The 144,179-nt window shown below is 40.3% G+C and overlaps 2 protein-coding genes across 2 annotated transcripts; one reads left to right on the forward strand and one right to left on the reverse strand.

Moving 5' to 3' along the window:
* Window positions 1–32,546: 32,546 nt before the first annotated feature.
* LOC134638701 (nuclear receptor subfamily 5 group A member 2-like) lies at window positions 32,547–49,401 on the forward strand. The gene is made up of 7 exons (XM_063489526.1): window positions 32,547–32,568; window positions 34,003–34,121; window positions 34,442–34,583; window positions 35,096–35,751; window positions 43,394–43,513; window positions 44,426–44,573; window positions 49,148–49,401. The coding sequence occupies exons 1-7, from the start codon at window positions 32,547–32,549 to the stop codon at window positions 49,399–49,401; spliced, it is 1,461 nt and encodes a 486-aa protein (XP_063345596.1).
* A 5,376-nt stretch (window positions 49,402–54,777) lies between these two features.
* Window positions 54,778–112,622, reverse strand: adgrd2 (adhesion G protein-coupled receptor D2). The gene is made up of 25 exons (XM_063490427.1): window positions 112,578–112,622; window positions 112,319–112,376; window positions 112,003–112,224; window positions 111,290–111,919; window positions 109,650–109,772; window positions 108,788–108,882; window positions 107,446–107,736; window positions 104,194–104,305; window positions 99,891–100,025; window positions 99,659–99,767; window positions 84,187–84,292; window positions 84,038–84,093; window positions 83,763–83,889; window positions 83,513–83,616; window positions 83,181–83,283; window positions 79,787–79,940; window positions 73,230–73,363; window positions 71,983–72,098; window positions 70,323–70,443; window positions 61,556–61,597; window positions 61,399–61,452; window positions 61,158–61,305; window positions 57,257–57,315; window positions 57,136–57,166; window positions 54,778–54,879 (listed from the first exon to the last, which is right to left on the reverse strand). The coding sequence occupies exons 1-25, from the start codon at window positions 112,620–112,622 to the stop codon at window positions 54,872–54,874; spliced, it is 3,183 nt and encodes a 1,060-aa protein (XP_063346497.1). The 3' UTR covers window positions 54,778–54,871.
* Window positions 112,623–144,179: the final 31,557 nt, after the last annotated feature.

Below are 144,179 nucleotides of genomic sequence, written 5' to 3' on the forward strand. Positions count from 1 at the left end.
TTACACAGCGTGCTGCGGGGAAAAGCCTGTTCTAACGTTTGAGTCTAAGGTTTATTTGGTAGCACCTGACGGCTCTTTTTTGCTTCTCAGCCGTAAACACTCTGCATACTCTTTCACGTAATTCAGTTTATTTTGAAAAGTCTCAACAGGATCTTCAGCTTTATTGTGAAAGGTTTATGTGGAAAATAAACAAGCGGACACGCGATGGTTTTACCGTCGTTGTTGCTAAGGACAATGCATAAAAACAGGCGCTTGTCCGTCTGTAGTGTGGTTATATTAAATATAAGAGAAAGAGAGAACTTTAAGAAATGAATAAATAAATTAAATTAAATTGTGTTTTAATCTTCCTTATCATTGCAAAAAATTACATTCAGATTTAGAATCTCAGTGATTCACAGTTAACTTGGTTTGATCATTAAACATAATTTTTCTTATTAGTTAATTGCTTACTCCTCTCCTCGAACTTCCACCATTCATGTCTATCCGTTTATGACCACTGTGTACCCATCTTCTGTCGACTACTTCCAGAAGGATGATGCACCATATCACGAAACTGGGTTCTTAAACATCACAATGACTTCACTGAACTCCATCAACCTCCACATTCACCAGATCCTAAATCAAGGGCACCTTTGGGATGTGGTGGAACAGGAGATTTAAATCATGGATTGTTCAATCAGTTTGAGTGTGATACCACCTGCTGAAATTAAAATTAATTGATAAAAATGAGATACCCCAAAAAATAATGAAATAATGTTGATAAAATAATTGGTGTAGTTTGCAAGGTCAAGAGCAGTCAAAGAATGTATTATAAAAGCTGTAACAATCAGTTTCTTTAAAAAGTCTCATTTATATGCACGTTTTGGAGACATTGCACATCTCTAAACCGTTACCTCTATATTACAAAAAAAAAAAAAAAAAAACTTAGACGAGGAGGGTACTGTTATTGTGACAGAGAGATAGCTGTCTGACTGTGAGGTACTGCAACAGCAGAGGGCACCAATACTCATTGGTGGCGTGTAGTCCACCAAACCAACGAAGAAGAAAATAGCGCCACTTCTAACGGTCCAGACTGACTCAGCTCAGCAAGGGAGGCCAGCAGCACCCTGCACTGAACCAACAACCTTCTATTTCACTGTAAGTATATCATTAGACGTGAAACGTATATCAGCTGTAACCATAGTTCGCTTGGTCAGTTTTCTTGTTGCGTTGAAAGCGTTCCTCTGTTACAGGCTTTGCTTTCAGTCCTGTTCAGTTTTCTGGAAAGTTCATGCTAATGCAGCAGGTTGAAGATTTTAGCTAGCTTTACTATGAAACAAACGCCAGTTTAGTTTACCAGGAGCAGCTAAAGACAATGTTCCTTTTTGATTTATTTAGGGTTATGTATTTCATTGCGACCTGCTTCTGCCATCCTGACCATTGTAGAGGAAATTTTAAAAAATACACGAGTTGGGTCAGTCATATACTCTGAATAAGCTCACTACACTCCTAAAAACTGAAACAACATTATCTGATGATCTTTGTAAGGTGGTCAAGGGATCCAGGCTGTTTTCCACATGTCATAAAGGGCCAGTGATTACAACATACTCCAGAACACAGACCTTCATACACATGTTGAACTATGTGGAGCCCAAGAAAAGTTTTTTTTAGGACAAAGTGAGAATAGAAAAGATCAGTTTGCATACTATGTACCTCTAAGAGAGACTTTGAAATATTTGTTAGATTCTGATTTGTGGCAGAGATGTGTAACAGGTGAGCAATCAGCTGAGTCTTCATCAGATGTACTGTGTGACATTAAAGTAGTACTTTTTTTTTTTTAAACCAAAATCCATTATGTTTCAAACTACTGCTATACCAAGATGCCTTTGAAGTTGTTAATCCTTTAGGTTATAGAAATAAATAGATAAAACTGTAGTTAAAGGAACCTTGTTTTGCATGCTGGAGATAATTTGGGCTCACATTGCACTGGTGGCCTCTGGTTTAGTCGTACACATCATTGAACACCTCAAGACTGAAGGTACACCAGATAGGACTGGGCGATATGACCCAAAATTCATATCTCGATATTTTTTAGCTGGATGGCGATGTACGATATATATCTCGATATATTTTTTTAAAGCCATTAAGTAAGAACAAAAAGAGAGTTCTTAGTCAAAGCTGTGTCCCAGATGTCACACAGGCACTTTTATTAACATACAGTGTAGATGTACATGAAAAAAAATTACTCAAAAATAAATTATGAGCATTTATTAAATAATAATGCTCCATAAATAAAAGAAAACAATGTTGTTTTTGTGCATAACAAAAAGCTCACAATTGTGCAGTCAAAATGTAAACTAAAAGACGCTGAGCATAATAACAAAAAGACAGATTTCACAGCAGCTCTGTTCCCAACTTCTACTGCATGACTCACAGCCTGGAGTTTGAAATCCGCTTCGTAACCATGTCTCTTAACAGGTGCCATTTATGGTCCTTATACACACACAATACGGTAATATTAGGTTGAAGCACAGTACGTATCACTCCGTGAGGCTCCAGACTACGGTAGCCGTAATGCTCCGACAATCCATCAAGCGGTGCGGCTCCGTAGCTTACCAAAGTCGTACTAAAACAGTTTTTGACATATTGCTGAGCGCCATGTACCACATAAAATCGGTTCGCGGTCATCAAGCACAACCAGAATTCATACATAAGGCGCACTGTCAACTTTTGAGAAAATGAAAGGATTTTAGGCCATGCAGCCCACACGTAGCGTGGTTAGCTCGTTAGCGCGGTTAGCTCGTTGACGCCGTCCAGCCCCACGCACGGGGCGATGTGCGGTAACTCGTTAGCGGAGATTTGCCTTGTCCATCTTGTCGTTGTCTGCAGGTGAAGCGATGGGGGAGGGGGAGTTGTGTTCAGTGAAGGAGAGAGGCGAGGTCGAGTAACGCAGTGTAGAGACAAAAGTGGACGAAAGAGAGGCAAACTTGCGGCTCCACAAGTATAATTATAATGTAACATGAGGGACTGAGGGCCCTCAGTCATGAGGGATGCTCTCTGCATCATCTGGACATAACCAACAGCCATTTGACGCCCCTGCACCTCCTGAAGCTCCATTGTTCCACTGAAGGAAAAAGCACCCCAGACCATTATGGTGCCCCCTCCACTGTGGCGCATAGACAACATCTCAGGTGGGATCTGCTTGTCATGCCAGTAACGTTGGAAACCATCAGGACCATCAAGGTTACATTTTTTTCACATCAGAGAATTTGTTTTTGAAGCCCTTCAGTCTCAGATGCCGTTTGCTGCAGTCGGCACCGCTAATGGCCTTAATTTGGGTTGAGGATTTTTTTGGGTCTTCCACTTGACTTTTTTGTTCCATAACCCCCAGGATCATTTAAGAAATTGCAAATGACTGTCTTACTGCGTCCCACCTCAGCAGTGATGGCACACTGTGAGAGACCCTACTTATGCAGTTCAACAAGCCGACCACGTTCAAAAAGGAACGTTTTTTTGCTTTTGCCATCAGAACGTCATGACAATGTGACTACCTGACAGAAAATGACAATGAATCCACATATTTGCACAGATTTGGCCTTTTAAAGGCATGTGGTCCTAAACTTTTGATCAGCTGTAAAACAACCTGTCTCAGTTTAAGTTTGTTAAATGTAAGTTAAATGTTGTCTACCTCCCATTTCTGCTTGTTGCATGTTGTTGGAACCTTGTTAAGATCCAACCAGGCAAAAGATGATTTTTTGCAAAAATGTGGAGATTGTTTCAATGGCAATAGATATTTGATATTCATCTTTTAGGAATAATGTAGTGTCATCCGCTAACTGTGTTATGATTAAATCTTTGCCAATTAGCGATATACCTTTTACACTGCTTGACTTCATATGGTGAGACAATAGTTGGGCAATTAACAAAAAAGGTATGGAGAAATGGGACAGCCTTGTCTTATCCCTCTTTGTGTAGCGGGAGACTACTGTACCCATAAGGCTGTGTGGGAGGGATCTTCCGGTAACGAAGTAAAGTTGAGAAACTTCACCCGAACGTGCTGAGTCCAGTGTCCTCATTATATATGGTGTCAGAAGTGTGAACGGCGGGTCTCCACAGTATTTTCGAGTACAGTACAGTGCAGTTAACTTGCGAGAGAAGTTTTTGCATGGGTGACCCGAAAAAGACTGGAATGCAGGTGAAGTGTGGCCGAGGCAGTTAACAGCGCTAGCAACAAAACGCGCGTGCTCGGACGAGCACGAGCCTCACATGTCGGAGGAAGGAGACGGGGTCGGCGCACCGGAAAGCTTGGATTCTGAACGCTAAGAAGCCAGGGATCCACACATCACGATGGCGACCACGGTACAAATAACTCCCCCAGAAACATTTGACTTTTCTCATCCTGCCGATTGGCCAAAGTGGAACAGAAGGTTCGAAAGATTTCGCATTGCAACCACTCTTGACAATAAATCAGATGAGTATCAGGTTAACTCCTGTACGCTATGGGAGATGCTGCTGATGACGTTTTGGCAGTTTTACCACTGAGCGATGCAGACAAAAAGAAATATGCAACTGTCAAAGAGGCATTTGACAAACATTACGTAGGAAAACACAACATAATTTTTGAAAGAGCACAGTTTAACTCCAGACGGCAACAGGATGGGGAAAGTACAGAGTCGTTCATCACTGCTGTGCACAAACTTGCAGAAAATTGTGCATTTGGAGCACTCAAAGACGAACTCATAAGGGACAGAATTGTGGTTGGCATAAAAGACAAAAGACTGTCCGAGCAGCTGCAAATGGACTCAGAGTTGACTCTTGCTAAAGCCATTGAGAAAGTTAGGCAGAGCGAAATGGTAAAGAAACAACAATCAATACTTCACAGCAGCGTGGCAGTGGAGAAAACACTGAACATGGACACAATACGGACAAATACAAAACATGGGAAAATGCAGACGTGGCAGGAGAAAGAACAAAAGCCAATCAAGCAAAGTGAAAAGAAATGTGGCCGCTGTGGTCGCAAGAAAAAACACTCATGGAAAGAATGTCCAGCCAAAGAGGTACAGTGTCGAAAATGTCAGAAGAAAGGACACTTTGCTGTGGTCTGTCGCAGTAGTGAAGCTGCAGCACTACGTGAAGTGACAGAAAATTAAAAAGATACAGACAGCGAGGATTGTGTGTTCTTGGGAGAAGAAGGGACTGAGAGGTCACAGCCCTGGGTGCAAAAGGTCAAGTTAAATGGGGAAAATGTATATTTTAAACTCAACACAGGGGCAGATGTTACGTCTATTCCAGAGGGTTTGTACAGTCCAGACAGGGATGGTAAGCTGCAGAGACCCAGAAAGAAGTTACTAGGGCCAGGCAGTTGCCCACTCAATGTTAAAGGCTGCTTCGAGGCACAGCTAGCAGTGAAAGGGCGCAGTGTTTCTCAAGAAGTCTACCTTATGTCAGGTCTAGTACAGCCACTACTAAGCAGGCCTGCGTGTGAGGCTCTGGGTCTTGTGTGCAGAGTAAGCACAGTAACGGAATCGGTGACAGATTTCAGGGCAGCATACCCCGATGTTTTTAAAGGTTTAGGCATGCTGAAGGAGCCTTACCACATCGAGCTAGAGCAAGGAGCTGTACCAATAGCCCTATCCGCCTCAAGACGTGTTCCTCTTCCCCTCAGAGATGCCGTGAGAAACAAGCTGCACAGAATGGAAGAAATGGGAGTTATCTCCAAAGTCACTGAGCCTACAGAGTGGTGTTCAGGCATGGTAGTGATCCCCAGACCAGCAGAAAAGCCCCCCAGAATATGTGTGGACCTCACACCCCTGAACACAGTAGTCAAAAGGGAACGGCACATCCTCCCAGCAGTAGATCAAACACTAGCAATGATGAAAGATGCTAAAGTGTTCACAAAGCTTGACGCCCGGTCTGCATTCTGGCAAATTCCGCTCACGCCAGAGTCAAGGCCACTCACTACCTTCATCACGCCTTTTGGAAGGTTTCAGTTCAACCGCCTTCCTTTTGGCATAGCATCGGCGCCGGAACATTTCCAGAGGAGAATCACAGATGCTGGAAGATTTTGAAGGTGTGATTTGTCATGCCAATGATGTGCTTGTATACGGCAGAGACAGACAGGAGCATGACCAGAGGTTGCACTGTGTGCTCCAAAAGTTTCAGCAGGAAGGTCTCACTCTGAATGAGAAGTGTGAGTTTGCTAAAAGTCAAATAATCTTTGTGGGACACAAAGTGTCAGCAAACGGCATTGAGGCTGATCCCAACAAGGTAACAGCAATCCAGCAGCTGCCACAGCCTCAGAGTGTGGAAGATGTGCGCCGTGTCATGGGCATGGCCAACTATCTTGCCAAGTTTATGCCACAACTAGCCACACTCACCACACCGTTAAAGGAACTGCTAAAAGACAGAAACGAGTGGATATGGGCGGAGCCACAGGAAACAGCGTTCAGAGACTAAAGGGGATATTAAGCTCTCTAGAGGTGCTCGCTCAGTACTCCAATTCAGCAAATACACGAGTCGCTGCAGATGCATCACCACACGGTATTGGAGCTGTTCTCACTCAGAAACAGTCTGACAACTCCTGGCGACGAGTCACATACATCTCAAGAGGTCTCACAGACACAGAGAGACGCTACGCACAAATAGAAAAGGAGGCGCTCGCTGTAATGTGGGCGTGTGAAAGACTGTCATCTTACCTCATGGGACTACAGTTCACTCTGATCACAGATCACAAACCCCTGGTCCCTCTTCTGAGCACAAGAGGCTTGGACGACCTACCTCCTCGCAACCTGAGATTCCACCTCAGGCTGCTGCGCTTTTCTTTCACCATTGCCCATGTTCCAGGGAAGAACCTCGTCACCGCTGATGCCCTCTCTCGAGCACCGCTGGCGGGGCCTCCCTCTGCTGGAGATCTTCAGCTGGAAAAAGAGGTGGAGGTTTTCGTGGACTGTGTAGTTTCCCATCTCCCAGCCACAGATAAAAGGCTGGAGGAGATTAAGTTGGCGCAGGAAAAAGGATGACCTGTGTAGAAGGGTGGTGAATCAATGTGCGACAGGCTGGCCAGAAAAAGGTAAACTAGATCCAGAGTTAAGGGGGTACTGGCAATACAGAATGGACTTCAATGTGGCTCATGGCCTTCTTATGAAAGGGGAGAGACTTGTGATACCACCTCAAATGAGAGCAAAGGTTTTGTCACGTTTGCATGAAAGCCACTTTGGCGTTTCAAAATGCAGGGCCAGAGCAAAAGAGTCGGTGTGGTGGCCGGGCATCTCTACCCAAATAGGTCAGATGGTAGGCAGGTGCGAAACATGTCAAAAACACAGGTTACAGTGCCGTGAACCAATGCTGGCAACTCCTGTTCCCGACCGCCCATGGTAAAAAGTAGGCATGGATCTGTTCGAGTGGTCAAAGAAACGTCTGTGAAGGTTCTCAGTCATGCAGGTCATCATAGTCAAAGGAGTTTGCAAAGAAAAGGGTCTGGACTTCTTTAAGTTGCTTGAAGACGTTTCACCTCTCATCCGAGAAGCTTCTTCAGTTTCAAAGAAACATTTCCTGCTGATTATTGATTTTTTCTCAAGGTACATTGAGATAGCTGAACTGAGACACACATCAGCAGAGGTTACTATTAATGCTATAAAAGAGGCCTTTGCAAGGCATGGAGTTGCCGAAACTGTGGTATTGGACAACGGGCCGCAATTTTCATCAGAACAGTTCAAGCACTTTGCTAAAGAGTACCAGTTCACACATGAAACGAGCAGCCCCAGGTACCCCCAAGCCAACGGGGAGGCAGAGCGCGCTGTTCGTACCATTAAAGACTTGTGGGAAAAGGATTGTGACTACAACAGAGCACTGCTAGCGTACAGGGCCACCCCACTGGAACATGGGCTCTCACCGGCGCAGTTGCTCATGGGGAGACACCTGCGTACCTCTCTGCCACAAGCGGCGGCAAAGCTGGTGCCAAAGTGGCCCGACCTACAGGCTTTTCGCATTAAAGATGAGGAGGGGAGGCGTGAGCAGGCAAAACACTACAACCGCAGACATAGAGTCAGACCGCTTCCGGATCTATCATCAGGACAGAAAGTGTGGATTACTACTGAAGGAACCACTGGAGCAGTAGTTAGACCTGCCAATGCCCCCAGATCTTATGTGGTAGAGACAGACAGGGGTTTTCTGAGGAGAAATAGGAGCCACCTTAGACCAACAGGGACTGTTACCAGATCTGGTCGAGAGGTGAGACCTCCTGAAAGATTGGATGTGTAATTCTCTGTAGTTATCTGTGCATGCCCTATTCAAAGCTGCTTACTGTTGGAGTCAAAATGTTAAATGTTGCCATTGTGTTACTTAAATTTGTAAGTCTTAGTTCAAGCAGCATGGTCAAAGACATTCCTTTGTCTCTGACCACCTCTCCAACCAGTCTGTTGGTGGGGGAGGCTGTAGTGTTTTATTATAGGGACATCTATGTGAGGGTTCTGTTTTCTTGTTTAATTCAATTCAATTCAATTCAATTCGATTTTATTTCTATAGCGCCAAATCACAACAACAGTCGCCTCAAGGCACTTTATATTGTATAGTAGATCGTACAATAATACATACAGAGAAAAACCCAACAATCATATGACCCCCTATGAGCAAGCACTTTGGTGACAGTGGGAAGGAAAAACTCCTTTTTAACAGGAAGAAACCTCCGGCAGAACCAGGCTCAGGGAGGGGCGGGGCCATCTGCTATTTTTGGTTGGGGTAAGAGAAGGAAGACAGGATAAAGACATGCTGTGGAAGAGAGACAGAGATTAATAACAGATATGATTCAGTGCAGAGAGGTCTATTAACACATAGTGAATGAGAAAGGTGACTGGAAAGGAAAAACTCAGTGCATCATGGGAATCCCCCGGCAGCCTACGTCTATCGCAGCATAACTAAGGGAGGATTCAGGGTTACCTGGTCCAGCCCTAACTATGTGCTTTAGCGAAAAATTTTGAAGCCTAATCTTAAAAGTAGAGATAGTGTCTGTCTCCTGAATCCAAACTGGAAGCTGGTTCCACAGAAGAGGGGCCTGAAAACTGAAGGCTCTCCCTCCCATTCTACTTTTAAATACTCTAGGAACAACAAGTAAGCCTGCAGTGTGAGAGCGAAGTGCTCTAATAGGGTGATATGGTACTACAAGGTCATTAAGATAAGATAGGGCCTGATTATTTAAGACCTTGTATGTGAGGAGCAGGATTTTGAATCCTGGATTTAACAGGAAGCCAATGAAGGGAAGCCAAAACAGGAGAAATCTGCTCTCTCTTTCTAGTCCCTGTCAGGACTCTTGCTGAAGCATTTTGGATTAACTGAAGACTTTTTAGGACATCCTGATAATAATGAATTACAGTAGTCCAGCCTGGAAGTAATAAATGCATGAACTAGTTTTTCAGCGTCACTCTGAGACAGGATATTTCTAATTTTAGAGATGTTGCACAAATGGAAGAAAGCAGTCTTACATATTTGTTTAATATGTGCGTTGAAGGACATGTGCTGGTCAAAAATGACTCCAAGGTTCCTCACAGCATTATGGGGGCCAAAGTAATGCCATCCAGAGTAAGAATCTGGTTAGATACCATATTTCTAAGATTTTCAGGGCCGAGTACAATAACCTCAGTTTGATCTGAATTAAGAAGCAGAAAGTTAGCGGCCATCCAGGTCTTTATGTCTTTAAGACATTCCTGCAGTTTAACTAATTGGTGTGTGTTATCTGGTTTCATGGACAGATAGAGCTGGGTGTCATCTGCATAGCAGTGAAAATGTATGCTATGTCTTCTGATGATACTGCCTAAGGGAAGCATGTATAATGTAAACAGAATTGGTCCTAGCACTGAACCCTGTGGAACACCATAATTAACCTCAGTGTGTGAAGAGGACTCTCCATTTACATACACAAATTGGAGTCTATTAGATAGATAATAAGCTTCCTGCTTTTATTACCCTTTTGGTAAGCAGGAGGTCACACCAATGCACCCCCAAACACAAATACACACACTCACATGCATACACACACACACACACATACAGATGCTCGCACATGCATAGACACACACACATACACACAAGTGCTTACACGTGCACACACATACACACACAGTGCCTTGTCTTTTATAACCATAGGGTTTTTTTTACAATGGGTGGTACTTGTGTTCTCAGAATAAAAGGCTGCAAGGAAGGCTGTTTATTTGATGCTGGCTAGGAGACAGGTGAGGAGCGTTTAGCTCCAAGAGCCTGGTTCTGACCAGCCTCCCTTGCTAGCAAGTAAAACCCGGTTCCGCCATTGTCTTGCTTTCTTCATGAGGAATAAGTTTCTAAACCAGCGGGGCCTGTGGAAGCACAGACCCAACACTTACAATACTGTGTTCCATTTAAATCTAAGTGAACAAATGAGGGATGTGTATAATCTTCACGTTTGATGATGCTCCGCATTTCTGTTCTTGTGAACTGTTTGAGTCGTTACAAAGTATGTCTTTAGCTAAAAGGAGGAGGTGTAGCGGGAGACTACTGTACCCATAAGGCTGTGTGGGGGGGATCTTCCGGTAACGAAGTAAAGTTGGGAAACTTCACCCGAACGTGCTGAGTCCAGTGTCCTCATTATACACTTTGTCTGTTAAATCTGGGTGAAGTACCGTTTGCTAATTTCATACTGCTGTTACTGTTATTGTATAATGTTTTAATCGCTGTAGAGAAGTAAGTACCCAAACCATATTTATCTAGAGCTTGAAATATAAATTCATGCTCCACCGTATCGAAGGCCTTGTAGAAGTCAATCCATTACTATTTATTAGGTCAGAATAATCCAGAATATCTCAAACCAATCTGATATTGTTAGCTATGTCTTTTGGGCATAAAGCCAGATTGTGTTTCATCAATAACCAAGTCAAGAACCATCTTGCATCTGTTAGCTAAAATTAGAGCAGTTAATTTGTTTTTAAAGTTGGCGTTTCGGGTAAGATAACAACTAGCCGAGAAATGTGTGTATCCTTGTCACGCCTGCAGTTAGTGCAAAATGTGGCGGCACGATTTTTAACCGGTAGTAGGAAATTCGATCACATCACTCCGGTTCTGGCTTCCTTGCATTGGCTTCCCATTGAATTTAGGGTTCGTTTTAAAGTCCTTTTATTGGTTTTTAAATCTTTAAATGGTCTGGCTCCTTTCTACTTATCTGATCTGCTGAAGCCACGTGTTCCTCCTTGCTCGCTCCGTTCAGCTGAGCAGCTGTTGCTGTCGGTCCCTAAGTCGGGGCTGAAATGCAGAGGAGACCGAGCGTTTTCAATTGCGGCTCCGATGCTCTGGAATAACCTTCCCCTCCAAATTAGACAAGCGTCTTCAGTGCAGGTCTTTAAGTCCAGATTGAAAACCTATTTTTATTCCCTGGTTTTTAACTCTGTAGGAAATTGACACCTTCTTATTTATTTTATTGTATGTAATTATTTTTATGGTATTTTTAATTTGGTAGTTGTTTTGATCTGTGTTGTTCAGCACTTTGGTCTGCCTGGTGTGTTCTTAAATTGCTATACAAATAAACGATGATGATGATGATGATGATAGAGCAAATACTTAATAATCGTTATCTAATAAGCCAATTGGTCTCCAATTATCAGTCATTAATAGTTAATTAATATCAATCAACGTGGTCAAACCTTGATTCATTGTACTGGGAGGTTGTTGGTTTCCTATGCTTTCTGCAAAAACCTGAAGAAGAAAGGGAGACAACTCTTCAGAAAAAGTTTGATATAATTCTGCAGTAAGACCATCTGTGCCTGGAGATTTATTAATTTTTAATAGCCCAATTGCATCTTTGACTTCTTCTAATGAGATGGGTAGATCACATAATATAGAATCTTCTTGGCTGATAGATTTAACATTCAGTGATTCTAAGAGGTGATCTGAAGCTTCCTGAAAAAAATGTAGAGCTATAAAGTTCCTTATAGAAATGACTACAGTGTTTAGAGATTAATCTGTAATCCTCTGTTATAACCCCATTTATCTTTAATTTGCTAATATTATTTATGCTTGAGTGTTTCTTTTCTAAGCTGAAGAAATAATGAGAATTACGCTCACCTTCTTCAAGTCATTTAGATCTGGATCTGATAAAAGCTCCTTTTGCTTTGTCTGAGTAAAGGCGATCTAATTTATCTTGTAATTTAGCAAGGTTCAATGTATCTTCTTCAGTTAAAGTGTCAGTTTGTTTATTAGATAACTGTGTAATTTGAGAGATTGTATTTTCTTCCTCTAATCTTTTTGATTTCGCATTAAGGCTGCCAACCTTATTTAAATATTTGGCAATTTCAAATTTTAGTAATTCCCAGTTATTTCCAAACTGTAAATTTTCTTGAGCCATAGACCAATAGTTTGAGAACAGTTCTTTAAGATCCTTTTTCATGTCGTCTTTCTGTAATAATGAGCTGTTGAGTTTCCAATATGTAGATTTAACAACAGAAGATTTAGGGAAGGAAGTTAAATTTATTTTAATATATATGGCTTTATGATCTGTTGCTGGAGAAGGCCATGCACCTACGTCTATGCTGTCGCTATCAAAACATTCTGAAACGAACCAAAAGTCTGACCTTGAATGTCTTGAGTTGGAATTGTTGCACCAAGTAAACATTTTGGTATGAGCATATTTAAATCTCCTGTCTATGACCTTAAGGCGTACCATAACAGCTTTCAATGTAGTATTAATTCTGTTCGAATGTCCTGGAGGAAATGTATAATATAATAATATATAATATAAATATATAAATATATATAAATAAATATATAATATAAAATAATTTGGCATTTGGAAATTTATTTAACCAGCTAGATTTTTTTTTCAATCTTCAAAAATAAATTATCATTTTCTAGCTTCGTGTTAAACCCATATATGTTAGTTACAGTTAAAACTAAATCATTATATTTTATGACTTGACATATGTAATGACCTGCAGAATCACATTCTGTATGTAAAACATCCCTATTATATCTGTTTTTCAGGATTGATACCCCTGCTGGATTGTTTAGTTCCATGAGATATGGAATTTCCCCACTGAGAACGCCAAAAACTAACATCATTGAGAATAGAGTGAGATTCTTGTAAAAACACAAAGTCAGATTTAAGTCGCTTTGCATAAAGAAAAATGGCTTTACGTTTTAAGTTGTTACGAAGACCCCTAGCGTTAATAGAAACAAAAAACAAAGAACACAATTTGACAAAGAAAAGAAAAAATGTGTAATTGGAATGTAAATCGAAGATAAACTTTTAACCTAACACTGAGATCAGCTCTAGAATATGAAAATGTTCACAGTATAAATATAAACAACTCTTGACTCTTGATGTTTTTATACACCATTTAGCATTCAATTATTAGTTATTAATATTACCTGGCTTTCTTCCACAGTGTGTCTTTAGTCCCGTCTCCCTCCTCTCACCTACAGATGGTCGCGCCCGATGGCCACCCCTCCCTGATCCTATTTCTGCTGGAGGTTTGTTCATCACAACAAAGTGATTGCTCACAGGGGCTCATTTAACTGTTAGGTTCTCTGTATTATTGTTGGGTCTTTACCTTACTTAAAGGGCTTTGAGGTGAGTGTTGCTGTGATTTGTTGCTATATAAATAAAACTGAATTAACTTAAATTGAAATTAAACTGAGTTGGAAAGGAGTTGCAGCACTTTAGGCTCATTAAGGATAAAGATGGAACTAATGGGTGAAAAGAGTGTATTGCCCAAATGAAGGAAATGAAAGAGAAGGAGGAAGTAAGTAAATCAGGAAGTTCCGAGGATTTATAAGGAGGAAGTGAGGGCAGCTAAGAGAGAGAGAGAGGAAGCCTGAGGAATGACGAAGCTGTGTACTGATGCCATTTTTCATGAACAAAGGTGATGGGGAGTACTGTAGAAACTCCAGGGGGATATCGTTGATGAATCATACTATGAAGATATGGGAAAGAAGATATGCTGAAACTAGGTTAAAAAAGAGGTGAAGACCATCAGTTCAGCTTCATGCCAAGAAACATGTTTGCTTTGAGCGTGTACAGTGGTGTGTTTGCCCCCGTCCTCATTTTCTGTTTCTGCTTCATGTAGAAACTGCCTTTTGTGTTTACCTGTGTTATCTTTTTATAATATTTACACTTGTTTAAGTGTGACAAACATACAAAAAATAGGATATTAGGAAGTGGGAGAACACTTTTTTGCACCGTGTCTTTGTGGACGTAGAGAAAGCATGTGATAGCATGCCAAAAGAGGAACTGTGGCACTGCATGAGGAAGTCAGGAGTGGAAGACAAGTATATAACTCCAGGCATGGTAACTCCAGCATCAACTTTGGTCTATTAAACATCCGCTCTCTCACTGGTAAGGGACATCTCGTTCATGATCTCCTCTGTGATCGTAAGTTGGACTTTCTTTGCTTGACTGAAACATGGCAACAGCCCAATGACTTTGTTTCTCTCAATGACTCCACTCCATCTGAGTTTGTTTACACCTGTCAAACTCGCATCTTGGGGAGGGGCGGAGGTCTCGCGATAACTTTCCAGTGCTTCACTGGAAGCACTGGAAAGTTCTCCCTGTCTCTGCCCCTCCCTCCCATTCATTTGAATACACTGCACTACAGCTCCCTGGATCTACCCCCACCATCATATGTACTGTTTATCGGCCACCTAAACCAAATAAGGAGTTTTTAACTGAATTTTCTGCTCTTCTCACTCATTTCTCTGTACTTTCTCCAAATCTGATAATTGTTGGTGACTTCAATATTCATATGGACAATGATAAAATCCCTCTTTCCAGAGATTTTGCTCCTTCATATTTGTGTGACCTGCTCCATATCACCACTGTTTCCCGCCCTCTCAGATCCTCATCTGCTATTCATCTTACTGTTCCGTCCTCACGCCTTATTACTGTGGGGAACAGAGCCTTCAGTCGCTCTGCTCCCCGGCTCTGGAACTCTCTTCCTCCAGCCATACGAAATATTGACTCCCTTTCCGTATTTAAGACACAGCTCAAAACACATCTGTTTAAACTGGCTTATTCGCTTTAGTGCTGATTTTATCTGTTGTCAAGCTCTGTTTTGCAATTTTAACTTATTTTATGTATTTTATGACTATTGTTCCTTTTATTAATTTTGTTCTTTGTAAGGTGACCTTGGGTTTCTGAAAGGCGCCCTCAAATAAAATGCATTATTATTATTATTATTATAAGGGTGGTGCAAGACATGTATGAGGACAGCAAGACAGTGGTGAGATGTGCAGTAGGAGTGATAGGCTGATTCAAGGTGAGAATGGGATTACATTAGAGATCTGCTCTGAGCCCCTTCTTGATTGTGGTGGTGATCACGGGTTGACAGATGAGGCAGGCAGGAGTCTCAGTGCAACTATGATGTTTGGGGATCACATTGTGATCTGTAGTGAGAGTAAGGAGCAGGTGGAAGAGAGCCTGGAGAGGTGGTTATGCACTGGAGAGAATAGGAATGCCAAGACAGACAGAATACATGTGCAAGAGAGGCAACTGTGAGATGATCTGGAGATGGCAGAGGAAGGATAGTTGAGATATTGGACAAACAATGTTGAGTATGGAGTTGCCAGGCATGGAGAAATGAGGAAGGCCTCAAAGAAGCTTCGTGGATGCAGTGAGGAACTACATGCAGAGGATTGGTGTGAGAAAGGATGATGCACCAGAAAGGTAGGATGGGGTGGACGCAGAGGATCTGCTGTGAGAACACATTTATAGAGAGAATGATTTCAAGTATCTTACTGTTACTATTATATAACACCTTACTGCATAAATGTTCTCAATTAAACACAAAGAGTTTTCTTTATTTGCAAATTTGAAATGTATAATTTGATCTTGATGCATGCATTACACAAATGCATTGTCAGTCATGCATTGATCCATGCACTTATGTAAACTGCAGCTTGCAACATGACATGATACTCTCATGTGTCCATTTAGACAAATTCAATTACAGAAAAAAGCAGAACAACAAAAACTAACACACGAACCAAAAACTAACTTGTGAACAATGCACGGGCATGCAAGATTAAATGCAATGTGAGGGTCACAATGTAAGACGTGTAAGAGATGAGCCTTTGCAAACCTGGCCTCTGCTGTTCACCACAGGAGAAGTTTCCTCTACGGTTAGCCTCAGACCCTCACCTTTCACTCGACCGTTTTAACTATCATTAAAAACCATATGTAACACTGTGAAACCATATCAATCAGCCAAATAGATATATAAGTGTACTAATATCAGTGTGTTCCACACAGTAACACACGAGCCTGCCCTGTATGAAAGGAACACACGGTTACTGTGCTGTCAAAGATTTGTAGGCATTCACAGAAACAGTATGCGTACCTTTGAATGTACTCACTGACAGCATAATTACTCAGGGGCATCTGGACCATCACATGCCCCTGAGCGGCATTGGAACTAACAACGAAAGCGACTCCATTGATTTTAATTGAGTTCACATTTTGCCACTCTGTTTTGTAAGTAAGTGCATTCAGAACTGCCTTTCTCGCTTCAGTGTTTTGCTTGTTCTTGAGTCTGATGTCCATGGTTTTGCAGAAGCATCTTTTATGGCGGCTAATTACCAACCACCCTGTCACGGCCTTGAAAATGAATGTAATTCTGGATAAATCTACACTTGAACATCTGGTGTCCAGATAATAACATTTCTCTGCACTGCTCTCATACTGCAATAAAAAAATAATGTTTAGCATTAGCGATGCTGGAAATGGTGATTATGTGGTGAGGAGGACAGATTTTAAAGGAATCAAACCCAATAGGCATCATCTTCAATTTGCAGTTGATTATATCCATAAATATATATCAAAAAACAACAAACAAAAAACACTCTCGCTCCAGAAAGGGAGCACGTTAAAGGGGAGAGAGAGCCTGAAGGGCATTTTAAAAATGTTAGGAATGGTTCACAGAGAACGCCTGTAAACATTCTTATAGAGAGGAGCTGAAGAAGCTCCTGCACACGTTCAGCAGTTTGGCTTACTTGGTGGATCCCTCCCTTTGAGCCATATGTGCTCCAAGGATTAACATGGTTAAGTAGTTTTATTGTCCAAATAAAAAGTCTTTTATCCTGTAAAGCTCTTTAACATTTCAGATAATGTCAGAAAATGTTAACAAATGTTAAAAAAAACTGCAGTGAGTGGCTACATTTGCTTTTCTTTACATTTGATAATAAATGGCAGGTTGTGTGAACTCCTGTGATGCATGTTTTGTATTTGATCTCACTTATTGTACTTTAATGAAAAGCAGCTCACATAAAGGTTGGTTAATTGGTGAATGTAAGTTGGTCATAATTGTGTATTTGAGTTTAAATGATTATTAGCTCTATGATGAGAGGATCGTGGGTACTTCTCTTCCCGCCCTCGAGGACATCTACTACACCTTCCCTCTGCATTACAGGTGACTCCACTCACCCATCCAACAGCTTCTTCAGTTTGCTGCCATCGGGAAGGAGACTGAAGAGTCTTCGTCCATCAGGCTGTCAGGATGCTGAAGTCTCTCCGTGCTCTGTCCCTCTTGACTCTCACACACACCACCTCTTCCCTCTAAACACCCCCCACCCCACAGACATACAAAACCCTGAACCTCCACCATCGCCCACCTTACTTGCCCACAAGCACTCAGATTGTGTTGGACACTCTTGTTTATATAAGATTGTACTGTGTTGTGCCATTTAGTCAAAACCACTGGAATACCAGAGATGCAAGGTGTCTTTTAGTGGTGTTTCTGTGATGCACTTTATGTAACTGGTCTCACTGTTTCTGTTCCTAAACCAAACCAAAGCAACATGCTGGTGAAAGCAAAAGTGAAAAACTAAACACGGAACTATGAGTGAAACAAACCAAACTGAGATCCCCAATCAGTCATTTCTTAACAGTAAATAACTATTAGCTCTTGTCTAATTAACTAACATATTGCCTTTTAACTATTTATTAAAATTATAAATTACTATTTGTAAATGATGATAAATTACTGTTATTACAAAATGCCTCTTGTCTGTCTTTCTGTGTTAGCCATGCATCAGACTGGTGACACAGTGTTCCTCTGGCCCCATAGTTGCTGGGATAGACTCCAGCACCCCTGAAATGGGAGATTGAGTCAAATCACACAAACAAAATATTTTGTTGTGAGAATGAGTGAAGAAAAGCAAGAAACTGATCAAATCATTTATAGAGTATCAGAGTCCCGCTGCCTGCCTTTTGTTCAGATGGCCAGTGCACTGCTGTCAGTAAGAACAAACAGAGCAGAAAGCCAGTGTCACCTACAAGGCCAAATGCTGGAAAGTACTAGGAGATATGCACAATTTGGAATTTCATGTAATTTGTTGCCAGCAGTCATAACGGACCAGAACACCGGGCTCATCTAGGTGTGCAGCTTTTCTGGAACTACATAAGCATTTATGTCGTTGATAGTCGTGTTTATAATGCTCAATAGATACATAGATTGATTAAAATCAATATTTTCACATTTGATTCAACCCATTATCATACTGAGCGAGTAGTTTTGGTGCTTAAACCCAGTACAAACAGCACAAACTGAAAGTCAAAGAGGACAGAGTGATCTCTCCTTTTGTTTGCGAGGTGCCTTTCTTTCCCATCTGCCTTAATGATATGTTCATGTATCATATGTTGATTGTACAACGTACACACAACACCACAGCAGGTGGGACATGAGATAATGATGAGAAATGCTTTATTTACCCCACACCTGTGCAGTTCTGTGAGCCTTCCTGTTCAGTAAGTGATGGTCAGGATTATTAATGATTAACAGTTTATTCATTATGTACTTCTACACTGTAGCTTCCAGAGTGTCCATGTAAGCATCAGTTTAATGTGACTGCATTCAAATCATTTTCTGTTCTGTGTTTGGGTCACAATATTTGAATGTGTGTGAAAAGTGATATTAAAGCTGTGCAGTGATGAGATGCAGATTAATGTTTGTTTGACTGAACATCAAGTTGAATCATAAATCATTGATTCAGCAATGTAGAATTATTAATAAATGAATGTTATCTTTAATATAACCTCTCATTCATTGTTTTACTTACAAGTGTTTTGTAAGTTTTGTAAGTAAAACGTAAATAAGGTGAAGAGCCATGTGGTCAGGATGTGAAAGAATGGTGATTTACTGTTTTTGTGTCCGTTTGTCTTATTGTGCGTTTTCTATTGAGCCACAGCAGGTTATATTTGCTCATCAATAAATCCTTTGAAAGTTATGATTTGAGTCTGTATTATTATATAAACTGTGTTCTCCCCAATAGTCGATTTACCCTCAAACAAAGTAAAATGCCTGGGTAACAGTAATATTACTAGATTATTAGTAATTACGTTTGCTTCATAGGTAAATGTTTCTTTCCTCATTATTTCTCTTTGTTAATGAGATGTGCTGCAGATTCCAGTGGAAATAGAGGCAAGCAGTGATAGTGACACAGTGATTTAAAGGACTGATGTAGACACTGCACGAGCTTAATTACAGCTTTATGCTGTTTGAGATGAAATAACAACATTTTAATTGGTGTTTATTTTTAGTTTTCCCTTGACAACGACGGTTTTCCTTGCTTGGCCTGATGGAATGCTATTGTATTAAAAAAAATTCATTTCTTACATACCTGTTAGTATGACGGGTTTAGCTTTATTGCTAAATTGTCTGTTGGTAACATGGCCACCATTTGTAGTTTATTTGATGCCGAACAATTCTTATATATATCTTATATAGAGCTTTTCTATTTTATACAACAATCCTCATTCACCCATTCAAACAGGACTTTTTTCTACAGCTAAGTGCTTTGTGTCTAACATTTCATGCACATTCACACTCCAGCAAACACATCAGGAGCAGCTCAGGGTTCAATGACTCACCCAAGAATACTTACATACAGACTGAAGCAACCAAGGATAGAACAACTAACCTTCCAGTTAGCAGAGGTCTGGTTCTGTCTCCTAACAAAACTATTGTGTATTAATTTAAATTTTATATTGATAACTATTTGTATAATATATGACCATGTTCCATAAAGCCTAACAATGCACTGGCAACATATGCAGAGTGTTCTCCACATTTCGCCCAATAGGCTCCTGTACCTACATGAGTCTGAATTAGTTGGTTAAGAATTAGGATGAATGGATGTTTTACATAAATTCCCCCATTAGTTGGTTCATTTTAAATAACACCATTTCCAACTGCTTCACATGGGAATTCAAGGAAGTGGTTCATTACACAGTTTCTGCCAGCTTTGATGGATTACTATACAGGAGATATATTTAAGTGCAATCAAGGTTGCAGTTGAGTTCAGCCTTAACTAATAGTGTTTCTCTATTGTTAACAGAACACAAAAGCCAACTTCACAGAGAAGCATGGCTAAGAATAGGACCGTTTCAAAATCACGAACCTTATCAAGGGCAAAAAGTGGTGATTTACTATCCCCCCACCCCCCCTCCAAAAACACACAGACACATGCATAGAAACCTCAGTCTTTGTGTCGTGTGCCAAACGTGGAACGTACAACACTGAGATGATGTTATTGGGCTGTTTTTCCACGTGGCTGTGGAAAAAAGCGAATTAGAATTTTACCTTTCAAAAACATTTAAACAATTCTTCATAGAATAATTTATTGCAATGAAATTACAGTCAAAGTTTTGCCACAGTAAAAATTATTTCACATTTTCATATAAATTCTTGCTTATGTGTCTACAAACCCCACTGACGTATCTAGTTTTGGAAAGATAATTAAAGTCATACATTTGAAACAGTGATTTGCTGTTCTGAATGTTCTGAATGCTTGATCGTGATGTGATGAACTGCTCGGCTGCAAATTATTACAAGTTGACACAAAGAGAAAAAACTTTGTTTTTTGGTAGTTAGTGGTGAAACACATTACATTTTAAACATTAAAATCACAAAATCAAGTTCAGTGTACTTGCTGCCATCAGGAAGGAGACTGTAGAGCCTCCAGACTAGAACCAGCAGACTGAGAGACAGCTTGGTCCATCAGGCTGTCAACTAACAAAGTCACCACAAACAAGGACATCGGGGTCAAGCGCATGATTGCTTCAGGTGTGTGGAGGCAGAAGACAAGCCCCATTTCTACCAGAACACACACCTGTACACACACACCTGTACACACACACACACACACACACACACACACACACACACACACACACACACACACACACACACACCTGTACACACACACACACACACACACACCTATATTAGAAAGACAGAGGAGAGGGAAAGGTTCTTACGAGAGAGACAGACAGAAAGTGTTGAGTCATGTGGCGAGCACAGAGGGATCGTGACACATACATGGTTACATTTGTGAAGCAGACAGAAGTTACTGTCCCAAGTTAGAAACTGTTCATGAGTGAGGGGAGAAGAAAGAGGGAAACTGACAGATGGGTTGGTGCCGTGGCTGCTGTTAATGCATCGGTGCACTTTACCATAGCCAACTGCCATAGCCAGTTATTTTATGCTCAAATATACGCATACCGCATTATTTATCTAGAAACCATCAGTAATGACTTAGTGCCACATTAAAGGGTTTTTCTAGCTCATACACATTTTGCATGTGGTTCCCCACATGATTTGTGCAATACCTAAGTCTATCTTTGTAACCTGTAGTTTTCCTGAGCCAGGTGAAGAGTACCTCATTAAGAAAAAAGGAACAAAAGCCAAAAACTTTCAAATGTTCTGTTCTCTCAGGCACCAGGCCTACGTCAGGGGTGTAGCTCAGGAGGTAGAGCAGGTCATCGACTGATCGGACGGTTGGTGGCTCAATCCCTGGCTCCCCCAATCTGCATGCCAAATATCCTTAGGCAAGATATTAACCTCAAGTTGGTCTCCAATGCATCCATCATACCCCACTGGAGTGTGAATGGTAGTTAGTGAGCACTTAAAAAAGCATAGAAGATAGTGAATGTGGCATGTTGTATAGAGCGCTTTGAGTACTCTGGGAGAGAAGCAAAGCTTTATATAAGAATCAGACATTTGATACAAAAGTAGTGTAACAACAATGTGAACTCTGAGTTGGACTGCACTGAGGAGTCCACTCATGTTTATTTTTTGGTGGAAGAATAACCAGAGTATTGTGGCTTCAGGCTGTTTGTAACTCTGGATAGATGCATTATTAACTGATAGATGTATTATTTGGGGTCCCTTTAAATCAACCAGAATTCAATTATTAGGTTCTTAAAATTATGCTTATGTAATATGCTGTATGTTGTGAAAGATTGCATGTCAGGCAGTGGTTAAAATAAACCAACAGGGGGCACACGTCAACCAGACAAGTCAGTAACTATTAGCAAGCAATCACTATTTTCCTTTTTAATAAACAAACCATTTAATGCAACATTTGTGCAGGTGAATCTGGAGTAAATTTAAAGAAGCACTGTGGTTTATTGTATGGAGCACAGAGATATATTAGGGCTTTTTGTTTTGACCTTGTAGGACAACACTGCGGAAAAACCCTGCCAAGTTTGCTTTCTTTCCTTGCTATTGTAGTCATTCTATTTAATTTCCCTTTTCTAAGTGGCTTGTTGTGGTTGTGCCCCGACTTGGTCAAGGACAAACATGAGGACACTGAATGTGGGCTGTTTAGCACAAAATCCCACTCTCTGTCTTTTCTTATCGTGCAACACGAAGCCCCGGTGCTCTCACCTGTTCACAAAGCTCTCAACTCAGCTATAGATTACCCAATTTAGTTATATGAATTTGATTATATGAAAAGGCTGTGCGTCACCAGAGACCTCCCGCTGAGGATTTCAGTATTTCTAATTCCAGTGATCAGATTAATGTTATTTGGTAATGTGCTCTGTAAGACCAGGTCACTTATATGGAAGAGGAATATTGTCAAAAAAAAATCTGTGAAAACTTGAGGGATAAATTTGTATTAAAAGCCAATTTTTGAAGCTAACTTAGTGCCTAACTATAACAGTTTTATAAACAGTGTATGGTTTCAGCTGAAGCACCTTTTATTGTCAATCAGTCTATGCAGGCAGATTTAGTCACTTCATAAAAAATAGCCCTGATTTACAGCATGGATGAATGCATGGTAATAAGACTTCTTGTGAATACTGAGCAGTCAAATTAACAGTCACAAGGAATTTTTAATCCATGTGTGCTTTAAAAGCAAAGCACATGGATTCATAAGAGTGTGGGATGAGGACCTGGCCTCTCATGACCTTTGGACAAATCCAGTGAACAGTTGAAAGTTTCACTGTAAAAGCGTTACATAAAAACAGAACGTCTGCTCTTGTAGGGAATGTTTATACAATGTGAAGGACAGTCTGAAGACTGTGCCGCTGTTGACACTCCTGGGTTCTCTGACTTTGATAAAATGTTTGATTTTCTTGTGGTAATGGGCCATTAGCAAAGAAAAGTACTGTCTGTTAAATTGTATATACTTTCAAATATCATCCTTCCAGTCTATCAGAAAAAATTAAATAAATATTTGGCCCACACAGAAGTCGAGCTGCACTGGTGCAGTAGCTGATCATCTACTAAGCACACCCTGATGCTTACAGAAACATTTGCGAGTGCAGATGATAAATATAGATGATAGGTAAATAAATAAATAACCAGTACTGATGCAAACAAACTACAACTAAGGCAAAATGATGCAACAGAATATATAAACAATACTTTATTGAATTATCTCCACCAAGGAGTTTATGTTGTTTTGTTGTGGTTGCATGTGTGAGTCTGTGAACACAACAGCATGAATTCTCATGAAAATCTGTAGAGGTCTAGAGTGGGGTCATATTAACAATACAATAATACAGTTTGGCTTATAGTCTCAAAGCTTTATAACTTAGAAACTGTGAGTCTTATAAGTGTGGTACAGCATTTAGAAAGATTTAGCATCGTCACATTCAACCTCTGATCTTAATTTTACATTTCAGACCGATACTTCAAGTTGACCGCAAAACACATTATTTTTTCTTCAGTATGTTTAAAAAGAAAAACAAAACAACTTTAATACAAACAAAATTCAGTTCCCATAAAAGTAAATACTGCTGAGAGAGTACGGCATTGCATTGACGTATTAAAGTGTTGTATTGCATTGATGCAGGTTTGCACTCTCGCAGTGCTTTCTTGTTATTCATATATTCTATATATCCCATGCATGTGATATTCCTGAGTTTGTGCAGCATGTTGGAGACTGTAGTGTCTGTAAATGACATGCAAAACTTTCCATATTTCCAAAAAGAAAAGACATTTACGGGTCAAACTGCAACAGTCAATAATTGTAAATACTGTCACGTCGTGTCCATAACAGGAAACAAATTCAGTGGTTCCCCTCAAATCTTTTTTATTTTTCAGTAATTGTGAATATTTTACATGTTACACCATATTTCATAAAATGATGAAGTTGCAGAAATGAAAATAAAACCGATCACATACCAGATCCAGTTTTCTGCCAGTCATACAAAGCTTTGGGTTGTTTGACTGCAGCTGACCTGATGATGGTGCGGTGTGAGCTTTTAGCCCAGGGATGCACGGCTTCTTAACCTAAGTCATCATCAGTAATGACCTTAACCCGTGAATTTGTAATTTTTGTTTTGTTAAAAATTACTCTTCAAAATCTTGGAAATAAGAGGACAAAGAAAAGGACATGATTCTAAGACATACATCAAAAGTCTTTTACATTTTTTCCCATGACTGCCTGCTGTTTGCTGTCATTTAAAACCCTTTTTTCTCCTGACTGCTGCTGATTTATTTTGCCATGTATGTTACCGTGCACATAGATAAAAGCAGAAGAGAGACAGATGAAGTGAAGAAAACATTAGGCTGCTTCATTTAAAGACAACTTGTTAAAAAAATATTGAAGTAAGTGCAGTAAAAACTTTATATCTAACACCAAGGTGGTTCACAAAAACACCAAATACTGCAAAACGTTTTTCAAACTGAACATTGATGTTGATTCTAGAAGCTCTTTCATGTCAGGGGCTCTTTCTGCCCCCGAAGGGCGAGAGCTGGACTAAACTGGTGATGTTTTGTGCTGATGTCAGCAGTGGTAATATGGAACTCTAGTGTAGTATAGTAATCTTTTTGTGTCACCGTGATGTCATATAATGTTGTATAGAAAAAATAATGAGCTCAAACAAAGAAAGTGCCAACGTCCACTAAAATTAACTCTGTCATTGGTTTCACACACAATTTGAAAATGAAATGTTGAAAACTGTGCATGCTAGAGCGCTAACAAACTTCAATTCAGTTTTATTTATACAGCGCCTCATCACAACAACAGTCACCTCAAGGCAGTAGTTTGTTTTTCCTCATGTGGACAAAGAACGTAAAAAGATCCCAACATCCACTAAGATCCATCGTGTCCCTGGCAAATTGTCCAGGGTTAGACACATGATGCTTAAAATGCACAAAAAATAAGAAAAACCTTTTCAATAAAGTTATCGACATTCTGGCTTTATAGTGTTTCAGAGCTTTCCTATTTGGGTTGTACAAACAGGAGATAATCCTATAAAAAGAGGTGGATGTGAATCAAACCCAAACAGGTCTCAGGTGACTCTGTGAACGTTAAAAAGATTAAGTTTGTTATTTAACACATCAAACTGACTGGATATCTACTTACAGTATGTTTTTGCCTGCCGTCAGTGTTGAGCTTGCTGTGCATCATAATGAGGAGTGTCCATGTCACAGCTCATGTTTGTAGCACACACGGATGCCTCATTAAAACAACCAAAGTTAGGTTGCAGTGAAATGTGTTTGATCTGCAGAGTTAATTAATAAAAACATCTTTTCCTCCACATTAATGGAGGAAGTCAATGACTGACATATCTTAATGAGTTGAGTAGTATTGAATTACATATGTAGAAAACAGAGGCAAACAGAGTCTACCACCTGCTGCCTGCACTGTGGCAGCATGTTAAAGAAATCTGAAGTTGAAAGTAAAATGTCTTTCCAATATAGAAACTGCAGAATGAAACTGAATCAGTCCATTTAGCCATCCCTTTGAGTTCCTTCCAAATAATCTGTGGACAGCTGGTTATGGGAACATGTAACATTTCTCGTGACGATGATACAGAATGAATCAGAGCAACTGAGCTATTCATCATCACAGTAATAGTTTCACTTCTGGGGATCATAGCCAACACAACTCTCAGTGCTCAAGTACTGTTTATATTGCTAATCTAAAAACCTTGAAGCTATTCTGACATAGTGATTACAACCTCTTCAGCTCACTGGATTATCACGTAGTGATGCAGGGAAAACAAAATCCCCTCACTGGTATTTACATACACCCAATCTTACTCATTTTGTTTCCAACTTTCCAGATCCCACTAACACAGATACGTATTTGGACACACTTGGCATGTTGTCCTGACAGAGCAGCACCTGACAAAATGAATGTTTCCTGATCAGTAGTTTAACTTCTTCATTGAGTAGCCTCTAAATTTGGAAGCTGTGCTTCGGTTTGTATGTGTATAACGTGTTTACAGTCCCTCCCCCAATGACGAAGAATAATGTTAGCTTAAACAAAATGAACCAACCGCAGTCGTAACCCTAGGCAACCACAATATGTCATTTAAAAAAGAAAAAATCCCAAACTTTTGTTTTGGCAGTCAGTGAAACAAAGAAATAATTGATCTAACTAAAAAACATCAAAAATATTTTTAAATATAAAAATGGCCAAAGTTTCCCCAAAGGATAGGTTGAGGGTGGTGCGAGGGTTAAAATGATCTATATACCTGTAATGTTTGAGACTCTAAGGATTATTTTGACATGTTGGTAGAAGGAAGTCAGGCTCAGACCATCAACACTTACAGTAAGATAGTTCAAGCCGAGCTTAACATATGTTCAGAAATAAGGAGATTTGTAATCTGCCTGCTTTTCTGCATCTTTATCTTCATCACAGATGGGTCTGATTCCTGTCAGCGGTGGGACTTCATTCTGCTTTGATGGGTCATTGGAGTCTAATCATCACATTGAATATCTCAATAAAACATGTTCAAGTCATTCAAAAGTGCTGTCCTTGCTGAAATAGATATATATAGGATAGGAAAGTTTTGTCAAAGTATCATGAAGTGCACAGAGGAACACAGGAAAAAATGGTGGAGCTGCATCTATAGAGAATCTGTGAACGTGGTAATCCCAACTTCTGACTGTTTAAGGTTTAAGGCCTTTTCTTTTCTTTTCTTTTCTTTTGGGTGGAAACACACAGACCACACCAGCACTACATGACTGGAAAAGGGGATTACAGAGAGCCAGTATTTCACCTTTTAAAATCTACTGGTGACTCCTCTGATTTAGGGTTGTGTTTCTTTTCCTTAGAGCTTTTGGAAATAATTTTACCAGAAAAACTGTTCTTCATGCTAACATGTGCGAGCCTTCATTTCAGATGTGTCATTTCCTCTAATTTCTGAAAATGTATGTAACTAAAACTAAAACCAACCCTATTCTTAATCCCAGACCAGTCGACAGTGGACGATAGCAGACTAACTCTCCAGGATTTCTTCTTAAGCAATCACAGTCAGACCCACAGTCTGATTTTCTTTCGCACTTGCAGCAAAGTTGCATTAAATTCTTCAAATACATGACGGTAGAGTAAAACTACAAATATGGGATGGAAGGTAGCCTTGAAAGCATGGCAGCTGAGAAATTTTTCCAAGAATTGAACCCATTTCAGTTTTTAATATTGTTGTGTAATGTACACTTGTGAGTGACATACACAGAGACCCATTCATTATAGTTCAGATGATTTTGCTTTAATTATTTTTTTTAACAACAGCCAACTCCTGTAAAAGAGAATCAATAAGCTGACAATCTGAAATCTTACAAATTATCTTTAAATTTTCCAAACAAAGAAAAACATCCTGCTGTCACTTTCACCCAGAGTGATTGCAAAGCAATCTGCTTTTTATCCACAAAGATCCTGCAACTGTAGCACAAAACAGCTGTGTGTGTGTGTGTGTGTGTGTGTGTGTGTGTGTGTGTGTGTGTGTGTGTGTGTGTGTGTGTGTGTGTGTGTGTGTGTAAATGTGGGAAGTGGGGGTGGGGTGGTGGTGGGGGGGTAGATGAACAAATAAAAGGGTGAAGTCAAAACACCAGCCAGGCCGTAGCTCTTCTCATTTATTTGTTGTACAAATATATCTGGGAGACAGAGACAGAGTTGTCTGATGCTTAGCTCACTGACCTGTAGCCACAGCACACTTGCAAAACAAAATCATGCCAGAGACAAACAGGAGATAGGCCATATTTCTTGGTCCCTGTGACAGAAGGGTGGGGTGAGGTGCTGGGATGGGGGTCTCCTCCTGCCAGCTTGTCTGGATAGGTGCCCTGTGCTCCCTAATAATCGGAGCTGCAGATATAGGCCAAGGCAGGACCTTGTTGTGAGGTCAGAAGGGAAGCACAATGATCGATAGAAGGGGTCTCCCTGAGCAAACACTTCAGTGGTAGATATGTGCTGTGGTTAGCTTAATGATCTTTGCATTAAGCAGTTAGAAACAGACATAACTCATCAACGTCCACCAACAAACTAGGGAAAGGGCAGCAATGATTAATGGTATATTAAATCTATATGTTTAAATGTATCCCGACACCCTGAGCACACTGTAAAGTCAGAAACTCATTTTTCCCAAACCCAAAATTAAATTGGAGACACAGTTGCCGAAAGATCTGGGCGGGTGGGGAGTGCCAAACATAGAAAATTATGTTCTCTCAATACAAGCGAGGATTCTCTCTTCCTGGATACATGAACATTCTGATCTGCCGTGGCTAAATATTGAGGAAGTATTATGTAAACCATCCTCACCTGTTAACTTTCTAGGGAAACGCCTCAATGACTTACCTCACGTAATAAAGCATAACCCACTGATATATAATGCTATGTGGACGTGGGGAAAACTGAGAAAACTTTTTAACAGTAGTCATCCGTTTAATATTTTATCAACACGTATAAATAATCCAGACCTTCTGCCGCAAAACATAGGGTCGAGCTTTGTGGGATGGCATAAAGTAGGTGTAAAGAGGTTTTATGACCTCTTTAAACATGGTGAGTTTAAATCATTTGAATCCCTGAAGTCCCAGTATTCTACGTCAAATACTGAGTTTTATAAGTATTTGCAATTGAGAAATTATGTGTTAAAAATGCTAAATCATTACAAATCTCAACAGCCTCTTTTCAGTTGGAGAAATTTCTTCTGGATATTAGGGAGCATAAACATTTTGTATCAAAGTTTGATTCAGAGATTTATGCCCTAATTGTGGACAAATTGGCATGGTTGAGAAAATCTTGGGGGACGTTGCTTAAATATGAAATAGATATACAGGCATGGGACAAAATCCTGCTCCTTCCATCTAAAATCTCTGTTTGTAACCGATTTAAAGAACTGCAGCACAAAATTTTGCACAATGTGTATATTTCTCTGTATATTTATAGTAAGTATAATACGGGAACATCTCCGAATTGTCTCAAGTGTAAGGCCAGAGTGGGCACTAGATTCCATTGCTTGTGGGAATGTGCTATTATTCAGTCATTTTGGAAAGAGGTCTGCGCCAATATTAGTACAGCCATTGGTCATCAGGTGACAGAAAACCCATTAATGTGTTTATTGGGATATATTCCTGTCTCACTGGTACAACATGAGCATGTAATTCAGTCACTGTTAATGTTGGCCAGGAAAAGCATTATGTTACCATGACGCTTATAAAATATCCATGACTATTTATTCTGATGCCACGTCAAGGCCAGCCACAGGCACAACGTGCTGCTGCAGTGTGCCTCGCAGCCATGAGGAAAACTAAACATTACAAAAACATTTTAAACGTATAAAATTCAATATCTGCACTAAAACTGTGTGAAATCAGATTTATGATGCAGAAAACGCAGATAACCAGTTTTTCTTATGTTCCCATGTTACCACTAGGGGGTGCCAAATTTAAAGGACTCCAAATCAATACACTGCCTTTGAAATCTCATCAAGCTGTGTATTTTATTGTCATCAGGTTTCTCAGAAAACCAGAGTTTTTCTTTTTGTCTGGATATCTTAAACTGCTGCAACACACATACTGTGGAAAAAACAAAGCCAGGAACACTGAAGGTGCAATCAAGCTCTTTAACTATGGTGTAGACACGAAAAGAAGTGGAGCAGTAGCATGTAAAAGTATGTGAACAGCACTGTGGAGATAAACAGAGTGCCAGGCAGGATTCTCCAATGCTGGAGAATGGAGAAGTGCACTGGTACTGAGTTTCAAGAACAAGGGTGATGTGAGGAACTGTCATTAAGAATCTCACTGCATCCAAGAGAAGAACTGTGGTGCTGTAGGAGAAAGTGACAGAGAAGTACATGACAGTGGTGCAGGAAATGCATTCGGACAACAAGACAATTGTGAGGTGGAGATGGGATTACATCAGGGAGCTCTGAGCCTTTTCTTGTTTGCAGTGCGGATGGACAGATGAGCTCAGGTAGGAGTTTTCCTAAGCAAGACGTTTGCACACGTTACTGTGAGTGAGAGTGGGGAGGTGGTCAGGTGGAAGAGAGCCGGGATAGCTGAAGGTATACACTGGAGAGAAGACGAATGAAAATCAGTAGAAGCAAAACAGAATATATGTGTGTGAATGAGAAGGAGACAGGTGGAAACAAACAAAATAAATACCTGGCATGTGCAGAGGAGGGTTAGAGGATAGACTGGACAAAGTATGTTCAATATGGAGCCTCCAGGCAGAAGGAAACAAAGAAGAGCTCAGAGGAGGTTCATTAAGGTGAATATTCAAAGGGTGGCTGTGACAGAGGAGGATCCCAGGGATAGGATGAAAGTGTAACTGTTTGTAACTGTATTGTTGCAGTTTTATTACGGAACAGGTGTCTCATGTAAATGAGACCTTGAGTCTCAGTGGGCTGAAGGTAATGAAGGTTAGATAAATAAATAAAATGGAAACAGATGATCTGCTGTGGTGGCAAATAAAACAAGAACCCAGAAGAAGTGTGCTAAGCAGCAGACACTGAAATTTCATTTTACCAAAACTGAAGTAAAAAGTCCTTGTAGGTCATTACATAATATGCTATTACTCTGATAATCCATTAGAAATGTTAGTAAAGGCACCAAAAGCAAAGCATGGCAGAAATGCTGCACCAGGGAAACTATCCAAAGAGGTCAAAAGTGTTTTTCATCCCAGGCTGTAAATGCTGCAGTTTGTGGAACTTCATTTTTCTGCTCTGGATTTTGTCCTTTGGTAATACTGTCTTTATTACATCACTGGATCTGTTTTCTTGTAAACTGAAGAAAAACAAAACAAACAGGCCCACCTCCTCAAGGACAGTCAGCGGTCTATAAAACTGTTCTGATATGAATGAATGTGAGAGTTTTGCAGCACAACTGCAGTTACCATTGTGTTCATCCGGTCTTTAAAAATCACACTGGGGGCCTAACAGTTGAGGACTCTCAGCTTTGTCCGTCTCACAGTGACCCTCAGCGCCCTGACGGATCTTCAGGAGCCACCCACGGCTTCCTGCATCAGCTAACAATAGGCAGTTGGACTTTTTCTTTGCGCTTACCAAGCGAAATGACTTGTCAGAGTCAATTATTATTAATGGCGATGTGTATCGTTTTGCTGAAACACCCTCTTGTGTGCTGGCACCACTCTGTAGTATGTAATCAATCAGCAAGTGCAGATAATTATAGCAATCTGCCTCATGAAGTAGCAAACATGGTCTCAATAGCCAGTGTAACAATAAGCTGACAGACTTACTAAGCAATATCTATATGTAGGCCTATAAGGAGTTAGCCTGTAGCATAATTAGGTTAAGGGTTTTTAGGCTTATAAGATTAAACATAAACTCATTTTTATCACTTCTGATTACATAAAATGTGCAACACACTGACATAAAAACTAACAAAACTACAGTAACAATATATTTTAGAGTAATGTACAGAAATACGCTAAAACATTAAAACACCATGTTATCGTAGCCTGTTTCTTTTTTTTTTCCCAGTTATTATTATTATTAACGTTAAATTGTTTTAGGCCTACCAGAGTTGAAACATTTCTTTTTCTACTGTAATGCAACCACGTGGATCATTCAAATAATGAAAGAAGAAAACAAAGGTCGAAAGAAAACACGCGTGTTTTATTCTCTAAACGTCTAAAGCTGAGCGCTTTTCTAATCTTCTCTGACAATTTGTTCATTCACTTGCACGTTTAGTGCGTCTCCTCCATCGGCTCGGCTCTTCTGTCCAGGCATTTTTCTGTGGCTGCAGAGAGCATCTGTCACATGACTCGGCATCCACCAATAGCAGCGTGGCAGCCTAACTTTGGCGATAAGGGAATCGCAGTAAAGAGCGAGCGAAGGAAAGGAGTTTCACTCTGAGCTCTTGAATGGTCATCATCGTACTACACTTTCTATTGGCCCTTCTGGCTCCTAAAGCATCCCCGATATAGACAGCACTCACCCGGAATTCTGTTGGCCTTTCTTTCTTTCTTTCTTTTTTATTTTGTTCTCCTCTGCAGCCCATGCAAGGCTGCTGCAACACCTACATCCAGGTTTTAATCATCAGACAATCATCACTGCCTGCCTGCTGTCTGCTGCTCAAATGTTGGGAGACAAGGCTCACGGTAAGTGCCTCCGTTTTCCTACATGGCCTTCTACATTCCAGCTTCTGTCACCTTCAGAGCTGTGACTTTTTATTTTAACCAAATGCTTGTCAAGAAACAAAAATCAGCGACACGCAGTCAGAAAAATATTAAAAGAAATGCATAAGCTCCAAAGAGCGACAACGCGTCGTTTAATTATTAAGTTAATTAAGACTGTTTGAAAATAAGAAGGCAGCATTTTTTTTCCTCAATGCAAATTTCAATTAACTGAAACAATCATCAGTCCAGGAAAACATCTGTAATTTTTTTTACATTGTTTTAAAATCTTGAAATATTGCTGCTCTGTGAAAAATAAACAAAAAAATATGATATTGGTTATGATCTAATAATAATACTACCTGTAAAACTGCGAGTCCTCCACACTTCACTGTTCAGCGGCCTTCGTTTTCGTTTTACCGCCGATTCACTTCAGTATGTGCTGACAGTTTCTACAGAAACGTCAAAAACAAACGAACAAAAATGGTAAAAATAAAAAACTAAAAGTAAACATTTGGCCGGATAATAAATCACTCAACCGCCGTGTGTGTCTGTAGGTTCATGAACGACGTCAGCTTACGCAAAGTGACTGAACCAGATGAGACTCAGCAGCGGAGTCAGATCAGGTGAAAGCAACAAAACCACAACAACAAACTGTAGACACATTTCATTGTTAAGAATAGTTTGTCAGTTATTTAATAATGCAATAGAGAGAGTCTCATTGATGCCGATAGCGGCTGTATGTAGATTCATTTTTATTTTACTTTTCTTAATTTAAAATAAATAAATAAAAAACAGGTAGATATGCGTATAACGGTTTTTTTACGGTATGCCTACGTAGAGATGTGCTTCTCTAACAACACACAAAATTAAAGCTTAAATGTACTTAAATAACCTTTCGGGCAAAAGTCCTCACTTTGGATGAATACATCCGCTCTTGTGTTTTTCATCTAATTTGTTTTTATTTATTTTTTATTTTTATGTATTTAAAAAATATAATTTATTTATTTAAAATCTTACATAACCCAATAAGTCCACTCCTACATAACATTTATTTAACTGTATGATGGAAACACAATTCATAATTTGCATCTAGAAATGCGTGTAAAATAATTAAATGATTTATTGCAATTTATGTATGTAAACTTCTATTAGAAAAAATCATATTATCTTTATTTCATATCACATTCACATGAAAACAAACTGTCAAAGGTTGAGATGAAACTACAATAAATTGTAGGAAAATGAGTAAGTGCCGAAAAGTAAAAAGTCATGTTTGTTGGAATAATGCATAATATTACGCGAATCTGTATTTTTTTAAAATTCGTTTTTTATAATTGATAATTCTTTAAAAAACACGGCAGAAATAATTACCAGAGGCTATTTGCGTGGTAGACTTACTGTGCGTGTGTGTGGCAGGTGTGACTTTAAAGGTGATGGAGTACACATACGACGAGGACCTGGAAGAGCTGTGTCCTGTGTGCGGAGACAAAGTGTCTGGATATCACTACGGCCTGCTCACCTGTGAGAGCTGCAAGGTACGCAAACGGTAGCCATGCGCGAGGACATGTTTTTTTATTTATTTGAAAATTACCGCTAACCACAGACCCCGAAACCTGCTGCTAATTATTTCTTCTCCAGCTGTTAGAAATAACTGTTGAACTTTGTCTGAATTTGATTTTCGTGAAACATAAATGCCGGGGAAAATGGACACTTATGTTATCCCAATTTAGCTAACGTGTGGAGGCTTTAATGTTAATAAAATATGCTTCAAAATAATTAAATCTAAATACAAAAACGGCAGTCGCTCTCGACCTTTTATTTTGAAATCTAAAACCAGTGTGTCGCTCGTTTTCAGGGCTTCTTCAAGAGGACAGTGCAGAACAACAAGAGGTACACGTGTGCGGAAAACCAGGAGTGTAAAATAGACAAGACCCAGAGGAAAAGATGTCCCTTCTGTCGGTTCCAGAAATGCCTCAGTGTTGGGATGCGGCTGGAAGGTAAACTATTACAATAATAATAATAATAATAATAATAATAATGAAACAGGGACATTTTGCCTGTGATTTGCCACCATTTATTTTAATATGATAAAATAAATATAATAAATAATATTAAAGTCTATCTGAGTCCACTTCTTTATGCGATGGTGCTGGCTATCATGCAGTGTTTCCTGCACACATGGGATGGGATTAATTCCCAGACAGCAATGCAAAGGAAAGCACCTGCTTCCGTAGCAGAAAAACGACACATTCTTGTCTTGCTGATAAAATTCTGGAGACTCCCCGGGGAAGAAGGAGTAAAGCTGCACAGACTCCTCGGGGATTCTTCTCAGCCCTAAAAAGGGAAGCAAAAAAAAAAAAGACAGACAAGGCTGTTATTTACTTTGTAGGAATACTGTGAACAAGAGTTTAGTGCTCATAAAGCTCAGCACGTCTGCACAGTGTAAGAGACAGTAGATGATTTTTGGGTCTGTAAACCTGTTTTTCTCCTTTTGTCTCATGTGTGACAGCGGTGCGTGCAGACCGCATGCGTGGGGGTAGGAATAAATTTGGCCCCATGTACAAGAGAGACAGGGCCTTGAAACAGCAGAAGAAAGCTTTGATACGATCCAACGGTTTCAAGTTGGAGAGCACGGCTCCTCCGCCAGCCTCTCCTCTGCAGGCAGACTACGGCTTCACTGGCACCTTGCACACCCTTCCCACCATCTCTAAAAGCCTGCTCCCCTCCACCCCGAGCTCCATCACTACCACAGACTACGAGGCTAATCTCTACGGACCCCCGTCTTTGGGTATGGCCATGCAGTCACACGTGCCCCTCACCACCCAGTACCAGTACACAGCCTTTCCCGGAAGGGCAATTAAAGCCGAGTGTCCCGACTACACCAGCTCCCCTGAGACTCTTACAGGATACCCTTACCCAGACATGTACCCCTCAGCCTCGCCGCAACCCCCCAGCCTGCCGCCACTGGTTCTGGAGCTGCTGCGCTGTGACCCGGACGAGCTGGTCGTCCAGAACAAGATTGTGACTCACCTGCAACAGGAGCAAAACGGCCGGGGTCGGCTGGAAAAGCCCAGCACCTTCAGCCTCATGTGTCGGATGGCAGACCAGACTCTGTTCTCCATAGTGGAGTGGGCTCGGAGCTGCATCTTCTTTAAGGAGCTGAGGGTGAGTAGCAAACTCTTTACCGTGTCGAGTGTTTGAAATGAACTGTACACGGTTTCACTTGCAAAATATGTGACAAAGACACAATACATGTACATACAGACTCCATGCAGTATTTTAGTAAACCTGAGATTTACTAGAAAATGCTTCATAACCCAAAATTAGAATTTTCATGTGCGCTTTCACCCAAAAAGAATCTGTGTGTTTAGATTTGAGGGATGTTTTCTCAGACTCAGCCGCTTGAATCCCACATTTGGTTTTCCAAGAATTCACAAATAAAAACTGAAATAAAAGATATGAAAGAAAACACATATTGATCCAGTGACAATCAAGACAGTACCAATCATTAGTAAAAGCCGAACATTTCTGGAGATCTTTTATGGTTATGTCTAAAATATGCAGAAGTGAAAAAATAAAAGTTCATCACGCTCATAAAAGCTTTTTACAAGGACGACTGAATCCATTCTTCCTTTGTTTCTGTTTGCTTTTTGTCAGAAAAAGGGAACACGGTGCCGCGATGTTACTGTTTCTGAAAAGGATTAAGACGAGGGCTTGTTTTAAGTCTTTATTAATAAGTTCACAGGCTTTCAGACCCAACAAATGCATGAATGCAATTCAAATTTGATGAAGCTGGCGCCCACGGCTGACTCACAATCCACTCGCAGTCCATTCAGAAAGTGTTCACAGCACAACTGCTGCTGTTATCACGTTCTCACAGAGGCCGGGGTCTCGCTTGCTTGAATTCACGTGAATGCTATTTCTGATTTCACACTTCTCAAATGTCCCGTTAGTTGTTACTGCAGAGGAGAATTTCTTTTTCATAACTCTTAAAATATGTTTTTTTTCTCTAAATGAACAGAAAGAAGTGCTCTATTAAACTTCAATAATTATGATGTATGACAGTAATGACAGATTAAAGCAAAAACAAGGGTCTTTCTGAGGTGTTGAGCAACCAGAACAGCTTTAATTCTTCAAATCTCTCTAAATCTGCTGAAGGGAGAAACACCATTCTGCCAAAAAAATCTTCTTTTATTTGGTCGGGTATGCTGGTGACACATCATACAGGTGTTTGATTGGGCTGAGATCTGGTGTGTGTGAAGGCCAGTGCATAAACCTGATGATTGTGGCCCGTAGATGGGGATAAGCGAACCTAAACCATGGCAGCAAAATGCCTCACCAAGCATAACAAAGTCAACCTAAGGAATTGATCCTTTTCCTTTAATTTGTCACCAGTCCCATTATTACATTATATCATGTCCTGTTACAGTCAGTGCCTTCAATAAGTTTTTCTTGAAAAATCAGTGTTCCTGATATTGAACTGTTATTTACAACACTGTACAGCTCTAAAAAGCTGGAGTTGGACTAATTGGACTAGTTGGTCTGATGTCGTTTAGCTGTGTAACAGAGTACTTTCAGCCTTGCATTTCCTCCTGGTTGGTGATAATATCACACACACCTCAGAGCATAATGATCAAACATCTATCTGTGTGCCGACCTGTCTGTGTAAGCTGTAAGCTTTAGCAGCACAGTCAGAATGAAGTCAGAATTTACTGCGCTGCTGCTGATGGCGCTGCTGCACGCACACCTCGTATTCTGAGTGAAAATGGAGAATTATTATTCTTTCCTGACAAATCAGACAGGTAACACAACAAAGAAGAAAATATCACCTTCTTCAATAAGTCATGATATGATGTGTCTGTGCTGACGAACAATCATCTGTCAACCAGCCATGGCCAAAGGGATTCTACCAATTAAACAGTTTAACTAGCAACAAAAGGTTGATGCTGTCCTTGGTGTGATTTGGTCCTTGGTGTCTTTTCATCAGATGCAGTTTATTTACTTAGGTACAGTCAGAGCAGTTCTGCTCCTTTCCTGCTTCACACACAGTCACGTCTAGATATTTACTCCTGGGTCTGCCACAGGCTTGGATGTGAGGAGCCAGTGGTTCATATTCTTGCATGTGAAAAGCATTGAGTGGTTTCCTTATGACTGGATTTACTGCTTGCAGCAAAAAGATCATGCATACAGCAATTTATGCAGTCAAGTCAAAAACTAATCATGCAAAATTACCAAAAAAAGAAAACACAAGAAAATCTACATTGATCGTCAGATAAACCTTTCTTTGAGTCCAGCCTGCATGCAGGGAAATGGAATTTGAATTGTAACAGTTCTTTCCATTGAACTCAGTTTTTCTTTCTCCAGTGACAAACACTCACCCCCACCCCTCTCTCCCCCATTGTCAGAGGCCAAACAGTTATGTTTTTTAAAATGTTAAATATAAGAATGTTTTTCCAAAATCCATCATGGGTTTTGCTCTGGTCTACAGATCCGATGAATTTTTATCAACAGCCAGTGGAAATAATCCATAGTTCAAACAGCATAAATTTCAAAGTTGACATTCACTGTCAGTGGGTACAGTACTGATCTACCTTCATGTTTGATTTTGATCTTGGCATGCTTGGCTAAATGCTGCTAATTCTGACAAGTAAAGATAGCATTTAATCTTTTGCAACATTGCACAAAATAAATAGACGTAACATCTTATTAGTTTCAAACATTAAACACAGTATTAGGCCCTCTGATGTTTTTGTACGATTTTGTAAGCTCTTTGTGTGTGTATGTGTGTGTGTGTGTGTGTGTGTGTGTGTGTGTGTGTGTGTGTGTGTGTGTGTGTGTGTGTTTGGAAAGCTTTATTGAGTAAGTGTAGCTCACAGCCTTCCAGCTTTTATAACATTTTATTCGAGCTCACTGTCCTGCTCAAATAGCAACTCAAAGTATGAACTGAATGGACTAAAAATGATTATTTGTTTCTGAGAACATCGATGCATGCTGATTCATTTATTTTATTGTTACTTATTTATTGTTATTTTATTGTTACTTTGTATGTTTATTGTCTCAGAGACAAAGCTCCCATTGTGGGGATGATGGTTTTTTTGGTTGCATCTTCTCACACTAACACAACAAGGTATCTTTATACTGCGTTTGTGCCTGTGTGAGGGGATACTTGGCCAAACTGCTCCTCAGTCTCAGCAGCACAGGAGGAACACACAGCAGCTCATCATGTTTTGTTATCAACAAATATCATCAGAATATACAGTAAATTTGAATATCTGATCATTTTAATCCAGCTGCAGACATTTAATTCTTTCTTCACAGAAAAGTCACGAGTTAAAACAAAACTACTGATAATGTACAAAGTGTGTGTTGGTATACAGTTGACACAAGCACAGTACAAAGTTTTAATCAAGCAATACAAACAATTTATAATTTCAGATAAAGTAATGCAATTTTTTTGTTAAATGGGATAAATATCCTCTCAGTTTTAGTTAAAAGGATGTTCTAGTGTTTGGTCCTGACAGCTCCTCTAAGGAGGTCAGGACCTTGGCCTCCTCACCAGTAACATCAAATCATCTGCTTGGGATCATCTTTGACCAACATCTAAATATTGAATCTGACTAAGCTCACTAAGCTCGCTAAGCTCATCCAGTCTCGTTTCCTTCATCGAAGATATATTCCCCCAAAATCAAATCTTTACTGTCATTCAATCATCTGGAACTTTAACTGCTGCTCCTGCTTAGCCAGTTTCCTGTTGGTGCAGAATACAGCAGCAAGTCAACAACTACTCAGGACTCACATATCATACCTATTTGCGCTTTCCAGTTTGGCTGAATCTGTGGTTTGTTTTATACAACTGCTGAAAAGTCATTTTTAAAAATCTTTCCCTCTATATTGCATCTATTTGTAGGTATAGGAGTGTGTTGGAATTAATGTTGGACCGTATGGTTGGAACATGCATACTTATACATGCAACTTTTATTTGAGCTGAGGAGCACTTTTAACTCTGTGATATACAAATACATTTATAGTAATTATAATTATTATTACTACTTCACTTTATGTGAAGCAACAGTAGAGCGTTATGCTCAGCCTATCTATGTCTTCAGTGATTGTCAGAAACCCACTGCACTCATGGTGTCACAGTTTCACAAAACCAAAATTTACATTTTGTGGAAGAAACACAAAAAACAACACATTATGACAAAATGTGCACACGCTGGAACATTCCACAACATGCCCATTCCCAGTTATTAATTTACAGCTAGAAACATAATAATGGTAATTTATTCTCACCAATTATCAGTTATATTTTAAATAATGTAAATGGAGAATGTATTACTGGGGGGTGGGGGGTGGGGGGGTATACACCTCTGAAGATTAGCATGGGTTACGCAAATACTTCATGTTAGTCTTCAAATAATGCAAACTAATTAAAAACTGAATATAAGATACAAAGGTGATTTTCTTTTTGCTAATATCAAATTATTTACTCATACATATAACCCGGCAGCAGGAAATCAATGAGAGCTAACCTTAGCCTTCTGTAACCTTAGGCTTTGTTATTTAATATAAAACATTTTAATCAGACTTAGAAATAGTTGTAATTACACAGCATCTAATTTGTAGATTTAATTTAAAAAAGCACATTATTATAATTAGTAGTAGTCATAGTAGTAGTAGCAGGACTGCTAGTACATACTGCACAATTATTTTTCCTGCTTGGACATAATTAATCATGACAGAACAATAAAAAACAATAATAAATAAGCGTGCTTCTTTTTTAACCCATTGCTTGGCAGTTGGAAGGCAATGTGATGGTATTATAACATCTGATATATATAACATTCTTAGTAAGATATACTGTAAATGCATTTTCAAGGAAATATTGCTGGCTATAGAGAAACCTAAATCTGATAAACAACAGACTGAATATTTACTTTGGACTGGTTTGGTTCTCATGGACTTCATGAAACGTCTAATTTTAGATGTCACACTAAACAACAGCTTTCAAAACATAGTTATATCGCTTCAGATTTGAAATATGTTCTAATTTGCATTAATGTCTAATTCCCCATCCATAAAAGTTTTGTCAGGCCATGTACCAAAATACGGAAAAAGACGAATAATTCTGATTTTCCTCTTATATCCTTATTTTGAAGTGACAGCTTTTCTCACAAGTTTAATTTCCCTGCTAGGAGTCTCCTTTTATACACATCCGATGTACTTGTGTTGACAGTTACACCATTTTTATGCACAGTGGACAGCCAACATGGACAGTGAGAACAAAGCTGTGCATATTTTGCCAAGAAAGCCTCCCGCTGAAAGAGCCGTTTCCCTGGGCTGGATAATTACATTCCATGCAGACGATAACGGGGGAATGTCAGCTCTCCATCGCAGCTCTTCTCTGCGCTTGCCTACATTGTTACTAAATTATTTGCCGAATGAAAACTATCGATTGCTGCAATTTCCCCAGAGGTGGCCTTTGTCTGTCATATGTTTGACCTTCTACTCACCTGGTGATGATGGAAAACGTGGCTGAGATGCACACAATGAACACAAACGCTACTAAAGGCTGGAAATTTTACTTAAAATACATGTTATTCATGAAAATATGGACAGAAGGCAAAAACTGCATTTTGGAATGACTGCAGGGTCAAACTTATTAAAGATCACATCTAAATATTAAATCAAAAACTTTGGATTAGTTGAATGTTGCTTTCTGGTCATGAATTATTGCTTGTTTTCTTTGCTCCCCAGAGTGTGTGATATATTAGTGAACTTGCACTCAGAGTGTTACCGCAGTACTCCAAGTGTTTCGCTAGTTACTAAACACAGGTGCACAGCTAGAAACAATCCCCAGGTTTGTTTGAAAAACTGTCATATCACTTCTCTATCAAAGCTCAGAAGATAAATAACTGACTGATTGGCATGCAAGAAGCTCTGGTACTATATGCCCATGCTTGCACTGGTACTGCATGCAAATTTCTGTTCCAAAGTTGCCACTTTGACCAGAACTGTCAAAACTAATATATTTTCTTAAAAGTCACTAACACCATATTTGTTAGCTGGCAGGGCCAAGTCTAGCCTCTGCAACTCAAAATGTAATAGCTGTCTTTGGAAGATCAAGGCTGAAAACAGACCAAGTACATTCATCATTCTCTACCTCGAGAATAAAGCTGTGTTCATATCAAATCATTCTGCCTTGCAGTACTTGGGCCAGTATAGTTGCTGGAACACTTTTGGAACCCTTAACAGTTAAAACAAGGGTTCAGCTGATCGCTGGAATCAAGTTAAAGTGTTTTGAGACATAATCAATAAGTCCTCTGATTTAGATTTTTTTGTAGCCCTGTTCTTTTTTGCTGTTGTCGTTACAAAAAAGCAAACTTCAATCATATAGCTGTGGCTGTCCAATAAGAAGAAAGTAGCAAGAAGCCCAAATTATTACACCAAAGTGTTACTGCTTAATATGAACAGTTTAACCAAGTTAAAGACTTTATTTCATCAATGTGAAAACTAACTGATGACCAAATGACTCTATTGTCCGAGCAAGAAGCGATCTGTTAGGTTACTGCTAACACAACAAAGTATAGAAATAGAATTAGGGCTTGGTTTTGCCGTTGCTACATTCAGAATCTAGAAATGTTTGTTTCTAACTTTGCTTATAGCTTTTTTAACCATATAGGTGATGATTTTTAAAAATTCCTGAACTGCCAACCCTACCCCATCGCGTGACCTTTTCCACATGCAACACAGATATCGCTTGGGAAATATCATCATGGTTGGCTGCTTTGCAGAGGAACGGATACAGTATCAGCGTACGGTTGCGATGTCAGTAAAGGCAGTAGACTATGACAGATAACATTTACAGTTTCCTGTCATTTCATAAAATATGGCCCTCACAGGTAAAATATGACACTTGACACGTATATACCTGACATATCAGTTTCAACCCAGCAGAGACAGAAACATTAAGAATCCATGTGGCAAATGAAATAAATGCCTTCCTTCTACACTCAGCCTGCTATTTCTGAGCTTTTTTTGTGGGCTGCAGCTGAGTGTCCAACTTCTCTTGGAGAGGAAGCAAAGGAGGTCGCCGAGACCTCTTGCTTCCTTAACCCCTTCCTTTATCACTGCACGCCCAGACCCCCACCACTGCACCGGTGCAGATGAGTGTTGTGGCAAGATTGCAACCTCTGTGACTGATATATAGCTTCATTCAGATGGACTGTAATTCTGTCAGCTCCATGTCAGATGAATGGGGTCTGGGCCTATTAGCAGCTGCGACCGCAAAATTACTGACTGCTGTGTCCTTCACTTTACAGACAATATTGTGGCAGGAGGATTATGGGTGTGATACAGTTGGGTGGGGGGAAAACACATATGCACCCATCCCCCAGAGCAGAGGAGAGCAGAAAAGGGAAAGGTGGGGGTGCTGGGGAGAGGTGAGAAGGCTGGAGAGGTCTTAGGTGTTGCTGGGCCAGTATGAAAGGAGAGTACACACACACACACACACACACACACACACACACACACACACACACACACACACACACACACACACACACACAGACACTGTTTTTGCTATTAAAAGCCTAATTTTTTCCCCCATATTCCTTTTTTTTTTTTTTTTTACCAAATTGGTGACAGTGGTGTAAATATTTTTCGTCTTTCTGGTCAGAAACGAGCTTAATGTGAGAGCGAGTTTATCAAACAATATGAGATGTCCCTGCATGCTTTTGTTTTCCACTGAGTTCATCTTTGTTCTTTATCTGCTTTTCTTCCGTCTGTCTGTCTGCGTTTCCTGAAGGTGGGAGATCAAATGAAGCTGCTTCATAACTGCTGGTCTGAACTGCTCGTCCTGGATCACATTTTCAGACAAGTGCAACACGCAAAGGAAGACAGCATTCTGCTGGTGACCGGCCAGGAGGTAACAACTCCCTCGCACAACTTCCCATCAGCACACCACCCAGTGTGCTCCACACATTGCACTCCATCCAGAGGAGTTTTTTTTTTTACTGTTTTGGATAAAAATATATATACACTATGTTTAGCAGTATTCATTTATATTTCACTGGCTGTTGATATCTGTACTAACATATTCTTACTGATCCTAACAGTAGTTCAAATTCTAATGCAAAATCTCCATTCTCTAAACTAAATATATACAGAGACACATCTGTCTCATCAAAAAAACATATAGTTTTTTTATTTGCCAACAATTATTAGTGAAATTCAATAAACTTAACAGACATATAGAAAAAAAGGGAAAGTCTGGAAAGGCTGTTTATCCAATAAATCTCTCAAAGTCCAGTTTAGTGTTAAAGTTAAGGCTTTCTTTTGTTTTAGGCTTTCAAATCGTGGATCCTGCAATTTATGTTTCTTTGTCTTTATTTAATTCATCTTACTCGTACATCAGTGTTTGCAAGCATATATAATTCTGGTGGTTAGACTATCATTATTGTGAGGTGCAGGGAATCTGGAATTTCCCCTGGGATCGATATTGTCTACAAAATGGGTGCAGTTAACCTTGGGGAACAAGTAAGCTTTAGTGTTTGGAAAGTCAAATGCTTAACATGACACTGTGGAAAAAAATAAAATGTCACGCCTATGTACTCAGAGGTGATCCTAGCCTTTGGGCATTGAATGTAATCGTGTCCACCGGCTCACTGCTGCTCCGTCCAGGGGGGAGTGGATTTGTTAGCCACGTGCTAAATAGGCAAATACTTTAATCCTTTGATAGGCAAAAAATCCTCCAACGCACCAACCCGGGATATTTGTCTTTTGCTAAAGTCTCATGAATATAAGAGGCAAAGGAAATAACCAGTAGCCCGTGTTGCAGGTGGAGCTGTCATCCATCCTGTCTCAGGCTGAGGGGACACTCTCCAGTCTGGTCCAAAGAGGTCAGGAGCTGGCAGCGAGGCTGCGGGTGCTGCAGGTCGACCGCAGAGAGATCGCCTGTCTGAAATTCCTCCTCCTTTTCAACCCAAGTGAGTCATCTTGTTTGTGCATCATTGCTGCGATACAATGCGGGGATGCATTATGACAGCAAATAACTACCATCCGGCACCGTTATCGTTGCTTCCATCCAACTTACTACGATGTTTTTCACAAACTGCTGATAAGTTTATCAGCTTAGAGGCTGAAGGAGGAGACACAATACAGACATTTCAGATAGAAAGTCTCTTCTTCTAAAAATGATTATTTAAGTACAGTAAGAGGGAACCTATTGACCTTTTTTGCAAATAAAACTGTTTTGAAAAGTGTGGACTTATGTGTGTGGTCTGTAAATCACGCATTTTTCAAAGGCTAGCAGATGCAAAAATCAATCAACTTCATGGAGCTGCACGGCCATACTGATGCTGTCTTTTCTCAGATTGTGAATAGCAACACTGACATCCTAATGAAAAAAAATGTCACAATTGCAGATAATCTGCAGGAGCCTTTTTATCTATGAGGTTACAAGTGTTTTCCAAACTGGCCTTTTTCCCTCCAATAAATTCACTTAATTAAATTTCTAGGCTTGACAAAAGCTGTTATTAACAAAGACATCCTCCTCCATTGTCCACTAATGGCATTCAAAAGAAGCGTAATGGATGGGTCTATCATTTGATAGCAGGACCGGCATTCATGTAGCGGCTTGTGCAGATGGAGAGAGCATAAATGTGGCTCGAACAGATTCCCTGAAGTGTTTGCTGTTTAGCGCTGGCAAAGCAGGGAACAAAGAGCTTTTTGAATGAGGAGAGCACTTGTCATAGGCAGAAAATATTTGCTGCCTTTGGCAGTGGCTCCTTTGCTTGCTCTGTTGCTTTCCCTCATCTTCAGAGTCAGGTTTGTCAGGGGTAATTTAATTGCCCTTAAGCAGTTTGAAAAGATGATTCAGAACATTGATTCAAAACATTTAATTACTGCATGAATGGATTCTCAACGATGGGCTCAGCTGATGCTGAATGCCAGTCCACCAGAGGGCTCGGCTATTGTCTCACATGCACCACGCACACATAAAAACACACACGCAGCCACCCACACGCATTCACCTTACTAAATACATAAAGTATAGGTACATCATACACATAAAACCTAGTACGTAGTACACTGAAAAAAAGGCCATGTTGGATTTACTTAATTCAATAGTGAACATTGGTTGCACACAAATGTTTTGCTTTGGCAGAAACTTAAACAACTGAGTTAAATCAGCACAACTTATTCATATTCAATAAACCTGTGCATTCTGTGTTGATAAAACGCAATTGAAACATGTTTGGATGAAGTAAGTTGAGCTCTTGGAATATTTTAATCCTTCGCAATTTTGTCATTTTATTTCAACACTATTCAATAACTTTTAGCCCAGTACTACTTGGTCACTTAGATACTACATGTTGTCTTCATATTACATAATGTTCAACAAAGTCTAGAGTCTGGTTAACATAAAAATTGAATGGATCTACAACGACTACCATCCTCCTATCTTTATCCGGGTTGCAGGGGTATAACCCTGAAGTGAGAGGTTAAGAGGGGCAGGGATAGCTCAGTAGGTAGAGTGGTGGCCCCATGATCGAAAGGTCGGGGGTTCGATTCCCCTGAACAGCTACCCTGAGGTACCCCTGAGCAAGGTACCGTCCCTACACACTGCTCCCCGGGCGCCCAATGGCTGCCCACTGCTTCACTGAGTGAATGGGTTAAATGCAGAGAGGAATTTCCCCACGGGGCTCAATAAAGTACACTTTCTTCTTCTTCTAAGAGGACTGGACAGCTCTATCACATAGATACAAACAACCATTTGCACTCACATTCACAGGTAATTTAGAATCACCAATTAACCTAACTCTAACAACTACGTGACTTTTAACTGTGAGAGGAAACCAGAACACCCAGAGAGAAACCACTGCAAACTAGCCAGATTGTAGATTTGAACCCAAGACCTTCTTGCTGTGAGGAAACAGCACTAACCACCACGCCACCAATCCAGAATTAACAAAAGCAGGAAAGCTATGATTTCAAAGCTTGATGCAGAATTTTCTGTACGTTTTTGTCCTTTACAAGTTAAACCACAATAAATAGCGATAGAGTGTGTGTGTAGTTGTCTGCCTCCTATAACTCCACTGATTTTCCTGCAGCTTGAAATCTCGTGTGATCTTGTGAATTTCATGAGTCCAGCAACTAACCACTTTCACTAGATTGTATCACGTCATCTCAACAAGAACAAATTAAACAGATCCTACATAATTTAATTACATTCAAGATAGAAACATGAAATTTTTGTGTTCAAATTACAAGGAAGCCTTTTTAATGTAACAACCACCCAATTTACTTTTTTCAGTATACTGAAAAAAGTCGAGGCGGCTGCTCGACTTGACTGAGATGGATGCCCTCCTCAAACCACGATCCAAAGCGCGCGAGACTGAAATCTCTTGCAGTGTCGCGAGATTTAACATTGCTATATTATTGACTTACTTCAATCAAACATGATATGAACAATTTAATCTACCCTCTCTGCATATCATGTAGTTTCTACACTATATAGTTACACATAACTTTAAAGCATGAGGCACTTGTGTTAAATACATGCAAGATGCTTACATAAATCCAAGAGATGGCCAATCCCTTTTTTCCAGTGTATTTATCCCTCAAATGAGTGATTTATGAGCGCTTTTAAACCGATTTTGAAATAAAGCCTTGAGTCCTGCTGCACCTTTTGCTCTGAGAGGGAAAAAATGTTCTTTTCTTGGCCAGTTCTGGTTGGTCAGTAATGGCCTTTTCCAAAGTTAACCTTTAGTCCAAATTTGGCCAAAAAGTGAAGGCGACTTTTCATAATTAAAAAAAAAAAAATGTTAAAATTGAATATAGATCAGACCAGGTCATTGTGTGTTGCATGTTGAACTTGTATGACCCTCAAATCACTTGCAACACACGTTTTGGTCTTTGTATGCTACGTTTTTGCCAGCCCTTCCCAACCTCCACCCATCCATGGCCCATAATGGCCCCTACCTGTGCCTGGGTCTGCCGGAGGTCTCTTCCTGTTAAAAGGGCTTTATTTCTCCCCACCACCACTATTTAAAATGTTGGGTTGAATCACTGCTATATAAGTAAAACAGTTATACTTGGTAGTGGAGTGGTTAGCACTGATATGGAGAAAGGTCTGGATTCAAATCTGCTGTGTGTTTGAGGAATGCACACGTGTTCAGCGCTCTTCCTTTGTACCAGAGGTGACGTTCATTGTTGTCAAAAGCGTCTTTTTAACATATTTTTGCTGGGTGGGAACAGATTACAAACACCAACCACAAAGCTTATAGAGCCTTCATACCTGTGGCATAACGAGCTGTTCATGTTACCGATAATGCAACCTTCAAACTGGGCTGAAGTGAACCTTCAGCATCATCAAACAGCTAATAATATTGTTCATTCATCGTTTTGTGCTCATCACAACCAGGCCCCGCCCTTCGAGTTAACAGGATTGTTTCATTTGGGTCTGCATGATATGACTCTGGCTGCCTCAGTTTGTGTTTCTGATGCTATTGGTACAACTGCAATTTCAAGGTGAAAATGTGCAGCTGTGGTGAAGATGAAAAAACCCTGTATATATATATATATATATATATATATATATACATGTAAAGCCAAGGTTAACTTACATAACAGAACAATAGTTAGATACTGAAGAAATGTTTCTAAATGAAAATGGTCTTCTTTAACACAGAGTGCTGCCGGCTATGATCAGTGTGAATGTAAATCGCTCCATAAGCCTTTAAAGAGGTAACTAATTTTCACATTGGTGTGAAAAACATACATACAAATCTTTTCTGAAGCATCTCCCAGTCCTCTCTGGTCCATAGTTAGCTTTTGATAATAAAACTTTAGTCTCAAGAAGACAGAAATGTGCAGAACAAATCAAAAATGTAAGTTATTTTATTTCAAATGGCTAAATGGTGCTGAGTCAACGCTCATCACTGTGGTGACCCATGTAGGGTTTAGTCTAGGGCGTGGTTGTTTGTTAAGTCACAAACATAAAAAGATGTGTTTGTTAACTGGTAGATTTTTTCAAGTTTTGAAAAAGGAAACATCTGATGTCTTGTTCCAGCTCTACACTGTACTGATGTACTTCATCCCCATTTATAGCTGCCAAAGTTCACAAAAAAAATTAAACAGCTTTGATGATTGTTGGCTTGAATTCATATTTTTTGTACACTGATTGACTGACTGACTTTGGAGATATGCATTTTATACATAACATCCTCCATGTCTGACAAGTCATTCAGGGTGATGGGTAAGGTTTAACATTCTTTATAGAATTTTTTCCATAGTCTGAACAGGCTGCCAATGTCAAATTTTATATATGAGACAGACTTTACACAACATCTGCTAGAAAAGCCACATTTCTACTGCAAAAGTGTGTCTGTTTACATGTGACTTCAAACCCAGTATTAACCAAATCGACCTTGGTCTCCACCTTGGACAGCTCACCGGTGATGTGGCATATATTAATAAATGAATGATTTCTTTCTCCACTCGTCAGCCAGTTTGTAATTGCTCACACATTAACCTGAACTAACTTTGCTCTTTTTAGATGTAAAATTGCTGGAGAACCAGGCGTTTGTGGAGGGCGTCCAGGAGCAGGTGAACGCTGCTCTGCTGGAGTACACCCTGTCTGCCTACCCTCAGTTCCAAGAGAAGTTCAGCCAGCTGTTGGTACGGTTGCCGGAGCTGCGCTCCCTCAGCACGCAGGCCGAGGACTACCTATGCTACATGCACGTGAGTGGAGAGGTGCCCTGCAACAACCTGCTGATCGAGATGCTGCACGCTAAGAGGGCGTGTGTGTGAGGAGCGTGAGCAGGACGCTCCGCCACCATATATTATTTGTCTAGGTGAGAGTGTGTGTGTGGACGGAAAAGAGCGAGTGACAAAAATGTTGAATGACACTAGACAGGTTCCCCCGGGTCACCTTTGTGACACTTTTTATGTTTTGAGTTGGATGGAAAAAAAGTTCCTTAAAGTTTGGAATTATAAAGCTACGTGTGTGCTCACCGGTAGTTTGGAGATTTTGAATATTAATGTTTTCATGTCCTGCAGAGCTACATTAACGTGACCTTATACCTATAAACTGGATTTTCTAACTTGTTTTCAAGCATCTAAAGTTCGACTTGCGTATAGAGTTACATTCTATCTATTTTGAGCAAATATAACATGAATCCCAGACAAGATTTTCTACATTCCACAGAGCTGCCCATCAAACAGTTACTCTTCAGATACACGCCATTCATTGCCACCTTTTTCAATCTGTAACATTCACACCCAAAATATCTTTGTCATATCGCTACCAAACTTTGACAAGGCCTTCAGCGTGAAATTTGCCGTCACATCACTGGATGGAGGTATTTGCTGGATGAGCAAATGTTTACTTTTTACAGCAAATATTTGCTTTCTCTTTCCAAAGTAATATTTTAATACCTGAATGAGACGTTTTTGATCCCAGTATCTGATGCTACATCCTAGATGCTTATCCTAGATTATCTTTATTATTTTGATGATGTCATGTCGTCAGACTAGAGTAGCACTGCTAGAGAAGCCCAACAGACATAAATAAAGTTTAGCTTAAATCTATCTAGATGTTAATATATTGATAAACGCCAAGGCAGTCTTGAGAAAAACACATTAAGTGTTTTATCAAACAACAAGAACAGAAAATGAGAGAGAAAGGCAGAGAAGAGAGAGACAAACAAAGCAGGAGATAAAAGAGAGAAACTGTACACAGCAAATCTTTGGAGCGGAGAGGAGCCGACAGGAGCTACAATAGACACATCAGTGTGCACTTGGTAATGACAATGACAGCAAACACGTGAGAAGCAGAAGGAGGCGTCTGTAATGTTTGTCCTTCGGCTCAGTCCATAAAGATGCAGGAAGTAAAAGGTGCATCTGGTTTGGTTTCTTGGTAAAACTCCGTTCATCCATGAGAGTCATGTGCTCATTCACATTGGTGTCACTTTTCAACACATCGGGGTACACGCCATCAAGGAGCGATGAGTCTCACGCGGCTTTTGATCAGATGATCAAAACTTATTGCTTTCAGTAAGTTCCTTTGTTTTCAGAAAATTACAAAAGGAGGTGAAAACCCACATCTCAGTAGCCTCGACTGCTTTGTGCTTCTGAACTGAGGTTTAAGTCATTTAAATAGTTTCAGTTTTCCTTGAAAAAACATGATTTGAGCAAACATACAAAACAAATTTGTGAGCCACCATTGTCCATGTGGCGGATGGTAGCAGGACTGTTATATGACATATTAAAAGGAATGTTTGTGTCCTGACTTTGTTTAAGTTATTCACACTTTTCTGTCCTGTGTCACGCTTAAAGGGGACCTGTTCTGTTCACTTAGAGAGTAGCTTTAATTACAGTTACAAGTAATCGTTAATATAAATTACACTACTGGATACACTCACTTTGTTATCTATCTGAAACAAGCTCGTTTACCTTCCCCCCCCCCCCCCCCCCCCCCCTTTAAATGGTGGGTGGAGCTTCTGTGGTCACAGCCAGGTGACCATGTTTGGGATGCACACATTCAAACTTATTAATAACTGAATTATTGGCAGCTTCTAAAAACAAAACAAAACACTGAAAAGTATAATATTGTATTATTGTTGTACCTTACAGTACAAAGCACCTTGATTTGGTGCTATATGAATAAAACTGAAGTGAAACATAAGAGAAGGATATTGATGAATCTGGTTAAACTCATTTCAGCTTCACTTAACATGCTTGAATAAATAATTACAGACCTAAATGTTTTCAGAGGGAAAACATTTAGGCTCACAGGGATTTCTCTTTATTTGACTTCATTATTTGAATGTTTAATATGAACATCCACCACTGTAACAGGATACAAGACAAAATATAAAATTGGGAACTCCACTATAGATTTCCTTTAAGTGACGGCAATATTTAGAGATATCTGATGAATAATGCATTTACTTGTTTGTTTGTTTTTAAAATTATGTATATAAACAAAAATCAGGTGTTATTCTCATTTGTTGAAATTTGACCTCCAATTTTCAGGATAAATAGTTAATTTGTTTATTCAGCCTTAAGAATGTTAGAAGAAGTTATTTATCTTCATTTTCCACCCACTACTCAGTGATGTATCCATTCTGATGACATCATCACGGATCGGGTAGTGACAGTGCTCAACGAGAGCAGCGAGACAAAGCTAGCTTACAACAACCTGTACAGCTGACCTGTTGTTGTTGACGTGTTGCTTAGTGGGCATTTCTCTTTTCCGTAGATACAGATTTAGTGAGCACTATGTGAAAGAGCAATGTGTGCAACGACTCGTGGAGCCATCAGAGAAACGTTGTACCACAAAGAATAATGACAGTGTGCTTTAAACCGAGGCAGTCTGGCATCCACTGCATCGCAACCCTGAAGTCTGTGTTTGTAGCATCATCTGTGGCACTTCCTTTGTTGAAAAGTAACACTTGTGTGTTCTGTCCCACACTGGGTTAGGGTCTCACACAGTCAGAGTGGCAGTGAGAGTTAAAAACAGAGTCAGATGTTTTAATGTTGTGCAGCTGTTTAAGATCATTTGTTATTGGTCCACTGATGTGGGCGTCTACCAAGACAATCATTCCTCCAGCCTTACCTTTACGTCTGTCACACCACCTGCACACACACACACCTGCACACACACACACACACACATACACACTTAGTGTTCCAATTGAGATAGTTATGTGTAATCACTCTGTATAGTATATTTATGTTGTGAAGTGAATATCTGCTGCAAGATAAAGATACATTTCAGCACAAAAAAGTTCTCTGCTTTATGTTGAGGTCAAATTGCTACTATTGTGGAACTGATTCTCTTGTTTTCACTTTCTTTGTTCTGGTCTTGGTTCACTCTTTTTTTTCCTGTGAGTTGAGCGTCTGTCCTGTCTTAAACTGAAGTGCTTTTCTCCCCAAAGAGAGAGTGACCAAAATCTTTTTTCGTTTTTTAAATATATTTTATTGTAACAGCATCAAACCAATAAAAAAAATCAATGAAGTAAAGCTCGATTGGTGTGTGGGCTGTTTTTACACAACATTCATCAGCTTTGCACAAAAGGCACAGAGCCTTCTCTTACTGTGGAAATACAGTATTCCCATCAGTTATGTTATGTTGTAAAACATGAGTGACATCCTGACAGGAATGTCAGTAGTTTGAAATATACAACAGTTATACTGACAGTTCTTCCAAAGGGTAACACGTCTTTTAAAGATGTTTTTATTTATGCATTTAAAAAATATTTTTAACCTCCCAACATCTACCAGCTGATCAGTGACCTGTCTAGGGTTTGTTTGTTAGCCACATGCTAAACAGGCAGACTAGACGTCTGACAAACAACATGTTTCTGTCTAAAGCTTCTATTGGCCTTTCAAATAAAATTCTATTTAAAGGTGTAGATGTTAATTTAATCACAGACAGTTCGCCAATGATCTGGTGGATATTAAGCGATTAAGGCTGCCAGAACAGAAATTGTCTTCCTCTACTGTCCAACTACATAATCTCTAAATATGCATGATCTATAAAAACATGTAAAATTCTTACTTTGATATCTGAACAGTATGTTGATTTTTCCCCCTCCACATACTGAGACCGTTATTGCTGTAGAACAAAAGGTAATACACGAGCATACAGTCACTGTGGCAAATAACACGAGTCAGATACATCCAATTTAAGACGTTCTCCCACACAAACATACTCATTGCTCCACTTGTTTGTTGAGATCTGGTCAGTACAAATCTGTGTTTTACACGCCACATGTTGAACTGTACGTCTACAGTCTTACTTTATGAACATTAAACCCACATTAATAATCTGGGTGGTACACTGAATTTGTTCCTTTTTCTCATCTTTAATGCTGAGCCTGAATCGGAGCTATTTCCACTGAACTTGTGGACAGGGGGAAGCAGAATGAAGCCTAGCATTTACTGTGCATGAAATTTAAATGAATGAGAGAGCAACATGTCTAAATGTGTCTAAATGGAAAATATGATTAGATCTCATATACAAAGACACTTGCACATGGTTGTATTAGAAATTCTTTTGTAATATTGTTCCATTATGGCAGCAGCTTCCAGTTGTTCCTGTTGTTTCCTGAATATGATGCAGAATTCCCTGGAACAGTTTTCAGGGAGGTACTTTAGATCTGCAATCACAGAAACCTGGAAAAAGCTCTAACTGACTGACAACAGGAGCACCGCGAAACACCTCAGAGCTGATGTTATTTGGGTGAAGTGAGGGTGAAGGTTACTGTGGCAAAATATTTCTACACACATTTAAACAAGTGGCCACAAACTCAAAGGTCTCCCGAGACAAAAACGAAACATCACTAATTTGTGTCTGATTATATGTACCTGTATATAAAAGATGGACACAGATAAGTTTCCTCGTGTTTTTATGGACTCAGTATTTTGCAGCCTTAATGTTGATGTTTTGGTGGAATCGTGCTGGTGTTCTGTGCAGGCCCGATCCACAGATATGTGCTAATTAGTGCTTAGCTGAAGACAGACTAATAAATGCGGACCAAAATGGAGCACACTGCCCCACACAGTATTTGTCAGATAACGCTGATGGTGGAGGAGTTAGCACACACCTGTTGGTTACAGGTGCCTGTCAGTAAAAGCAGCATCAGGCTGTAAACATGCTTTTTAATGCTGTCGAGTTTACGGGGACTGATTTGGATTTGGAGCCTGCCTCAAGTGTCACGTGGAGAGACTGCAGTCTTAGGCACTTTGGTGTTGGCTCTATTCTGCTTGGATTTTTTTTAATTAAAAAAAAAAAGTTCAATTACCTTGATAAAAATTCCTGACATCACACTTGTGCCCTTTTCTCTCATTAACAAAAGATGGAATGATAGAATCTATCGCTGCGCTGCGGGTCACCTGTTGGACATTGGATTTGCTCAAAGTTAAGTGTGAGGTCGTAAAACCTGCTTCTGATTTTGCACCTTGAACTGAAAAACATGGACACATTGTTCTGGAGCGGTTGGAAGCAACAACAGTGAAAAACCAGAGCACATTTTTGCGTGTGGACTGCGTGTCCTGGGATTTAAAAGCCTCTTCAGTCCAACATTTGCCAGATATCAAATGAGTAAATTGTCAGACGGATTCTGATGAGATCTGAGAAGAGGACAGTGACGGCATCGGGGCTTCATCTTCATCCATTTTTCTCCTCCTGCAGTGTGCGGTCCTCTTTCAGCGTGATGACAACGATGAAGATGCGTGTGTAGATACTGAGTATAGGTTCCACTCCATTTGTAGTTCAACAACCTGCGTTGAAATAGCAAAGTGAAAGGCATTAGCTATGACTCCCGGCTCCGTCTGACATTTAATGTTGTCTGTGTTACGGGAGTGAGAGCATGTTTGTGTACAAAAGAGAAGAGAGGGACAGAGAGGAATGAAAGGCTGAGCGAGAGAGAGCAGGTGCTGGAGTGGTTAATGGCTGACAGCATGAATGGCCAGCGCTGAATTTTTCTGATTAAGGGAATGAACTTCTGCTTTGTCTCTGCTGTCAACAATGAACGCCCGCAGCACTCCAAACCATCGTCCTAGGCGCCTAAACATTTAATGAATCTATTCCAAACTTCCTTCTCTCTACCGGCGGCCAATTTGGAGCCATTGAAGACAACCTAGCCCTCTGGAAATATGGGGACCATCTGTTGTGTGTGTCTGCACATTCATCTTTATGAAAGACAGCTATGCGGCCTAATGCTACACACTAAGCAGGAAATAGAGACAATGGGAGAAAAGGTAACCTGCCCCTCCTTAATTTTTGCACCTCAGCTCTCTCTCTATTAAATGTGGATTTTCTTCACACCATTGGAAGGAATCTCATCATCCTAAGTGAAAAATTACAGCTACTATGTTTTCTTCTGCTCTCTGTGCAACAAGCATTGAAATTACTCTAAAAACAGCATTCCACATTCTAACAGCATTATAGAGCTCTTATACTATTAAAAGATAATATCAACAAAAGCCCACTGAAGTATATGAGTCACTTCATTCAGCCAACTCAAATGTCAAATGAGGAATTTGAATGAGCATAATTGCAGATGCTTATTTCTATTTTGTTCTCAAGGCTTTTTTGAATACGCCGTGTAGTGTGATTTGAAGGCAGATAAAGAAGAAACAGGTAGGACTCGAAGCACTCCTAACACTGGAAGCTGTGAAGGCACAGAGGCCACAGATGGATATTGGGATTTAAAAAGGTAGAGGCAGCCAACAGCACGCAGTCATTTTCAGAAACCTATAGGTGATGGCATTGACCAAACTCATCTCACAAAGAGTGAATAAACGCAGCTCTGCCATCAGAGGTTCTCTGATCAGAAAGATCACAGAAGTCGCTGCTTCAGTATGGAGCACCCACCACCAGGCCAGGGTTAAGGTTTCATATGCACATAGAAACAAAGGTTTAATTACACACTCTTTCTATACGTCAGTGTAATGGTAGGTAGACTTGTACCGACTGCTCAAGCTGCTTTAACTTTACACACCAATTACAGTTCATCTACGGGCTTCAGTATCTTGCCCAAGGACACTTACAACTGCACACTGGAGGAACAAGGGGCAGGTTGTCCCCACATCAGGTAGTGCAGGGACAACCTGAACCAACTGATGAGCCACAGCTAAGCCACAAGGACAGTTGTTGGCTACTATACAACAACTGGATATTAAGTGGTCAACAATGCAATTTACTTCTCTGGTACTGACGCCGACAATGAGCTGATAGGATTTCACAGATTTCATTTATTTTATGACCCCCTGAAATCCTGTGATTGTCTGATTTTTGCACACCGTGATAAATCCAGTTTGCCTGTCTGAAATGGAGAGCACCAAGTGAAGTCTGTGAGCGAGTTCAGGCATACATCATTTACACTCACATGCACCCACTCCTCGTGTCATATACCAAATATATCCTCCCTGTCTGGCAGACTATTTAAGCTACCTGGGCCTGGTGCTTCAATGCTCCTACACTCGTGTGTGTTTGAACCCAGATGCCAAGCCGACTGTATTCCTCTTCTGTAATATAGTAATCAAATTTGAGGCCGACTGAACTAATGATTCTATGTTTCGACACACAGTTTAAATGATCCCAGCAACAGACTTCAAATCAATTCAACTCAAAAATATTCATATTTTCAACAACTGCTGTTTTTTTCAGAGAGGGTGTCTCTGTGTGAAGAAGAGCTCCTGCTACTGTTTACTGTGGAGTTCAGTCACTGCTGCTCACATCAGACCAAAACAACTCGTGGCCTTTAACTCAGTCGTTCCACTTCACTGTTCACCTTCTGCCCTGCATTGCTGTGTTTGCTGTCAGTTTGTAATTAATTATTGCTGCTTCTCCTTAATTCTGACTTTCTGCTCTGTGCCACTATTTCAGCTCATCATGTTTGATACTTTCTTCTTTTCCTCACAAGTTCTCTTTACATCATTTTCTCTGTTCTGCTGTTGAATTTGTGCTGTGAACGTAAAGCAACAAATTCCCAACCAACTCAAACACAGTATCAGGGGATTTTAGCTCTGTACCTGATGGCTTGAACCCCGTCAGCTGTACCACCTGTTAACGACAAAAACACGATACATTCATAATTAGTCAGCAGATGTAATAGAAAACATTATGTATTGATAATGCATACACATGACTTACTTGGTTTCCGGATCCTTGGTTCAAAAAGAAACTCACAAAGCTCTCCTTTCTGAAACTCTCTGCAAGCACAAAATACACCTATTTGTATTTAAAGTTTGCATTTGTCTTTGAGGACACACACAGTTGCTTATGCAAGGCCAAAGTAGTCATATAAGCACACCACAGTACAAAGGAAGCTTTATAAAACACAGAGAGAATGAAAAATGCAAAGAATTTCAATGACAAAAGAGCATTATGAGAATTTTCATGGAGAACTTTTTTCTTTTGTTTCTGCCTCTGTTTATTAACAATGAAGCGTTTAATCACTGCCTTATGTCAGCAGGACAGATGGGATCAACTCATCTATGAAAAGAGCCGAGTCTGAAGCACACTATTATAACGTATCATTCATTCAATCATCATGGCTAATGACTTCTGAGGGAAGTCTTGTTCAGAGATGACGACCTTTCAGTGACCTGAAATATGGAGAATAGATTTTTGTTGTGGTTTTTAATGACCTGCTGAAGGTTGGTCCAGCATCCCTGTCAGGACTGTTTGAAAATGTTGTTTTAGAGGATTTACATCACAAACAATGTTCCCTCTAAGCTGCGCGCGTGCGCAATTGCGCACTGCTGGCACGGTCTCTGCGCACAGAAAATCTGCGTTGCTCAAAAAAAAATCTAACCAGAATTGAAATTAAAATAAATACTTTAACAATTCTGTTTTGCAGTGTTAGTCAGTAAGTTACTGGCTGCTCCCGTATGGGATTAGAACGATGCCACCTTATCCAGCCAATGATGCGGTTCACATTCATATATACTGTCATTGACAGGCTATGACAGCGTCCTTATGTGCCGACACCGGTGTTTTAGCTAGCAAAGCGGCGTGGCTGATGTGGAGTGAAGCCACGTTAATGACAACGTGCACAACCATTGGAGATGTGAGCAGGACAGATGGAAAAAGTGTGGACTTTATACCAGTTTTTAAATTGTGTTGATAGGCCACGTAAAACCAGAGTTATGATAAAAATATCTGCAATGTTTGGTTTTCTTCCTGAATACTATCGTTGTTTAAATTTACTGCGGGAAGAAACGGTAAAAACTGCATTTTATAAGGCAAACACTTGAAAGCACTCTCCGCCTGTGAGGAAAAACAACACCAAAAAAACCCCCACCTATTGGTGGAAAAATGTACCATGTCGGCTAGTGGTGCAACGGATCAAAAGTCTCACGGTTCGGATCGGATCACGTTTTTTTCATCACGGATCGGATCAATTTTCGGATCAGCAGAAAACAAAAGAAGACAAAAATTTAACTCGCCATTTACTTATTTAAGTATTTTTTGCCTATTAAAAAACATTCAACTCAAGACTCATTCCCGCAATTATATAAAAACAAATTAAGATGCAATATAGGGCAGTACAGGGCTTTCTATCTACCACTCCGCTGTGATATAATGAGCAGTCACGGTCACGTAGCTTTCCGTTGCCCTGGAGGTCCACCCATTTGTAGTTAGGGCAACAGAAGATGCCTGGGACAGCTCAGCCATAACTTTAAAGTTTTCCTGCTCATACATGCTTGGAACGATCTTGTCACTGAAGTGGACGCGCGACGGGATGTCATAGCGTGGCTCAAGCACGTTCATCATAGTTTAAGCTAGTGCTGTCAGCGTAAATCTCGTTAAAATGATGTTAATGCCATAACTGCATTAACGCGGCAAATCTCCGTTAACTAGTTACCACAGATTGCCCCGTGCCTGGGGCTGCACAGCGTCAATGCGTCAACTAACGCGTTGACTAGTTTAAACCCTTGTTTTGCACAACGGAATACAGCCTCCCGTCTGCAGCTAAACACCCCAATAGCTTTTGTAATAGCTTTAGCCCGGTCGGATTGGGCAGCAAAGGGCTGCTTAGATACCACAAACTCCTCTGCTCCTCCACTTGGACCGCTAGCGCTGACCATAGCTATCGCTTGACAGACTGACCACGCCACCATACACATACTTTTTTCTTCTTTTTCGAATCTTCGGATCACGTGCGTGCCGAACCGTGGAGTGGGATCGGTTCGGATTACGGATCAACCGTGATCCGTTGCACCACTAATGTCGACCAATCAAAAAATGATAAGGCTCACGTCTGCTGTTGCTCACAGTGGTCCAAGGGACCGCTCAGGGAGTTTGTCTGTTCGCTCAGACACATGAAAAATTAGAGGGAACATTGATCACAAACATTACAGAACATATTCTTTGGCACTGATATAGTGATGCAGCAGTCACAGCAATGTGAGCACTTGTCTTTTAACCCAACATGTTCATAAATGATGCTGACTCAGTGCATTTAAATACGCTGCTGAGGTGTCCTTCACAAACATCGACGTAACAATCTGAGACTCATCTCAGTAGACCTGACTCAGCGTTTCACATCACAGACAGCTCGTCATCTCTAATAGAATATTGGAAGCAAACATGCTCTTTTTCTTGACCTTAACTCAATTTAGTTTTTATTTATATAGCTTAATTTCACAACAAGAATCATCTCCAGGCACTTTATACATATTAGAGTAACGAATTTCTCATTCTTTACTGTCAGTAAAGACTTGGTGATATCAGGGAAGAAGAACTCCTTTTTACAGGAAGAGGCCTCCACTGAACCAAGCACATGAGGAAGTTTTCATGCTTCTACAGGTTGATGGTCCCCTGATTTAGCCCTAACAATAAGTTTTATGATAACAAACTCACTCATATTCACATCCACGCCTGGATGAGTTTTCCAGAATCATTTTGATATGAAATGTTTCTAAATGTCACAGTGTTGTTACTGAGTTTGTGCCTTTGTCCAAATACTGAACTAACTCACCTAACTAACCTCCTAGTTTGCTTAATGTGTGCATTAAAGCACATATCCTGGTTATAAATCAGACTCTATGGTTCTCACTATTCTTCTAGAGGTGAAAAATAACTTGTGCAGGACTTTTTGTCTTCAAAACCTGCCTTTAGTTTAACTGAAGGATTTGCAGATAAATGTAACTGCACCACAATAATACTTCATTCAATGTTTTCTTATGATAATATTCACAATGACCAAAAGTCAGTTGATGGTGGATGCATCCCATCCACAGCATCTGATAAGTCTGAAGGATGGGTGATTTATTATATTTCCCACAATAAGTTTTTAAGTTCTTTCACTGATTTTGTAACTCACAAAGACTCATAACACTGAAGCTGGATCAAGGTGATGTTTTCTTGCTGTCTCCAGAGGAGGCAGCCGCTGTGTAGTCATGGTGTTCACAGAAATATCATTCAGCTATACTGCAGTGGTATTGCTTCATCAGATAGGGTCATAATCAGATTAATTTGGTGTTTTGCATTGGGCGATAAACCTGTTGAGTCATAAATGTAAAAAGTGTGATCAAACATTATCATAAAAAAGTTATCTAACTTTGGTTTGTAATCAGCCAAAGCCCAACAATAAGACAATTATGGCAAACTGTCTAGCACTGAGGTGATTGTGAGGCAAATATACAGGCAGGTCTATACATATTTAGATAACCAGGGCTACAGAGCCTGAAAACATGTAGATGCTAATAATCACTATCTGCTTCACAGAGTTTGCAAAAAGTTTTTTTGAGATTGCTCCGCCCACCTCACCCACCTCTTTATTCAGTTTTGTTCTCAGTATCTGAAACTGTGTTGGGGTGAGAGCAGACTGGGCCATCTAAAAACATCCAGTTTCTTTGGCTTGAGAAACACTTTTTTGCAGTATGCTCTGGGTCATTACTTATTGCACTGTACATCTGACCAGTGCTGCAGCATTTGGCTGAATCTGAGCCTTCTTCTAACAGCAGACACATGATCAATAAACTCCAATCAGTGTTCTTAACAAAATGTGTGATATTTGAGTGAGGAGCACATCACGTCAGCTCACCGTTCTTGATGACCATGGATGTGGAAGTAGTGCCGGCAGGTACAGACGTCTCACTGGTCTCAGGGCTGGAGGTCGTCGGTAGGCTGTGGCCCCAGGACGTGATCGGGGTCCTCTGAGAAGGTAGGAAGCTGGTTGGCTGGGAGCAGTTCTGCCAAAACATCACAATGCAGTCCATATTTCAGTCCACTTTTCTGAAGAGGGAATTTATTTTCTGTCCTGATGGATCCTTCTGCTCACTCACCGTGAAAGATAAGGCCTTTCTCTTTTCTTTGATCCTCTTTATGGCATTCCTCACCTAAATGAGAAGCAGTCTTTACACCCACTGATTTGTCCAAAAGGCTGGCACAAGGATGTGCTCTGATTTTGCAGGACAAAAGCTGGACTGAATGCATTTTTACCTCACTGTTGTAAACAGCATAGACTAAGAAGATGTACAGACCCTGTGGAGAGAAGAGAGGTGCACTAAGAAGCACGTATGAAGACAGAAAAGAATCATCTCCATTCATACTTTCACTGACTATATGGATTTCACTGCTCTGTTTTGTAACCTCGCTCAAACAAAGCTTTCATACTGTGGTACCGTCATTCGATGTGGTTTTCTACTCCTGACAAGAGCTGCAGTTAGAGTCAGCAAATTTCAGCTTCAGCTCAACTGAACGCAATACTACAAATTTTAGAACTGCATTTCATGCCTCCCCAAAAAGCTGATTCTGTTCATCTGGACGCAGCGTTTTCAGTGGGAGAAACGTTTCATCACTCATCCAAGTGACTTCTTCAGTCTCAGCTGCAGGTTTCCTCAACCTGATAAACAGAGCACTGATCATTGATCAGTGCCCATGAGTACCATTCACAGAGAGTTGGGCTGCAACACAACATGGTGGAAAGTAATCAGATGTTGTGCTAATAATGTAACAATAGGGTAAAATATAATAATTACATGTAAAATACTTAAGGCTGAACTGAAATAAATGTATAGAAATACTTACTGAGATGTGTGACCACTAACCATGTCATATATTAACTTGTCCAAGTGACCCCAGTCACATAGCCCTAGATTGTCAGTGACAGCTGGTGGTCGCTGGGTAAAATGTATTACCCAGCTGGCACAACCCTTTTTGTGACTGTTTTGGTTGCTACAATAGTGCTGCAATTGTAGTTTGAATGGAAGTGATGGACCCTACAAACACTGTCCAGGTTCTCTCAGTTGTAGTGAAACTTTGAAAAATGTGACACCAACTGGAAATGGAGATTAATCGCCTTCAAAGTAAAAGCTGTATCTTCTGAAAAATGCCTGCTGTAGCACTGAGGCACAAGTTTCACTTTAAAGGCAAACCTTCTCCATCTCCAGTCTGTGTCACACTTTTTCAGTTGCATTGCTGCTCAGCAAGTGTTTGCAGACAAACATGCAACTATGGGGAATGAGCCAGCAATCAGAACAATACCTAGGAGGTTTTTACTGCAGCACCTTGCAGCCGCTTTCACCCAGCAAAAGACAGCACCCTCCAGAAACCACTGCCAAGTAGTAACCAATATTAGTATCACATCCACTATGGCAGACAACTATTGATGATGTGATGTGAGAACTCAACAGGCTGGATTCACAGATTTTGAATTCTGTCAGAATGAGGCTGTCAGACGCCCAAATCAGAAATAAAATAAAATCCTCAGCAAAGAATTCCTCTTCTTCATAATAACTCCATTTTATAAGCATTTGAATGTAAGCATTCATTATCCATCCTGTGTACAACACATCCACCACCCCTCCTCTTCAAATATCCAGCCTTGCGTGTCTCTTACTTTGTCTCCAACCTGAGCTGACAGCCTCATTTCTAATTGCGTCCCTCCTTATTACTCCCAAAGACAATGTTAGCATCTCCCATCTGTTTGTTGTGCAACTCTGTCTAAACCAGATGTTGGCTGATCTCACTAGCATGTTGTGAAGCTCTCCTTGCACTCTTCCTCCACCTTCATTACCTCTGCTTCTTGCATCTTCACCGTTACACCTGTTGCCTTCCCATTCACACATATATATTCTGTCTTCTGCTCCCGACATACATTCCCCTTCTCTACAGAGCATACCTCCACATTTCCAGGTTTTCCCCACCTGCTCCCTACTCTCACTGCAGATCAGTGTTGTCTAATGACATCATAGTCCAAAGAGTCTCCTGCCTGACCTCATCTGTCAGCTTGTCCAGCAACATTTAATCTTTACCCTCACTTGCTGCTTCTTCTTTAATCCTAAAGGTACGCTAAAGACTGTGCTGATACCACCTTGCAGTCTCTGGCACCTTCTGCACAGGATGTAGTACACCTGTGGGCATCTTCCTCCTCTCTTATATTTCACTCTGAGTTCAGCACAGCCCTTTCAATCCTTATCAGGAAGTCCACTACCATCTATCCTTCCACATTCCTTTTCCTAACGCCATACCTACTCAACACCTCGTCATCACCTTTGCTCTGTTCACCTTTATACCAACTGAAGGGTGCTCCAATTACAACTCCAATTAAGCCAGCAGTAACACAGTATCAACTGGCAACGTGCTGGCCCAAACCACTGCAGGTGTTCGCTGCTAACCTGGGCCTGATGGATCCTGTTTGATTTGCCCTTTCTGATGCAAACCTCCCAGTTTCTCCAGGCCTGGGACCAGCATTGAGAGTACACTGGTTTGTGGTTCCCCATGGATGGCTTCTGTTATGTTAGGTCTTTATTATTGTTAATAATTTTTTCTTGTTATTGCCTTTGTGTGTAAAAATAAGCATGTTCTGTGTGCATTTGTTGAAAAAAAAAATAGCTCTTACGAAAACCTTTGTGTTCTTAAAAGTATTTTAAGTACATATGTCCAACATGTCTTTAGTTCTTAATTATTTTTTGACTATGAAAACAAATGTAATTTTACTAAAAATTAAAAAGATATTTTTTTTCATTATTAAGTTACTTTTGTTCTCAGGTCATAGTTAAAAACTACAGTGTGTAAAATGAATGATAAATGTAAACTGAGATGTCGTGAAACATTTAAATATGCAGTCAGTTCATTGTATGATTAATAGGTAACTGGCTTGAATGGTCCAACTACTGAACTGGACAGTGTGTGAACATTTATCAATTAATCAACAGTTATTTGTTTTCCAATGTTTAAAAAGGATCTAGAAACAGAAGAAATCCACATGATGTTAAACATGTTGTGTCTTTTCCTGGAGTGACACTTTTAATTTCAGACTTTGCTGAAGGTGCAGAAGACATACAGTCTCATAAATGCTCATGTAAATACAAAGAGATAGGAATATAGTAGCTATACTGCTGTACTATAGCTACTGTACCCCCCTCCACCATAACCTGCAGTATGTCTAACCTCAAATGATATGTTATTATTCTTTCTCTCTACACCCTTGTTTTTTCTTTTTTGTGGAAAGAAGAAGAAGACAGGCTGGCCCAGCATCCTCCTCCTACCTACATGAGGAAAAACTCCTACTGTAGTGTTATCTGCCCTCAGCTGGACACTGGCAGTAAATCTAAATTAACTAGCAGCTCTCTGAGGGTCACCCAGGGGCTAGCTCATTTTGATTAATTAAAGACCTGGGAAGGGCAAAGAGGGGTGGGAGGTTTAGGAAAGGACAAGAGAAGGAAGGAGGCAGAGAGGGAGAGATGCACAGAAAGCTATAAGAATAACAGAGACAGTGTGTGGAAAGTGGGAAGTAGGGATGAACGTGAGAGAGGAAGTGAGTACTGTGTTATCAGGAGAGCTCGAGGTAGATGTGGTATGACCTGTCGTTCAAAGTACTGACTGCCACCTCCCACACACACACACACACACACACACGCGTGCACGCACACGGGCACGCACACACAAACGCGTGCAAATGCACGCACGCACACACATAAACAGAACGCAAAGACATATTGAAGTATTTTGTGGTGAACTGCTGCAGCTTGGTGGTGGTGCACTTTTAGAGCTCAAGTCAGTGATGTCACTTCCTGCATCTTCGTGATTCTATCAGATAAACAAAACTTGTCTTCTGTCAGCACTCAGAGTTCTTCAAACCAACTACTTGTTGAAGTTCAGTGATATAGGAGGTGTCTCCAGCATCACACACACACACACACACACACACACACACACACACACACACACACACACACACACACACAGTAAAAACAACAGCAGATATCACAGCAAAAAATAAAAAATCATATTACTACTAAAATACTGATACTAATGACTACCAGAGAGTAACGTGTTACTGTAATCCGATTACTTTTTTCAAGTAACGAGTAAAGTAAGGGATTACTATTGCAAAAAAGGTAATTTGATTACTATTACTTTCCCGTAAGCACGCTGCGTTACTGCGTTACTAAAACCGTGGATTTTTTGCGAGAGTGTCTCATGACAATGACGTAAGCGAGTGCGACCTTCGTGGCAACAGCTGTGTGCAGATCAAAAATGGATAATATATCGAGTGCGGGAGAGAGTATGAGCGTGCAGCGTTTAAAGTGTGGAAGTACTGACCTTACTTTGAGTTTGATTCCGTAAAAAGTGACACAAACATTAACGTCCGCTGTTCACTGCGTGGGAGGAAAACTTCTTTTTACAGCGAAAAAACCCCTAAACTTCCGAGCAAGCACCGAGTACGCCACCACGGGAATGTGAAACTGCCAGGTGTTCTGGGAATCCATCCTACCTGACAAACCATCCTACCCGTTGTTTCTGCGCATGCGCACAACACGAAATTAAGTGGCGAACCGTACTACCTTTGTGAATATTAGCCAGAAAAATACTCTGACGGGTAAAATTAAGTGCCAAAACATCCTACCTTTGTGAATGTGACCTACAAGCATACTAACAGCTAAAATTTAGTGGCAAATTTCATTTCATTCATTTCATTTCATTTCTTTATTTATTTCACACATGGTTCAACAGTGTTTCGTTTCCTACATACAGATCCTCCTTCCCATTAATATAACACTGCACCCATGGGTGAAAAGGAGCAGAAGAATAAATTCTTGTTAGCACCTGCCCCCTATCTGCAATCCAATTATTCTTACAAGAGGGCGCCAATAACCCCCCAAAAACCCTCTAACATGTATCTTTATGTAACAATGCAAAACTAAACAACAAATCAGTATAATCAGCACTAAATGGCAATGAAAATTTTTCCTTCCACATTTAGCCCAAATTACTTTCATGTTTTTCATATTGATTTATCCTTTTAAGTATATAACACATTTTAAAACGGTGCATGTTTGTACAACTCTTGAGATTATCTTGAAGAGAATTCCATATTCTTATACCCTTAACTGTCGGACACATTTGCCTTTGTGTGGTCCTAGCAAACTGATGCTTAAAGTCAAACTTCCTTCTACTGTCCCCACTTCCTGAACACAATACAAACAAACTTTGTAACTTAAGAGGTAATGTATTATTTCTTGCCATGAACATGAATAATAATGTCTGTAATTTCACTAAGTCTTCAAATTTCATTCAAATCGTCCTACCTTTGTTAATCTGAGCTAGAAGCATATTTTCACAGCTAAAATTCAGTGGCGAACCATCCTACCTTTGTGAATATGAGCTACAAGCGTACTCTGATGGGCAAAGTTAAGTGGCAAACCGTCATACCAACTTACATTTGTGCTGGAATTACTCTGTGACAGCAGAAATGTGCATAAACTACTTACGGTAGGACGTTTTGCCAAAGTAGGATGGTTTGTCAGAACACCGGATTCTTCCACTGACCGCTACGACACACCTGCACCAGGGTAAACCTCCGCCTGCCCCACTCCTGCTATACAGGTGAAAATAGAGCAACAGGACCACTGAGTCTTTGATTTTATTTATTATCTGCTGTGTTTTACGTGCATTTATTTGAAAGAGTGAGTGTAAACACAAAAAACCTGTTTTATTTTATGTGCAGAAAATAGGTTTAAATTTTAAACAAATTTCTTCCAGTCAGAGAATGTTGCATATAATTTAATGTTTGCTTGATGTGTAAAGTTAAAAGATTAAAACTAATAAAACAAGTTTTAAAAAGAGACTTTTTCATTTGATTAGATTTTATATGATGGATTATGCAGAAATAATAGAATTGGGCTGAAAGATTTATTGCTTTATTACCTATTCAGGTTGTAAATCATTTTTTTAAAAAGTAACTAAGTAACTAATTACTTTTGAAAATAAGTAATCAGTAAAGTAACGGGATTATTTTTTGGGGGAAGTAATCAGTAATTAGTTACGGATTACTTTTTTCAAGTAACTTGACCAACACTGATGACTACTGAGAGAAAGTTGTTCATTGTGACCTGGTGAGTGTTGAAAGATTAAAATATACCCGTATGGAAAAGATATATATAAATCTTATAAAGTTTGTATCTGTCTTGTGTGAAACTTGTATGAAAAGCATACAAGAGTGAAAACAGATATAAGATCCCTTGAAAAATTATATAAATGAAACTTGTATGTTTTGGATACTTACTAAAACAATATATGAAAGTAATGAGAAAGTGGCCACTTTCATGAGTAAATAATATAAGCCTTATATGAGTCACTATATGAAGTAGGCCACATCTGATGCAAGTAATAAGTTTTTTCTATTTCTTTTCCATATGGGTAGCAACTCAGTGGCACCATGATCCTGTATGTACTGTTTTTATGTATTTATTTTTTCCATGCACTATCTTGAAACTACTCTGTTAAACTACGCTGCAGATGCTTTAAATTCTGTAAAGGCCTGTGCTGGAGATGTATCTGTGGCTGCATTCTCTTATGAAAGCTGATATTTGAGGTGTAACTGGGGTTAATCTTATTAGATATAAGTCCCTGTAGCAGTAATGAAGAAATGGAGCCTGCAATGCTATTTTTTCTTCTTTCTCCCGTAGTGTGGATGTTTTCTGTCTCCTTACAACCTTCTTCTCTTTTCCCTTCTCTTCCCTTTACTCCTAACTTGAGGCAGATGGCTACTCCTCCCTTAGCCTGGTTCTGCTGGATGTTTTTTCCTGGTGCTCGCTCATAGGTAATTATCTGATTGTTGGTGTTTCTCTCTAATTTTGTTGAGTCATGAATTGGCTTGAACTGAAAGGCAGCCTGATTGCTCATCTCTGTTTCAGGTACTTGTTGGCTTTGGTTGGCATACATTCAGTTTTAATGCCATACTGCTTTTTATTGCTACAAACTGTGTGTTAGGTTATATGTCTATTGTCTAGATGACTGAAGAATGTATGTATAAGGACATCACTGTATCAATAATGTGATTGTAATGTGATTTCACATTACACAATACTTCTGACATTATATATGTATGCTGTCTTTGGGAATAGTGTTAAAAAGATGGCATACATTATCATTGCTATGCAGATCATATCCAGCTTTATTTATTCAGACATGTCAGCAGTAACATTATTATGTTATCACCTGGATTTCAGTCCCGCCTTCAATAGAAGGTTATCCTCATTTGACCCCTGTCTGCTTATTAGTCTGCATGTGGTGTTCTCATTTATCATCAAAGCTGACATTCGCCCTAAAACTCCTTCACTTCATGCAGAACACTGCAGCGAGAGGACAAACTAGAACTGGGACCATACCATATTAACTCTCTCCAGTGGCTCCCTGTTGAATTCAGAATTGACTTTTCAGCTCCTTCTCCTAATCATAGACCTCAGAGTGCCTTATTATCCTAACAGCACTTCATTCTCACACTGCAGGCTTACATGTGCTTCCTACAGTTTCCTAAAGTACAATAAGAGGTTCAGCTATCAGGCCCCTCTACTATGGAACCAGCCCCCAGTTTGGATTATAGTTGTATTATTGTAGGGGCAACTGTTGATGTGATGTGGCACTTCATGAATACAAGTGAATTGAATTGAGTTGAATTGGATTTGGACTTTAGGATTAAAATGAGTCTTTTTGATAAAGCTTATAATTCGTGTTGGATTAGGTGAAACTGAACCATCCCCTGGTGTGGTGCAATAGACTTCTGAGAGGCTTCCCATGATGCACTGAGCATTTCTTCTTCACTCATCACTTTTCAGGCTTTGTGTGTTTATACACCACTACTGTACTGAATTTTAATAGAGGTGGTATTCTCCGCTGTTGTGCTGGTTACACTAACATGTATAGTTGCAATATCACAGCACTGGATACACTTCACTATGCAGCTGCTAACCAAGAAGGTGGTGGAAGACTGAACCACTGGAAGAGGCTGGGGTTCTTTGTTTCACTCTTTACAACAAAAGAAACCAAAAAATGCTTTAAACCCTTTTTAAATACATGCAAACATTTTAACAGTAAAACTTTTTGACAAAAGTAACCAAGTAATTGATTGCTTGAATACCTAATTGAACCCATTAAAGTGAAAAGGCTGCCTGAATGAGCCAATGGGAGATTCTTAAACATTTATTGGGCGTTCAAAGACTTTCCACACTACACAACACATTCACCAATTCACAAACACATCCATATTGCACTTTATTCTATGCACTATTTAAATTTTTTTAATCACACCCACTCACTGACTGATGCACCTGGAGCTACTCTCAGCATAGAATTGTTCCCTTGAAAACTCGGATTGGAGAAGCCGAGGTTCAAAGCACTGACATTCCAGTTGGTAGATAACCCCCAATACATAAGCAACTGTAATGTTGCATTAATTATGATTAATAAAGCACAAATGTTACTTTTCACTAGACAGTCTACATTCACACCTCTGCTTTCTAACCATATTGTTATCACAAAACAACCAATACTTGTTATTGTCTCTTTGTTGTATCATTTGAAGTATGCGGTTATCTGAGAGCATCTCATTGGGCAGTTACCTTCAGGGAGTCCTCAGTACTGTTTGGTCCAAACACCTCTGTGGTGTGTTTTATTAATGTTTCATCACGCTGAGCTTGTGTATTATATGTTTATGTATGCCATTTACTCATTTAAGAGCCTCTCCTGTAGATGAAATGTGCACGTCATAAAGCCAGAAGTGTGGCTTTTGGCATCAAAAGTCTAAATGAATGATGTAATTTGAATACAGTTAAGAAAGTACAGTTCTCCTCTCTGAGTAAATCAAGAAGAAAGATTATATATCACATTGTCTAAATGAATACAATTCAGCTGCTGTTTTGTTTCCCTTTGCAAGTAACCACTAATATTACAGCAATATCCAAAGAGCTGGGGCTTTGCTTACCTGGAAGGAGTTGAGAGCAATGAAAATATAGGCAACTACCACAGACAGATGGACAAGCACGCCACACAGCCAGGTCAGACCTAGGACAGGCAGCAGGATCAGAACTGGACGGGTCACAGCCCTGCAAGCACACATGTACATGAAACATCCATGAACACCGGGTGTGTGCAAACATGAGCTCGAGGTCTCACACCTATGAAAGAAAACGTCACCTTGTGTTGATTCCTGAGTACCTTTCTTTCTCTTTTTTAATCCTGTTATAAAACTTGAGGACAGACAGACAGAAGGAACAAGCAAAGCGGAGTTTTCAAGTTATTTTGATGACATTTTCTTCTCAGATATTTCCTCCTTGAATTCTCATCAAAGATCTCTCCATAGCTAAAGATTTTACCGCCTACCACAGTCGTGCTCCTGTTCCTTTGCAATCTTTCTTTCAATGATCCCGGTGCTTATACGGCCAATAACCATTTCATGGGGCAAGGCAGAAAAGGTTGCTTTTGTTCAAACCACTATTGTTGTCACACTGCTGCACCTGGGTAGAGAGATTGAGTTTTCAGACTACACTGTGTCTGCAAGGACAAAGCCAACACTCTCTTCCCTTTTATTTTTGAAAGTCGTTTTCCCTCTAATCTCCTCAATTGACGTAACACTGGCACAGACTTTCAGTCTGTTTGTGAGGGAACGAAGAGACAGCGAGAGCGAGAGGGGGAACAGCTTTGTGGCATTACCATCGGGCTGAGATAAAAAGGAAGAGAGCTGCTTGATGCTGGGTTGAAGCACTTTGTTTACCTGAATCTGAAATTATCAGGTAAAATATGTGAGATCCCAGTTTCTCCTTCAGACAGCAAGACTTTCTAATTTTAGTATTTTGACCTGTGCATTACCCTCTGACAAGCACATTACTGAAGAATGCCCACACATTCTACATATAAAATATCTACAGGTACATGTATATGTACATTAAATGATAATTTCTTCCCTACCTGTAATGATTTTAACATCTTAACCACTTTTTAAAGAAGGGCAACAATGACTGTTGCATAAAACGAACAAACACCGTACTGTACGACATCTACAGAGAGCGTTTGAAACATTGGCTGTCCTCTTCCTCTGTGCCTCTTTCCAATTCTGGTAGGGAACTCATTTTTTCAGGTATCCTAATTTTAAGATGACTTGATAGGAACAGAAATGCTAAATAGGAGAAGGGAACAATCTGGTCCTTTAATGTGAGAAGGAATTCTAAAGTATTTGGAGAAAAGTGCTTTAAAGAATAACAGTTGTAGCAAAGTTGTAGCAACCGCACACACACACACACACACACACACACACACACACACACACACACACACACACACACACACACACACACACACAAAGAAACAATTGTGCAGGGCCCAGGTGTTAAGCTGATAAGCACTTACAACTCCCACAGTAAACTCCCAGTCTCTCACACTGTCTCTATTCATCATGGGTTGCTCAACCAAAAAGAAAATAGTAAGCCTGTGTGTATCTGTGTGAAGAGAGAGAGAGGCATAAGAGAGGGAGAGAGAGAGAGAGCGAGTTTGGCCAGACAACAGAAGAAAAAAAATCGTAGGAGAGCACAGAAAAAGCAGGAGGAGAGGGAGTGACAGAGAGTGCTACAAACTTTATTGTATCTCACCAGGTAAGGTCATAGGTCTGCATCTTTGATGCTGAGCTTGGACTGAGCATCTTAGCACGACGACGAGCGCTGGAAACGGTCACCATGACAACCCGACACAGCACAACCGCATTGACCTGCAGGCAGAGGACAACAGCATCAACACGGCCTCCAGCAAACACAAGACGTGCCACTGCAGAACCACTTGGCCTCCAGCTCACATGAGGAGGAGGGAGATGTTCCCCTTCTGCTCAGGCTGCAGGAAATCAAATCACAGCAAACAGCATTTAGTGAATGCAGTGTACGTTATTTCAGTTTGCACAGCTCCTGGCCTCTGTCAGGTGGAGGGAACAGAATATACAAATAAAGGAAACACTCACTGTTATTATTCTGCAACAAATCCAGAATGACCTGATACTCTCATTAAGACATCCAGGTATTTGTTTATATATTTGTATTTCTATTAGTAAAATTTACCGTATGAATAAGCAAACCAAATAAATGCATTTTGTCATAAAGCATTTTTAATAACCTTTTAAAAATATGAAATTTGCATTTTTTGCCCTCACATTTGAGTAGCAGGTTCTTTCCAGCTCCTTGTTGATGCATCGTGATGTCATTTTTGTCTACTCTCCAGTTTGTGTTTGGTTTGGTGACTCTGTGTTTCCCTTCCTGAGCCTGGATCTGTTGAAGTCCGTTAAAAGCGGGTTCTTCCTTCCCACTGTCTCATAGGGAATCATTTGATCTTTTGGATGATAATATTCTCTTCTAATATTGCAGTGTTTTAACCTTATAATATGAAGTGATTGAAACGAATGGGAACTGCTACGTAACACATTTAAATGTTCTTAAAAAAACATAAAAAACACCATAAAAACACATACATAAGACACGCAAAGTGTAAAGTCTCTTCATCAGGTTATGAGTGGCTACGAATAAAAATGTTATTTTTTGTAAACTTTCTTTTCAATCTCACACAATTTTTCACACATCACTTAAACCTTCTACTGTTAAAACTGTGTTAGTAACAATAGATGATCTCTAAGTTTTTAGTATAAGGATAGTTAATTATCCGGTTACTGTTGGGGCTTAATTATGGCAACAGCATTCTGTCAGATTATGTCTACAGACACAGATTTATTACATCATCTATAAACTTTCATGAAATGGAACAAAATGTGCGACATGAAATTTTGTTTGCTTGGCCAATAAAGATACTGAATAGAATGAAAATCAAGGACAAATACAGCAAAAATAAGATTACATACTGTCAAGACAAATATCACAGGTCCCACAAAGGCCCAGATTGTGTCGGTCTTCACATTGAGCCAGCAATGATCGTCTGCTTTGTATTTGTCCATGGATATCACCAGTGTTACTCCAACAACCAGAACAGGCACACCTGAAAACAGTTTAATAACAGAACAGTTACATATCAAATAATACTATGTGTTATATTATCATATTATTATAGTTCTATATTTTTACTTCATTTACAGTGTTTTGTGCTTATTAAATTGGTTTTTGGATTTTTGTCTCAGTTTGGTGTGGTATATTATATTATTAGTATGTTAGTGTTCGGTTTTTAAATACATCATTTTTATTATAATGTGTGCATTTTTCAAGGAAATTTTATAAGAAGTTATAAAAGACACAACAGACGTCATGTCTCATCCTCAATATGCGCCAACGCTCTCTCACGCCAGTTCTTTAAACAAAGACCAAATCCAAAGATATTTCTTCTAACTTTAAATTATTTACTTTTCTAATTCCACAATATGAAAGTTTTGTTTCTAAAGTTCTATTTTTATTTGTAGTTTTTAGTTTATTGTGCTGAACTATACCAGCCTTGCTGTGCTGGTGTCACAACAACAAAGGCAGAGGCGACACGTTTAAAGACACGTTGCTTCAACAGAGGAGCGCTATGAAGCCTGTCCCACTGAATGTCTCATCTGAAGGGTAACACTCTGCACATCTGCATGGAGAGATGAGAGGAACACCTGAAAACTGTTTGTGCTTCACTTCAAAACACTATGACAAAACACGCAGACTTACAGATGGATCTGGGAATTTTGAAAGTCAGGCACAGCTGCAGGAAACTTGTTTTGTTTGGTTTGTTTGGCTATTTAGTAGGAATCATGTCTAGAATATAGAAAGAGTTCATCTGCAATTTTGACTGATTAACTACTGTAAGCATGTGTAACATGTGGCTTTAGAAAACATCAGGGCTCGCCATCATTCTGCTTTTTGCAGATGATGTGATTCTGTTGGCTTCATCGGGTAATGACCTCCAGCTCACACTGGAACGGATCGCAGCCAAGTGTGAAGCTGTGGGAATGAGAATCAGCACCTCCATATCTGAGGCCATAGTCCTCAGGGTGGAGTGCCCACTCCAGGTCAGGGACAAGTTCCTGCCCCAAGTGGAAGAGTTTAAGTATCTCGGGGTCTGAGTGACGAGAGAAGGGGCCAGGAGATCGACAGATGGATTGGTGCTGTGGCTGAAGTGATGCGGACGCTGTACCGGTCCGTCATGGTGAAGACAGAGCTGAGTGTAAAGGCAAAGCTCTCAATTTACCCGTTGATCTACGTCCCTACCCTCACCTATGGTTGTGAGCTGTGGTTAGTGACTGAAAGAACAAGATCACGGATACAGGTGGTGGAAATGGGCTTCCTCCGAAGGGTGGCTGGCCTCTCCCTTAGAGATGAGAAGTTTGGCCATCCGGGAGGGGCTCAGAGTAGAGCCGCTGCTCCTCCACATCGAAAGGAGCCAGCTGATGTGGTTCGGGCATCTGCCAAGGATGCCTCCAGTGTGAGGTGTTCTGGGCATGTCTCACCGGGAGGTGACTCCGGGGCAGACCCACGACACGCTGGAGAGATTATGTCTGTCGGCTGGCCTGAGAACGCCTTGGTGTTCCCTCGGACAAGCTGGAGGAGGTGGCTGGGGAGAGGGAGGTCTGGGCTTCTCTGCTTAGGCTGCTGCCCCGCGACCCAGATGGATGTTCTCTATATCAGGGGTCTCCAATTCCAGGCCTCGAGGGCCGGTGTCCTGCAGGTTTTAGATGTGTCCTTGGTCCAACACAGCTGATTTAAATGGCTACATGACCTCCTCAACATGTCTTGAAGTTCTCCAGAGGCCTGGTAATGAACTAATCATGTGACTCAGGTGTGTTGACCCACGGTTATATCTAAAATCTGCAGGACACCGGCCCTCGAGGCCTGGAGTTGGAGACCCCTGCTCTATATGTTTGGTGTCAATCATACTGTTTATCTTGGAATGATAAGATTATCAGTGCTGAAAGGACTAACAGGCATGTTTTTATTATTACAAGACTGGTATGAAATTGTGAGTTAATTTTTTTTTACAAAGGTCAGATTTTTGTTGTATCCTTCAATTGAAACTACAATCAGATGATGATCAAGTGGATTTCACTCAGATCCTTGATCAACCTGCAACCTGTTAGAGAAATGTTTGTGCTTCAAGATTTGAACTGAAGACTGCTGACAAAGGTAATAGTAGTAAACATGCATTAGATATCAGATTGTTATTCTGAACCCAAAGGTCTCCTCAGTGTCATCTCATTGTTAAAGTAAAGGTTTACAAGTGGGCCAGGACCCTGAGCTCTGAAAACTTTGTGGAAACTTGTGTTGGTTCCAAAATCAGAAAAGAACTGTGGATCTACTGAACACCATCAGTAGATCCAAGACAGAAACCACCTTTGCTAATAAAGGATGACTTTACTTCCTAAATAGAAATCGCAAGACTCAATCAGCAAAAGTCCTGTTAGTAGAAGGCTGTGCTAGATTTAGAGGACAAGTGACATTGTTAAAAGGAAAAGAGTACTCCAAGTCCAGTTTTAAAAAAATTGCATATTAAATGGGAACTCATTTATATAATGTGCGTTGCACATCTTTCACAGTTCCTTCCCTGGCCACCAGTACCAGGCAACTGAGACTGCCAAGCTACAGATCAAAACACAGTTTGTTTGTTGGATGACTTCTGTGTTGTAATGGTATCTAGTGACAGCAGACATGAGCACATGTTTGAAAGGAATGAAAGTTGGACTAAGAAACATAAGCAGAACTACTTAGTGGCCAATATGTGCTACAGTGACTTCTACATTTTACACTTTTAATGTAGCAGCATCTTCTCTAGACTTTGTTCCCAAGAAGTCAAAGACAAGTAAAGCTAGTTAACTCAGTCTTCCTCACAATCATTGTCTTATTCTTGTAGCAGTTGAACTACGTAATGTAGCTTTATAAGTGACCTTGTCAGGGATTTGTGAACACACAGAAACAATAAACGTGTACTCTCTCTTTGGTTAGATTATACACTCAGAAAAATGAAATTTGGTGGTTGTTACATGTACAAGATTCAAACTTGTAATTTGAACTAAATAATTTCATGTTTCTATGGTGAACGTAATTACATCATGTAGCATCTGCATGAAATTCAGCAACTTAATTTGTTCTTGTTGAGATGACGTGATACAATCTAGTGAGAGTGGTTAGTTGCTGGACTCACGGAATTCACAAGATCGCATGAGATTTCAAGCTGCAGGAAAATCACTAGAGTTTTAAGAGGCAGACAACTACACACACACCATGTATGCTATCGCTATTTATTGTGGTTCAACCTGTCAAGGACAAAAACACACAGAAAATTCTGCATCAAGCCTTAAAATCATAGCTTTCCTAGTTTTGTTAAGCCTGGGCTGACAGCTTGGTGGTGTGATGGTTAGTGCTGTTGCCTCACAGCAGGAAGGTCCTGGGTTCAAATCCACAATCTGGCTGGTTTGCAGTGCGTAATTAGAGTTAGGTTAATTGGTGATTCTAAGTTACCTATGAATGTAAGTGCAAATGGTTGTTTGTCTCTATAAAATCATCAACCCCCATATTGGTTCATTAAGCAAGACTAGCAGTAATTGCCTTGATTAACAAAGTACTTGTTCAAACAACAAGATTTCATTGTGTTTTCCTAAAGTTTTTAAGGAGAGCCAACCAAACCAAAACTAACGGGCTGTTTAAAGTACACGACCATTCTTGTTGTATTTATGCTGCTAAATGTTGTTTATGCTACACTGAGCCTACTCAACAAAGTGAACACTCAAAATGTGTCCTTTCTTTACTTTCATTAAGGCCACTTTGGTGAATATTAGTGATGTGTCGTGCACAAAAGCATCGGCTCTTTGTAGTGAGTCAGAAGAGCCGGCTCCCCACTTTTTTTAACCTCCTAAGACCCGAACTCTTTCATGGCATGCTTTTTAAATTTGTCTTTGCTATTTGGGCTGATTGGGACCTGATGAATGTAAAAACAAAGAATTACGTGATTTTTTTTTTTTTTACCTGATTTTCGTTTCTGAGAAAAATGAGATCCACATATGAGGACATTCGCTTTAAATTTTGATAGAACAGTGGCAGTATAATGTCCTCATAAGTGGATATCAGGCCCTTTTAGAGAAAAATTTAGTATTTTGGTCTAGACAGCCCTAAAATGTGATGTCCACATATGTGGATGCCAGGTCCTAGGAGGTTAAAGGAGGATTTTTTGTGTTGCCACAGTATTTAACTGTCTTCCCACATACATCACACACAGCATCATTTCTATACTGAACGTAAACGCAGTTATGATCTGTGTTTTGTGTGTTTTGTGGTCTAATGTTTTGTGCCTCGGGTTTCTCACTGGCTCCCACTCTTGCGGAGGCGTAGCACGCACATGAATGAGAGGCGGAAGGCGATTGTAGTTCCTATTAACTAGTGATGGGATTTCCGGCTCTTTGTAGAGAGCCGGCTCCCAACCGGCTCTTCAGGTTGTTTTGTTGCTTTAATTAATTTATTATTAACAATAATATAAAATTATGCACAGGAATTACTAATGTAAAAAAAAACGTGGTTTTATTTATATATGTTTATATATAAATATATACGGTGGCCCCTAGAGACAAAGCACGTACAAACACATTTCTAGCGTTAACTGAACTTCCAAAACAGAGCTACCTAGATCACTTAAATTACACAATTGAAAGCATATGTGTATTGTTTGTGTATTTACACACAAGCACTCATATATATTGAAATAATTTTAAAAAAAGTTCATTTACCTGTTACTACCACACACCAAATCTGGTCGTTGGTACTTGCTGGCTTGTGTAGCCACTAGGTAACAAAAGCTCAACACTGTGCCTAGCATCCTGGAGCACTTCTGCTGTCTTTTGAACGTGCTTCTCAGTTTGTACGTGCTTTGGAGTTTTTACGTGCTTTGGGGTTTGTACGTGCTTTGTCTCTAGGGGCCACCGTAAATATACTTTTATTTATTCACTCCACATAAAATGTAATAAATAAATCATATAATACAAAAACCAACTATTTACATTTCAACTTTTAACTATTTAAATTTTCAGCTTTTTCCTTTTAAACAAATTTAAAGTGAAACAACACAAAACACTGCAAAACACAACACAATTAAATATAAATTAAAATATGAAAACAAAAAGAAGATGCACATTCTCTGTCATATGGACCTGCATGAATAAACTTACTGAATCCTTTATCATCTGCAACTGAAAATAGTTGTGGATGATTACTATACCTTTCTAATGTGAGGTTGTTGTCCCTGGCTCTCTTTCTCTCTCTCTCCCTCCCGCTCTGTTCCTGTGCTACTGCCAGTGTAACTACCGCCCCTCCCCCCTCTGCTCAGCGCACAGCACAAGGCTCGCGTGCGGAGTGAAGCGGAAAAAAAGAGCGAGAGAGAGAGGGTGAGAGGAAGAAAAAAAACCCCACGGCTCGCGATAAGGAGCCGGCTCGCATCGTTCACTTCAAAGAGTCGGCTCTAAGAGCCGTTTCGTTCGCGAACGACACATCACTACTATTAACAGGGCATTTCCAACTATCCCGCTAATTGCCGAGTTTACTTTTGTCTGGATGTCATATTTACGATTAAAAACAAATTTAATCAAATTAGATATTTACATTTTCATATAAGAATTGATCCTGAAACATGAAACACTGGTAACGGAAGTATAAATATATCAGGATCGCTCCTCACGTCACTACCCCTCAGTCAGTGAGTGAGATGAGGACAGCGGTGAGGAGGAGAGTGTGATTGCATCGCAGAAACACATACATATAACTGACACCAGTAAATGAAGCAGCATCTGGCTGCAGTTTAAAGAAGCAGATACTAAGAGGAGAAATCACATCAGCCCATCCAAGCTGAGCCATCTGAGTTTTCTGAATGTCAGCCTGCACCGAGGACAGACTGCTGAGTTTGTTCTGTTTCTGTTCTGTGGATTTGTAAGAATCCTGCTTTTGTAACAGAACAAATACACAAAATTAGGCAATTATAAGGCTTCTCATAAAAACGCTAAATGCAAAAGGGTTTATCAACACACAAAGCATTCATATTTGCCGAATAAAGCTAAAATATGAGGCTACAGATGATAACAAATTAAGAGCCATTTGGGAGCCACAAGAGCCGGCTCTTCTTTGGGAGTCATGCCACAAGAGCCGGCTCTCTGAAAAGAGCCAAACTTCCCATTACTAGTAAATATTTGAAGATTTAGGAAGATGAAGAGTCTTTCTGCAATTATCAGGAGTTTATTTGAAAATTAACTGTTATAAAGTTTTGTGATATTGTAAAGTTGATTTGAAAAGATTTTATTTAAAGATGATGAAATGGAATTAATCCTTGTTGGACTTCTTACCACTATAAAATGGTGACACTCTGAGTTTCTACTCTGATATTAAGTTTTTAGAATGAATGTTTCTTTCTGAATGTCATAAACCAGACTGAAACTTGACAAGCTACTTCAGTGAGATTAGAGTTTACCCCAGCCAATGACATAGTAGACTTTCATCCTGCGGTCCTCGCTGACATTGACAGACACGACTTTACTCCACAGTAGCAAGCCCTCCACCAGCATCCAGGAAAAAGAAGCCATGAATAAGAGATGAAGTAGTGCAGTCACCAGGAAGCATGCTGTCTGCAGGATTTAAGGAATACAAAAGCAAAGGTGAGCTGTGAGCTGAGCTGCATTGTTAGTTACCTCCCTGAATCATGGATGAAAGCGATTTTGATGTCGGTCATGTCTTTGGAGATTTTCATAAAACATAGAAATTAATTACTGGTTAATGGTTATACTTAAAAATTATGCTGATGACACATGGCTGTATATTTCTGCTATGCTCAGACTACTCACAGCGTGAAGTCATAACATGCACTTATATCATTTACTGCAGTGCACTTTCTCTCAGTCTTTTTCTGAGTCACTGATCAGATTATAAATAGATCCAGGCAGATCCAGGTAGTAATAAACTGGCCCGCACATATGATCTTGAAGCAGCTCCAGCACTTCCCTTCATATCTTTGGAAAACTTGCCCTGCCTAACTAACCTGACCTAACCTGACTAACCTTTTGCAAGACTGTATACCAGTGGAATGACGTGGTGGTGAAAGCCTTGACAACCCTCAAAGAATCGTTTGCTGCAGCAGCAGTACTCATTCAGCCCAACACGACTCAGCAATTCATTGCAGAGGCAGATGCTTCGGATCAGATACCGGGGATGCTTCAGATATCCTCTCTCAAAGTAAAGAAGGAAAAATCCATCCATGGGCTTTCTTTTCTCAACGCCTTTCCCCCACAGAACTGGAAGTTGCTGGCAGTGGCAATGGCTTTGGAGGAATGACGCCACTGACTGGAGGGAGCCGAGCATCCATTTATCATCTGGACTGACTGAAAAACCTTGCTTATCTCAAAGTGGCCAAACATCTGAATTCCCACGTAGGCCCTTTTCTTGGCGTGCTTTAACTGTGTTTTTACTCACAGACCCATCTCTTGGAACGCCAGACCCGATGCCCTTTTCCGTCAGTTCTTGCCCTTGGATGTATTAAATTCAGTTCTTTTGAATTCTTTTGACGGCAGAAAAAGACTGGACTCAGAGTGCTCAGTCTCAAAAAATAATCTTTATTTTACATTTACGGAAATGGAGGCCTGAACACATGAAGACACAAGCTCAGGTCTGAAAGCAGTAGCAGCCAGCATGGTTATATAGTTCTGCTACGTCACATATAGTTTCGATAAAAACAACTCTGGAGTACACTTCTGCTTAGTTTCACTTTCTGTCTGGATGCTTCCTGTTCTCTGCAAAAGCATGCAGTTTCCTGTCAGTACTTTTGGCTCAGACTCTACTCAGAGTTGGCCCTTTTAGACTAGAAGCAAACTATATTAAAAACAAGTAACAATAAGCACTAAATAAGCACTAACAATATATTTATTTTGTGACAGTTTCCCCCTTTTCGTGTTTCCTAAGAAACACGACATAATTCCTGATTTATCCCATTAAGTTTACTTGCATGTGAAAAAAGCTAAGGTATAACAAAAAATCATGGCAAAAATAAAACCTTTCAATTGCCCAAGCATGTATCTCATCCGTCCCCTCAACGGCATGTATATTTTCAATGTTCCCTTATTATTATGGCATAATTACTTCTATCCACAACAAATAAATCAAACAAATAAATCAAGCTCTTAGACAGCACCTCCTCCGCAGAGGAGACCACTATATTATCTCCGCCTGTATCGCTGGGTTTCTGATGTGGGAGAACGAGTCCCAGGTTCCCTGATCCAGGTAACGACCCATCCTCAGTTTGATCCCAGGCCATCCATTGGTGGCATACGGCCAGGTTCACGTGCTATCCAGACTTGGACTGCATGATAATTTTCCTGCAATGTTTGTTTTGGTGGCCTTCCCTCAAGAAGGATGACCGGGAGTATGTGTCAGCTTGTCAGGTGTGTGTCCAAAGTAAGGCTTCCAGTTCCATGCCCGCAGGATTCCTCTGACCTCTTCCTACTGGGCGCCAGAGGACCAAGCCTGCCTGGGCAGCAGCATTGGTCCCACATGTCCCTGGACTTCATCACCGGCCTTCCTCCTTCAGCAGGTAACATAATTATCCTCACTACTGTTGACCACTTTTCTAAACAAGCCCATTTTATCACCCAAAGTGCCATCCGCACTGGAGATGGCCCAGCTAATGACTGATGATGGGCTCCAGCTGCACGGGATCCTGGTGGACATCGTGTCAGACTGTGGCTCTCAGTTTGCCTCGCAGTTGAGGAAAGAGTTCTGCTCCACACTGGGAGCCCAGATTTCACCCAGAGACTAATGGTCAGGTGCAGAGGACAAATCAGGAGCTGCAGGCCTCTCTTCAATAAGTTCCACCTGGGAACTCCAGGTTGGCCTGGGTCGAGTATGCGCATAACTCCCTGACATCCTCAGCGACTGGGCTCCCGCTATTGTTAGGCTATCAGTGATTCTTGTTGCCCTCTGTGGAAGGTGAGTGTTTGGTACCACCTGTTTAACACCATCTCGGCAGGTGCTGGCATTTCAGGAGGGCGACACAAACAGCCCTGCTCTGGACAAAAGAGCAGAATAAACAATGTGCAGATCGCGGTAGGACACTTGAACCTCGTTACTCCCCTGGTCAAAAGGTTTGGCTTTCCAGCAAGCGTGTTCTGTTACAGACTGAATCCCGCAAACTCTCTCCTAATTACATCGGAACATTTGAGATCGACTTTCTAATGAACCCTGTCACTGTTTGTTTGTAGCAGTCGTGGAACATGTGCATCCATGTTCCATGTCTCTCAGCTCAAGCTCACCGTTTCCAGCCACTGTAAATAAGTTCACCAAACTTCATTCTGAGTCTGCGTTTGAGTCTTGACTCTTTTAGACTATGACATAGAAGGAATACAAATAAGCTCACAAACTGAAACATAACCACATGAGAAACATCATTTTATTCATTTAAATATGAAATGTAGTGAAAAAAATCATAGTTATTTGCATATTCTTCACACTTAAATGTTTCAGATAAAGCAATTATCTATAAACAACTAATAATAAATTATCAATTTATTAAGAGCAAAAAGCTTTTTACAGAATCCACATTCTGATAGCGTAGGATTAGGATCAACACTGATGCTGATATCGCTCTAAATGACCTATAAAAATTCAGATATTTTCCACTTGGGTGTCAAAACAGGATTTTTCTTTGTTTTTAAATGGTGGATATTCATTTGCTCTACCTTAAACCCCAGCTGGGCTTGCCAGTAAATATTAAGAACATAAAGTTACAAAGTTCTCAGGATTTAGAAATTGCTTGATTTAATTTCATGTATTTTTATTTTTAAAACACTTGAAGAGTTCAATTATATGCAAAGACTCACCTCATTTTCAGAAGCCCAACTGCTGCACATCAACAGCAGCTCAGCCACTCCCAGAGCAACTATAAGGTTCTTATGGACAGTTGTACGGTCTGATTTAGGGACACTGTACAAACACACACACACAAGAACACACAGTATACATATGTGAGCAAAGCTCTTGCAGCAGTTCTCAGGATTAAAAAAGTTTTACTGCGATGCTGTTCACACATCTACAGAGCACAATGTTCTGCTTTTTTCCTCTCCATTTATTGATGGGAATCTAGCAGGGTTATATGAAATGCTTTTCACCCTTGATGCTTTACAGAGTGTACTCTGTGACGTTTGTGACTCACCCCACGGAGATGAAGAGGATGAAGGTGAAGAGGAGGCCACACAGAGACACTCCACAGCCAATGAACGTCAGCACCTGCAGAGCTTTTTCATTCTCTGAGCTCCTCTGACACAGTAACACACATTTACACAAACACACACACACACGCACACACACAGAGCAAATGTTGTATTAATAGCTCATAGTGAAGATGAAAGCACAAATAAAATCCATAGTAACATAGCCGTGATAACTGAGTAGAGGAATATTACCTGGGCTTCATACACCTGCAGCAGTAATGCAAAATTGGTGGTGTGGTTGCAGTAGCACACAGTATATCCATACTGTTTGGACACTATTTCACAGCCCTTGGTATTCCACCACCCACCAGCTTCTGGGCTAATAAGACACAATTTATTCAACAAACACAATTTACATATGTACATCCCCATTTTTGATGGAAAAATTACATTTATTCTGGTTTTATAGGGAATTTAAAGAAATTCAAAATACAAATCCTTAAAAAAAACCCTGTATTTTTACTTACGTTAGATTAAAATCCCAGAAGGCACACACTGGATCATACACAGTACCATCTGGATTCTGTTGCAAATGTAGAACATATGAGCAATATGAATATAGTTATAAAAATGGTAGATATGTACAGTTAGGAGAAAATAGAGAGATTTTGTTAACCTGTACTCTATGTTGGAGCTGGAAGCGAACTGCCATGCTAACTGGTTGGTCATCTCCCAGTACTGTGGTAGAAATGACTGAAGAACCCAAGATGGTGCCTAAATACCTGGTTTAGCACAAAAGATTGTAAATTCTCACAGTGAAAGCACACAAGGTAGAACCAAGTATAAAGAACAGGAAAACAAAACCTTTTATCTGAAAAAAATACTGATGAATCTTTGTACGTTTGTAAGGTTTTTACCTTTCAAGATAAAGCTACTGTTGTTGTGATTTGGCGCTGTACAAAAAAAAACTGAATTAAATAACCTGAGGATGAAATTTCAACAGTACAGTATGTAGAAATGTTGCCATGTTCTGTCAGTTACTCTGGGAATGTTACTGTTGAAATGCTTCTGAATGCAGCGCATTTTTAAAATAAAAGTGTATCATATATTATTATACAGATTATTTCATATAGATTTTCTGCACTTTTGCAATGCATTTAAGCAGATAAGGACTCTTTTTTTGGAGCCTTTTCTGGTCTTGTTAACTATAAAGAGAGAGCTACACCTTTTAATATTATGTTTTTTCTGTTTTTGACTATCATGACTATTTACATTTTAGATTCTAACTGAAGGCATCAAAACTATGAATGAACACATATGTATGTATTAAACAAAAAGTGTGAAATAACATGAAAAAACATGTTTTATATTTTAGACTTCAAAATAGCCACCCTGTTGCTTTGACTACTGCTTTGCACACTCTCGGCATTCTCTCGATGAGCTTCGTGAGGTCATCTCCTGAAATGGTTTCCAACAGTCTTGAAGGAGTTTCCAGAGATGCTGAGCACTTGTCGGTCCTTTTGCCTTCACTCTGCGGTCCATCTCATCCCAAACCATTTCCACTGGAATTAGGTCAGGTGACTGTGGAGGCCAGGCTATGTGGCGCAGCACTCCATCACTCTTGTTCTTGGTCAGGATGCTGTGGTAGCTATGATGGTTCAGTGTGCCTTCAATGTTGAAGGCACAGTTGTCAACAGTGTCACCAGCAAAGCACCATCATAACAACAATCCTCCTCCTCCATGCTTCACCTGTGGGAACCATGCATGTAGAGACCATCCATTTCCCCGTTTCTGTGTTGCACAAAGTCATAGCAGGTGGAACCAAAGAGCTCAAATTTGGACTCATCAGACCAAAGCACAGATTTCCACTGGTCTAATGTCCATTTCTCGTGTTTCTTGGCCCAAACAAATCTCTTCTGCTTTTTACTTTTGCTTAGTCGTGGTTTCTTAGCAGCTATTTGTCCATAAAGGTGCTCTGAAAAGTTGATGTAGAGATGATTTAGAGATGTGTCTGCTACTGGAGCTCTGTGTGGCATCCATCTGGGCTCTAATCTGAGCTGCTGTTAACTTGTGATTTCTGAGGCTGGTGACTCGGAAGAATGTATCCTCAGCAGCAGAGGGGTCTTCCTTTCCTGGGGCGGTCCTCATGTGAGACAGTTTCATCATAGCGCTAATGGCTTTTGGGGATATATTCAAAGTTTTAGCAATTTTCCGACTGACTGACCTTCAGTTCTTAAAGTAATGATGGACCGTCATTTCTTTTTACGTAGCTGATTGGTTCTTGCGCAGCGCTGTCAACAAATCTGGTGCTACTAATTCCTACAGATGTTCCAACTTTCTGGATTACTTCCCCCTCTGTCTGCATAAAAGCAGTGTTGGAACACACCATGAGGGTACCATACCCTCATGAGCATCAGTTGAACAGTATTGTAACACAGTAACACAGAAATGTAGGTCTGTCCTACAGAGAAATTTCAAAGAAAATCAAGGTGTCAGTGAGCACAGTTTCCCTCACCATCAAAAGGCTCTCAGAAACAAAGACACAACTGAATCAGAGGACAAGTTTCTGAGAGTTAACAGTTTGTGTAAAGCGGTTAACAGGATAACAGCTTCAAGCACAGCTTAATAGTGGTCGTAGTAAGCAAGTCTCAGTTTCAACTGTGAAGAGAAGACTTCGAGCTGCCATCGCTAAGATGTCAGAATAAGACAAAGAGGCTTACCTGGGCCATGAAACACCACCACTGGACTACTGAAGACTGGAAGAAGGTATTATGAACTGAAACTAAATGTGAAATCTTCGGTTTATCACGCAGGATCTTTGAATGCCTTGGAGTAGGCGAAAGGATGGTTCCAATGGTTGGTTCAAATCTAAAGACCTGCCTATTTTTCAAGGCCTTCGGACCTCTCTGACACCGCTTTTATTCTGTTTTAGCTATTCTGGTTCACATTTATGGGAACTTCTGCAGCAGATATGGCAAGAACTTTCTGAAGAGTATTTGATTTGTGTTATAGAAAGAATGCCACGGGTGTGTTGAGCTGTCATATCTGCCAAAGGTGGCTACTTTGATGAGTTTAGAATACATTTTGGTCTATAAATTAATTCCATGATTTCTTTTTTAAACTCTAATTGCTTATTTATACGATGATTTCCTTTCAGCCTGCAATGAGACATTAAACTGCATAATTTTCATTTAAAAAATGGAAAAATTGGGGTGTCCTAAAACTTTTGACTGGTAGTGTATACATGTGGGTCCTGTGCAGTGTCTTTGTAGTTCCTATGAGTGCCTGATTCCACAGCTACCACTGTTGCATTTAGCTTCCACATCTTCTCTAGCTCCGCTTGCTCCTCGAGCTTCTTGTGTTTCTTTTTCCTGATATTGCCATCACTTGGTAAAGCTTGATCTACTACTATGGGGTTCCTCAGATTGTCCACTACTACTATGTCTGGTTAGCCATCAGCAGTTTATCTATCTGTATCTGGAAGTCCCACAGGATCCTAGCTTGGTCATTCTCAACCACCTTTGGGGGCATGTGTCATTTAGACCATGGGACTTCCAGGCCATAGTTGTCACTGTTCCTGTATAATATGCCAGTAACTTCATTATGGTGTTCCACATGTGCCCTGCCTGCTAGAATCTTGCAAAGTGTGGCACCAGGGTGCAGGGGAGGCATTCCCCCCCCCCCCATCCCCTCTGTCCCCTTCTGGCCACCTGTGCCTCAATTTTATTCCACAACTTAGACATCCACATTACTCACACTCTCATATCACATACATATAGGACCTTGGGGGGGGGCACGCTACACGGCATCCAGAAGACCACCTCTCAATTTTAAATACACGTATACATTGAGGGTTCTCGGGAGGGGCTATACGCTAACCTACTGCTCTCTGGCAGGTAGCTCCATGCCCTCCTGGGTTTTAAATGCACCTTAGAACACACATACATCAACACTACATATGAGCGGGCGGAGGGAGGTTTGGAGCCTTCACACCCCCGTTCTCTGTTGCCCGTTGGGGCGGGGGGGCTGGGAGGAGGAGCTGGTCGTCCGATTGGGGTCTGGAATGTGGGGCCTCCCTGCTGCTGCGGAGTCTGGGCGGTCTGCTTCTCTCCACCCCAAGGAAAAGGGTAACACTACCTGGGTCTGGGTGCAGTTTCCCCCTCCAGGGGCAAGGGTACCTAGACCTGGGGTATAGAGTATGCTTGGGGAGTGTGATTGTGTGTACAGTGTCTATTTATGTCTGTCTCCACGTTGGGTGAGTGCTGAGTATAGTATTTGCATTAGAGATGGACCGATCCGATATTACGTATCGGTATCGGTCCGATACTGACCCAAATTACTGGATCAGATATCAGCGAGAAATAAAAAATGTAATCCGATCCATTAAATATCAAAAAAACACCTCACAAAACTTGCGACATGGCGTAACTCGGCTCATAACCGTAGCATGTTGGAGCAGTGTGTGTCACGTGATAGAGCGGCTACCAAACCAGCGTTTCATCTCCGAGAAAGTTATCCCAAGGAAAAGTAAAGCAAGTGTGTAAGTTCATCTCTTAATGTTTGTAAAGCGTTCCCATGTTAAGCTTAACAACCGATATATGGAGCGACTGCCCCTCACTCCCTACCTTCTGCTGCTACTTCAATCGTGAAACTGCTTAATGATCAGCTGATCGGCTTTTCTGTCGCGAGTCCGTCTCTCTACTTTGTTTTTGGCCCAGTTTGCACCAGAAAGAGGAAACCAGCGGATAAACAACAGCAGCACGTTTAAGCTTGATAAGCTGTTGTTAGAATTTATTTAATATTACTTTCTACTCCAGGATCCTTTTCTACGTAGCTGACGGCTGTAACTGTACAGGGGCGGATCTAGCAAAGTTTAGCCAGGGGGGCCGATAGGGCATCAATAGAGAAAAGGGGCACAAAGACATACTTTTCTTTCTTATTATCATTTAAAATGTCTAGCTTTTAATAAATAATTATCTGAATCTTACACCCAAAGTTTTAATCTGATGTAAAATATATAGTTACTGTATATAGTAACTGTTAAGTCTAATATACCCTAGTAAGCTATAGTACTTTTTCCTTTGGGAAAGTAACATCTGTGAATTCTGCAATTCTGTTGAAGAAAGATGTTGAATCTATTTAATTATTCTTGAAAAATAATTTATTTCTGTGCATTTTATTTCACCCTGCATCAAATTAAAGTTAATTACATCGATTAAGCATCATGAGGTGGAGGGTGGGGGGTGGTTCCCTATTTTTTTTTTTTTTTTTTTTGCTGGAAGTTTGCAACCCTATTAGTTAGGTTGCTTAATATTTCTGCTAAGTACTCTTTAAAATACCAGAATAGGAAGGATGGAGTAGGTTTAAGTTTATTAGATTGATCAGTGTTGCAGAACTATAAAAAATTTTGGGCGTAGTGTATTTTTTTACATACAGGTATAACAGAATAGCTTTAGTGTTGTTGTTTATTTAAACTTGAGTATGAACTTATACAAAATGCAGCAAGATATTAAAAAAACTGTTTTATTGATTAAAAAACACACTATATCGGATTCATATCGGTATCGGGAGATATCCAAATTTATGGTATCGGTATCGGACATAAAAAAGTGGTATCGTGCCATCTCTAATTTGCATATGAGAGCATGAGGGTGGGAATGGATGTTTGGATCTGTGTGTGACTGTTTGTTTGTGTCTATATGTCAGGTTGGGTATCAGACGCCACCTCTCTGGGGACATCTCAGGCCCTTCAAGGTATGGAGGCCTATCTCCCCCCACCACTCCCCCTGCCGGTGGCTGATGCCCTTAGACATCGGTGCATTGGTGGTTCTTGGTGTCCAGGGCTGGGCGCTTAGGTATGCGCCGGCTCACTCCTGGTGGCTGCTTGTTGGGGCCTGGCACCTGTGGCTCGGTCGAGCCCCTTCGGGGGGTAGGGTGCCCTCGGCCTCTGGGCCTGGGACTCGGTCCACTCTGGCACAGCTGGCTGCCGGGGGAGCTCACGGGCACGTCACTGCAACCCCCTCTGGTTTCTGCTCCGCGGCTGCTGGGTAGTGATGGGATTTCTGGCTCTTTTTAGAGAACCAGCTCTTTCGGCTCGGCTCACTAAAAAGAACCGGCTCTTTCGGCTCCCAACCGGCTCTTCAGGTTGTTTTGTTGCTTTAATTAATTTATTATTAACAATAATATAAAATTATGCACAAAAGGAATTACTAATGTAATAAAAAAGTGGTTTTATTTATATATGTTTATATATAAATATTAGGGGTGCAACAATACACAAAATTCACGGTTCGGTTCGGTTCGATACTTTGGTGTCACGGTTCGACATTTTTTTGATACAAAAAAATGCTCATGCCTTTTTAATTTGTCATTTATTAAAATTATAAATATATATTTTAACTCAAAAGTACAGTTTTTAAATTTAATGTTGCTGAAACAACAAAATAATAATAAATAAATAAATATCTGCTCGAGAAATCACTCATCTTTGGAAAAGAGAGTTTATTACAGAGAAATGGCTCAATTTGGGTAGCGTTGAGGCAGTTGCCATGTTGCAACGAGCTTAGCTTCTGTCTTGCTAGCTTGCGCGGCGCTCAGTGGATCTGCACTCGACAGTGCAGCCTAGGCGGAGTAGTCGAACGCAGATCCACTGATCTCTCAACACAGACAGCATCGTCAGAAGAAAAGTTGATAAAATAAAAAAAAAAATTTTTGTATTGTTCGATACATATGCATACCGAACCGAAAGCACTGTATCGAACGGTTCAATATCGATACGAGTATTGTTGCACCCCTAATAAATATATGTGGTGGCCCCTAGAGACAAAGCACGTACAAACTCCAAAACACATTTCGAGCTTTAACTGAACTTCCAAAACAGAGCTACCTAGATCACTTAAATTACACAATTGAAAGTATATGTGTATTGTTTGTGTATTTATACACAAGCACTCATATATATTCAAATAATTTTAAAAAAAAGTGTTCATTTACCTGTTACTACCACACACCAAATCCGGTCGTTGGTACTTCCTGGCTTGTGTAGCCACTAGGTAACAAAAGCTCAACACTGCGCCTAGCATCCTGGAGCACTTCTGTTGTGTTTTGTACGTGTTTTGGAGTTTGTACGTGTTTTGGAGTTTTTACGTGTTTTGGAGTTTTTACGTGCTTTGTCTCTAGGGGCCACCGTAAATATACTTTTATTTATTCACTCCACATAAAATGTAATAAATAAATCATATAATACAAAAACCAACTATTCACATTTCAACTTTTAACTATTTAAATTTTCAGCTTTTTCCTTTTAAACAAATTTAAAGTGAAACAACACAAAACACTGCAAACCACAACACAATTAAATATAAATTAAAATATGAAAACAAAAAGAAGATGCACATTCTCTGTCATATGGGCCTGCATGAATAAACTTTCTGAATCCTTTATCATCTGCAACTGAATATAGTTGTGGATGATTACTATACCTTTTTAATGTGACGTTGTTGTCCCTGGCTCTCTTTCTCTCTCTCTCCCTCCCGCTCTGTTCCTGTGCTACTGCGAGTGTAACTACCGCCTCTCCCCCCTCTGCTCAGCGCACAGCACAAGGCTCGCGTGCGGAGTGAAGCGGAAAAAAGGGCGAGAAAGAGAGGGTGAGAGGAAGAAAAAAAAAAAAAACCCACGGCTCGCGATAAGGAGCCGGCTCGCATCGTTCACGTCAAAGATCCGGCTCTAAGAGCCGTTTCGTTCGCGACCGACACATCACTACTGCTGGGTGACCCCTCATCTGGGGCTCTCCTAAGCTCTTTCTGGGAGAGTGGCACGGTTGCCCCTCCATTGGTCTTCCTTGGTCTCTTGCACTCTGGGGGTCTCTGGATGTCTAGAGCCTTGATCTCCTCCATACCTGCTTCATGCCCTGGAGGACGGGGCTATGGCTCCCCACATCCTCTAGCACAGAGGTTCCCAAAGTGTGGGGCCCGCTCCCTAGGGGGGGCGCAGAGCCATTGCAGGGGGGGCACGGGATGAAAAGAAAAGAAAAGAATGCTTGGACACTGCTAGCATAATGGACAGGTTTTTGATGGGGCTCCCACACAAACGCAAAGCAGGAGATGAAGCATCGCCAAATATGTTTCCAAACCAACTTCCTTCCAAGCCAAAGACTGGAAAATATGGTGAAGCAAATCTTCCCTTTGGCTTCACCTGCACAAGTGCCAAGGTAGGTTTCCCCTGCAGAATTGGTTTTCCCTGTGAGCACGCGCTGGGCTCTCCAAATCACGGACAGACAGTATCCTACATTCTTGATTTTTAGTTCACAAACACTTCTTGTAATGTCTAACTACTCCTGACATTTTGGAGATGTTAGCTCTTTATACAGTAAAGTTACAGTGGGATACAAATAACATCAGGCTGATCCTGCCAGGATTTGTTCCCCCTGTCCAAATCCTGGACTAACAGTATCCCCCAGTTGTTTATGTTTTTGAACCCATTTTGCACAGAGAGGCATTTTTTGAAAAATGTATTGATAGCAATGTTGAATATTATTACACAGGAAAAAAACAACTACACGTAAAATAATCACACCGTGACGCCTCTGCCTTTCTAAATGACAGTAACTGTGTGTGTGTATGTAAGCGTGTAAAACCTGCAGATAGTCAGATTAACAGTATTTTGTCTCTATCTGCCATTCTGCAATTCATCTCATGTAAACAATAACGTGACGCACAGCGTGACGTGAAAAAAGGCACATACCTTTGACGTTGCGTGACGAACTCTGTATTCCTCGTCCACACGTAAACGCAAAAACGGAGTTAAAAAAAAAAATTTCCATTTTCAGTGATTCGAAACGCCGTTTACATGTGGACGAAATGCCCAAACGCATAGAAACAGCTGCGTTTTCAAAAATACCCGTGTAGGTGTGGATGTAGCGTAAAAGAGTTAGTAGTTTATTTTATTACTACCTGTAATTTATTGCAGTTTACTTTTATTTGTCTACTAAATGTTTGAGGTGTGAAACAAACCGCAATGGAGCTTGAAAACAAAATATGGGTGTGTGTGGTTGTTGTGTAAAACAAAGGAGGGCCTGACAAAAAAAGTTTGGGAACCACTGCTCTAGCAGATCATTACATGAAGGAACCTTTTAAATACAAGCGTGCTCATGCTCACTGGTGTACACACGGGTGCTCACACACACAAACTACACCCTTTTTGGCTGCTACCTCAAAGCACACTGTGCGCTGTCGAGCTTACGTGCTGCACAATAATATTCAGTATTTAGTATTTACTGTTATATTCACATAGATCATCGCGATGATGCTGTTTATTATATTGCTCTCTATTTTTTGCTTGTTTTCTCTTTTTTCTTTCTCAACAGGTGATCCAGGTGATTGATATATATATATGTATTTTTTGCCCCCCCACCTTTCTTTTTTTTGTGCCCTTTATCACCGTTCCTCTTCCCCGCTGTTTTTCTTTCCCTCCCTCTCTTTCTTTCTCCCTTTCCTTTCCCCCAGTCATGTCTGTCCCGTATGTAACAACTGAAAATAAAATAAAATAAACAATAAAAACAAAGGTCAATCAAATGGACCAATACAGCAAGGCCGGGATGGTCCATTTGTTAAAGTAAATCCGTTGGGCATCTTTCTTTGCCTTCAGACAATAATTCTGATGGCAAAAGAACCAAACGGGACAGGCGGAAGAAAAAAAAAAATAGAATCTGCTGGGTCTTGCCTGGTGTGGCAGACCCCAAGCCTCTATCGATCTTGTGCTTGCTCCTATGCTGCCATGATTAGTACCTCTGTGGTGTCTTTCAGTCCAGCTTCGAGATTTGTATAATTTCTCAATATCAACCACTTCTTCTATGTGCCAGTGCTACATAACCTGCAGGTGCCTGTCATTCCATGATTCTTCCTCTTCTTCTTCACCTCCTTTCTCAGGTTTTTACTGACTAAGGTATTCACTAAGCAAATGATCAGATGTAGCCATGTTCCTGATACACTCATGAATCATTGTTGTTTCATCCTGGATAGTACTTCTGACACTCACTAGTCCTCAGCTTCCTTCCTTCAGTCTCAGGATGCTGGATTTCAGGTAGAAACCTCCGAGCATAGTAAAGAGCTTTCTTGTCATGATGTCAGAGGTTTTTTATTTTATCTCCTCCTTTGCCAGCTTATCACCTTTACAGGGTATCTGATGACTTGAAGGGCATGCATGTTGGTTGCTTGGCTCTTGTTCTTCCCATCCAGCTGATTCCTCAGAACTTGCTTTACTCTCTGTGGGTGGCGTGTACAATTGACTTGAACTTGGCCTGTTGTATTGTTTGCAACATCCCCATTGAAGTCCTGATAAAGGCTCTTCATTCTGCTGATCTTGTATGGTTCTAGGCATTCCAAGATCTGAGTCATTGATGTTCTTGTAGTCAATCCAGGCAGTGCACAGGTTTGTTAGTCTGGTCTAACAGTCTTGAGTGATTGCTACATCTATCAGTAGCTGGTGTTTTATTCCCTCTGGTGTTTCTGCCAACGGAATTGGCAGAAACAACCCAATGCAGTATTAATGTATTGACCCTTGTGCCAGTTCATCTTAACCGCTATGATGCCTGACAGGAGCGTCCATGCCGAAACGGTTGTCAGGGTGCCATTGACTAGTATATAGACATCTGCATGTGGCGTGACCCACCACCAAATCGGTCACCCTGAACAGTGTTACAGGCAGCATAACGTCCTTGAGGTGACTGTTCTTGTGATTTGGTGCTGTATAAATAAAATTGAATTCAATTGAATTGACATCAAGACAAGGAAACTCCTTACCATGCACGGAGGGTTTCACCCAAAGTCCAGCACCCCGAGACTGTATGCTAAGCAAAAGGAAGGAGACGGAGGACTAGTGAGTGTCAGAACTACTGTCCAGGAGGAGACAACAAATTAATGATGACTCAGAATGGTTTAGAATAACAGTCAACTTGCTGTTTTCTTTGAAATTTATATACCTCACATCCATCCATCCATGCACCTAACATGCATATGAACCCAGACAGGCACAGGGAGATGCAAACTCCATGCAGATAGGTCCCAGCTGACCGGGCAATTCAATCAAATAGCCTTCTTTCTCTGAGGCAACGTGCTAAATACACAATTATGTTCTAGTCAAATCTACTATTTTATAATAAAGGTGATTAATTTCTGACTTCTCAGAGAAGCCCGGTGTGCTGGCTCAAGTTTGGGTAAAAATGTGAATTCAGATCAATGAATTCAGTAATTTTTAAACAAACAGATGGCTCAACATCAAGTTTTATTGAATGGTACCCTCAAAACATGGACTCAGCATTAACAGTACTGAGGCAACCCCAGAATCCTAGCTTTTGAAGTTGAGTTACAAAGAAAAAGGCATAGCTGAAACTGTCCAGTAGGCTCACTCTCATAAGCAATTCACTCTTAGTTTGACGCTTATTACTCACGTGTGTTAAGTACAATAATAACTTCATGGAGAAAATCTGTGTGATACTTTACATTCCAAAAAGTTTAGGGAGTACATTCATTTTTAGCCTTGAGGAACCTTGAAAAAAATTCTATTAGATATGTTTGAAGTGGTTCATTATTTAAAAAAAGATAAAAAAAATAAATAAATAAAAAAACTTAAACAGACTTCCAGCTTTATAATGGTGCTGCTCATCATTTAAGAAGAGGGTCTGAACATCACAGTAGTTGTTCTACTAAGTGTTAAGAGGAGGCAACTTTATAATAGGGAACCTGTGTAGATTTTTAAGTGTCAAACTATTATTGAACAAGTTATGTGCAACACTTCACTCTATAAAGGGTGACATAGTTAGACTTAATTTTCAACAATACAGACACATTACACTTTTCATCCGTTTCTGTTTTCTTTTGCTTTTATTTCTCAATTCAGTTCAATTCAGTTCATTTTATATATCGCCAAATCACAACAACAGTTGCCTCAAGGAGCTTTATATTGTAATAATACTGAGAATAATTCAATGATACAGAGAAAAACAGAGAAAATCCCAACAATCAGATGACCCCCGTAAGAGCAGTCGCTTTGGTGATTCGAGAAGTAAAAACTTCCTTTTAAGAGGAAGAAACCTCTGGCAGAACCACACTAATATGTATTATTTGTGTAAAATAACACTTGAATAATTTCTCAGAACTTAAAGCATGAAGTGGTGCCTCGTGACTCAAAAATGGCACTGGCATTAACAGACACCATGGAATATGATAATTTCAGGAGAAATTTGTCTTTGTCTTTGTTTCAGTAGCTTCCTCAGAGTCTATTATGGATCTGGCAATAACGAAGGACAATTTAACTTTTAAAAACCCATATATTTTATAAGGACTTAGGTTATATGACATCATACTTGGGCAACTGCCTTTTTTTTAAGCTAAACTAAAAAGACTTCTATACATAGCATAACATACATAACACAAGTACATCTGTACTTGTGTTACTCTCTGCAGCTAGTTGCAGTTTTTCTAGCGGCCTCTTCATGGTTGCCTGTGGGTTTCCAAAGTACATGTAGCTGTCCTCAGTGTGTGCAATGTTGCCTTCTGGTAGTGCAATCCCCTCAGTACCTTCCCTCTCTTTGTTACCATCTGACTATACTTCCCCAGTCAAAATGGCACTCAATGCTGTTGCTGTAAATCCTTGTGGTGTGGATCAGTGAATCAATGTCTCATTCGCCCCTGGCATACAGCTTGATGTCTCCCCACAGGTTCACCTGCTCTCACCTGTAACAGACCCTTGTCTGTTGCCTTCAGGTAGTGCAACAGACAAAGGCCTGGAGAAGCTGTGGAGAACGTTATGCTGCCTGTAACACTGTTCAGGGTGACCGGTTTGGTGGTGGGTCACGCCACGTGCAGATGTCTATATACTAGTCAATGGCACCCTGACAACCGTTAGGTATTGGGATGAAATTCTTGGACCTATCATCCAACCCTACGCAGGTGCAGTAGGTCCTTGGTTCCTCCTGGTGCACAACAATGCCCAGTGCTATACGTAGAGAGTATGTGGATAGTTCCTGGAGAGTTTAGGAATTGATCCACTTGAATGGCCCCAACGCTTGCCTGACCTAAATCCAATAGAAGACTTCAGGGATGCCATCCAGTACCACCAAGTTGCATCTCAGACTGTCCATTAGCACAGTGATGCTCTGGTCCAGATCTGGCAGGAGATCCCCCAGGATACCATCCATCATCTCAGTAGGAGTTGATGCAATAAAATTTCAGCTTAATGGACTAGCCTGTTTTTTGTTTTTTTTTAGCTGTCTTTTAATTCCCCCCTCTGTAGGTTGATCATTTTCATTTCTATCAAACAATGTGGCAACCTGACACCCAGAAGGTATCCGTATAGAGATATCTATATAGATATATTTGGATATCTCTATGCACTACCAGTCAAATGTTTGGACATATTTTCTCATTTATTGTTTTTTCTTTATTTGTATTACTTTCTACATTGTAGATACATACCAAAGACATCAACTATATGAAGCAAGATATATGGAATTATGTAGCAAAGAAAAAATTGATAAATAACTCTAAATATGTCTTATATTTTAGATTTCTGAAAGTAGCTGCCCTTTGCTTTGTTGACAGCGGTACAAACCCTTGGCCTTCTCTCAATGAGCTTCATGATGTAGTCACCTGAAATCGGTTTCACTTCACGAGTGTGCCTTGTGAGGGTTTAGTTGTTGCCTTCTTAATGCCACTGGGACCATCAGTTGTGTTGTACAGAAGTCAGGTTGGTACACAGCTGACAGCCCTTTTTGACAACTGTTATAATTCATATTATGGCAAGAACCAATCAGCTACGTAAAAAAGGACAGTCCATCATCACTTTAAGAACTGAAGGCCAGTCAGTCGAAAAAGTGCTAAAACTTTGAATATGTCCCCAAGTGCAGTCGCAAAAACCATCAAGCATTATGACAAAACTGGCTCACATGAGGACCGCTGCAGGAAAGGAAGACCAAGAGTCCCCTCTGCTGCTGAGGATACATTCATCCGAGTCACCAGCCTCAGAAATCGCAAGTTAACGGCACCTCAGATTAATGCCACACAGAGTTCCAGTAGCAGACACATGTCTACATCAGCTGTTCAGAGCAGACTGTGTGAATCAGGCCTTTATGGTCAAATAGCTGCTGAGAAACCACGACTAAGGAAAAGCAACAAGCAGAAGAGATTTGTTTGGGCCAAGAAACACAAGAAATGGACATTAGACCAGTGGAAATCTGTGCTTTGGTCTGATGAGTCCACATTTGAGATCTTTGGTTCCACCCGCCGTGTCTTCGTGCGATGCAGAAACAGTAAATGGATGGTCTCTACATGCATGGTTCCCATCATGAAGCATGGAGGAGGAGGATTGTTGTTATGATGTTATGAACGCACACTGAGCCAGCATGGCTACCACAAAATCTTGCAGCAACATGCCATCCTGGTTTGCATTTAGTTGGACCATCATTTATTTTTGAAAAGGTCAATGACCCCAAACAGGCTGTGTAAGTGTTATTTGACCAAGAATCGAATTTGAGTTCTTCAGGACTGTTGGAAAACATTTCAGATGACGACCTCATGAAGCTCATCGAGAATGTCAAGATTGAGCAAAGCAGTAGGAAGGGCGGCTATTTTGAAGAATGAATGAATGAATGAATCTATCTATCTATCTATCTATCTATCTATCTATCTATCTATCTATCTATCTATCTATCTATCTATCTATCTACCTATCTATCTATCTATCTATCTATCTATCTACCTATCTATCTATCTATCTATCTGTGTGTGTGTGCATGTTCTCTCTGTTTTTATATTATAATAATAAATGAACCAGTGTTTTAATATTATTTTAATCAAACTTGAATCAAGATAAATGGTGTACCTTTGTAAGGGATATAATTATTTTTACATCTGTGTACAGTGTGAAATTCTTAAAATGAAAAAATAGGTTATAAGGTGAAAAAAACTTGATGCAGTCTAGCAATACATTTTTTATATAATAATGTAATACCAGCCAGGTTTTCTTTTTTCAACTAGAGCATTAAAATGTCTATAGCACACTGGATTAGTGTATGCTGTATTACTTTGAAATTCCTTGATGTCTTGGTTCCCATCATTAAAAAATACGAGTATTTGGTTATTATTAAAACAGGAAAATAGTAATTTACAACCTCAGCAAAAAGCTAACTGACTTAAGCTATAACCATTTCTGTACTGAAATAAACAGAGAAATTTTACAATGCACAAGTTCACTGGCTTCTCCAGATTCTCACTCTGAAGCCAATAACTGTATTTTTAGTTTTCATGTAAACGTTTACATAAATATACAGCTGTAATTTTTCATTTTGACAGATAAAGCTAAAATCTTGAGTAATAACTGATTGTAATTTGATGGTTTTCAAGCATGGGAGGTGGAGAACCCTGTATACTGGTGTTGTGGGCAACATGGGGAAATGCCTCAACTACTAATAAGTCACAGGGTAGCTGACCTGCTGCTGCTGTTCTGAGCTTTATTTCTTTATTCAGCTGAACAAATTATACAGTTTATAAGCTGATATTTGATGAGCCACGATGGCTATTCTTCAGCTCCTAGTCAGTATAAAGCTTTCAAATCATTAAATTGGACTTTAGCAAGCATCATAATATTAGATTGAAATCAATGACTCCTTCAAGAAGCAAGTCATGCTGAAATGCATCTAGGCCAGTCATTCTCATAGTGAAGAGTGCTGCGGCTCACTTAAAACCAAAGTGTTTTAATGCTTTGATGTGAACCGTATCAGGGCTCGCAAAATCGCTAGCCCGATGTCCCGGGGCTAGCGATTTTTCCAGTCGGGCTACCAAAATCTATCTCAGCCCCTGCCCGTTAATTTCATTAAAAACTATATGCACCAAATACCCAGCTGAAATTCATCTAAAAGAATTATTTAAACAAATAAGGTTTTAAAGCCTTTTGCCCTGGGAGTTACTTCTCTCACATAACTCCAGAATAATCCTCCATATAAACATGAACATAAACTGCAGTGCTGTAAATTATATTGAAATTTTCATTTTATCAAATGTTAATGTTTGCTGAAAAGTCCCATCTTTCTTACATCACAGTCACAACTTTATGGATAACACATGACAATGGGTTAAACTTGGGCTGGTTTTTACCTTTGGCTGCCATCAGTGACGGTGGGCTCCATGGTGATGTTCTCCTCAGGATTGAAAAAAGGCCGCAGAGAGCCGTACCACATGTTGACCAGCGTGAGCTTATGGAAACCTGCACATGTGATAAAATACGATGGCAAAGGTTTGTCAGGTTGAACCAAGAAAAAGAATATGTTTTGTTTTTGCTTGCTTGAAGAGCAAGAGAGGGAAGATGGTTTTTGTAGCAATCTCCTACCATTGTTATGGAGATCCTGCATCTTCTGATGTGAGACTGAAATACAGTCTCGGATGGTTGGCTTCTCTGTTTCAGGTCCACAAAAACTTGATCCTCTGGATACTTCCTGCAGCTTCTGCTGCTGCACCACCAATTCTACGAACAGGTTTAAAAAGGTTTAGATACATTATTCATCATTTTAATGCTTATATTACATAACATTACTAAAAAAGAGAAAAATATTTACTCGTGTTATATTCATTTAGTAACACATGTTTACACTTTTTCAGTAGCAGGTTTAAACCAAAGTCTCAAAATAATGACAATAATGTGAATTACAAAGAGGACTGAAAACATCTTAGCAGAAAGCTAAGATACAGAGGTGGGAAGTAATGAAGTACAAATACTTTGTTACTGCATGTCAGCAGAATTTTCAGTTATCTGTACTTTAAATGAATATTATTTTTTCTGACAACTTTTTACTTTTACTCCCAACATTTTTAACAGACATATCTGTACTTTCTACTCCTTACATTTTCAAAACAGGCCCGTTACTTTAGGCTCAGCAGTATCATTTATAGCGTTAATACTTAGCAGGTAAATTGGGCCGGACCGAGTACGCGTGTCCATATGTTGTAGTCGAGCTTCTAGAGGAATAAACATGAGTAATGTTTCTACACAACGTAACATTTGTACAAATTTTCCCCCAGCCCAACAAACATCAGCAAACACACAAACTGTTTGTGTGCAGTTAATACATTAATATAATATAACATATAGTATAATATTATAATAAAATATTACACAAAGTCATTCTCCCTGTGAATAATAATGGATGTCCTTCAAGGAGCTACGTTTTGCTTTCTTACTTTGAGTACATTTCAGAGACTGTACCTTTTCACTTTTACTTGAGTAAAGAAGTAGAATCAGTACTGCAACTTTTACTGGAGTATTTTTTAACTCAAGTATCTGTACTTCTACATAAATACAAAAATGTCTGTACCTTTGCCACCTCAGCTAAGATAGAACATCTTTCGTAGCAACATTAGTATATTTCTATACTGCACCAAACCAGGACTTTAATCTAATAATAGACAGTTTCTTGTTGCAGAGGTGCTTTAAGCTTTATAAGTTTTAAAATTTAGTATTTTTACATAACTCAAAAATCATCAGATATTTAAAAAAGTCCTGAAAGCAGATAAAACAAACCAGACAAAGAAATGAGACCAGAATATTAGACTGTAATTATTACATATCTGTGAGTGGGAGATCACATTTGCGTCCTTTTGCTTTTAGTATCAGTGACTTTCAGACTAAATATTATGTTATTATTAATGTTATTATTAGTGATAAGTTCAAACTAAAGATGTCACCCAGAAGCTACATAGTTGCCATTTTCTTAATAATTTTTCCACCAGAACTCTGAAGTGATATAACAAGAGATTGAACACGACCTTGTGTTTTGAGGTTTTGTTGTCTTGTAGTCTTGTCTCAGACTCTCTATGATTCAATTACAATTCAATTCAATTAATTATACAACACCAAATCACAACAGTCGCCTTGAGGTGCTTTATATTGTAAGGTACACCCTACAATAATACATACAGGGAAAAACTGGGGGGGGGGGGGGGTCATATGATTGTTGGGTTGGGGGTCAGCTGCTTCATGGTGTGGCTAATAAAGTTCAGAGAATTTGTTAGTGACCATGTTTACATTTGGCTCTGAACAGTCAAAGTTTTTCTAATCTTCTTTGGCTCGATGAAGTTTGGACTTTACTCTCATATTTTATTTTTTATTTTCTCCATGTTTTATTTTTCAAGGCTAAGAGTGAGCATTGTTTACATGGTTATTGTTTTTCCATCGTGTTTTTTAATTGCTACTACCAATGCTGCATTCATGTGTTCATCCAGTCAGTATATATTAAAAAAATACTATGTTATTTTATCCCAAGCCCAAGAAATCCAGACCGCATGCAGTGTTTGTTATTGATTCTTTGGAATTGAAATTTTGGAAGGAAATACTTGTATTCAGTTTGAGAGCATCTGAGTTTTGTTACTTATGTTTCTAGTTTTGGTTCTTGTTTGCTTTCATCTCTGTTCCCTTTTTCATGTCCAGTCTGTCTTTGTCTCGTCTCTGTGTTCTGCCTTCATGTCTCTTGTTGCCATCTGTCTGATCTGTGCTTTGTCCTTTGTCTTTCCAGTCTGTCATGTCTCCATCGCTGTTTATTCCCCAGTTGGTTAAATCAAATGAAGAATTGAATTTATTTCTTCTCCTCACATACAAGGTCTTGAATAATCATGTCCCATCATATCTTAAACACCTCATAGTACCTTATCGCCCAAATAGAGCACTTCCCCCTCAGGCTGGATCCTATTTGTGGTTCCTGGGGTTTTAAAAAGGAGAACAGGAAACAGCTATCATGCCATCAGCTGTCAGGACCCCTGTCTTTTAGAACCAATTCCCAATCTGGATTCAGGAAACAGACTATCTTTCTACGTTTAAGATTAGGCTTTAAATTTTCCTTTTTAAAAAAAAAAAAATAAAAAAAATAAAGCTTATAGTTATGCCTGGATTAGGTGACCTTGAATACTTCCTTAGTTATGGTGCAATAAGCCTAGGCTGCTGTGGGCTTCCCATGATGCACCGAGTGTTTCTCCTTCACTCACCTCTTTTCACTACCTCTCTGTGTTTATCCACCACTTTGCATTCAATTGTTTGTTATAATTAATCCCTGGCTCTCTTTAACAGTCCGTGTTCTGTCCTGCTCTTCCTCCTCATCCCAAACCAATCGTGACAGATGGCTGCCCCCCAGTTCTTTCTTCTTGTTTTTCACCTGATTGTTGGGTTTTCTCTGTATTTTCGTAGAGTTGTTAATATAAAGCAACCTTACAATATAAAGCTTCTTGAGGAGATTGTTGTGATCTGATGATAGTAGATGACAGCAATGGACAGGCTGTAACAGGCTGAGAGTGTTAAAATGATGTCACTCTGCAGTGATTCTTCATATTCTTCTTTTCCATTGTCAGCCAGTGCTTGTTCATGGGGGGGTCATCTGATTGTTGGAGGCTTCTCTGTATGGGACTTAATCCAGTCTCATCCTTGTCTTTGGACTTACTGTAAGACTTTGTTTTGATGGTGTTGCTTTACAGCGGGCCAATAATGATTTCATTCCATGATGAATTTGTAACTTTGCATTTTATGGTAACGTTATTTTAATGGAGAAAGACAGAATGTAAATTAAATATCTATATGGATACAGATACATCCATAGACAGACATGCAGCCAAGTGATACACCCAACATGTCATAATATTCTGGGTAATGGAAATGCAACTGAAACTTCTCAGTGTTAGAACATCCCACCTAGACACCAAGTATGTTGACTTGAGCGGGCAGGCTGGGCTCTAAATAAGTTCAACTGTTTTGTGATTTCAGGTGGAATAACCCTGCTCTGTTTCCTCATATATTGTGTCATATTAAGTTAGTGTCACATAGTGAAGAAAGGTGAAAAATTACTATACAAAGTGACCATCAGCAGACGAGAAGGCATATACTTGACATTAAAATAAACACAGGTACACAGGTGTGCATTGTTTGTTTGTGGAGAATTTGTTAAAGCAGTAGCCAATCAGCTTTAATTGTCATATTTGCACTGACGACATCAAAATCTACAGGACAATGGCAGATTTTACCATTTGAGCGGTGCAATAAGGAAGTGTCTAACAGATCAGTTTAAACATCGTTTGGATACAGTTTAATCCATAAGTGTCTGAATAATAACGTCACCACAGTGGATTTCATTAAAAACCATCCTTAAAGTTCAAATGATACTTGTCAACTGAACTGGCTGTAGTTCCTAAACAGCTAATTCAATAGTTTTGTTAAACAGTGTCTTATGATCCATGTTCATGAATACACTCTGGAAAAAAGGTCTACAATCTTAAAATTAAAGCTAAGATACATTCTGCAGTTAATCATAGTATATCATGTTGTTAAACGTGTATTTGATTATCAGTATAAAACTCCTTTTTATGTTCTATTATTGTGTTTCTGTCACCACTGGTGAATAGATCTCATCTTTCTGAAGGTCATTTGTTACATAATTGCATTTTTTCAGAAGCTTTCTAAAACTGCTTGATGATGAAGCCAGAGCCTGGCTCAAATCTGTTATACCTTTGTGTCCAAATTCCTCTGCTCTATTTTCACATTTAAGCCATTCTAATGTGTGTGTGTGTGTGTGTGTGTGTGTGTGTGTGTGTGTGTGTGTGTGTGTGTGTGTGTGTGTGTGTGTGTGTGTGTGTGTCAGAGAGAGAGATAGACTCACTGATGTTGGGGCTGCGGATGGTTAGGTGATTGGTCTCTGCCATTAAGCGAGGGCTCAGGCTGGTCACCATTTGGTCAATGCTTTTGACCACATCCATGGGGCCATTCACCACCTCAAACACAGACCACGAGCAGGTTAGCAGCAGTGACACATGCCCACTATGGCCTGCTCACGGCAGTCATCAAACTGAAGAAGGCAGATCTCAAAATGGCCATTCATACAGTACTTTTATCCCCGTTAACTGTTTCCCACACTGTTGTAGCTGAACAGGGCACATACACACCTCAGTGGATGGGCCTATAATGCATTGTACAATCAGAGATTTCCTGTTGTCTGTATTGAAAACCTGCATTCTGATTTCAATTTGCCCATTGAAGAACTGAGCCTTGGAGACAGCTGGGAGCAGAGCAAGGGAGGGAGGTTTTTGGATGAGCACATGCACAGTTTTTTTTAAATCGCTCATCATTGAGTCTGCGATGAGTTGGCCTTGGAGCACTGAGAGTCCTGAGGGGGAAGGGAGGCAAAGTGCTGAGAGAAACACTTGTCATAAGGCAACCTTTATACAGATCCATACACATCAATAGTGCAGAAGCAGAGGAGGAAAAAATAACAGAGCCTGGTGACAGAGATGAGGGAAAACACAGTGGAGCGAGTGTGAACAGGGTTACATGGATGTTTTTACTGAATAATTAGAGAACATTTGGGAAAATCTGGATGACTAAGCAATGACTTGGAGGCAGACTTTAAATTTATCAGCTCTGTTCTTCATCACTGAAGCTGATGTTGAGCTCTTATAACACAGACCATAGAAGCATACTGTCCTCTGGTGGATTTGAAGGAAAATAACTCCTACCTTCCTTCCTGCCAAAACCACTCACTGGAGCGTAAGTGGGACAACAGCCTTATATCTTGGTCCTCAAACTTCCTATCTTTTGATACTGAGCAGTGATTAGACCAGTGTTCTCTTCACCAAATTGAATTTTTGACACGTTTGTGTGAGGTATAATCTTAACATCTATTAGGTCATTTAATATCTATGTAGGGTTATGTATAAAGGTTGGGTAAAATTCACGTTCATCACTTTGCCTATTTGGAACCTCCAAACAGAATTCTAAAGCCAATCTAACATGTAGCATCTTTTATTTAGCATCTGACGAAGGAAAGAAACATCACCAATCCTGGATCAATCAAGAGTCAGCTGTCTCATTCTGGAAGGTGTGGGCCATGGACCATCAATATAAATATAATATGATGACCATAAATAATAGAAAGTGTACCAATAGTTTTTCACAGTTATAGGATTCAGCAAACCATAGTGACATCTAGAACAATTTCTACACGTCTTTAGTACATTTCAGTTTTCAGGTACAAGCACTCTCTTTTCTTGCCATTATCCCCAACTGGTTTCAGCAGATAGCTGGCCCTCGTTGAACCTGGGATTGGGTCATGTGACATAGACTGGGTTTTATATAGCACTTTTCTACTCTGAGCACTCACACATGGCAGTTTGTTATTAAGGTGGCTGGTTCCCCTGCTGTCCTCCTGGCTGCAGATGTGCAACGTTTGCTGTCTGTCCTGCAGATTCAGGAGGTTGAACTAGCTGAATGAACTACCTTCCTGAGGACCAAATGGTTCCATCAGATGTGTTTCTACTTCCAGGAGGTGATGCTCCAACTCAGGATGCAAGGGTAGACGTTCCTGAGCACCCTGGGTGGGAGTTTGAAGCCCTTTAATCATCTGAGGTACTCATCAGGACTATATCCCTGAAACTAATTTTATGATAATTACATATGCTTTAAAATTCAATAAATTTTCAATAGGCTTAACAAAAGGTTTGCAAATCTATATTTAACTGTTTATATTTAGGGATGCAACTTCTGTGGGTGATACAAGCGTTACATCTGTGTGTTTTTGGTGCTTTCTAAAGGTTAGTACTTCATACCTCAAATACTTAAACACAAAGGAAATAACAGAATTCGATAAATGGAATCTGTGTCCAAAACAAAAATGTTTAAAGAGCCCATTGGTGTGCTGTGTGTGCATCATAGAAGAGTACAGTGAATTCATTTTTGTTTCTAAATGTATTTTGAATTTATCAGGATCAGCTCTTGAATAGAGAACCACACATACTCTTAAATCCACTCCCACGGTGAATTTACAGATCACCAGTGAACCCACTATTTGGTTAGTTACTTTAACTCAAGTTACTTTAAATACATGTAGCAAAGTTTTAATTCCAAATATAGAGTGTACTAAACATCAAAACAAACAGAAAAATCAACAATGAGTTAAGCAGACTTTTCCTGCCTTGATGACGGTCCATTTTAGCCACGTCGAGAGAGAGAGAGCAAGAGTTTGTGCAGTTGCTACAGCAGAAGCATGTACAGTAGTTCTTCAGCATATAAAAAGAATAATGACCCTTAAAGACTTGTTTTCAATTTAGAAGCTGCCATTATTCCATTTATTTGAAAATCTATTCCTACTACTTGAGCTGGAGATCCTTAAAGGAAGAGTGGGTTAAGGCTGACAACTACATTCTTCTATCTGACTGTACAATAGTAATCAGGTCAGATGTAGAGTCATACATTGCACACATTTGGAAACAAAATATGCATTTAATTCCCTGAGAGATGGAACATGATCCCTAATGTTTAGAATAACTGTCGTAGGCTATGGTTTGGGCCAGACACATCCCATTTTTCCCTGGCTGTATCTTAATTGCCCCTTGGGGATAAATAAAGTCTTTCTGATTCTGATTCTGGCAAACTAGAAAAAGTAGTGCTTTCCAACAATCCTGAAAGTAATCATTTGGGCAGCTTCTACCTTTAAGTTTATTCTAATAACAAAAAGAGAGAAAGATTTTTGGTTTTAGAGGAACTGGCTGTTCAAACAGAAGATGCTGAAGAGAAGGATGACTGTGTTTATTTGTGAATGAGGGTAAATTAAGCTTTGAGTACTCAAGTAGAGTAAAAAAAGTACTATGTAAGAATCAGTCCATTTACCCTTTATCCTTCAGTTTCCTTCTGTTCACTGAATCCTGGAGTGTGGGCTTGCTGCAGCCTATCCAGCTATCACAGGCTGACAGGCCGGGTACACCCTGACCAGGACTGCCACAGGGCAGGAAAACAAGGAACTCTAAGCACTTCTGGTACAGTCTGAATGACAAGTTGAGGTTGTGTAAAAAAAATCTGATATTGTGACACTGCAGGTAAAAACACACAGTCAGTATCAGAGTCACTCAGTATGAACTACCTCTTTGATGGCTTGCCACTTTAAGGTGTCTTCTTCACTGATGATGCTGTCAGCCAAGCTGATGAAGTGCTGGCTGAGCTCCTGTATGTTGTCCTGGCTGTAGTTAGTGTCATGGGTAAATGGCTGTGAGGGGACGTCTGCAGTTAGAGACAGAAGCTGTATGAGGGACATCATGTCTGCTGGCTGCAGTCCCTCGTCCCGGGTGTCCTCCAGGGCCTGGACAGAGACGTCAAGCAGGGCAGATGCCTGGGCCAGGCTGCTCAGCCCTGATGGCTCCCGGCCCAGCATCAGCTAGGAGAGGACACAGCGACACTGAGTTTTTAGTGTGATTAATATTTACTAATAACTTTCTGTGACATTAGGTAATTTGAGTTCATGCGTTTTTATTGGTGTTTTCCTGTTTTCCCGCCACCAAATTACAAACTTCACCTGAGTGGTAAAAGCCTAATAAAGAATAAGAAATCAAATGTAAAAGGTCTGGATACAGTCTGGACACAATTATTGTCACAATTATCACAAATAGCACAATAACAATATAATCACAATGTGTTTAGGAGGTGAAAAATAATAGTTATGTTATTAGTCAGCGTCATCTCTGATTTATTTTTAATTTAAAAAAAATGCAGATTCATGTAGTTGGCAGGATACACTAACTGCACAAAAACATACAAAAAGAAAAAACAATCTGATTTCCTAATGATAGCATGATCTGTACATCACTGACAAACTATCAATATTTGATTTTTATATGTTGCAGTTACCCCTCCGTGAATCACTCCCTTATCGTGGTGGAGGGGTTTGTGGTAGGGTCTCCCTACCAGGGGAGACCAGACAAAGAGTCATTCAAACCCACCATGAGCAGAGATCAAGGGAACTGTTCACCCTGCCTGGGGTAGGGCTACCGGGGCCCTGCCCTGGAGCCAGGCCCGGGTAGGGTGTGTGTCTGGTAGCCAGGCATTAGTCCGGGTACAGCCTGAAAAAGGGACATGAGCCCACCCTCCTGTAGACCCACCACCCTCAGGAGGCGCATTAGGGGTTGGGTGCAATGTGTTCTGGGCCAGGGGAGGCTAGGGGCAGAGACCCTGGCGGACCGATCCTTGTCTACCAAAACTAGCAATTGTTACACGCAATGTCACCTCTCTGGTGCGGAAGGAGCCTGAGTTAGTGCAGCTGAAAGGTACCAGCTAGATAAAGTCCACCTCAACCCACGGTGTGGGCTCCGGAACCAGTCTCCTGATACTTTTCAATGCAAAGTATGTTACTAGATATAAATAAAGATATAAAAAAATGCAGTGCAGTTATAAAACATATAAAGCATGTAGTATGACATGTAGAAGTGTACCTGGCTCTGGTTGGAGAGCTTCATCAGCTGGCTCATAAAAGCAGTGGGCTGAGAGCTCTGAGAGTCACTCATCTGCTTCATCTTCAGGTAACGCTCTGTGCCAAAAACAATATGACATGAATGTAGGTGATATATAGTAAGGGCAGCATGCACTGCTGCTCACAGATCATTACTCAGTCCTGAGCCTGCTGCAACCTCCTAGAGTACAATACTAAACTCAAATCAAAAGTGACCTCCCTCACTTAAAGCTCAGATAGTGTGATTTAGTTACAGGAGGCAAAGAATTGAGACTTTGTTACTCATTATTGATACTCAGTCGAGGACTGTAACTCCAGTAACCCTGCTTGAAACCATTTTTTTTTTTTTTTTTTTACCATAGATCAATTCTTTTGATCAACATTTAGAAGAAACTTGAGGGAAAAAAAGATCTGTGACTTCCTGTTTCCTGCTGACAGGAGAAGTAAAATGAAGCTATGAAGAACAACAGGAGCATCTGCAGGGGGTGGCAGGAGGTGGGAGGGGCAATGGGAAATCAGAAGATTTCATTAGACGTGAATACAGTGTAGGAAGTCAATATAGGAAACATGGAGGATCATTTTCATGGTCATCTTGGTAGGCATTGGTTTTGTTTTGTTTTTTGAAGGAGTACAGCATCAACTCCTCTCACAAAGCAAATCCATCTTTACAGCTCACGTGTCAAAATGTTTCCAACACAGCTGAAAATTGCATGCAAAGAGGAAAGATGTGACCCTGACCTGACTTCAACGCTCAAATTTAAATGGCTTAAACTGGTGGAAGGTAAGAGGTTAAATAAGTCACATCATGTACCAGACCACTGCAGCGTACAGCCTGTGAAGCTCACCTCTGCTTCTCCTGCAGATGAAAGGCAGGAGATCGAGGCAGTCCGTCAGACCCAACTGTGGAAGCTGAGCTGACGAGCCCTGCAATGTTCTGCAGCCCTGTAGCTCCACCTGCTGGTGCACTGCTGCAAACACGTACCAATGGTCACACAAGACAAGAGTTAGTATGAAAAAAATATCTGAAGCCTTGTTAGGTGAGAATTAATGGACAGGGTATGACATTTGATTAAAGCAGAAAACTGAATAATGGTTTTAAATTATATCAAATTGCATCTCGGTAATGTGCAAACACAATGAAACCTATCTTAGTGCTGATATTAAAAAAAAAAACTGTGCTCAGATCTAGTAAGAGGAAATATGGGGGAGTAGTCAGCACTGCTAGGAGCTGTTCTTTCCCAAGCCGCCCCCCCCCCCACACACACACACACACACTGACTGAACTCTGGGAATCCCCTGCAGTCATCCAGCCCTCCCTGCACACTTTCTTTCTGCTAGTTCTAGAAGCATCTAAGACTTTTTCTGTATAAATTTAATTCTATGGTTTTATACTAAAGTAAGAATGTGACAGAAAGGCTTTTCTGTGATGCTTTGTGCAAGAACACATGAAATAGTCATAAAGATTTTCTTTTTTGTGTAGACAGTATAGTTAGAATCAGTTCCTCCATAGTTAGAATAACAGGATGTAATTATTTTTCATAGTTTAATTTTACTGATGACTATACATCAGTAAAATTTTAACTGTTTACTGTTATTTTACCCAAAAAAGTAACTATTTCAGCCCCTTGACTGTTTTATCCAATGACTACCTTTTACATTTCTCCTCTCGTGTATTCATAGGTTACTGTTAGCTCATTCAACTGTTTATTTGTTCTTGTAAGCTAGGCTATCAGCCTGGTTCATCTGGTGGCCAAACCAGGTTGACTTTTGTTGTGAATTGCCACAAAGTAGATCAAACTGAATGAAGTGGATTCAGTTATATTTCTGTGTTACACGTGGCCAGCTTAACCTTTACATATGGATTTTGAAGTATTACTTTTTAGTCATTTATTTTAGCTTTTTCAGTTCTTTAATAAAATGCATAGATTACGTTTAGCTGTCCTGTTAACCTTAAATCTACTTACTCATCACAGCTGTTTAGCTATTACAGTTATTTAACATTTTTAACTATTTATTCATTATTTATTTGTCTTTCAGTTGCTTGTATGTTATTCTGTTTTAGCTGTGACATTTAAAATTGTTTATCTGTTACTTCTAACTAAAACTTACAATAATTTTAAATATTTATCAGTTTTAGATCAAATCTTTATAGTTTACTGGATAGTTTGCGCTACCTGGGATGTCTTTTTCTTGACTATTTTATATTTCATTTTAATTTTTTTAGTTGTCATTCATTTTTAAATTTGAACACTGTCTAATTATTACACTTCTCTGCTAGCTTTCCAAGGCAGTTTGACTTTAACCCTCTGACAATGTGCATATTTTTAAAAAAGCTACTCTGCTTTACTTTGTATTTCTCCTTCATAAAGTAGGGCAAAAATCACCAAAGCAAGGTTGACAAGGCCAACAAAGTACACCAACATACAACAGCTCTTATTTGCAGAGAATAAATTTAAGTTATAGATTTTAAAAGGTTTCATCTTACCCGGGCAAAACAAACGGGCCTGCACCTCTTTGACCACAGGGTGGCTACTAAGGAGCTCAAGGTTCCAACTGAAAAGCAGGTCCTGGGTGACTGGTGAACATTCATTTAGGAGACGGACATGGCGTGATTCCAAAGACATGTTCCAGACATTTAGGTCAGTTATATTTCCAAAGAAAGGCTCTGTAAAATTCCCGCCAAAAGAGTCTTGGTCCTGACCCAGGATCAGAATCCCATCACCGTAGATATCCCTAGAAGTGTCTGTGCCTGAGCCTGTGTCTTTCCTGTCTCCGTCCACATAGATAGCCCAGTAGCCACCACTCCGCTGCCATGTGACACAGATTTGATGCCACGCACCATCATTTGGGAAGGATGCCTTGTATGGTAGGTGCTTCCCATGGATGATGAGCGCCAGCAAAATGCGACCCTGCATGTCTGCTTGGCCTCGCAGCTGGAACTCATTGGTAAAGACAGGTGCAGCGTAGGAAAATATGGTCGACACCTCGCTCCACCATGGGTCCCACTGAACTCGAACACAAACACTGACAGATGAGAGGGCTGGGAAGGACTTGTTGACGTGTGCAAAGCCCTCACGCGACTCCTTTGGAAACTTTAGAGCTGAGAACAGCAAATCTGAAAGACGAGAACAAAAAGGTGTTTTACTTAAAAACAAAACAAAACAAAAATCTGCAGCTTAAAACTGCGTTTTCACTCACACTGCTGGGAGAGTGCCACAGGCTTGGAGGCTACTCTGCTGGAATCCCTGACCCAGACGGATGAATGAAGTCCAGCCTGCCGAAGCAGCTCCAAAACTTCCTTCTGGTCTGAGGTGATGAGAGAGCTAAACCGCCCTCTGCAGAAGCTGTCGGCCCTAGAGAAGGACAGCGAGTCATTGACCAGCTGGAAAGCCCAGTGTGGTGTTAGATACACCAGTGTTTCTCCTAGAAAGTCAGACATATACATGAAGTTTCATTAAACATGGATAATATAGAGATTTTATTTAGCCTTGAGTGGAGAAGCCAGAATTCTCACCATTTGAGCCCTCTACTCTTTCTGGCACGGCATGTGTCGGCTCACTTTCACATCCCACCTACAGGAGAAAGAAAACCAGTTTACCAAAATACCAAATTTAAAAAATGACCTATACTCATCAGTAATTTGGAATTCCATGTTTTAAATGTTTGTTTGGGGTTTTTGTTTTTACATAAAAAAGGTAACAACAATGAAAAAAGCACACATCAAAAAAAATGTATCCATTTAAATCATTATGGAAAAATGAGAAGGTTATTACCTCAAACAGGAAGAGTATGAGTCCAGTAAGCAGGGTTCCCATCATCTCTAAGCCAGTGTAGCGTTCTGCTGTAATAAACCATTCAGGTCATCAGTGCAATTATGAATTATATTTCTGCTAAATCTAGATAAACGCCACTGATTCTGAGCATTTAAGCCATAAACATTTCAGATGCTGCTGTGAGTAGTACATGACAATGCTGGTGGCAAGCGTGTGTCACTCTTCAACAGCTGGCTCTCAAATATTAATTTTTTTCCCAGTTTATGGGAGATGTTAAATCCCTTCTTTCCTCCAACCAGTACAAAAAGTAGTGTGAGGTAATATGGGAACAAGATCCACCTACACTGGATAATGGAACCCAAATCCAAACTAGTACTGCTAATACCTCAACAACAGCGTTCGATATACCCTGCAGTGCAGTCTGATCTCCTGGCTGGGAGAGAGCTGGCGATCCCAGTGCATCTGTCCAACAATCCCAGTCTCTCCTGCCTCCTCTTTGCTACAGACTCAAACTCCTCCCTCTCCTTTCTGCCTACCACCCTGAAACCATTGGGCTTTGTCATGCAAATAGAGCCATTTTTTAAAAGAAGCCTATTTACGTAAGCAGTGTCGAGCATTTGCCAGAGAGAGTTCATCAGCAGCAGCAGGGTGGCAGATATTTTTACTGTATGGGCCTTATTTATGTTTACTACAGAACACTTTGTGTTAAGTGGGACATCTGTTTCATTCTTGTACTTCAAAGTTAGTAAAACATTAGTGCTACTCATGTAATCCACCCACAAAGTTTGTCTTTGCAGACAGATTTTATCAGGTGGCTTTGTGCATCATGTAAGCGAGCTTTTACAAGCATCAAGCATCTCCTCAATACCTCACCTTCACAGTACACTTCCTGCATCAAACAGGCATCTTCTGCTCTGAGGTTTATCCAGTGGCATTGAACTGACTATGTGACAACAGCAAAAAGGAAGGGCAAGAAACATACACTGCATTTTACAGGTTGTAAGCAAACCACTGATTAAACTGGAACTTATATAGCACTTTTCTAGTCTTGTTGGCTGCTCAAAGCATATTAAACTACAAGTCACATTCACCCATTCACATTGTGTACTCTTCAAACACTACATTTACTGTACCTGTACAATTAACCTGACACACATGGACTGTTGGAGGCAGCCAGAGTACCCAGAAGAAAACCGAATTAGTTATTTCTATTGTGTCATCCTGCAAGGTGGTGCTTGTGTAACAAATGCTGCTAAAACCACTAACCAACAACAAGAAATCCAGCCAGAAGTCGTACGTTACAACGACTTTATGTCTGACAGTTTTAAGTACATGGAGTAGTAAAAGTATTTTCCAAAAACTGCGATTATTGTCTTATACTGCAGTAGTACTGTGCTAAAGCTATTTCCTCCAGTCAGACGCACAGTTGAGGTGAGGTTCTCAAAGGTGCAGAAAGTCTGGTTTCATGTGTTTGACAGCTTTGTGATTCCACATGCCTTCCCCTCACAAGAACCTGTAATTCAGTTTGCTAATGCCAAAATATCATTTCATCTAACAGAGTCAACAGCAACTACAAGTTCAGTGACCAGTCAGAACACACTTCATACATTTTTTTAACTGATTTGCATGGCACTGAGTGAAATAAATATTTTATCCCTGAGCCAGAATTGTCAGGTAGGGGCAGTCGTCTACAGCAACTGGTTGGGCTGAGGCGAGGAAGACAGAAAAAAAGACAGGCTGTGGAAGACAGCCAGAGATTAATAACAGCTAATGATTAAATGCAGAAAGCACATTGAGAAATGAAAAAGGTGTCAAAGAATTTTACCATTCTAGACAAGACTGCAGATCTGCACAAGGCTGGAATGATCCATCTTTGAGAAGCTTGGTGAGAAAGTGACAACTCTTGGTACAATTATTTGGAAATGGAAAAAAAAAATAAAAAAATAAAAAATACAAATATAAAATGACCATAATTTGCCATTGGTCTGGAGCACCATACAAGATCTTACCTCATGGGGTGAGGATGACCATGAGAAAGATGATGGATCAGCCCAAAAGGAGAAGCTGGTTAATGTCTGGGCAGGTAAAGGCAGTTGTGACCACAGTCACCTAGGACACCATTGGTAACACACTATGCTGTAATTGATAGAAATCTCTCACCACTCTCAAGGTCCCCCAGGTCAGGATGACTCATGTACATCTCGTTTTAAGTTGGCCAATGGATATCTTAATGATTCAGAGAAGGCTTGTAAAGGACGTTCTGTGGTCAGATGAAACCAAAATTGAGCTATTTGGTTCTCAACTCAACCCATTGTAATTGTATTGCTCAGTAGAAGAAGAACACCGTCCCCACAGTCAGGGCTGGACTAGGATAAAAAATCGCACCTGGAATTTTTTGTTCCAGGTGGCCAACTGTGATTTGCTGCATCTATTACTACTTTCTTTTTCTCTCTTAGCTTGTCAGCTCTACCTTTTCTTCTACACTAAACTCTGTTCTACAAGGTGTGTGAGTGTACAGTGAAATTAGGCAAGGGGCCATTTGCATTAAGAGACTTGACTGGGCAATACAATGTCAGTAATAAAAAGAAATGAATGGACTGCTGTCAACGCTTATAGGGCTGATGCACAGTGGCCCTTCAATTGACTCATTAACCCAACATTCTGTCAGCTCACCAGGCTAATGCCCAGTATGATTCAGTAAAAGGACTAGCTGTTATAGTCCCTGATAATGCATTGCTTTAAATGGAGAGAATCTTGAGGGATGGCTGTTATGAGGAAAGGCAGCCCAGAAACTTTACCAGCAGCACACATCGTTGTGTGCCTAATCTTTCGGTCTTTTACCCAAGCTAAGCTTTTTTTGGAATTAGAGATCTGATCTAGATTATCATATTAAGATTTGGGACACATCATCAGTAGTGGACCTGGTAGTGCAAGATTACCAGTCCATCCATGCCCACAGTGGAAACATTAAGTTTTGGGCTGCTTTTCCGCTAAGCGTACGGAACGATGGGGTCAATAGAAGTCCTAGGTAGCATAAAATGTTAAACGAGAACCTTCTTCCCTAGGCCAGAACAACAAAGATTGGTTGTGGATAGGTCCTGAGTCTGCACCTCCAGAGAGTCCCAGTGCTATGGAAAACATTGTGCCTGGTCCCAGTGACTAAGAAGAATCATCCAGTGGCACTAAATGACGACAGGTCTCACTGACCTCTAATATTATGAAGGTTATGGAGAAACTTATCCTGGAACACCTCAGACTCCTGGTGAGAAAGTCACAAGACCCTGTTTGCATACCAGCCGACTTGGGGGTGGACGGTGCAGTGATACATGTGCTGCAGAGAGCGTATTCCTCACTCGATAGACCCAACACCACAGTTTGGATGAGTTCTATCGGCCTTAACACGATCCAGCCCGGGCTGCTGAGGCAGAAGTTGGAGGACATGCAGATGGAGGCTCCAATGGTCCAGTGGATCAGTGACTACCTGGTGGGCAGACCACAGTTTGCGGAGTACATAGGAGTACCCCAGGGAACTGTGCTATCCCCTTTCCTCTTCACCATCAAGTACAGCACAGAAACTTGTCTCCCCCAGAAATTCTCTGATGACACGGCCATTATTGGAAGTGTTGGGAAGGGAAGAGGAGTACAGAGGACTGATTGATAGCTTCGTGAGCTGGTGTGAGTTGAACCACCTGCAGCTGAATGTGACCAAAACAAAGGAGCTGGTGGTGGACTTTGGCAGAAACAGATCCCGACCCTCCCCTGGCTGCATTGGTGGGACTGATGTCGAAATATTCATATCCTACAAGTATCTGGAGTTCAACTGGATCACAAGCTGGAGTGGTCTGCAAACATGGACGCTGCCTACAAAGATGGCCTGAGCCGGCTTTACTTCCTACGAAGACTCAGATCCTTCAGTGTCTGCAGCAGTTTGCTGGCAATAACAGACTTTATCAGTCTGTTATTGCCAGCACCATCTTCTTTGCTGCGGCGTGCTGGGGTGCAGGCAGCAAAGCAAAGGATGCAAACAGACTGAACAAAGTCATCAAGAGTCTGTTGTTGGCATGAAGCTCGCCACCCTGGAGGAGGTGATCAGTGACAGAATGCTGCCAATCATGGACAATGACTCCCACCCCTCCATAACACACTGGACAATCTGAAGAGCAGTTTCAGCAACAGGTTCCTTCAACTCGCTGTCTGAGGGAACGTTACAGGAGCTCGTTCCTTCCTGCTGCTATCAGACTCTTTAATTCTGGGGTCAGATCCACACATGTGGAAAAGAACTAATCACACCTCAGTGCACCCTGTCACTTTGTACACCACAACATATTTGCGCACATACTTGTCCTTTTATATTTATTTGTATATTTATATCTCTATACAGTATTTATCTTAATATTTATCTATCAATATCTCTGTTTCTACACTCATTTTATATGAGTGCTTGATGTTTGTTGCATATTTGCTGCTATGACGACACAATTTGCATCTGGTATTAATAAAGTTTCTCTGATTCTGATTCCAGGATGACAATAATCCAAAGCATACCGACAACAAAGGAGCAGCTAAAGTCCGGTCAAAAATTTGTGGAGGGAGCTGAAGTTTTGAGATGCCAAGTGGCAGCCAAGAAACCTAAATGATGTAGACAGTGTTTGTAAAGAGGAATCGGCTAGAATACCTCCTGAGACGTGTCTAAATCTGGTGACCAACCACAAGTGCCTTACTGCTATATTTGATAAAAAGTGTTTCTCCACCAAGTACTAACTCATATAATTTTCTTGGGGATCAAATACTCATTTCACTTACTGACATGCAAATCAGTGCATAACTTTTATGTCATGTGTTTTTGGTTTTGGCTGATATTCTCTCTCTCAGTGAAAATGAAACTACCATAAAAGAGACGGCTCATTTCTTTGTAAGTGAAAAAACATACAGATTCAGCAGAGGATCAAATAATTATTTCCCCCACTGTAATAGTGCTTGATCTTTTTGCAATGGATACTCTGGCTCATGAACTTACTTCTAATTTAAATATGACAGATTTTTGTTTATAACCTAGCTGCTTTGATCCCAGCTATTCTGGTTTCTTTGTAGCCATTGTGTCATTCAGAACTGCAGTCAACAATAACATGACAGATAGTGGATACAACCAGACCACCTGCCCAATCAATTTGCCTAATTTGCCTTTACATGCACCTATCTAGACAAACTCACAGAGAGACACTGATGTGCTCAAATGTAAGACAGAACATTCCTGATGCCCTGTATGCAGTTTCCACAGTATGGCTAGCCATTAGTATTCCACACAGGTACAAACTCACTGTGTGAAAAACTGGACAAAAGTCCACAGGAACAAAGTCTCCTCCTGTACATCACTCTCCCTGCCACCTGTTTATCTAACTGAACAAAAGCCTTATTTTTCAATCATATCAACGTTTCTGACACTGGTGTAACTCAAATACTTAGACAACAGCTAGGACACCTCAAATCCAGGAATATTTGTGTTTATTTGTTGTAGTTCAAACAACCAACAACATTTCAGCCTATCACTGTACAAACCAACACACACTAAAACCATGTTTGCTGTTTGTTCTTGCAAATTTGAAACCTGTATTTTAATAAACATAATATGTCTCCATGGATAATCCAACCAATCCAGTGAAGTGATATGAAAATACTTACTAACTTTGTTACCATCAAAGGAACCTCAAGACAAACATCTGACTAAATAAAATGTCTCTTTGACTGATGGTGGAATGTGACAGTAGTGACAGCGAGTTCATTTTAAGTCACAAATATTCAGTGAGTCATTTTACCCTTTGAACTAAACTTCAGCCCCACACAACAGGTTCTCTGTCGTCTCTCAGTTTTATAATTATTGTTAGACCTAAAAACCCAAGGTTGTGTAAAATATACATGAAAAAATGAGGAAAAAAAGATTTGCAAATATCATAAATACAAATTTTTTTTATAACAGAATATGGAAAACATCAAATGTTTAAAATTACAGTTAATCTGCCCAATGTGATGTTTATGTTATGTATCTATTTTTTCCTAATTGGTGAATCTCAGCCTATATTCTGAGTAAGTGTCACTGTTGCTCTTTTTTTTTTATACCCAGTTATGTTGCAATATAACCAAAAAACAAATACCAAAAAGCTGTTTGTTTTTAGTGCCATTTGCTTTGTAAATGGTACAAAGTAATTTTACCATTTACTTTGGTAAATAGTTGCTACTGCATTTACATTTTCCTCCATAAATTCAAAATGATCTAATATTTTTCATGAAATAATAAAATGTCTCAGTTTAAAAATGTGATATGTTGGGTTTATGAAATTTGCAAATCATTGCATCTTTTTTAATAAGTTTTACACAGCATCTAAGCTTTCTGGGCTTGTAAATGGTCTTTACCTTTGTTAGGAGGCTTGGATTGTGCACTAGGAATGCAGTGCCAAACGAGAATGTTAAAACATGATGTCTGAAGCTGACTGATTTACTGCATGAGGTGAAACAGTCAGCTGTGCCTGTCAACCAACTGTGGCCCCAAAATGAGTTTCCAATTTCAGTTTGTTTGATGACAGAACAGTTTTCCATACTCCCTCAATTCATTTCAAATGAGCTTTGGCTCAGAGAAGACGGAGGCATTTCTGTGTCATGTTCACACATACCTTCTTTGTGTGATACATCTTTAAACTGCTTTTGTGGATTGCACGGCCAGTTGTGGTCACAGACAGTGTTTTCTGGCAGTGCTCCTGAGCCCATGTACTGATTTCCGTGACTGTTTTAATGCAGTGCTGCCTGAGGGCCTGAAGATCACACGCCTCTAATATTGATTTTAAGCCCTGTCCCTTAGGCAGAGAGATTTCTCCAGATTCTCACAATCATTTGATGGTGTTATGTACTGTACATAATGAGATATTCATAATAAGTTTGTAGATGTTTATTTTATTTATGCATTGCACATTGGTGAACCTCTGTCTAACCTTACTTCTGAGGAACTCCCTCTCTCTAAGATGCTCTTTTTGTACCCAATCACGTTGGGAACTGACCAAATTAATTTAAAAAAGTTTTACATCTTTTATTTTTTTTCTTTTTCTCCCTTAAATATGAGGATCACTCTGTCAGATTATGCTATTGTACATTGCACACTTTCCTTTAATGTACTGGAATTACAGAGCGGCCAAGAAAGCTAAAAAAAAAGTTTACTGATGTAGTGCATGGCCTTAAATAATTACAGAATAACTGAAAATCTGTGGCAGTGCCTCTGGATTAGCAGACTGGGATGGTAGTTCTTGTCTTTAAGAAGGGGGACTCGAAAGTGTGCTCCAACTACAAGGGGGTCACACTTATCAGCTGCTGTGGGATGGTCTATGCCAGGGTGCTGGAGAGGATGTCCACTAGTTTACCTTTGATTAAAGAGGAAAAATGGGGTCCTGGTTGTGAAACACTGGATCAGCTCTTTATCTTCTCAAGCATAATTGAGTGTGCATGGAAGTTTGCATAGCCAGTCTACATGTGCTTTGTGGACTTGAAAAAGCATTCATGTCCCTCAGGGGATTCTGTGGGAGGTGCTTTGGGACTATGGCGTGTCTGACTTGTTGCAACGACCCGGCAACAGCTTGGTTCGGATGGCTGGCAATAAATCAGAATCACTATCAGTTGATGTTGGATTTTGACAGGGCTCCCCCTTGTCACAGATTATGTTGATAATTTGTCTCAGTTTCAGTCAACTCAATTCAGTTTTATATATACAATCCAAATTACAACAACGGTCAGGTTTTATATTGTAAGATAGACCCTACAATAATACATATGTATAATTTTTAAGGACAACCGTATAAAGGGGAAACAGCGGGTGGAAGACTTTCACTGTAAAAACCTCAGAATCTCATCTCGGATTTTTGTCGATGACTTGGTTCTTTTAGCTTCATCAGTTGGTGGTCTCAAGTTCTTACTGGAGCAGTTCACAGGCATGTGTAAAACTGTGGGAATAAGAATTGGCACCTCCAAATCTGAGGCCATGATTTTCAGGAGGAAAGGATGGAATTCCCACTCCAGGTCAAGGACAAGTAGATATCTTTAAGTATCTCAGAATTTGTTGTGGTAAAGAGAGACAAGCAAAGCTGATGATTCACTGGTTCCTACCTTTACCTGTGGTAATTAGATCACAGATGCAAGCAAGGGATACGTGCTTTCTCCAAAGGTTGGCTAGAGATAGGACGAGGAATTCAGTCATTCGAGAAGGAGCTCCTGGTCGTCCTCATTGAAGGGACCCAGTTGAGGTGGTTTGGGTATGTCCTACTGGGAGGAGGCTCCAGAGCAGATCAAGGCCCAGGATAGACCCTGGTAAAAATCAAGAAAGAATTAGACTGTAAAGGCACTCTCTCAGAAAGACTTTGTACTAATTTTCAGTGACTATTCCCCAGATTTAAACCATGATAGGAAAACGCTGACCATAAAACAATAAAGCCACCTGATCCCCTCAATGTAGGGGTCAAATATTGCATTGGTTCATGTGTAGCTACTAATTGCTTCTTAATGTAATTTAACTGAACATTTATTAATGATATTAAAAAACTGTTCTGAAGCCTATTTTTGAAATCTAAGTAGAGTTTGACTTGTTTATTTGCATATATTTTCCTGCTGAATGTCTCTTTCAGACCACATCTTATAGTGCAATTTCACAAGGTTAAAAAAGTAAAAAAAATAAAACTCATTACACAACCTCCCACTTCCAGTAGGCCTTTAAACTAAGATTTAGCTCTATGTTTAGCTGCCAAGACCACAACTTTATTGTTTTCATTCACTGTCACAGTTTTTTTTAGGTTGTATGCTTTTGGTTTGCTATAGTTCACAGAAAGTCTGAATGTTAGAAAAGAACAAAATACATAATTTGACCACTGAAAGTCTAAGACAGTAGAATACCCAAGCTTTAGAAAAAGGCAGGAAAGAAGCAAACTTATATTCCTCAGCTCTAGTTATAGTGTAGCAAATTCCTAGTAAACCTGGCAGCTGGCGAAAACAGAGAGTGGGTCAGCTGCAATCCAGCAAACTGGGTCATAAAACCAGTGGCAGTCTAAAGAAATGCAGAGCAAGAGATACTAAGGCATATCTTTGTGCATCCCAGAGCAATACCACATGATAAAAGCAACCCTGACCTACTTTACAACAATAAAAGATTATTTTTAACAAAAAGACACAATCACACGTAACCTTTCAAATATATATTCTCCTACCATATGTGCAGACATAATTGCAACCTATCTGGAGGCTGGAGTGAGAGCACTTTGTGTGTTTATGCACACAGAGTGTTTTCTTTACACTATGAGCTTAGTGTGTAAATAGTTGTTCAGAGCTCTTTTTACTAGAGCCAAATCAACACAATAGTGCAAGAAATTGCACTTCAATAGAGAAGCATTCAGGAAAGGGCTATTTGGGTTCTGCTTTAGTAAAGCCACATAAATCTAACGTCATACCTCGTGACGGTCTCTAAGAGTTGAACCCCAGTTTTTGGGTTTTTCCAAGTTACTTTTTTCCCGAAGCCAACAACTCTAGTCAGAGCGCTCTTCATCAACAGGCCAGCAGAGGCTCACAAAAGAGGCCCGGACTAATTGACCTCCTCCCACTGCTCACTCTTTCCTCCACTGTAACTTTGCTGCTGCTGCCCCCAGTGCATTTCCATGACAACCCACAGAATGTAAGAGAGGTATGGAAACGTCAAACACTTGGTGGGCGCACAACGTCACACACAAAAGGCCAACGACCTACATATGGAGCGAAGATGAAGGCTGTTCCCAGAAGAACAGGCCCAGCAGAGGAAGGACAGAAATGTTGTGACAACCCCCTCAAGCTCCTTCTGTTTTAATCTCATCCACCTGCTCTGGGATGAACATGACTCCAGACTGTAAACCTGCACCTCGTAAGAGAAATTAGTGAAAATAGAGCAGGCTGTGAAGGGAAGACCCTTTTACGAAAATTCAAAAGAAAGTTCTGTTTGTACTTTATGGTGCTTCTATTCAAATGAAACAGCAGAAACGTAGTCTGAAACAGCATGAGCCCACATGTAAGGCTCAGGCGACACATATTCGTAAATCTGCAGACTGAAGATGGCGGAATTTTCCATAGTAAACACTTCTGGCTGGTTAGTAGCCATGTTTGTCTGGGCTAATCTGGCAACAGCAGATAGCCTTTATGGCCACCTACTGGCTATCAATCAGACACACTACTGATGAGCAGCAGCAGGGGTCACGCCGTCGCCACGGAGACTGTCTTTAAAAGCAGCCATATAAATGATAGAGGGTGTTGGCAAGATACAAAAAGAATGACAGAGGCAGAGAGGAATGAGCGACTCTGGAGTTAGTTGTGTTGTCTTTGGACTGAAATGGACTTCAGCTCACAGGGGACAATGCTGAGCTGTACCAACCTCTATCCACCCAGAACAAGAAAGTGAGCTGCACACTGGTAACATCAGTTTGCCAAAATGAAACATTAGTATTTACTTTCATCTTGCATCTGAGAAATAGTGTTAGAACATGACTGTTCTGAGCAATTGCAACTTAGAACAGTTGTGATTGCTTAGAATGGCTTTGTAGGTCAACTTCCAAAAGTAGGAACCAAATACACACTAACATAAATCTAAAAATAAACCGAAAATCATTCCAAATCAAAACTTTGCATTTAATCTGCTCAATAAAGTTGCAGTGAATGAACAATTACCAGTTAATCTAACCCCACATCTTTGGGCTCTGAGATGAATCACCCAGAAAGAATCCACAGAGACACGGGCAGAGCATGCAGTGTCCCCACAGAAAGAACCAGTGCTAATTATTGCACCACCACCGCCACAATTTTCTGCCATTTCATAAAGTCTAGCAGATAATAACATGAAGTTTTCATATATAAATGTTGTCACTTTATGACTCAGACCAGAACAGACTGTTACGACCCTGGACGTTAGATTTTGGGGAAATAGATGTGACACTGGTCATTCTGGGGGACATAACCTAATTACTTTACTGCCCTGGCTTATGAAGCTATTTCCATCAGCTAGACAAGTTGTAGATTATGGAAGTTGTTGACAAGTTGCTGTGTACCACATAACTTTTCGTGAGACTCACAATTAACAGTTTGCTGACAGGGACAACAAATAGGCTGAGGAAGCTGATGAAGGGAACAACTATCAACATTTTTAACACACTGGAGAAATCATGTATACTCTTCAAGGATATGACCTCATAATCATTGCAAAAACAAATAAATAAAAATTATAAAAATAAATAAATGCTTCTGAAAAAAAAAACTATAACTGAAACACCTTTTATTGTGTTGCCAAAGACAGCCATCAGTTTATTTTACTAACCTGTATAGTTATATGTTCATTATGTTAAACCACATACCATGTTTTTCGGACCACAAGGCACTTTAAGCAAAGCAAAACAGTCAGATAAGTCAAACTTTACTCAGCTCATTCTTCTTGCTTCCTCCTCTACCATTGATTCATTAATGTTGAATTCTCTGGCAACTGCTCTATTCCCATGTTGTTGCAGTACATTAATGACTAACCTCGTATTCAATGTTCCCTCTAAGCTGCGCACGTGCGCAATTGCGCACTGCTGGCACGGTCTCCGCGCACAGAAAATCTTCGTTGCGCACAAAAAAAAAATCTAACCTGAATTGAAATTAAAATCAAAACTTTAACAATTCTGTTCTGCAATGTTAGTCAGTAAGTGACTGGCTGCTCCCGTATGGGATTAGAATGATGCCACCTTATCCCATAGTCCAGCCAATGATGCGATTCACATTCGTATATACGCAGCTAATCAACGTGGTTGACAGGCTATGACAGCGTCCTTATGTGCCGACACCGGTGTTTTAGCTAGCAAAGCAGCGTGGCTGATGTGGAGTGAAGCCACGTTAATGACAACGTGTACAACCATTGGAGATGTGAGCAGGACAGACGGAACAATTGACGGAAAAAGTGTGGACTTTATACCAGTTTTTAAATTGTGTTGATAGGCCACGTAAAACCAGAGTTATGATAAAAATATATGCAATGTTTGGTTTTTTCCTATCATTGTTTATATTTACTGCGGGAAGAAACGGTAAAAACGGCGTTTTAAGATAAGATAAGAAGAACTTTATTGATCCCGAGGGAAATTCTTTTGTAATACACATGCTCAATGCAGCAAGAGAGGCAGAGGAACAGAGTAATAAGATATGCAATATGTACAATAGAATACAAGTATACAGTAATATACAGTAGGATAGTGCAAAATATAATATCGAATAACTGTAGCAAGTAACAGTATAACTATATCCTGAAAAATAAATAGCTTAGCTTAGCTAAGCTATCAGTGCAGGTGATTCTAAAAGTGACATAGTATTGTGCAAATGGATACAAAAGTAGCAGCGTATGATGGGGAGATGAAACAAACATTCAATGAAAAAACTTTTGGGTGATATTGCACGGTCTGAATGGAAACAGAATAGCTTTGTTATTAATCCTCAGGAAAATCACCTACAGAGTGAGGAAGAGTTGTACAGTTTTATTGCCACCGGCACAAAGGATTTCCTGTGTCGGTCAGTTCTGCATTTCAGGGCAATGAGTCTTTTGCTGCGTGTGCTCCGATGGTCCATCATGGAGGCGTGCATGGGGTGGGAGGGGTTGTCCATGATACAAAGAAGCTTTTTTAGCATTCTCCTCTCAGACACCTCCTCTAGGTCCAGTCTGACACCTAGGACAGAACCAGCCTTTTTAATCAGTTTGTTCAGCCTGTTGGCATCAGCTGTCTTCACCCCACTGCCCCAGCACACAGCTGCAAAGAACACAACACTCTCTACCACAGAGTGATAGAACATTGTCAGCATTTTCCTACAAATATTAAAGGACCTGAGCCACCTCAGTAGGAAAAGCCGACTGCCCTTTTTTAACCCTGGAGAACCCATGAGGTCAAATTTGACCCCATGGGTTCTCCAGGGTTAAAGACAGCATTGGTGTTCTTGGTCAAGTCCAGTTTACAGTCCAAGTGTACCCCCAGGTACCGGTAGTCCTCCACGATCTCTACATCAGCCCCTCTGATGGTGACAGGGGTGGCAGGAGAAGCATGCTTTGTAAAGTCCATGATCAGTTCCTTTGTTTTTGTGATGTTAAGTTGTAGATGGTTTAGCTCACACCACTCAACAAACCTGTCCGCCACACTCCTGTACTCCTCCTCCTGTCCGTCCCTGATACAGCCCACAATGGCAGAGTCATCTGAGAATTTCTGCAGATGGCATGACTGAGACTTGTACCTGAAGTCAGATGTGTAGAGGGTGAAGAGGAAGGGTGACAGGACTGTCCCCTCTGGCGCCCCCGTGCTGCTCATGATGTTGTCCGAGTGGCAGCCCTTCAACCGAACATACTGTGGTCGACTTGTTAAATAGTCGGTGATCCAAGCTACCAGTGGGACGTCCACCTGCATTTCCGTGAGCTTATTCCCCAGCAGTGATGGTCTGATCGTGTTAAAAGCACTAGAGAAGTCAAAGAACATGACTCTCACAGTGCTCCCAACAATGTCCAGGTGAGAATAAGCCTGGTCCAGCAGGTAGATGATGGCATCCTCCACACCAATCTGGGGTTGATAAGCAAACTGTAGGGGGTCCAGCCAAGGCTCCACCAGCAGACGCAGGTGTCTCAGGATGAGTCTCTCCAGCGTCTTCATGACATGTGAAGTCAGAGCCACTGGCCTGTAGTCACTGGGTAGTCACTGTAGTCACTCTTTTTAGGGACAGGAACCAGGCAGGATGTCTTCCAGAGTGATGGGACCCTCTGCAGTTTCAGACTCATGTTGAAGATCTGATGCAGAACTCCAGACAGCTGGGAAGCACAGCACCTGAGGGCCCTGGGACTGACACCATCTGGGCCTGCAGCTTTACTGGAGTGGAGTCTGCCCAATTCCCTTTTGATGTTATTTTCTGAGAGGGACAGGGTGAGACAGGCTGAGGGGGCAGGAGAGGGGGGAGGAGAATGGAGTCGATGGAGAAGATGAGAAGAGCTGGGTGTGGAGACAGGAGACGCAGGGCAGTCGAACCTATTGAAGTGTAGATTTAGGTTGTTTGCACTTTCAACGTCCCCATCCATCCCAACACCTCTCTTTTGTTTCAGGCCAGTAATGGCCGCATTCCGTTCCACACCTCCCTGGTGTTGTTTTCCAGCCTCCTCCTGTGGGACTCTTTTCCCTCTGCAATCAAGGCTTTCAGCTCCTTCTGCACCGTTTTCAACTGATCTCTGTCACCGTTCCTGAAAGCTCTTTTTTTCTTGTTCAGAGTCGCTTTGGTGTTCTTGGTTACCCAGGGTTTATTATTGGGGAAGCAAAGAATGTTTCTTTTGGGAACCACAGTGTCCACACAGAAGTTGATGTAGTCTGTAAGTCTGTTTTTTATAAGGAAAATGCTCGAAAGCACTCTCCGCCTGTGAGCAAAAACAGCCCCCCTCCCAACCCCCCCAGCCTTTCCTATTGGTGGATAAATGCACCATGTCGACCAATCAAAAAATGATATGGCAACATGGCATTTAGTTGTTTAGGAAGGGGGAAGTTTTAGGAGTGACGGCGGTGTTTTGAGATGTGAGAGATTTGCGACGTTTAGCGCAAATCTTGTGTAGTTAGTGTGTAGTGTAGTCAATAGTTTTGTTGTGTGTGTCAGAACAATGAGGCGACTGCTGAATGTTACAGGTGTTACAGGAGTGATACATCTCCTGTTGTCAGGCCTGCAGGTATCAGGCTGTTGTTCTCCTTTATCTCATAGTGGACAGAAATTATTTTTTGGAGTGGCACAAATAATTTGTGCTGCATCAAATTTGATGCAGAACAGCTGATTGTTATGTAAATATTTTGAAATGTTTATTTAAAAAAACGCCTTGGCTGCATTTTTGGTAAACAGCTGCAAAAAACGTTGTTTGCAAAACTCAGTTACTTTTTTGAAGAAGTAACTAATTGCCCAACATTGGTCATTATTTACTGTATTTTGCAGACAGAGAGTTACAGGACTCTCTCCCAGACCACAGACTCAGACTCATAATACAAGTCAAAGCTTTATAAAAAAGAAAGAAAGAAAGTTGTGTTTTCAAAATTGGAGTTCAAGTTATTTTTACTTCCAATAGTGTTAACATACTACACAGGTCATGAACAAGATTTGTTTAAATTTTCATTGTAAGTGGGCTAAAGCAGTTAATTAAAAGTAGTCTAACATAAATGTAAATGCTGTAATTAGATTATTTTAATAAACCATGTAACTTGGATGGATTCGATGCTGCCGTGACCACAGTGCACACGTCTGCTGTTGCTCACAGTGGTCCAAGTGTCCGCTCAGGGAGTTTGTGTGTTCGCTCAGACACATGAAAAATTAGAGGGAACATTGTTCGTATTGTGGATGGATTATCTCAGTTATTCTCCTGACTGAAGTTTGGTCTGTTTACAGCATCCTGCCATGCGATTGCATTTGTCCCTAACCATCAGGAATCCTCACGTTAACTTTTATGGAGTGGAAAAAAGTTAGCGTTCATCCTCCAGCTTCACTGTGTTTATGTTATACTAACATAGATGTGTTGCTAGTGATCACGTAGCACATCATTATATTCCAGCTAGTACAACTTCAGTAACCCTACAAACGTCACTGCTGTTTAGTTTTCTGTCTTCATTTATGTTGGAAGTGATAGCAGAGCTGTACGTTTGAATTTGGTTCAGAAATCTCTCAGTCAGAACATGCTATATCATGTTTAGGTGGAAACTAGCGAGCTAACTTCCTGCTAACTTCTAACTCCGTTAAATTTAATAAATTCTGTTTTCATGGATGCCTGGATGTTAAACTTCATAGTTACACCTGGTAAAGCAGCAAAGCTGATCATTTTATTAAAGATGAAAGAATTTAGACAGTTTTTAACTCTCAGTGATGCCGCAGTGTTCGTTTGACTTTGGGACCTGAAGCGGACGGAGTTTAGGACCCAGATTACTCCGCGAGGCTCCTGACTACGGTAGCTGTAACACTGACAATCCATCAAGCGGTGCAACTTCGTAGCTTACCAAAGTTGTACTAAAACATTTTTTGAGAGATTTTTGAGCACCGTGTACCACATAAAATCGGTTCGAGGTCAGTAAACACAACCAGAATTCATACATAAGGAGCACCGGATTATAAGGTTCACTGTCGATTTTTGAAAAAATCAAAGGATTTTAAGTGCACCTTATAGTGCGGAAAATACAGTACTTGAGTAACTGAGTCCTAAAAAGTAAATAAGTTAGACAATTCCAGGAAAACTGTAACAAAATTTAAAATCTTACGTCACCTTGTTTTGAAATAGACTATAGGGGTGTCCAAATTCATAGGCTGCATCCTGCTGAGGACCCATCCTTCGCAGTCTACGTGGGCCGGGTCCTCAGAAGGTCCGGTAGGCCGGAAGTAAACGGCTGTGAAATTGGACGGTCTAGCCTTCAGATTGGCGTCACCGCTGTCTCGGTGGAGTTTAATAAACTCGGCTGTCTGCTCCTTGCTATCTAAAATATAACAAGACACTGGTGTAAATTCTCGACCATCTCACACTTCTGTTTAATCAGTTTTCTGTTTGACGTTTATTCAGCTGTGTGAAAACCAAGGAGGAACCCACCCGGGGGATTAATAAAGTTTTATTTTATCTAATCTAATCTAATAACTTTAATCTCAGCCAAACCGATTTACTCACGAAAAAATAAAACACTGAAAAAAGCCAAACAATAACATTTTTAGGTTATCTAAGTGACTCAGATATTACGTTTAACCTGAGTAGCGAAAGACCGCGGTGGTCTGAAAATGATGTGCCGGGAGTTTGCCGTTCTCACCAGTTCTAGTGACCCTCGAGCTCCCGGCTAGCTATCGAGCTGGTGGGTAACAGACGTCTCCGAAAACGTCGAAGCACTTTTGCAAATATGTGATGTCTTGATAGACTGAGCAGATATTTGAAGTTTACACACCCACATTCTCGCCTGAAAATATCTTAAAATTTTATTTTGTGACCCACAAAGAGTAGTAAGAGTAATATTAAAACTTAGTAGCGGCCCCCATTGTTGAAAACTGGAATTGGCTGGCCCGCGCTATGAATTCTGGAATATGGTGGGCCACGAAGGACACACCCGACACATCCTTCAAATTCGGAGAAAAGGAGGACGCATTTGTCAGCTGCATTCGGAGGAGTCTACAAATTTGGACAGCCTTCGTGGCATCACTGTGATGTAATCGGTCTACAAATGCGTCCTCAGGAGGATGCAGCCCATGAATTTAGACACCCCCTATGTGCACCTTAGCATATGCTACTTCCGGTGGGGAAACTCCAGTAGATCGCTTTGTTTCCGGTGTGATATTCGTACCTTGTTTACGGTCGGGTTTTCCAAAACAAGTCAACCAAATGGATGACTCAAGTGGCGATTTACATTTCTCAAGATGTCTTGGGCATTTACCGAATATATCTGTAGATGATGTTCATCGTCTTGTCGATATTTTTTCCCTTGCCTCAGAGCAAAAGAGAGAAAGGATTCAAATTTTATATTTGTTAGTATTTGTATACAGTGGTCCCTCGTTTATCGTCGGTGTTATGGTCTAAAAATAACCAGCGTATAGCACTTCAGAGTCACACTCCTAGTGATCGATGTAGTGATTCTGTACTGTACAGGAGAGAGGGCACGGAGGAGATCGACAATGACCTACAGCCGATCAGGACGCAGAACACAATGCGCTGAAAAAAAAACCCCAAAAACTGCGAGGCCGCGAAAAGTGAACCGTGTCATAGCAAGGGACCGCTGTAATTTTGAAGGTACGTCACAACATACCAGCTGTATACTGTATAATACTAATATATAGAGACTCTTACCAGCAATCATTCATTTATTTTTCTCTGTGGCTTTTTTTCACGGTTTGTTGACATGCTGTGTAGGTGTGTACTTAACTAGCTGATATCAACATAACGGGGAAACATCTGGCTTTGACTATTGTTCACTTGTAGTTTGAATGCTGAACATTTGCCTGTTTAAATCATAAGAACTGTCACTATACAGAAATGTGCTTCTGAATTAGTGATGGGATTTCTGGCTCTTTTTAGAGAACCGGCTCTTTCGGCTCGGCACACTAAAAAGAGCCGGCTCTTTCGGCTCCCAACCGGCTCTTCGGGTTGTTTTGTTGCTTTAATTAATTTATTATTAACAATAATATAAAATTATACACAAAAGGAATTACTAATGTAAAAAAAAGTGGTTTTATTTATATATGTTTATATATAAATATATACGGTGGCCCTTAGAGACAAAGCACGTACAAACTCCAAAACACATTTCTAGCGTTAACTGAACTTCCAAAACAGAGCTACCTAGATCACTTAAATTACACAATTGAAAGCATATGTGTATTGTTTGTGTATTTATACACAATCACTCATATATATTAAAATAATTAAAAAAAAAATGTTCATTTACCTGTTACTACCACACACCAAATCAGGTCGTTGGTACTTCCTGGCTTGTGTAGCCACTAGGTAACAAAGCTCAACACTGCGCCTAGCATCCTGGAGCACTTCTGTTGTGTTTTGTACATGCTTCGGAGTTTGTACGTGCTTTGGAGTTTTTACGTGTTTTGGAGTTTTTACATGTTTTGAAGTTTGTACGTGCTTTGTCTCTAGGGGCCACCGTAAATATACTTTTATTTATTCACGCCACATAAAATGTAATAAATAAATCATATAATACAAAAACCAACTATTCACATTTCAACTTTTAACTATTTAAATTTTCAGCTTTTTCCTTTTAAACAAATTTAAAGTGAAACAACACAAAACACTGCAAACCACAACACAATCAAATATAAATTAAAATTTGAAAACAAAAAGAAGATGCACATTCTCTGTCATATGGGCCTGCATGAATAAACTTTCTGAATCCTCTATCATCCGCAACTGAAAATAGTTGTGGATGATTACTATACCTTTCTAATGTGAGGTTGTTGTCCCTGGCTCTCTTTCTCTCTCTCTCTCCCTCCCGCTCTGTTCCTGTGCTACTGCCAGTGTAACTACTGCCCCTCCCCCCTCTGCTCAGCGCACAGCACAAGGCTCGCGTGCGGAGTGAAGCGGAAAAAAGTGGGAGAGAGAGGGTGAGAGAAAGAAAAAAAAACCCCACGGCTCGAGATAAGGAGCCAGCTCGTGTCGTTCACGTCAAAGATCCGGCTCTAAGAGCCGTTTCGTTCGCGACCGACACATCACTATTCTGAATGTGGACGATGTGTCTTCTGATTTTGTAATGCAGTTCTGCTTGTGTTGAGTGATGTAAACAACCGATCGATCTACACTCTTCAAACGTCAAAATTGATCATTTGATTTGTTTATGAAACAGTAATGGTGGGTGTTCCCAGCTTCAGCTCTTTGTAACTTAACATGATCTTTCCGTTTTCGTGTTTTGGACATGATTTTGGTGTCCACCTTCGCAGTAGCGATTGACAGCAAAATAAAGCTACTGGAAATGTACAACCCTACATCCGGTCTTAAAACAGGAAGTTAGCATTTTCTTGTGCACAGGGTATATTATCACATTCACACGATTTTCAAAAAAACACTGACCTTTGGGTCGAGGTCACTGCGATTACAAGCTGTCTGAGATTTTGAGTAGATGCACCTGTGGTATCCATTTGAAGCTTCTACGCTGCCTCGTTCTTGATTCATTGCCTTTATCATAGATGTCGACAAAGCCCTCCCGCTGATCTGGTGGGGTGACGACAACACCCCATCACAACATGTTTATTGATAAGGTAACAATATCTTCATTTCACAATGCATCTCAAACACACATGTTACATTAACAGATAATTAAGATTTCTTTGTTTTTACAATATTTGTTTTAGTGCAGTTAAAGTGCAAAGTAAAAAATATACCACATTTGTTAAAGTAAAAAAAAAAAGTCTGAATTATCCAGGGACGTTTGCTTCACCGGGGAAACTGCTGTAAAATCATCACGTTTCATTTCACAAAATGTTTTTAAGAACACATCAAAACATGTGTGACAAAATGTTAACAAAGGCTTTTTTTTAACAAGTGAAAGTTCCTTCAAACTATCATCGGTGCTTTGTATCCACTCTGTGTGAAATATAACCAGAGGTGGCAAAAGTACAGACATTCTTTATTTATGCTGAAGTAGTGATTCAACTTTTTTACTCAAGTAAAAGCAAAAAAGTGCTTTTAAATGTACTTAAAGTTAGAAAGAAAGGACAGTTTACCAGCTATTTCTGTGCAAACTGAACCTTGTAATAATGAAGTAATTGTAATACATGGGATTACAAACCTCGTTTGTCGTTTCCTCCTCACCTAAACAGAACAGTGAGTACAGTTGGGGGTTGTAGTGGCTCAGGGTGGGAAATTACCACAATAATTTCTATTGTCAGCTTCTGTAGATTTTCTGTGGTCACTCACTTTGATCAGCTGACCTGTGCTGGTGCTGTTCTGACTTTAACTGGTCTCAGTTTTTACTGAGTTTTTGTGGATTTACACAACTGCATTCAACAGGATGTAACCGAATATTTTACAAGTTATCTTGGCAGATTTGAATTCCCTTCACTGGAATATACTGTTTATATTAACTTTATAATAAATAGCATAAACATTATCTCTGCTACGTTTTATCTAGCCCAGGGGTAGGCAACCTATCTGATGATGAGTGCCATCTCGGGGCGATTGTGGCTCAAGAGTTGGCAGTTCGTCTTGTAATCGGAAGGTTGCCGGTTCGAGCCCCAGCCTCGGTCGTTGTGTCCTTGGGCAAGACACTTCACCTACCGCCTACTGGTGATGGCCAGAGGGTCCGATGGCGCGATATGGCATCCTCGCTTCTGTCAGTCTGCCCCAGGGCAGCTGTGGCTACAACTGTAGCTTGCCTCCACCAGTGTGTGAATGTGAGAGTGAATGAATAGTGGAATTGTAAAGCGCTTTGAGGGTCTCGAAAAGCGCTATATAAATGCAATCCATTATTATTATTATCTAAAATTTCCTCAGAAGTCAATATGCCATATGATTGCATTAGCAATAAATTTAATAACGCTCTATATTAACAGTTACACACTATATAGAACAACTTTATAGAATTATATTTGTTCGCAGATGTTGGCAGCTATCAGCGAATAGTTATCAGCTATTTTGAAACAAAAAAAAGACACTTTTTATCCATAACAAGAACTCCATAACAGCAAATGAACTGTACAACAGAAAATGCAAATTCTATTTATGGTCTCCTCACAACAATGATAGGAAAAATAAACTGGGCCAATATGGCATGTTTGTTAATACAGAGATCTCTGGTCTCCCACTCAGAGACACAGGTCTCCGAGTGTCCAGCATTCAGACGGCTCTTCATGTGAGAGAAAATCTGCTCACACAGATATGTAGAGCCAAATGCTGTCAATAAGGCCTCTGCAATGTTCTGAAGACAGTTAAACTTGTCAGGTAGTGATGTCCAGCAGGTGAAAATGCAGCTCCATGAACACGCACAGCTGTGGATTCCAGCTGCGTTCGTAGTTCTGCAAACTTTGACCCCACAGAGTCGAGCTTTTCAGTTCAATCAGCTGCATTTCGATGTCCTCTGTGTCCAACCAGCTAATGCGAGACAAATCCAGCTGCTCATTAAAGCTTTCTGGTTTGATCAGAAAAGAAAACATTGGTCCATACACCTGAAAGTCCCGAAAACGCATTGTGAATTCTGTCTCGAGTCGACGGATGTATCCGTGTATTTCCGTGGTGCTGATGCTGCGCTGAGTGGACAGCTCCTGAAGCTTTTGAAGTGTCGGAATGTGGAAATTTCAACATCGCTTGAAAAAAACTGCCAGCTAGCAACGTCCCTCTCACCAGTAGGCTAAGTTATTTTTAGCCAGTTACAAGTTGAATCTGGTAGTTGGGGTTGTTAGCTAACATACCGTCATTAAGAAGCAGCACAACTAATGTGTCTATGCGAGCTAATTTGCGATGTGCACCGCTAGCCTGGCCATTTATTTTTAAAAGCACCTTCTCAGATTAATTCACTGCGTGTCATGCCCAGGGCTGGACTGGGACAAAAAATGGGCCCGGGCATTTTGACTAGAGACCGGCCCACCAGGTATTAAAGCCATAAAGCCTTTGAATGAAAACAAACGCTGTTGTGACAGTGATGTACACTGTCTTGTTGGTATATGTATGATTTCTATACATTTGACATCAGATAAAAACTTTGGTTGTAAGCTTCAGATAATTATTTAATAAAAGCGAGACATTTTAAATGAGAATAAGAAACGTATTTCTTTGTGCCCCCCTCTCCCTGTCAATGCCCTACCTGGCCCCCTGGCAAAACTTTGCTAGACCCGCCCTTGCACAGTTACCAGCTGTCAGCTACATAGAAAAGGATCCTGGTGTTATTTGTCTCTCAGAAACAGTTCATAACTTCCCTTCCAATCCAATCCAGTTTTATTTATAAAGCACTTTAAAATACCCAGCACAGGAACAAAGTGCTGTACAGAAAATACATTAAAACAATAGAATAACAGAAAACAGCAAAGATAAATAAATAAAACACATAATACATAAAATTAAAACAGCCCTATATTAAAATAAAAACAAGATAAAACAGCATCGAATCACCTAAAAACAACTAAAATAAAAATAAAAATAAAAACTAACATCTCACGTGGTTTTAAAGGCCAGGGTAAAGAGGTGGGTTTTCAAGAGTGACTTAAAAACAGGTAAAGAACTGGCCTGTCTAATCTCTAAAGGAAGCTCGTTCCACAGTTTTGGAGCTGCTACAGCAAAAGCACGATCTCCTCTAAGTTTGCGCCCAGTCCTGGGTACATTCAGGAGCAGCTGATCAGCTGACCTGAGAGAGCGGGTGGGTGTATAAGGCTGTAGCAGCTCAGAGAGATAAGATGGGGCTAGGCCATGGAGAGCTTTAAAAGCAAATAAAAGAATTTTAAAATGAATCCTAAAAGAAATAGGCAGCCAGTGAAGTGAAGCTAAAACAGGGGAAATGTGCTCAAACTTTCGAGTGCCAGTTAAAAGACGAGCTGCGGCATTTTGCACCCTCTGTAGATGACTAATATATGATGCACTGACCCCAATATAAAGTGCATTACAGTAATCCAGCCGAGTGCTAACAAAGGCGTGATCACTGTCTCAAAGTGCTGCCGTGAAAGAATTGGCTTTATTTTTGCCAGCTGCCTGAGGTGAAAGAAGCTAGATTTTACCACTGCCTTAATCTGATTTTCAAACTTCAGATCACAGTCCACTTTGACCCCCAGGTTTGTGACAGTTGGCTTAACATACTGGGCCAAGGAATCTAAATACACATTGGGGGTCTCAGTGGGGCTACCAAAAACCATTACCTCTGTCTTTTTATCATTGAATTTTAAAAAGTTAACAGACATCCAAGCCTTAATGTCGTCGAGACACTGAAGTAATGGCTGTGTAAGGTATCTGCCTTTTTTCTTTAGAGGGACATAGATCTGACAGTCATCAGCATAAAAGTGGAAAGCAATGCCGTGCTTTCTCAGTACAGAACCAAGAGGAAGCAGATATAAAGAGAAGAGGAGGGGGCCTAGAACTGAGCCCTGTGGGACACCACACAAGAGAGGAGCGGAGGACGACACATGGTCACCGAGACTGACACAAAAAGTTCGCCAAGTAGGACCTGAACCACTCCAGTGCTGTGCCCCTAATGCCCACCCAGTGCTCCAAACGAGAGAATAAAATGGCATTAGCCACAGTATCAAACGCAGCTGTCAAATCTAAAAGCACAAGAACAACACAGTCCCCAGCATCAGTTGCTAAAAATATGTCATTAAAAACTTTTAAAAGGGCTGATTCAGTGCTATGAAAGGGTTTAAAACCAGATTGGAAAACCTCTAACACATTTTGCTTTTCCAGGAAGGCCATTATTTGGCTGTAATTATTTTGTAACTTATTTGGCTTCCCTTCAACTCATTCATGTCACCTAAAAGGTAAACCTGTTTCTCCATCACCTGTTCAGCTCTGATGATTCAGTAAGGACATCTCCTGGTTTCATCTTCATGTTTCCCTCTCACCACATATCCAAACCGACATCATGACCAGCAGCTTTACAGCTGTGGCTCCAGCAAACATCAGCTGATACTAGAAATTAATATTAAATAAATTCTAACAACAGCTGATCAAGCTTAAATGTGCTGCTGTTGTTTAGCGCGACATCCGCTGGTTTCTTCTTTCTGGCGCAAAACAAACAAGAGAGAAAAGTGGATCAGCTGATCATTGATCAGTTTCATGATTGAAGTAGCAACAGGAGAGGGAGGGGGAGAGGATGAGAGAAGAAGAGGCAGCTGACAGTGTAAAGACACAGAATAACTCCATCTTTGTGTCTTTTTCCATTCTAGCTGAAGTACGGGACAAACTGTTTCTTTGCGGCTCAATACGAAACACGTAATATTTTCTCTGAATACAGGAATATTCCATTTTTTACGGGACGGTTGGCAACTCTACTAACTAACCTTATGAATAAAATAAAGTTCACTATCAGTAACATCATAGCACCCACCCAGCTGTATAGAAACTCCATCATGCTAGCTAGCACGCAGTACGAGTTATTGTAACTGACTGTAAAAAGTCAGCACAACGAAAATAAACTCCACCTAAACTTGGTTTATATCTGACCCAGATAGACTGCAGGTCATAACTTCTTACCTGAAGTTCAGTTCACCTGACACTCGGACCGGCGGCCGCCTCGGGTCTCTGCTCCTCCTGCCTCCCCTTCCCTCATCCACCTGCTGGCCTCTGTGGAAGCTCCGCCACAGCCACCACCAAACAAGTGAGTTATTTTTACATATCGGCCAGCATCTGGCCAATCCACCACCTCTCATTGTTTATACTGTTACAAAAAAAATATAAAATCATCGGCCCATCCAACTATGGTCGTGCCATCACGCATGCCCAGGGTTGCCAACCCCTGATCTAGCCTAACTCTGACCATGAACACAGATTTACTGTAAAGTCACCACAGTACAGTAAGCTAAAATGATTATGCTGCACTAAACTGTTGTGTATCTTAATGGCAACTTTGAATAACACAAACCTTTTGTATTTTTTCACAATATGAAAAAAACAACGATTAAAAAAACACAACTTTACATCATACACAGACCCAATATCTGATTAAAAATTAACAGATTACATGTAAGCTTTAAATTTCCAGTTTATCACATGCCACTGAGCAGTCTTTACCTTTAAATGTAATCCACATGTGTGCCTCCACTGACTCAAATCATTATTAATTCATTTTCTTTCACAGCCAACTTAAAATGTGAATTTGATCAAATTAGTTGTCATATATCAAATTAAAAGTAAAAGAAATATAAATTTAATGCATTTGTCTAAGCAATTTTTGAAAATAGTGTCATGCATAAAGTGGACACTGATCAACTTGTCAAACTGTGTATGTGTGTGCCACCATGTGGTAAACCATGGTAAAAATGTGTATTTGCATATCTAATGTAATATCTGTATCTCTCGCTCTAACGCTTTTTTTGCATTTAATAATTGAATCAGTTATACACAGTTTTGTGCAAATACCTACACATATCTTTGTAACTGTATTTGTATTGTTTATGGTTTTTTAAAAATATCTGGACATTTTCAATGTACTGTGCATGTAAGTGAAGACCGTTTTCCAAAAACAAGCTTTTGATGGCCCTTGTTACATGTAACTGTTTACATTTTTCATTTTCTGTAATAGAACTTTTAAAACAACAACTAAAAGAAAGTCATTCAGATCATAACAAGATGTACAGCAATAGTTCATAAAATGCTATACAACATTATGACTGCAGTTCTGAACAGCTCTGAATTAGGAACTCTGCAGTTTTCTGTTGTTTCTACTGTTGTGGACTGGCAGCCTATCCAAAGTTTACCCACCTCTCCCCCAGTGATGGCAGGAACTGGATGGATAAAAATACATTTATGAAGAGAAGTGTTCTTAGTGGTTCACTGGCTCTATCAATGTTGTTTTAGTACAGAAAATATAAGCCAGAATCAGTTAATGAGACAAAGGAGAGGAGGAAAGGTGAGTATGTGTGTCAGAAAGAGGGCAAGAGGGATAGATGGAAAGCCATCAGCCACTAGGTGGTGCTCTGGTGTAAGACTTGAGCATCTCCAGCCACACTCAGTGTGTGTGTCTCTGTTTTTGTGTATGTGTGTCTGTGCCCAGGAGAAGCTGTCAAAACATCCATCCCAGTTTTCCCTGCCTGTCTCTGCTGATCAGAGAGCAGACAGGTTTCCTGGTCTCGTTTCACCCGCAGTCACCTGCAGCCGGCCTCTGCAGAGATGACTGAGGAGGAGGCAATTACAGGAGCAAGCAACGGAAAACAGATGTGCAATTATGAGAACAGAGGTTTGCACTTAGCCTGCTCATTGCCCCAGCGTCATCGCTGCAATTCACAATGCAATCTGTGGCAGCCAGATCCACAAACAGCTAATTAAGTCCTCATCATACCTAGAGAGCTACAAGCACTGATCATCACAAACACAACTCAGAGTCAAATCTGCTGCTCGTCACGGCGTGCTCAAGCAAAATAAGCATCACCTTTCATTACCCTGATAAATTCTGAGACCTAGAAACTGAATTAAAATATGCTTTCAGCACACTCCCGAGGTAGTAATGGGTCAGTCAGCTGCTGTGAATTAAATCAAGCACTCACAGTTATATATATATATATATATGTATATATATATATATATATATATATATATATATATATATATATATATATATATATATATATATATATATATATACATATATATATGTTACTTACACGTTTCCTTACATTTGAAAAGCATTTCTGATGTGTGATGATTCTGATTTGTGGATGTCAACCTTGTCTGATGTACATCTGAGGCTGGCACCATGAAGTAGGATTTTGGGTTTACTTCAGGTTTTCCCCGGAGTTTCAGGTGGTTCATGTCCTACCTGGATACATCACAGTGGTATTAACCTACTCTGGAGTAAGTCATATTTATAGTGTAACACAATGCAAAATCCAGCACAGGTCAGGCATTGCTGGTTGCTGAGGAAAGTCACAAGTTGAAGTGTGTCTGTCCCTCTGCTGCAATAAAGCATGAGAGTATTATACACTACATCACAAGTGCTGACAGTTTCATTCAGTTCATTTAGAAATTCTTTGAGCACTCAGCACCCAAAACACTTCATTACTTTATTGAGTTGAGCACACCTGGTTTTTTTTTTGACATTTTCATATCCATGTGGCAAAAAAGCCTTTATTTTACACTATTACACAGGCACTCTCTTCTTAAATGTGTTTATTCGTTTGTTACACAAGTGAACTGTAAAAAGAGACCAGCTTTCTGATTTCAGTTGCTGGACATGATCTCTGGTTCCATTAATGCTTAAATGTTCTACACCTCTACACCTGTGCTGAAAAATGAAGCCAGTACGGGAATGTTTAAAAGTTTCTGTGGTAGTAGTACAGTGTAAAACTGTGTTTTGGGTGCTTTTTTAAATAACTAAACCATTTGAACTTTAGGCAGGAGCTTACCTAATTTGACTGACATGTTCGGTGACATATCTGTTTGCTATGCTGAACTTCTGGCAATTGGAGTCAGGAACTTCTCAAATGTGTTTGTGTGTCGATGACAGTGTTGGGTAAGTTACTTTAAAAAAGTAATTAATTACTAATTACTTAGTCAATATTGTATTTAAAATACTTATCTGATTACTGTGTCAGAAAAGTAACTTAATTACTAAATAAGTAATTAAACTAAATACTTCTTAAAATCCCTATAAATCTTGAGTGGACAAACAATAGAAATTAAACTCTTTAAATAATAAATAATTTTTTTTAAAGACGGAGACTGTACAGTACGCAGCGGTAGCATCTCTTCCACAATGTAGCCTGCAATCATTTTTTAAGCTCACCTTTTTAAGCACCTTCTGTGCTGCTGAAGTAAAATCACGTTTTGCCTGCTTAGCAGGAGTTGCCGCGGTGTTATCCATGGATGATGAACAAGGATCACTCAGAAGTGTTCGTCTATGCTCTCCTGTCAGGCGCTCCAGTAGATTACTCGTGCTATTAACAGCAGCCGATAGTTTTTTCTCCCCAGGACATAGCTTACATATTACTGTAATATTCTTGTCTGCTTGTTTCAGAAAAGTGAAGAGACGGGAATATGTCCATTTCATAAAACAGCCACTCGCTTCAGCCGAGTCCGACATCTTCCGCTTTAGAATAAGACTATGCAGCAAACTGGCGCGAAATGACGTGCAGCTGCACTACAGCGATGTTAAAGCGGCAGAGTTTACTTCTACGTTTAGAAGATAAATTAATGAAATTAAATAATGATATTCAGTGAGTTTAATTATTTTACAATGTAACGCAAGTACATTGTAAGTAACTGTAATTAAAATACCTAAAAATGAACAGTAATTAGTTACTTTACTTTTTCAGTGGAAAAGTAATTTAATTACAGTAACGTGTTACTTAGTAACGCATTACACCCAACACTGGTCGATGATATGTTTTACTTTTGTTACTCCGCCCTAAGTAGCATGTAAACATGTCTGTATGATGCACTCGTACAGTACTGATGTAGCTCTTGTTAAATGGACTTCCAGCACTTCTCTACTCTACGTGAGCACTCACAGCGCTTTACACAACTTGCCTCATTCACCCATTTGCAAAAAGTACTTTTTTCTATGTAAGTGCTTCTATCTAACATTCATATGAGAGCAACTTGGAGTTATTATCTTGCCCAACGTTATTTAATGTGCACACTGGAGCAGACGGGGCTCAAACCACCAACTTTCTTATTAGCAGGAGACCCGCACTACCTCCTGAGCTACAGCCACCCGCTGATAGTTACCAGTGTTATCCGTGTTAGCAAGCTTTACAAAAAAACCCAAAACAAAATATGGCAGCAGCCAAAGCTGCTAAATTCACCGTGTCGTAAAAGGAAAATAAGATAGACTATGTTTAAAAATCTAACACAGAAAACACATAAAGAGGACACAGCTTTCACTTTGACCATTTCCCTGAAAAGTCTTTCCTCGCTGGGTTTATTGGATAGTTATTTTTAGCCAAACGTAATTTCATTGGTGATTTCAGTGAGTCTGTATGTTGGATTGATATGCTGCCAGACTTCCTTTAATGAATATCAGAGTGGATGTTGCACGACTTACATAAGGAACCATTGCACTGTTTTTCTTGGCCTTCATGCATTAATTACACTGCAGTTTGTGATGCCTTTTCAAGGTGCTGAAAAAGTCAGGAGTGTTGGTTTGTGCTAATGACACGCAGCACTCTGTATATGATTTTTTTTTGTTTTTGGTAACGTCACTTACACTAAAGTATTTACAACCAACAGATAATGAACAAAGATAATGCACCGCCTCACCTTTGGCTATGCCAGATAATTGAATTTAGTAATATTTCTCTCATGTGGCAGCACGGTGGATGCCTCACAGCAAAAAGGTCCTGAGTTCAGTTCCACCATCAGGCCCGGGTCGAGTTCGCATGTTCTCTCTGGGTACTCTGGCTTCCTCCCACAGTCCAAAGACATGTAGTTAGTGGGGATAGGTTAATTTGAAACTCTAAAATTCCCATAGGTGTGAATGGTTGTCTGCGTCTATGTGTTAGCCCTGCGACAGACTGGTAACCTGTCCAGGGTGTACCCTCTCGCACTAAGACAGCTGGGATAGGCTCCAGCGCCCCCTGTGACCCTGAAAAAAAAAAAGGATAAATGAATGGATGGATGTCTGATTTACTCGTTCATATCAGTTCAGGAAACTTCAAGTGTGGTGCTGGGAAGAGCTGTGATTGGCTCATATTTGGTCAGGAGCAGACTTTGAGAGTGCTTGATTTGTTTTTGCTTTGCATTTTAAATATCATGCTCATTTAATTGTCAGAAGCCCAAATGAACATTTGATGAACTTTGCAGCCTTACTATGTGACACATTTTAAAATTACTAGTAGATAAAACTGTGCTTTTTTAAGTGGAAGTGTGAAACACTAATCCACTTGCTTTACTTCTCTTTCAAGCCTAGTGTGCTGTCTCTTATTAATAAAAGTGTTGAAACTTGCTGACAGAGAATGAAGTAGGTTTCAACTGAAAGGTTTAGCACATTGAAAAGGACAGCTTAGCTGTGACCAGCTTTCATTGCCAGAGTAGGAATGAGGACTCTGGAAGCATTCCTGATTTTATTCTTGCTTATTATTGTTAGAGAATCATCACGTGCATCCATGTGCTGTAAAAGGAGGCAAAATAATCTCTTTGTACACCTGCGACACCACAACGTCTGAATGGCAACAGATCAGATGGAAGCAACAACCTGAGGAAATCTTGACACCCAAATTATTGGTACAGCCCAAACAGAATGGCTTTCATCATTATTAATCATTTTCATTGATAGCTTTCTCTTGTTGTCTGTTACACGAAGCTGTGAGGAGGACAGGACTCCTGAGAAGACAAATAAAATGCCATCATAAAAAATATATTTCCATTAAGGTAGTAGCAGTTCAGAAAGCACACGAAATCCTGATGCTCAGTAGCTTCTTAATGTTAATGTTTCTATACAAAGAAAAAGAAAAACCTATCCAAAAGGGTAGGATTAATGAGTATCTAGATTTACATCTACTGTACTTTTCCAATGCATACACTTAATGTGGTGGAGAGTACAATACATTTAAATTAAATTACTGTATTAGTGATAAAAAAAAACCCTATATATAGTATGACAGCAAATACTGAAACGTGTCTTCATTTATCTAATTTCCTGTAACATAAATGGTTTACTGGGCTTCACATGATGCTTCTGAGCTCGCACCAATGAGAAAAGTTACTGTAGCCAAACGATTTATCAACCAGTGCATTGATGGTTCCATAAATATGAAAAATTAAATAAATAAGTATATAAAACACTAATTAATTAAATAAACAAATAAATACATAAAGAGTGGCGATTCATGAATACGAGCATGACATCATCCTCTGTTTTGCTTTGATGGTTATTTTACACAGAACATCATTTTTCTCAGGAGAAACACCACTTGAGCCCAGAAGTCTCTCTGGGAAGCTTCACGAGCTCTGGTGACATCAACATGGCAGTGTGTGAAATATATAACGTTAGTGCAGCTGGCTAAGCTGACAGGTTAGTCAAGGTCATACTAACATCTGGCTCTGTGACCTGCGGAGCGCTTCAAGTTTATCGCTTCAACCTTCAAACCGGGAATTTCTGAATGGAATGTTGCACAAAATGTCAGCCTCGGCGTCCCTGCGTCCACTGTCTCTTTGATCTCTCTGCAAGAGCCGCCTTCCTTCGGCACTGCACAGCTCCAGAAAGTCACTCCCTTCAAGCATTCATGGTGCATTCAAATGAATTAAAAATGGAGAGCTCCTAGTGTTGCACATCGTGGGACGCACACTGAAGCCTTTTCTAGTTAGTTCCATGGTGCTCTCTGTATGTTTGAATTAATGGCTAATTTCTTTGATAGTGTTTGTGACTGCGTTCCTGACTGTACAAAACTCAAGACTTCCACATGAGGCAGCATTCGAAGACTTCCCATCAACAGTGT

Source organism: Pelmatolapia mariae, linkage group LG12 (assembly GCF_036321145.2).
Source record: "Pelmatolapia mariae isolate MD_Pm_ZW linkage group LG12, Pm_UMD_F_2, whole genome shotgun sequence".
In the NCBI taxonomy this organism is placed as follows: Eukaryota; Metazoa; Chordata; class Actinopteri; order Cichliformes; family Cichlidae; genus Pelmatolapia; species Pelmatolapia mariae.

Coding starts and splice junctions, on each gene's coding strand:
- LOC134638701 (XM_063489526.1), top strand. CDS start 32,547: ATGTTGGGAGACAAGGCTCACG. Junction 32,569..34,002: donor GTTGGGAGACAAGGCTCACG/GTAAGTGCCTCC, acceptor TGTGTGTGGCAG/GTGTGACTTTAAAGGTGATG. Junction 34,122..34,441: donor TCACCTGTGAGAGCTGCAAG/GTACGCAAACGG, acceptor GCTCGTTTTCAG/GGCTTCTTCAAGAGGACAGT.
- adgrd2 (XM_063490427.1), bottom strand. CDS start 112,622: ATGATGGGAACCCTGCTTACTGGACTCATACTCTTCCTGTTTGAG. Junction 99,768..99,890: donor GCAGGATCTCCATAACAATG/GTAGGAGATTGC, acceptor TCACATGTGCAG/GTTTCCATAAGCTCACGCTG. Junction 84,293..99,658: donor GTCACTGATGGCAGCCAAAG/GTAAAAACCAGC, acceptor GTGCTAAACCAG/GTATTTAGGCACCATCTTGG.